Source organism: Pleurodeles waltl, chromosome 11 (assembly GCF_031143425.1).
Source record: "Pleurodeles waltl isolate 20211129_DDA chromosome 11, aPleWal1.hap1.20221129, whole genome shotgun sequence".
Classification (NCBI taxonomy): Eukaryota; Metazoa; Chordata; class Amphibia; order Caudata; family Salamandridae; genus Pleurodeles; species Pleurodeles waltl.
The window spans coordinates 820709282-820853460 of NC_090450.1; the positions used below are offsets into that span (position 1 = coordinate 820709282).

The 144179-nt window shown below is 44.9% G+C and overlaps 1 protein-coding gene across 2 annotated transcripts; it reads right to left on the reverse strand.

Annotated features, from left to right (window-relative positions):
- Positions 1–8053: 8053 nt before the first annotated feature.
- Positions 8054–117137, reverse strand: PXMP2 (peroxisomal membrane protein 2). Of its 2 annotated transcripts, none has more exons than XM_069214644.1 (6): positions 116905–117137; positions 116161–116510; positions 87638–87754; positions 77672–77834; positions 49973–50092; positions 8054–8448 (listed from the first exon to the last, which is right to left on the reverse strand). In XM_069214644.1, exons 2-6 carry the CDS (start codon positions 116274–116276, stop codon positions 8380–8382), a joined length of 585 nt encoding a protein of 194 aa, XP_069070745.1. In that variant the 5' UTR covers positions 116277–116510; positions 116905–117137; the 3' UTR covers positions 8054–8379. The 2 variants fall into 2 exon arrangements, with proteins under 2 accessions (XP_069070745.1, XP_069070746.1); XM_069214645.1 differs by having other exon boundaries at positions 50021–50092; positions 116905–117117.
- Between the last annotated feature and the right edge of the window lie 27042 nt (positions 117138–144179).

Here is a 144179-nt window from a genome sequence, read left to right on the forward strand (position 1 = left end):
TTGGTGAGGTTGTTCCTTAGGCATGTGCCGATGCTCTGCTGGTTTGCAAATACTCCAGGGCCAATTTGGCCTTCTACCCTAAATAGCTTGGAGCCATCAAATGGTAGGTCCATCAATGTGGTCCAAACATCAAAGGAAAAACCAGAAGTCCTAAATCAGGCATGACGTTGAAGATTAGCTGATGAGCTCATAGCTCTCCACACGGTGCCTGCTGTGTCCATGCCCAACTGAATAATCTGCCGGGATGCTGTTCGACTATCCTAAATGCGACCCTGCTCCACCTCTCTATATTGTTGCTACTCCATCAAACATTGGGCATCCCTTCTGGATCTGAAGAGCACCACCTTGAGGTCAGAGAGAGGTTGGTCGGTCTGGAGGCCTGAGGCCTCAAACTCACCACTGACACTGGCTTAGTCGGCACCAGAGGAGCCGGTGCAAGCCTTGGGTGAGGCGACAGAGGTACCTGCAGGTGACAAATGCAAAATAGTGCAGAGGGAAGCCCCACTGGTGGAAATCTGAACTCACTCCAACCGCTCCCTTGGGGCTTGCAGATGCTCCAGGGGAGGTATGATCCCCCTTAAGAAATGCATCACGGCATTCAGAAAGAACGCTGGCTCTGTGCCTAGAGCAAGGAACTCCAGGAAGATCTGCAGGATGCCGGGTCCTAAAGGCGGATTTTGAGGAGGATTCAGAGGAGGGGATATCAGCAATAGACCAGAGTCTCTTGGCGCTGATGGCATCCAGACAGTAGGAGCTTAATATTTAACCAACTCCAGTTTCCAAGACGACTCTGTTGAGGTCAGAGAACATCTACGAGACTTACCTTTACTGTGTTTTGCTCTGTTACTATGCCTCCACTTCTTGTTGTGCTTATGCCTCTTTTCTCTCGATGACTTCGAAGCTGTGGACCTCAGCGACCTTGGGCAGCATTGAAGAGCTATAAAAATGTTTACAGATCCAGTGTACAACCTGGAATATTAAAAAAAAAGTTCAGCAGAAATTACTCTTTGGCACAGGACAATGTCTTTTCTGCTTTATGTTTGTTAATATATGTGGGCGTGGCCAAGATGGCGACGAAGCAGGTCACATGTCCTGGAGCTCTGCAGCCCTTAGCCCATGTATAATTATCCTGATCCCCCCAAAATACCTTCTGGCTGAGGTCGAAGCTGGCAGACGTCCTCCAGGCACCGGCAGACAGGGTACAGAGAATCACCCTTCCCTGGGGGCTCAGAGCACCGTGAAACAGCGACTGGTGCCCAGTGTGCACTTCAGTGGTCGATTCAACCTGGCAGGGCCTGACGGAAATGGATGCCATGAGCCGGAAAGACAGTGACAGCGCACCGTGGGACGCTCTCCCTTTACAGGTGGGGGAAAGCAAACGTAGCAGCAACCACATGGGCAATTTACGGCCCCAATGAAGATGTTCCCCTTGCAGCACTGCTGAACATGGTGGTGATAGCTGCCGGCACGGGGTGCATCTGTGCAGCAGCGGACCGGTGTGAGACGGAGATCAGATCTTGCGCTGCACCCGCAGAGCTCAACACAGTGCACAAGGCCTCAAAAGGCTCCCACATTAAGAGGCATAGCGGTGTCCTCCCCTCCACCCGGAGGCACCAAGGAACGCTACAAATTGCTGCAAGTAGGAAAGGAGCGTCCATTAATTACAAGTGGGGCCTCCGGCGGAGTCAACATTTAATCCGGAGGATTACTGAAAACGCCCACTGCTGTTTAGCAGCCATGGACTCCCCACTTCAGCTCCTATAAGGTAGCATGACTGAAGTCCTTAACACTGACCTCCCCTTGAGAGCGCTGGACACCAACACGGAGTGATGATGATCTAAGACAAACGCCCTGTGCCACTGTAACCCGGCTGGCCTCCACAACTCCTCCCCTGGTTTGATGTACGGGAGCACAGCAGCATTTATCCGCACAGAGGGTGCAACAGTGGCTGCATATCCCTCATGGGGTAAGATACTGACCTAAAGCTAGTTAATTATCCCCCACCTAGGGAGAAAGGAAACAGAACGCTAGCAGCGCAACACCCCACTGCAACAAGCCACCAGACCTTATGTATAACTCTCCTCCACATCCCACTGCCACACAGAACAGCCCTCATGGTCTGCACAAAACAGGACAGGGCCCTGGGGATTGGGGGAGCCACTGAGAGGGTCTCACACCGCTCGGCTGGGAGCTAACTAGAAACTACTCTGACTGTCCACTCCTGAAGATTTCAGGAAATCCTAGCAGTGGTACTACTCTTGAACCGAACATAGATGCCCTACGAATAGACATAGGTCTCTTAGGGAAGACCACAAAAAGCTGAAAGACCATGCCAAGAATACAGACTCTACCCTTGCCTCCCTAAGGCCAGTGGTCACAGACACCGCTACACAAATTAAGGCCCTGCAGGACTAAGTGGACCACCTTAAATGACACGCCAAGGATCAAAAAGGCAGATTAAGATGGAATAACATTAGGATAGTGGGCCTTCCACAACGAATCGAGGACCCCAGCATGAAACTATCTTGAAGAATGGTTTTCCACAATGATACTGAAGGGCAAACATGCATCCTTCTTTTCCGTGAAGCAGGACCATATCCTGCAGGTCACCCGAGCAAGAGGTCAGTGATTATGTCTTGGATGGGCTGCGGAGGCAGACTTCCTTCTTCCCTGTGAAACGATGCCTACATGAGCACTTTATCAGGTATGCCTTGCAATTTCCAGCCACGCTCAAGATTATGGAGGGGGACATTGTTACCTTTTGCAAAAGTCCAGATGAGGCCTGGAACTGGCTGGAGCACAAGGGCATAACCACCCCACCTCTGGGAACTGCAGACTCCTCCACAACATGGAAAGTGCAAAGGCACCACCACTTCCATAAGACATGCACCATGATGGGCCCCTAGAGGGAACAGGTGGGCAAGGAGTGTTCCAAGGTGGTTACGGAGGTGGAACAAAGAGCAACGTCCTAATCCCCCAGCTGGGTCTACAGGAAGTAATCTAGAAGAAGAGACGCAGGACATTTCCTCTGCACTGGTTGATCAGCTACTTGGGGGCAGACGAGAGTCACCCCTCAGATGTCTGAAGATTTGATTTAGTCGCACGTGGCTGGGTATTTACTACACAACTCTCATGTCTGGATGGGAGTAAGCAAGGGCGGAGTGACCGAGGTCCGATTCACTGCTTTCATGGCCGGGGCTGTGGAAGCCCAATTCATTGTCACAGGGGCTGTTTTACCAATATTGCCCCACATACATCCAGTATCACAGACATTAACTACTTTGCATGTTTGCCCTTTTTTCCTTTTTTCTTCCTTTTTCACATCTTGGTGCATAAGGCTGGACACCTGTTGGCGTGCCAGCCTGGTAAGGGGGATACTGTTAGAGGTTATGCTTTTATTTTATATATTTACTTCTGATTTCTTTCTGAATGCCATGAGACATCAGTGTGCAGTCCAGTAGGTAGGGGGGGTGACTGCGCAGCATTTTTTGGTGCACTGTGGTATGGCTGTTGTTGCATGGATTTGCAAAGTACAAGAACGAGACTGCAATATTTGTGACAGACCTGGAATGTTAGGGGGCTGGTAAGTTATTTTAAATGTTATTAGGTGCATCAATACCTGTGCAGGTGCAAAATTCAGACTGCACTCCTACATGAGACGCGCCTGACCACGTCACATCTAGAGAGCAGGCGCTGCATGGAACACTGGTAGGCACTTCGTAGTACTGATATGCTTGGGGTGCCCTAACCTGGATAACGCCGGAGACTCTGCTAAAGGTACTGCACACAAAAGTGGACACAGAAGGGAGGTATGTGGTGCTGGAGAGGATCTTGGAAGGTCTCATACTATCCCTTGTTTACTTATATGCACCAAATACTAATCAGGCTCTCTTTTTTACAGTCCCTTACACCTGTTCTACTTAGCAATGTGCTGGCACCATGCTATTGGGGCGGGGACTTCATCAGTATACCAAACCTTGACTGGGACCGCACTCACTCTCCGGTCCCTGAGGCACACTCAACCTTACTTATCCATCATTTCACAAACTGGGCTACACACAACCAAGTAATGGATGCGTGGCGCATTCTCCATCCCCTTCTAGGGCATACTCTTTCTACTCGGGCTACACGATCTCCATATCATGACTGACTTAGTGTACAGCAGCAATGAAGCTCTCACAAAGGTTGCCAAGGTGGAGTATTTAGGCTGCACCACATCAGACCATTGCCCTCTGCAACTCCAATTGACATGGGGCCACTGGCGCCCCTGTATAACGATCTGGCGCCTTCCTACGGACGCCCTCCAGGATGACTCATTCCGTAATATCCTATCCAAACATATCATCTCTTACTTTTTAGGAAATGAAGGGACGCCATCTGACCCTGGCGTGTAATGGAATGCCTTCAAAGTGGTCTTGCGGGCCACGTGGTTAAGACGGTATATGGTAGTAAGATGGTACTGTGTAGGGAATTACACACACTAGAAAAATACATTTTCAGATATGATCAACAGCTGCCTGAAGACCGGACGTCCACTGAACCACTGGCACACACACGCTTAACACACGCCTCAACACTAGAACAACTGGGTATAGTAGATTACAGGGAATACCAAACCCAGAGACATACTGAAGGGGACAAGGTGGGCAAACTTTTGGCTTGGCTTCTTTTCTCCGAGTCCTCGAGAGTCCCCATTACCGCCATACGAGACAAAATGAGCCAAATACTCAACACCCAGGAGGCTATTAACACAGTGTTCTGCTCATACTATGCGGGACTCTATGCAGCCCCATAATCGCCAACACTACTCAAATCAAGTTGTTCCTAGATCCCTTACACTTACGGCGACTCCAGGCGTTCCAACGTGCAGATCTTGCAGCCCTTCTAAATGAGACAGACATCACTGGGTGGTCAAGCAAATGGCATGTGGCAGAACCCCCGGGGTCAGTTGGCAGGCCAGTGGAAATTTATGCTACTTTTAAGACTAAACTCACACCTCATTTGCTTGTAATGTACAACGCAGCATTCTCAAAGAGGACGCTCCCGAAATCGCTTTATGAGGCAATCCTGGTGATCCTCCCAAAACCAGACAGGGACGCTATGTTGCTGGGGTCATATCATCCCCTCTCCTTATTAAAAAGAGATTATAAGATATTAAGGAAAGTGTTAGCCAACCGATTGATTCCCATAGCGCAATCCATAGTGAACCCGGATCAGAAGGGTTTATACCCGGGAGAGACACCTTCCTAAATCTACACCGCCTGTTCATGTTGATGGACTGGGCACGATCCTCGAACACAAACCCATAGGTTGCATCGTTTGATATAGAAAAGGCATCCTTGTGAAATTTGGGCTAGGCCCCAAGTTCCTCCAATGGAAAGCCCTGCTCTATAACACACTGCTAGCCTGGGTTAGAACTGGGCGAGTAATTTCTGCCCCATTGGAGATAAAGCGAGGCACCCGGCAGTGTTGCCCCCATCCCCTATAATTTTTGCACTGTCGTTGGAACCTTTAGCATGCTCACTCAGGGCCCATGCCCCAAACTGAAGAATACAAGGTGATGGGTGCTGGCATATCATATCACTATATGCAGATGATAAACTAGTATACTTGAGAAGTGATGCCGCAGTGCTCCCTCAGGTCATAGCCCTTATTCGACGATTTGAGGAAGTTTCCGGTTTAAAAGTAAACTGGGATAAATCCCAGTTGTTCCCGCTGACGGCCCTATCGGAGATCCAACAAAGGAATCTCCCTTCTACCCTACTCCTATGTTCTTGCAGAACCATTAAATATCCAGGCATGAGGGTATATCACACAAAAAAAGATCTCATAGAAGGCAATGTGGGTAGAGCACACGCAAGTGCACGATTCGCCTTATTTTTGGACATCCTTACCGCTCACACTGGTGGGAAGAGTGGCCATCTCTAAGATACTGATCCTCTCCAAGTTACTGTACTTCTTTTCCGCTAGACCAGTGATGCTACCTGCACAACTCTTTGTAGACCTACAAACACTTCTCACTGCTTTAATATGGGGCAAAGGCAGACGATGAATGCCGCTGTCTAAACTGCATGCCCCCTAGATCGTGGTGGACTGGGAGCCCTGAATTATCAACACTAATATGCAACTGCCCAACTGCAGTAGTCCATGCGTTTGCTGGCAGGCCAAAACATGATAGAGCTGGAACACTGGTTCGGGGAGGCACCATTTCCCCCAATACTACAGAGGCTGTTGGGAGCAGAAACTGACGTATCTGGAAAAGGTGGGAATGCACTGAGAATGGCCAAGAAATGTTGGTTTAAGTATGTGGCAGGCCCATGTGACCGCCCTACATACGCTTCACAGTTGCCCCTGTGAACAATGCCTGGCTTCCAGGCACTACATGTGTCTCTGAAAGGAAGTCACACAACTATACCAAGCTATCTGCACTGACAGGGTGGCCCCCTCTCCCTTCTCAACCATCTATGCGTCTTTTGGAAGATGACCCTATCGGTCACAATAACAGATAAGCAGTGGACACAATGTATAGAAATACCAAAAATAATACCTACAAATGCCAGACTAAAGTACACACAGTTTAATATCTACACCTTACCCGTGTATGCTTAGCAAAGATGTACTTAGAATTTGCAGACACTTGCACTCGATGCAGATTTGCACCTGCAGATTTCATGCATACGGTATGGAGCTGCCCCCAATTTGTTTCTTTTTAGGAGTAAGTCACAGGATTTCTTGCAGGAATATTGGGTACCCCCTTCCAGAGAGCCAGCCTGCATTGCATATTGGGCATCACTTCCCGCTCAGAGGCACATAAGCCAATAAACATATTTATAGACCTCCCATGGGTGCTGGCAAAGCGCAGGATAGCCATTTGCTGGAAGTCAGCTCGGCATCCTGGTACAGCAACAAGCTCTGAAGACAGGAGAACAGGAACACTCGAAGTCAACCACACGTCCGGATTGGCAGAAATACCTGGAGAAAGTAGAGGCTAACTCGGGCGCTAGGCCGCCATGAACCAAAGTTGACTCGCTGTATGGTATACCACGTAGTGGTATAGCATTCAACCCTCCCCATACAGCAACCCCCTACTTCCCCTGGTTACAGCACCCAGCAACACTGTTTACACTACTAGACCACTCTTACCATCCAACCGGAGCAAGCAGCTAACGGCTGACCTCACAGGATGGGTCCTCCCTCTCCTCCCCAGTGATTTCCACTCTCTGTGAACAACGAGCTCAGTCCCTTCCTTAACCTGGACACGCACCTTGCTGCAGACATTAAGAATCACACACCCTCAGTTATGGCATTTATCAAAGATTGTTGATGTTAAAATGTTATTGTTCAAGATATGCAAAAGTGCGGATATTGAATTGTTAATATGCTGGAAGTATCTATTATGTGCAAATGAACTGGGGGTACATCCGGGACGTGTGTCAAATATCAAACATTTTAATACAGTATTTCAACATGTTGCACTCTAATATATGAATACGTGCATTCAATTGCTATTTACTTATTATCAAAACTAATAAAAAAAACATTTTAAAAATTATTAATATATGTTGCCTTTTATATGGTTAGGGTTTGAGTGCATCATAAAGAACCTTTCCCTGTATTTGCAGGCAAGTTCACCTGTGAGGAGCATGTAAACACAATAAGCATTTGTCTTGTGTTATTTCCAAATCTTTTAGTGCATCTACATTATCAGTTATAGAGATACCGGGAGATGCCCAGTAAGGACAAAGTTCCATGTTAAGTAAAACTCTCCCTGCCATGCCTAAGGTGCCAGTTAAAACATAAAGGTACAAATAATCCTAAAGAACGTCCCTTTACTGTGCTTACCCTGGGTATGCAGATATCTGCTGCTGTTCATTACCTGGCACGCTCACGATTCCAGATTTCTTTGCCTCTCTAAGTGAAATTTCTTGTAATGATAAAACCCTGTAATTCAATTTTGGTGAAGCCCTCCTAATATAAAGCATTTCACTACTAGGAGGCACACTTCTTGCAGTGACTGGCATGTCATTTTTGTGATGAGCGAAATCTCCATGCAGACATTTAAAAAAAATGTTTATTTTTATTGTCTCATCTATGTTAATACATAATTAATTCCCCAAGCATGTGCAAGCATCCCTCAATTGAGACTAACAGTGCAAAAATCCCTAATCATTACTGCTGGGCCAGGCCACACTGGAAGGGACGTCTGCACAGAGCACCAAAGCATACCAACTGGCCAGTTGGCGTGAATTTCAACCATCTAGGTTTTTTTTCACTGCAATGTCCAGTGTAACTACCGCAAAAGACAGCCGACGAGGAAAGATGGCATCATTTTCTCGCTGGGTTCTTGGAGGCACGTCTGATGGCATCATCCTGCAGAATTCACTTCTTCATGGAGGCAAGGTAAGCATACCAGAACAATGCCACAAAATTGGCAAACAGCACCCGAAACTGGAGAAATAAAGCACACATTCAAAGAGAATCAGTCAATAACAAATCAACTATATTCGCTGCCATCTTTCAACACAGCAATCATTGTTTAATACACATACCTACTCTTGCCTTTTAGGTTTTTTTCTTGTTTTTTTTCTTTCTCTCTCTCTCTCTACATATGTATATATTATATATAGGATTCATATATATATATAGATTCATGACTTCCAGAACAGCTACATCTCAACGCTTTTCGGCCCTGATCCTGATAAGACAGCCATAGTTGTTTTTTCCAGATAAAGTGACTAATAGACATACAAGACATATTCAAGAACAATCATGGAAAACATTATTCACAGGCATCGCCCCCATCAACAGTCATATATATACTGATGGAGCAGTAATACCTAGTACATTTTTCATGGTTAGAATTTAAATATATCTGTAAGTGCTTCCCTCCGTTAGTATTTAGAACAAGCATTTGAAATGCAATAGGTCTCGCATTTTCTTGAGTTAGAGCTATTGGCATTGTAAATCCAGAACTGAACTTTTCTTGCCACATAAATTGGTCAACCCTGTCTCATAATTTTGTCTTTTCCGGTCATGTTTTGGTGGTCACTGGCGGCTACTGACATTAAAAATCACAAGCCCTCGAAGAGAGACAAGAAGATGATTGCAACACCTCGAGTTGTGTAAACGTCTGAACAGAAATTGGTAAATAAGGCTGGAAAAGTATTTTCTTTTTATTTTAACAGAATGAGAAGTCTTGTAAGCATTCTTGCCTCAAGCATTTCAAGGAGCAGAGCAGCCTGAGAAGATTTATGGCCCCAATAAAGGAGATAAGCATTGCCATGTGAGGCTAAGCAAGTTTCACATCATTGCTTCTAGGTTACATATGTTCTACCAGAAGGGGCACATTGTGGCTTTTGTGAGCAGTGAGCTAAACGACTGGGTGTTTTCTTTGTAAAATAAGCTTATTTTAGGAGCCAGAGGCAAACGAGGACAGCAATGGAATAAATCCAAAACAAATGTCAGCAACATAGGTGGAGATTGGAGGAACGAATATTGCAATTAAACGCAGGCAGCTACCAGCCTAAGATACACACAGTGAAAGAGGAGCACCAAAGAAATGACAAAAAAACAGTCCATCATAGCAACAGATAAACCAAAATGGAACAAAACAGTATTTGGTCAATGATCTGAAACAGAAAAAGGACGGAGAAAAAGGCAGAACTGACCATTAGCGAGCAATCATTTTTAAAGGACACTGCAACCAACAAATTAAATCCTTTAAGTCATAAGAAATATACTAAAGTACACAAGGTCGAACGCTTGTGCTCGACCTAAAAAGGATCCTGTAGATTTCGATACGGGCAGGAGCTGTGTGATATTTTCACAATCAACAGGTCCAAAATAAAACATATACTAAAGGCCAACTTTGGCATGATGCGAATAGATACAAGAAATATTAAAAGAGGTTTGTGGATGTAGAAACTATAACATATAAAGAGATCTTTCATGGTAATCAGTCCCACCAGAACTGAACAATGTGTAGACAGATAATTAGATGCTATGAAAATTACATTGTTTGATTGAACAATGAAGTTTTAAATTCTAATAATGAAATAGTGATTACCAGTCCACCAGTGTATATGGTTTTTGATGTATGAATTTGCACATATTATATTACACAGGCACTGCTCCAAAGCAGCAACACCCTATGACTGACAATATGCATTTAAAATGTATTACTTAATTTACCCCTCATTACAACAGCCACCCGCCAAGGTTGGACCGCCGGGCGGCCGCCAATGCAGCCGCACTCCCACTGCGGTCATTTTGAGATCCCCGCCGGCCCAGCGGGGATCACGGCCACAACATAGGAGCCGGCTCCAAATGGAGCCGGCGGTGTTGCGGCTGTGCAACGGGTGCAGTTGCACCCATCGCGTTTTTTACTGTCTGCACAGCAGACAGTGAAAAGATGCACGGGGCCGTGTCAGGGGGCCCCGCGACTCCCCGTACCGCCAGCCTTTTCCTGGCGGTTCAAACCGCCAGGAAAAGGCTGGCGGTAGGGGGACTCGTAATCCCCTGGGCAGGCGGATTAAAACAGCTAGGACTGAAGTGGCGGTAAACCGCCGTCCCGGCGGTGCAACCGCGGCGCTTCCGCAGCAGTCGTAATCCCCATGGAAGCACTGCCAGTCTGTTGGCGGTGCTTCTGTCGAAACAGCCCTAATGACCCCCTATGTCTTCTATGTCACTGCTATATAGGAGAAACCATCTGTGGCTCTCTTATCGTGATCAAGACCATCATTGCCGAAGTGTGCACGTGGAGGAGTGATAAGTATGTATACTTACAGGGGAGTAGCTTTGACACCCTCCAGATAAATGCATTTTCTGATAAATGGTTAGGTACAGGTGCTTTCAGTCGGGTATTATGAGATTTCAGTAGGATTTCAGCAGGAATCGTACATACACACAGACAAAAACACACACACTCTCATTCTCTGCTTTGAAGGTCCACAAAAACATTTGTTATGTTACAAAATATTGTGTTTTGTCTCTTAGTACTCCTACCAATCTGCATTCCTCTCCCTTTCCACTGCCTCTTAGACACCTCTCACGAACACTGTTTGTTGTATAATGCAACATTATATGCCAGTCTGATCGGCATAAAATTTGAAGCTCACACCCCTCCAATCTTACTGACCAAGCTATGCCCCTGTACGCATATGTAACTGCTGTGTAATATATACTATATATATATATACACACACACATATATATCCAATCTTACTGACCAAGCTATGCCCCTGTATGCATATGTAACTGCTGTGTAATATACTACATATATATATACACACACATATATATATATATATATAGTACAGTAGCAGTTGCCACTGTGTAGTTATGGTTCAGCCGCACTTTCCCAAAAAAGCTGTTTTTTGATTTGCTTACAACTTTTGACACCATGGGTGTATTTGCACAAAATGTGGCAAAGCACTATAAGCTAAGGTCTGGCATGCCAATTTGCATTCAGATACATTCAGGGGGAAAAAGGTAAGGGAGAGGCAATTTAGATGTTTCTGCATAAATAGATGATACTTCATAAACAGCAGAATGTTTAGCTTGTTCTAAAACAGGAAAAAAAGTGCTTTGTAGCCCAAGTGTTATGTTTTTTAACAGAGTAGAACCAATAACCATCAGCCTTCTAGTTGCAGTCCCTGGACCCACAGCACCAGGAGGGTGTCTTTAGGGTCGAACGTCTATGTGACACCCTGCTCCTCATTGTGACTTTTCTGGCAGTTGCTTTATGTTTTCTGGTGCAAGAGGCCCTTGTCACCAATCTCCTGACCTATGCTCCAGGTGATTATGACATGCTGCTCATCAACAGAGTGCTAATCTCTGGGACGCACCCACAATGGTACTCCTTTTACCATGGGTGACGGCCACCCCCATGGTGAACCTCATGAAACTGATTTCAGTGGCTGCTGATTCTAGTAATGAGACACAAGAATTTTTACCTGAACCGCACTGTAGGGTTGTCTGTTGGCACCACTTGGTAAATCCAAATAAATAGTCATAGTTGGTCCCCCTTTTTCCCCCTTAAGGCAAGGAAGTATGTTACCCAATAATATTAAAGGTTGCGAGGCCCAGATTTCTAAGGATAGGGGCAAGTTAAATGGGTAGAGTTTGGGGTATTGCAGGGTAAAGGGCATTATTAGTTATTTGGAAAAGTAGGAAACATCCTTGGTAGCACTAATATATACACAGAGTAATACCTATGAGACAATATAACACAGTATTAGTATTGTCTTGATTAATGAACTGTGTGTTTTTTTAACTGGGTGGAATTTAAAAAGTCACAGGTCAAACAGCTGCGCATTGTACCTATGGGACACTGACAACTCCATGGATAATCCTCTGTGAGCAAACACAAATGTTATGGTTATGTTAACTTTCCATTGAAAATTAGTTTTTCTGCTTTGCTGGTAACACTGGTGCTGCCCGGCGAAGCGACACAAACCTTTCCAACCAAGCGATATTAATAGGTAAGTTTCATGTAGCTCATTCCGGGTGGGTGGGGGGTGAGAGATTAAAAGAGGGAGGGTGAGAAAAGCCAATATTGTTAAACGCTCTGGCGCATGGTGCTCTACTTTTTTGGAGAGTTTTGGAACTACACACTGAATAGGAAGAGAAATGTAAACCGGGGAGGGTCGCAAAGGAGCTCCAGCATTTCTTAAACATCCTCTAGTTCGAACAAATGAACGAACCTGGACCACCAGCTCTCCTTTTCCTAGTCCAGCTGTGTGCGAGGGGCTACTCTCCTGGGTACGTATTTGTTTTGGCTGCTTGTTAGGAAGAGTTTTATGGTCTGATGACCCTGCAGAAGCACGTCTCACACAGTCTTCCATTTATCAGTTTACTTACTACCACTATCCCAGTTACCAAACCGGGGGCCACAGCAAAAGGAAAGCTTGCTTAAAAGGACAGTGGCTTCTAATCACTGAAAATAACCAGCGTTACAATCACCTGCTTTAACGGTATTAATGCTATCCACGTCACTCATCTCTTGCTTTATCTCCGATGAGACCTCTGGCTGCATGGGAGCAGATACAGGTACTTTATACACTGCGGCTGCACTCTGCATGTGAAGAGATGGACCTACTGTCCGTACTGTTACCTGAGCCCTCCATGGGAGCAGATGATGTACTCTATGTACTGTGGCCTTAGGAAGAGATAGACTAGACCTACTGCACGTAATGTAACCTGGACTATGCAAGGGAGCAATTGGATATACTCTGTGCACTGTGGCTGCACCATGCAGGGGAAGAGATGAACCTACTGTACGTAATGGGACCTAAATCCTACAGGGGATCAGATGGATGTTCTCTATGCTATATGGCTGCACCCTACACAGTAAGACATGACCCTACTGTACGTACTGTAGCCTGAAGCCTGCACGGGAGCGGATCGATGTACTCTATGCACTGTGGCTCCACCCTGCATAGGAAGAGATAGGCCCATTGTCCATACAGTAGCCTGAAGCTTGCATGGGAGCGGATTGATGTACTCTATGCACTGTGGCTGCACCAGCATAGAAAGCGATGGACCTACTGTGCGTAATGTTCCCTGACCCCACACGGGAGCAGATGGATGTATTCTATGCGCTGTGGCCTTAGCCCTGCTTGGGATCATAGGGAAATACTATACACAACTGTGGCCTCAACCCTGCACAGCAGTAGACAGATGCACTCTCTGCCCTGTGGCTCCACCATGCATAGCACGCAATAGACCTACCGTACATACTGTGGACTGAACCCTTTACTGGAACAGATGGGTATAATCTATGCCCTCTGGTAGCACCCCGCATAGGAAGAGATGGACCTATTGTAAGTACTATAGCCGGAAGCCTGCACAGAAACAGATGATTGTACTTTATGCAATGTGGCTGCACCTTGAATAGGAAGAGAAGGACCTAGTGTACTTACTGTGGCCTCAGTCCTGCACTGAAGCAGATGGAGGTACTCTGGCCTTTGGCTGCACCCAGTGATGGCCATACTGTACGTACTGTCACCTGAACCCTGCATGGGAGCAAATGAATGTACTCTAGGCACTGTGGCTGCACTCTGCATGGGAAGAGATGGACCTACTATACGTATTGTGGTCTGAACCCCGCCTGGGAGAAGACAGATTTATTCTATGCACTGTGGTTGCACTCTGTATGGTAAGATGGACCTACTGTAAATAATGTGGCCTTAAACCTGCACGGGAGCAGAAAGATGTACTCTATGCCCTGCGCTTGCACAGTGCATAGGAAGAGATGGACCAATTGTGTCCTGAACCCTACATGGGAGCAGATGGATTCACTCTATGCACTGCAGCTGCACCCTGCATAGGAAAGCAAGGTTCTACTGTCTGTACTGTAACCTGAACCCTGCATGGGAGCAGATGGATGTACTCTATGCACATACTCTATGCACTGTGGCTCCACCTGCATAGGAAGTGATGGACCTACTGTTCGTACTGTGACATGAACCCTGCATGGGAGCAGATGGATGTATTCTGTGCACTGTGGCCTCAACCTTTCACAGGAAGAGATGTGCTCCACTCCACACACAGCTCAAAATATTATTTATGCAACTGCTGACAGACTTGACCACGCTAGAGAAAGATAGGAGAACTAGTGTTGCTTGAGAAATGCCACAGAAATAGCTGTCTTCGTGCAAAGTAATCGTAATATAAGATCGAACCTACTAATGTCTTAAAGAGCATACACAGCACATTTGTAAAGAGTGTATATTTGATGGATTGTTAACATCCTATTCTGACAGATGCCGATGCCTGCAAAGCATCCCTTTCTCCTCAGGCCCTGGTGCCACTGCACCAATGCTAGCTACTCTCGCACAATGCACAAGTAATGCTGCGCTCTACAACAAAGGTTCATTGACCATGTCTGCAGCTGAGTTGCTGTCCCTGTCAGCCATGGTTGCCTAGGGTGATGTGAAGTTCAGGGGCAGTCGGCTGGAGACAGCTGCTAACCATCTATCACAAGCAGGGCCAATGGTATAAACACGGTCGGACCCGAGACCTGTCTGGTACCAAGAGTAGAGAGCAGCAAGACCACAGAAATGCATGAGATGCAGCAAGAAGGCAATGCATGTTAGGTGCTTTTACCACCACCTCACGGTGTCTGTGGTTGGCTGCGCATGCGCACAACACACAGGAACTGCACAGAAATGTTAAAAACCAAAAAGTCCTAGTCTGTTTTTATGCATACTTGATATTCACACACCATAACACCTGCCTACTTCCCTGGCACACAGTGCTGGTCTTTATTGCTGCAGCAAGAACAGGCAGCCCTAAGGGCTTTAAACTGCTGTAGGAAAGTACCATCTTGCCTGGCATGTTACCCCCATTTTTCACTGTATATATGTTGTTTTAGTTGTATGTGTCACTGGGACCCTGGTAACCCAGGGCCCCAGTGCTCATAAGTGTGCCTGAATGTGTTACCTGTGTAGTGACTAACTGTCTCACTGAGGCTCTGCTAATCAGAACCTCAGTGGTTATGCTCTCTCATTTCTTTCCAAATTGTCACTGACAGGCTAGTGACCATTTTTACCAATTTACATTGGCTTACTGGAACACCCTTATAATTCCCTAGTATATGGTACTAAGGTACCCAGGGTATTGGGGTTCCAGGAGATCCCTATGGGCTGCAGCATTTCTTTTGCCACCCATAGGGAGCTCTGACAATTCTTACACAGGCCTGCCACTGCAGCCTGAGTGAAATAACGTCCACGTTATTTCACAGCCATTTTACACTGCACTTAAGTAACTTATAAGTCACCTATATGTCTAACCTTTACCTGGTAAAGGTTAGGTGCAAAGTTACTTAGTGTGAGGGCACCCTGGCACTAGCCAAGGTGCCCCCACATTGTTCAGAGCCAATTCACTGAACTTTGTGAGTGCGGGGACACCATTACACGCGTGCACTACGTATAGGTCACTACCTATATGTAGCTTCACCATGGTAACTCCGAATATGGCCATGTAACATGTCTATGATCATGGAATTGCCCCCTCTATGCCATCCTGGCATTGTTGGTACAATTCCATGATCCCAGTGGTCTGTAGCACAGACCCTGGTACTGCCAGACTGCCCTTCCTGGGGTTTCTCTGCAGCTGCTGCTGCTGCCAACCCCTCAGACAGGCAGCTGCCCTCCTGGGGTCCAGCCAGGCCTGGCCCAGGATGGCAGAACAAAGAACTTCCTCTGAGAGAGGGTGTGACACCCTCTCCCTTTGGAAAATGGTGTGAAGGCAGGGGAGGAGTAGCCTCCCCCCAGCCTCTGGAAATGCTTTGTTGGGCACAGATGTGCCCAATTCTGCATAAGCCAGTCTACACCGGTTCAGGGACCCCTTAGCCCCTGCTCTGGCGTGAAACTGGACAAAGGAAAGGGGAGTGACCACTCCCCTGACCTGCACCTCCCCTGGGAGGTGTCCAGAGCTCCTCCAGTGTGCTCCAGACCTCTGCCATCTTGGAAACAGAGGTGCTGCTGGCACACTGGACTGCTCTGAGTGGCCAGTGCCACCAGGTGACGTCAGAGACTCCTTGTGATAGGCTCCTTCAGGTGTTAGTAGCCTTTCCTCTCTCCTAGGTAGCCAAACCCTCTTTTCTGGCTATTTAGGGTCTCTGTCTCTGGGGAAACTTCAGATAACGAATGCATGAGCTCAGCCGAGTTCCTCTGCATCTCCCTCTTCACCTTCTGATAAGGAATCGACCGCTGACCGCGCTGGAAGCCTGCAAACCTGCAACATAGTAGCAAAGACGACTACTGCAACTCTGTAACGCTGATCCTGCCGCCTTCTCGACTGTTTTCCTGCTTGTGCATGCTGTGGGGGTAGTCTGCCTCCTCTCTGCACCAGAAGCTCCGAAGAAATCTCCCGTGGGTCGACGGAATCTTCCCCCTGCAACCGCAGGCACCAAAAAGCTGCATTACCGGTCCCTTGGGTCTCCTCTCAGCACGACGAGCGAGGTCCCTCGAATCCAGCGACACCGTCCAAGTGACCCCCACAGTCCAGTGACTCTTCAGCCCAAGTTTGGTGGAGGTAAGTCCTTGCCTCACCTCGCTGGGCTGCATTGCTGGGAACCGCGACTTTGCAAGCTACTCCGGCCCCTGTGCACTTCCGGCGGAAATCCTTCGTGCACAGCCAAGCCTGGGTCCACGGCACTCTAACCTGCATTGCACGACTTTCTAAGTTGGTCTCCGGCGACGTGGGACTCCTTTGTGCAACTTCGGCGAGCACCGTTTCACGCATCCTCGTAGTGCCTGTTTCTGGCACTTCTCCGGGTGCTACCTGCTTCAGTGAGGGCTCTTTGTCTTGCTCGACGTCCCCTCTCTCTGCAGGTCCAATTTGCGACCTTCTGGTCCCTCCTGGGCCCCAGCAGCGTCCAAAAACGCCAAACGCACGATTTGCGTGTAGCAAGGCTTGTTGGCGTCCATCCGGCGGGAAAACACTTCTGCACGACTCTCCAAGGCGTGGGGGATCCATCCTCCAAAGGGGAAGTCTCTAGCCCTTGTCGTTCCTGCAGTATTCACAGTTCTTCAGCCTAGTAAGAGCTTCTTTGCACCAACCGCTGGCATTTCTTGGGCATCTGCCCATCTCCGAGCTGCTTGTGACTTTTGGACTTGGTCCCCTTGTTCCACAGGTACCCTCAGTCAGGAATCCATCGTTGTTGCATTGCTGATTTGTGTTTTCCTTGCAGTTTCCCTCTAACACGACTATTTTGTCCTTAGGGGAACTTTAGTGCACTTTTGCACTCACTTTTCAGGGTCTTGGGGAGGGTTATTTTTCTAACTCTCACTATTTTCTAATAGTCCCAGCGACCCTCTACAAGGTCACATAGGTTTGGGGTCCATTCGTGGTTCGCATTCCACTTCTGGAGTATATGGTTTGTGTTGCCCCTATCCCTATGTTTCCCCATTGCATCCTATTGTAACTATACATTGTTTGCACTGTTTTCTAAGACTATACTGCATATTTTTGCTATTGTGTATATATATCTTGTGTATATTTCCTATCCTCTCACTGAGGGTACACTCTAAGATACTTTGGCATATTGTCATAAAAATAAAGTACCTTTATTTTTAGTATAACTGTGTATTGTGTTTTCTTATGATATTGTGCATATGACACTAAGTGGTACTGTAGTAGCTTCACACGTCTCCTAGTTCAGCCTAAGCTGCTCTGCTAAGCTACCATTATCTATCAGCCTAAGCTGCTAGACACCCTATACACTAATAAGGGATAACTGGGCCTGGTGCAAGGTGCAAGTACCCCTTGGTACTCACTACAAGCCAGTCCAGCCTCCTACATTGGTTGTGCAGCGGTGGGATAAGTGCTTTGAGACTACTTACCACTCTTGTCATTGTACTTTTCATAAGAGAAAAATATACAAAACAAGGTCAGTGTATATACACATAGCCAAAAAGTTTTGCATTTCCTCTTTTCACTCTTTTCTAAGTGCTGAAAAGTACTTCTAAACTTTCAAAAAGTTCTTAAAAGTTTAAAAAGTTTTTTCTGTCTTTCCAAAAAGTTCTGAAAACTTTTTTCTCTTTGCCTATCACTTTAACTCTCTCTAAAAATGTCTGGCACAGGCCAAAAAGTTGAACTGTCCAAACTTGCATATGATCACCTTAGCTGGAAAGGAGCAAGGAGTCTCTGCATAGAGAGAGGTTTGAGTGTAGGGAAGAATCCTTCCTTAGAACTGTTCATTAATATGCTTAGAGTACAAGATAAGGCCATAAGTGCCCAATCTGTAGAAAAAGTAGCTAATGGTTCTCAATCTGATCCAGGGACTCCCCCAGGAAAAGGTTCAGGAAAGAAACTTCTCAGCCTGCCCATTACTAGACAGTCTAGCATAGTTGGTACAGAGGTTGAATCACATCATACTGATGATGTGCTCTCACATTATGCTGGTAGCCAAGCTGTTAGGGTGCCCTTGGTAAGGGACAGGTCTCCTTCTGTTCATTCCCATCACACCTCTGTATCTAGAAATGTCCCTCCCACCCACCCTGATGACAGATTGTTAGAAAGGGAGCTCAATAGATTGAGAGTGGAGCAAACCAGACTGAAGCTCAAGAAGCAACAGCTGGATTTGGATAGACAGTCTTTAGAAATAGAGAGGGAAAGACAGAAGATGGGTTTAGATACCCATGGTGGCAGCAGCAGTATTCCCCATAGTCATCCTGCAAAAGAGCATGATTCCAGGAATCTGCATAAGATAGTTCCCCCTTACAAGGAGGGGGATGACATTAACAAGTGGTTTGCTGCACTTGAGAGGGCCTGTGCTGTACAGGATGTCCCTCAGAAGCAGTGGGCTGCTATCCTATGGCTATCATTTACTGGAAAAGGTAGGGATAGGCTCCTTACTGTAAAAGAAAATGATGCTAACAATTTCCAAGTTCTTAAGAATGCACTCCTGGATGGTTATGGCTTAACCACTGAACAGTACAGGATAAAGTTCAGAGATACCAAAAAGGAGTCTTCACAAGACTGGGTTGATTTCATTGACCAGGCAGTGAAGGCCTTGGAGGGGTGGTTACATGGCAGTAAAGTTACTGATTATGACAGCCTGTATAACTTGATCCTGAGAGAGCATATTCTTAATAATTGTGTGTCTGATTTGTTGCACCAGTACTTGGTGGACTCTGATCTGACCTCTCCCCAAGAATTGGGAAAGAAGGCAGACAAATGGGTCAGAACAAGAGTGAACAGAAAAGTTCATACAGGGGGTGACAAAGATGGCAACAAAAAGAAGGATGGTAAGTCTTCTGACAAGGGTGGGGACAAATCTAAAAATGAGTCTTCATCAGGCCCACAAAAACACTCTGGTGGGGGTGGTGGGCCCAAATCCTCCTTTAATCAGAACAAGGAAAAGAAACCATGGTGCTATTTATGTAAAATAAAAGGCCATTGGACAACAGATCCCAGTTGTCCAAAGAAAGGCACCACAGCTCCTACCACTACAACCCCTACTGCTACACCTAGTGTCCCTACTAATAGCAGTGGTGGTGGGAGCAAACCTACTAATAGCCAATCCAAGGGAGTAGCTGGGCTCACTTTTGGTAATTTAGTTGGGGTTGGTCTGATTAGGGAGACCACAGAGGCTACTTTAGTCTCTGAAGGGGCTATTGACTTAGGCACTTTGGTTGCTTGCCCCCATAACTTGGAGAAGTACAAGCAACTAACCCTAATAAATGGTGTTGAGGTCCAGGCCTACAGGGACACAGGTGCCAGTGTCACAATGGTGATTGAGAAACTGGTGCACCCTGAACAACACATACTTGGACACCAGTACCAAGTAACCGATGCTCACAACATAACACAAAGCCACCCCATGGCTGTTGTAAATCTCAACTGGGGGGGGGTATCTGGTCCAAAGAAAGTTGTGGTAGCTTCAGATTTACCTGTAGACTGTCTATTAGGGAACGATTTGGAGACAGCAGCTTGGTCAGATGTGGAGTTGGAGGCCCATGCAGCAATGCTGGGCATCCCAGGGCATATTTTTGCTTTGACAAGGGCTCAGGCCAAAAAGCAAAAAGGACAGGGAAGCTTGGATCCTGGAACAATGGACCAAGTGCTCCCTAAAGCTAGGGCTAGTAGAAGCAAACCACTTCCTACTATCCCTCCCTCTACAGTGGATTCTACTTCTGAGGAAGAAGAATTCCCTCCCTGTGCAGAACCTACACCAGAGGAGCTGGAAGCAGACACTGCTGAGCTTTTGGGTGAAGGGGGGCCTGCCAGAGAGGAGCTGAGTGTGGCACAGCAAACCTGTCCCACATTAGAGGGTCTCAGACAGCAAGCTGTCAAACAGGCTAATGGGGATGTCAGTGACTCACACAGAGTTTACTGGGAGGACAACCTCTTGTACACTGAGCATAGGGATCCTAAACCTGGAGCTGCCAGGAGATTAGTGATTCCTCAGGAGTACAGAAAGTTCCTCCTAACACTGGCACATGACATTCCCTTAGCTGGGCACCTGGGTCAAATGAAAACTTGGGACAGATTGGTACCATTGTTTCATTGGCCTAGGATGTCTGAGGACACAAAAGAATTTTGTAAGTCCTGTGAAACCTGTCAAGCCAGTGGCAAGACAGGTGGCACTCCAAAGGCACCCCTTATCCCACTGCCTGTGGTTGGGGTTCCCTTTGAAAGGGTAGGGGTTGACATAGTTGGCCCCCTTGACCCTCCTACTGCTTCAGGCAATAGGTTTATCTTGGTGGTAGTGGACCATGCCACAAGATATCCTGAAGCTATTCCTTTAAGGACCACTACAGCTCCTGCAGTGGCAAAGGCCCTCCTGGGAATATTTTCCAGAGTGGGCTTCCCAAAGGAAGTAGTATCAGACAGGGGAAGCAATTTCATGTCTGCATACTTAAAGGCCATGTGGAAGGAGTGTGGTGTAACTTACAAGTTCACAACACCCTATCATCCACAAAGAAATGGACTGGTGGAGAGATTTAATAAAACTCTCAAAGGCATGATTATGGGACTCCCTGAAAAACTCAGCAGGAGATGGGATATCCTTCTACCATGCCTCCTTTTTGCCTACAGGGAGGTACCCCAGAAAGGAGTGGGCTTCAGCCCCTTTGAACTTCTTTTTGGACACCCTGTTAGGGGTCCACTCACACTTGTAAAGGAGGGTTGGGAACAACCTTTAAAAGCTCCTAAGCAGGATATTGTGGACTATGTACTTGGCCTCAGATCAAGGATGGCTGAGTACATGAAAAAGGCCAGTAAAAACCTTCAGGCCAGCCAAGAGCTCCAGAAGCAATGGCATGATCAGAAGGCTGTTTTGGTTCAGTACCAACCAGGGCAGAAAGTGTGGGTCTTGGAGCCTGTGGCCCCAAGAGCACTCCAAGATAAATGGAGTGGACCCCACACAATTGTTGAAAAGAAGGGTGAAGTCACCTACTTGGTTGACTTAGGCACTGCCAGGAGTCCCCTTAGGGTGCTCCATGTCAACCGCCTGAAACCCTACTATGACAGGGCTGATCTCACCCTGCTCATGGCAACAGATGAGGGACAGGAAGAAGACAGTGATCCTCTACCTGATCTCTTCTCTTCCACAGAACAAGATGCTCTTGTGGAAGGTGTAGTTTTGGCTGATTGTCTTACTGCTGAGCAGAAAGATAATTGCATAAATCTCCTAGGACAATTTTCAGAACTCTTCTCCATTGTGCCAGGCACCACTTCTTGGTGTGAGCACACTATAGATACTGGAGACAGTTTACCTGTCAAAAGTAAGATCTATAGGCAGCCTGACCATGTCAGGGACTGCATAAAGCAAGAAGTTCAGAAGATGTTGGAACTAGGAGTGGTGGAGCACTCTGACAGTCCATGGGCTTCTCCTGTGGTACTGGTACCAAAACCCAATTCTAAAGATGGAAAGAAGGAAATGAGGTTTTGTGTCGACTATAGAGGTCTCAACTTGGTAACCAAAACTGATGCTCACCCTATACCCAGGGCAGATGAGCTCATAGATACACTGGCATCTGCCAAGTATCTAAGCACTTTTGATTTGACTGCAGGGTATTGGCAGATCAAATTGTCAGAAGATGCTAAATCTAAGACTGCATTTTCTACCATTGGAGGACATTACCAGTTTACTGTAATGCCTTTTGGTCTGAAAAATGCACCTGCCACTTTTCAGAGGTTGGTGAACACAGTCCTGCAAGGGCTGGAAGCTTTCAGTGCAGCATATTTGGATGATATAGCTGTCTTTAGCTCCAGCTGGGATGATCACCTGGTCCACCTTTGGAAAGTTTTGGAGGCCCTGCAAAAGGCAGGCCTCACTATCAAGGCTTCAAAGTGCCAGATAGGGCAGGGTAAGGTGGTTTATCTGGGACACCTTGTTGGTGGGGAACAGATTGCACCACTTCAGGGGAAAATCCAAACTATTATTGATTGGGTTCCCCCTACCACTCAGACTCAGGTGAGAGCCTTCCTAGGCCTCACTGGGTATTACAGGAGGTTCATTAAGAACTATGGCTCCATTGCAGCCCCTCTTAATGACCTCACATCCAAGAAAATGCCTAAAAAGGTATTATGGACAGCAAACTGTCAGAAAGCTTTTGAGGAGCTGAAGCAGGCCATGTGCTCTGCACCTGTCCTGAAAAGCCCTTGTTACTCTAAAAAATTCTATGTCCAAACTGATGCATCTGAATTAGGAGTAGGGGCAGTCCTATCACAACTTAATTCTGAGGGCCAGGATCAACCTGTTGCTTTTATTAGTAGAAGGTTGACCCCTAGAGAAAAGCGTTGGTCTGCCATTGAGAGGGAGGCCTTTGCTGTGGTCTGGGCTCTGAAGAAGTTGAGGCCATACCTGTTTGGCACTCACTTCATTGTTCAGACAGACCACAAACCTCTACTTTGGCTAAAACAAATGAAAGGTGAAAATCCTAAATTGTTGAGGTGGTCCATATCCCTACAGGGAATGGACTATACAGTGGAACATAGACCTGGGAGTAGCCACTCCAATGCAGATGGACTCTCCAGATATTTCCACTTAGACAATGAAGACTCATCAGGTAATGGCTAGTCTTATTGTCCTTCGTTTGGGGGGGGGGGGGGTTGTGTAGGAAAGTACCATCTTGCCTGGCATGTTACCCCCATTTTTCACTGTATATATGTTGTTTTAGTTGTATGTGTCACTGGGACCCTGGTAACCCAGGGCCCCAGTGCTCATAAGTGTGCCTGAATGTGTTACCTGTGTAGTGACTAACTGTCTCACTGAGGCTCTGCTAATCAGAACCTCAGTGGTTATGCTCTCTCATTTCTTTCCAAATTGTCACTGACAGGCTAGTGACCATTTTTACCAATTTACATTGGCTTACTGGAACACCCTTATAATTCCCTAGTATATGGTACTAAGGTACCCAGGGTATTGGGGTTCCAGGAGATCCCTATGGGCTGCAGCATTTCTTTTGCCACCCATAGGGAGCTCTGACAATTCTTACACAGGCCTGCCACTGCAGCCTGAGTGAAATAACGTCCACGTTATTTCACAGCCATTTTACACTGCACTTAAGTAACTTATAAGTCACCTATATGTCTAACCTTTACCTGGTAAAGGTTAGGTGCAAAGTTACTTAGTGTGAGGGCACCCTGGCACTAGCCAAGGTGCCCCCACATTGTTCAGAGCCAATTCACTGAACTTTGTGAGTGCGGGGACACCATTACACGCGTGCACTACATATAGGTCACTACCTATATGTAGCTTCACCATGGTAACTCCGAATATGGCCATGTAACATGTCTATGATCATGGAATTGCCCCCTCTATGCAATCCTGGGATTGTTGGTACAATTCCATGATCCCAGTGGTCTGTAGCACAGACCCTGGTACTGCCAGACTGCCCTTCCTGGGGTTTCTCTGCAGCTGCTGCTGCTGCCAACCCCTCAGACAGGCAGCTGCCCTCCTGGGGTCCAGCCAGGCCTGGCCCAGGATGGCAGAACAAAGAACTTCCTCTGAGAGAGGGTGTGACACCCTCTCCCTTTGGAAAATGGTGTGAAGGCAGGGGAGGAGTAGCCTCCCCCAGCCTCTGGAAATGCTTTGTTGGGCACAGATGTGCCCAATTCTGCATAAGCCAGTCTACACCGGTTCAGGGACCCCTTAGCCCCTGCTCTGGCGCGAAACTGGACAAAGGAAAGGGGAGTGACCACTCCCCTGACCTGCACCTCCCCTGGGAGGTGTCCAGAGCTCCTCCAGTGTGCTCCAGACCTCTGCCATCTTGGAAACAGAGGTGCTGCTGGCACACTGGACTGCTCTGAGTGGCCAGTGCCACCAGGTGACGTCAGAGACTCCTTGTGATAGGCTCCTTCAGGTGTTAGTAGCCTTTCCTCTCTCCTAGGTAGCCAACCCCTCTTTTCTGGCTATTTAGGGTCTCTGTCTCTGGGGAAACTTCAGATAACGAATGCATGAGCTCAGCCGAGTTCCTCTGCATCTCCCTCTTCACCTTCTGATAAGGAATCGACCGCTGACCGCGCTGGAAGCCTGCAAACCTGCAACATAGTAGCAAAGACGACTACTGCAACTCTGTAACGCTGATCCTGCCGCCTTCTCGACTGTTTTCCTGCTTGTGCATGCTGTGGGGGTAGTCTGCCTCCTCTCTGCACCAGAAGCTCCGAAGAAATCTCCCGTGGGTCGACGGAATCTTCCCCCTGCAACCGCAGGCACCAAAAAGCTGCATTACCGGTCCCTTGGGTCTCCTCTCAGCACGACGAGCGAGGTCCCTCGAATCCAGCGACACCGTCCAAGTGACCCCCACAGTCCAGTGACTCTTCAGCCCAAGTTTGGTGGAGGTAAGTCCTTGCCTCACCTCGCTGGGCTGCATTGCTGGGAACCGCGACTTTGCAAGCTACTCCGGCCCCTGTGCACTTCCGGCGGAAATCCTTTGTGCACAGCCAAGCCTGGGTCCACGGCACTCTAACCTGCATTGCACGACTTTCTAAGTTGGTCTCCGGCGACGTGGGACTCCTTTGTGCAACTTCGGCGAGCACCGTATCACGCATCCATCGTAGTGCCTGTTTCTGGCACTTCTCCGGGTGCTACCTGCTTCAGTGAGGGCTCTTTGTCTTGCTCGACGTCCCCTCTCTCTGCAGGTCCAATTTGCGACCTTCTGGTCCCTCCTGGGCCCCAGCAGCGTCCAAAAACGCCAAACGCACGATTTGCGTGTAGCAAGGCTTGTTGGCGTCCATCCGGCGGGAAAACACTTCTGCACGACTCTCCAAGGCGTGGGGGATCCATCCTCCAAAGGGGAAGTCTCTAGCCCTTGTCGTTCCTGCAGTATTCACAGTTCTTCAGCCTAGTAAGAGCTTCTTTGCACCAACCGCTGGCATTTCTTGGGCATCTGCCCATCTCCGAGCTGCTTGTGACTTTTGGACTTGGTCCCCTTGTTCCACAGGTACCCTCAGTCAGGAATCCATCGTTGTTGCATTGCTGATTTGTGTTTTCCTTGCATTTTCCCTCTAACACGACTATTTTGTCCTTAGGGGAACTTTAGTGCACTTTTGCACTCACTTTTCAGGGTCTTGGGGAGGGTTATTTTTCTAACTCTCACTATTTTCTAATAGTCCCAGCGACCCTCTACAAGGTCACATAGGTTTGGGGTCCATTCGTGGTTCGCATTCCACTTCTGGAGTATATGGTTTGTGTTGCCCCTATCCCTATGTTTCCCCATTGCATCCTATTGTAACTATACATTGTTTGCACTGTTTTCTAAGACTATACTGCATATTTTTGCTATTGTGTATATATATCTTGTGTATATTTCCTATCCTCTCACTGAGGGTACACTCTAAGATACTTTGGCATATTGTCATAAAAATAAAGTACCTTTATTTTTAGTATAACTGTGTATTGTGTTTTCTTATGATATTGTGCATATGACACTAAGTGGTACTGTAGTAGCTTCACACGTCTCCTAGTTCAGCCTAAGCTGCTCTGCTAAGCTACCATTATCTATCAGCCTAAGCTGCTAGACACCCTATACACTAATAAGGGATAACTGGGCCTGGTGCAAGGTGCAAGTACCCCTTGGTACTCACTACAAGCCAGTCCAGCCTCCTACAACTGCTAGTACAGAATAGTGGAAGCTAGCACTGACAGCTACATTCCCACAACACACAAGTAGTTCAGAGCTCTACAATGAAGGGCCCACAAAACGCATCACAGGACTGTTGACCCTAAGTTACCTGCGGTAAAAGGCCAGCATGGGAAAAGAGAATTCACATGTACTGCAGGGACTACTATACCAGAAGTGGAGCTTTCCTTAAGCATGTGGTGCCTCAAACACGCAGAAGAATCAGAGGTGGGTGAATAGGGCAGCATGGGATGCTCATGACAACTCATCACCAATGTTGGTGCAGTTGGTGCACATCAGGTCAGTATAATGTGTGGATAAAATATCTAGAGGTTTTAAAAGCAATGGGATTCAGTTTTCCAGACCTCCTGGCACCCAGGACTCAGTCAATGTCCCAACCAGCATCAGAAAACCAGTTGGACTGCAACCAGCATACAACCCACTGTGCAATGTTTGTGTAAGATATGTTTCTGATAACAATCAGTCCAAGGAGACAAGACTGGGGCGATTAGCAGAACACCAAATCCTTTTTCATAACTGAATAACACACTCATGGAACACCAGAGAGTATAAAATGCATTTACAATGTTTATTTTAAAAACCTAATATTGTGCGTACTCTATGAACTGTAACCACATAGCAGTTAAACATTATAGCAGCGAGAAAATGTATGAATAGTGTGACCAGCAATAAATATTCTGATGTGGTTATTATAGTTATAGCACTAACACCCTGATTTGCTACTGCTAGACACTGTACTAGTTCTATTGGTTCAATAAATAAAAAGCCTATTATGAGTTTCAAAGGTAGTGCACAGATGCATACCTGATTCAAATCACCATTTGAAAAATAAACCAGCTATTCCCGTCACAAGGGCAGCTGAGTATGTCAAACGACGAACACAGCCAATAACGCAGCCAGTGAATTCTGGTCGCTTCACAGTAACCTTCAGTTAAGGTAGGTGCGTAAACTGTATCCAGCCTGTCCTGATATTGCTGCCGTGAAAGCCCTCTAAACTTTTAGCCCTCCACGCATAGTATTTATAAGCTAATCAAATCACTTGTTGCAAATTTTAACAGTAAACAATCAACTAAAAGTGGAAACAAACCCTTTCAGATATATTCTTTCTGTTGGACGGCATTTTTTAAAAAAAAGACAACGATGTAGTTAAATTCTTAGTGCAGTCCCTCATGTCAGAGAAGACATCTACATGTGACAGTTTATGCCTTATGTTAATCAAGGTACTAATGGTTTGAATGTAGAATGATGCACTGAAAAGTCATTTTAAATGTGCATTTGTTTAAATTGTAGAGTTCAAAATAGGTGGTATCTGTACTAAACTAAATGTTTGAAGGATTAAACTGATATTATGATATAATCTAGACTCCAGACTAATAGGATGTATCTAAACGATATTGAATTTCTAATGATTTAAAAATATGTGCAAAAACAGAGAAATGCAGTTCTCTGTTATACTGACTGAATGTATTAGCAGAGTTATTCCTTTTATAATTGCTGAAATCTAAATGCTAATGAAGAAATATTAATGAGGAATTAATAGTTGCGTAATAAATGTGTTTCATTTGATGTACTAATGTGCTGTATTAATTCACTTGCCTTAGTGATTGTGCAGAAAATGCAGATTAAATACTTGAACGTAATCTTTCTTTAAGATTTCTTTCCCATGAGATAGACCCCTATCATTTTAGACACAGAGAGAAGTGCAACAATGTCTTTGAATGTAAAACATCCTAAACTGTTGACTGCCATTATATACAAATGTTACTCATGTGGAGCTACATGGATGGATGGTGTTCCCATGACTGACCTGGGAAGAATTATCAATGTTGCATTCTGGAGTTGTGTGATCGATTACAATTGGATGATGCCCCTTCAAAGTAATATGGACTGTCATCAGACAGCCGTATGAACTTTGATGTGTCGTTGACCAGTTGGACGTTGGTCAGCGATCTCATCAGATTCTTGAAGATGAGAAGCTAAGCTCCTGTCCCTGTATCCTGAATGCTGAGCCCCTTGCAGGTGTATTTTCCTCTCCGCCTTGGCCCCTTTGAAATGCCTTATAAAGACTAGGAGAGTTTCCTTCAAACCCCTACAGAAGACTCTTGATCAAGCTTCTGTCATGCTGATGCTTTCCCTTTTTGCCTACATTTAGCCCATCTTAATTAGTAGCATATTGCCTGAGATTATCTTTTTCCAAAATCTTTTTGCCCTTTTTGTTCTTTTTGTCTTTTGCTTGCATGTGTTGTGCCCCACACATGTATTTTCCCTGATCTGGAAAGTTATAGGGTTTCCCTGTGCCCAATTACATTTTGACTCTGCTGATTTGAATTTAAATTGGATGTTTGCTAAACCTGAGCAACACTTGATTTCTGTATCGAATAATATTGCTAATGGTTTGCATTATTCTTGCATGCTTGGTCTTATTGATGTTAGTCTGCCTGAACTTTGTTTGTAGCTTTGGGCAACCTTCAGTGATTTTGCATCTTTAATCCTTTGCCTTGCAAGTTGTCTACATGACTTTGAGCTTGAGTTCATAATAAAACCTTTAACTTTATCTTTGACTGGAGTTTTCCTTCAATGGTCACATTGGTCATAGTGTGCAATTAAATTGGTTCGTACTGAAATTTTGTTAGTGGCTCTGCCACACCCTATGCTGGGTCCAAAGATTTGTTGGCATGAAACGGCACTGATTCCTGCAAAGGATGAAAATGCGGCAGCAACAATAAAATGAAGCAGGTAGTAATCAGCCTCCTGGCAACTTAACAAAATCATAAAAATTCTTAACAATCTAAAAATTAAATGATCAGTTTTAATGATTAAGTACCACAATTATAAATTATCGTGGAAAGAATGTGCGCTTAGTATTATCACACACAATCACTTTCTGATTAATTCAATTAACATGATATGTACAGTAAGTAAAATGGAAAGGAAAGAAAAGTCACTATATTTACTTCATAGTGCAGCACAAACTTAAATTATTCCACTATCAGGCTCTTCCCAAGACTTCAATTTGTGCTGACAGGTCCAGAATCATCATCCAAGCCACCGAATGACAAACATATATTAGGGGGCACCCCATAAATAACATAAATTCCCCTTCCTCTGAACATATGTTGCCATGTGCACTGTCTGCCTTTCAACATGCATTCCGAGGAAGAAACCTTTGTTACCTGGCAGAAACTCTAAACCAGCTTCAGCAGGTCACGTTATTTGCTGGCAGACAGCAACACCAAGGAAAATAGTTTGGATGAGATTCTGGCTAAATGACACACACCGGACAGAAACGTCTGAGCTTAATACACAATTATAACTGGGGAACTGTCTACCTGAAATACACAAATAGCAAGCTGAAAGTGACTGTTTCACCCCCAAATGGTTCCCATCGAAATGTGGCCACTTGAAAAAGAAATGCAGTATGCAAGGATTGGTTCCTCCAAAAGCCATGAGTGAACTTTAAAGTTGATGGGACATTTGGAAATAACAAAGGACCTTAAGATTGCATAAACGTGAGAACTTCTTGTTTATCTACTGTTCACCATTTAAATCGCCGAAGCTCTTCACACCTATGTAGAGAAAAGACCTGAGCAGAGACAATCCAGGGCAGTCTTTCTTTTAACATTTAGTACCAAAGCCTTAGGGGTGTGGTGATGTTTGATGTTGATGTTTCCTCACAAGGAGGTAGACTGCCCAGCAAACTTAACCTTTAGAGCTTGATATTCCATGTGACCAGCTGCCATCAAGTGTTGACAGTTGCTAAATCTGTCCACGATGATACTCAACAGCCCAGCCAGGCCCAAAGTGACAGTCAAGCAGCCCACTTAATGAAGAACTGCAGACCCGAGGGTGGCGTGATAGACACCATGAGAGGTGGCCCATCACAATTGTGACCTGCTGCAGTTCCAGTGCTTAATTTGTAAAAAAAAAAGTAATTGCCAGGGCCCTTCTCGGGAGGGCACACAGCCTGCACTACCCACTGCCCCTGCCAGCTTTGCACATGACAGTACCAACACAGTTACTAACCACAAGACACCTACAAGTATGACAATTCAGTCTATTTCAGGCCCCCCAAAGCTATAATAAAGGTGTTAGCGGCAGGCAGTATTATTTTCCCAGTTTATATTGAGTTATTAAACAGTGTTGTGCTCATCTCAAGAGACAGCGCCACTATGTGGTGGACTGTAACTAGCGCCAGTGTCCACAATTATGTGCCGGGCCAAGCACTGCTAACCACAAGCTCAAATTAAGCACTGTGCAGTTCGCATCACAAGACTGACTGGTAACCCTGCAACAGACATCTCATGAGGTGCCCAATCACTGATGAGAACTGACACCCAACAGCCAAGAGTTGGCATGCAACCCTGTGAGAGGCATCCTCTGAAGTAGTCAGTCACTAGGGGTGGGCATTTTGTTTAAACCACAGTATTTGGATGAAAACCCTTGGGTAATTCAGATACTGAATGATTCCTAACCTGCCTCCCTTGAACTTTAAAAAAGGTGGAATGCCCTGCATCACAAGCAATCCTTGTTCACCCCAGAGAGGAATGCGAGGAACAAGGAATGCTTGTGAAGTCCAGCACTGTCTAGGTAAGGCTTCTAAAACCAGCATCTCATGAGCTACTGTTAGCTCTCCAGATACCTGTGAGTAGCTCTCCTGTGTGCAGCCCCATGTCCCAAATTAGAAACATTTGCCTGGTTGAATTAATATATGTATACAAAAATTGAAAATGTGTATTTGAGGCAAATATTTGTGTATTTTCAAAACTCATAATTTCAATAAAATATTTAAAGCTGATATTTGAATGATAAATCATTCAGCACTGAGAGACGTATTACAAACATTATTCTCTTTGTGCTAGTGTCCATTGCAGCTGTGGCCATGATGTATCACCCTTATAGAGGTATTCTAAACTGACTATGCTTTTTGTTTACATTACTGCTGCCAATCCTGTACTAAGGTGATCACAACTGATAATTCTGCATATTGTGGCCACTAATGTACTCTTATCCTAAGTGAACAACACTAATAATTTTGGTAGCTCGGGAGGATTTGTGTTCAACAAAAGTAGCTCTCATTAGTGAAAAGGTTGGAGACCTCAGGTCTAGGATCAAACAATGTATTCTCGTATTGGTATTTGCATTATGTTACACATCCGTCCACTGACTTTACTTGAAAGCAGGAGAGCCCGGGTGGGGCACCTACAGTACCATTGGGATCCTGCAGGAAAGTGCTGCACACTGGCTTCTTTGCTGAGGAAGTTGCTTTCAAAAGCACTCCCAAAGCCCCTGGCAATGTAATTACCTTAATGCAATTACTGTCAAGGTAAATGCATTATCTGGCCCACAACATGTTGCCACATATTTTAATCTGTCTTGTTATTTTAATTCATTATTAATTGGCAGGATTGTTTATTTGGCCAATTTTCTTGCCTGGTGTCTGCCTGGCACTTCAGATAAGAATAGAAGGATATGCTTGCTCCATTCTTCCAGGGTGTCTCATCTTCTGCCTGGGAGCATCCACAAAATGGTACCCATGGACATGCAGCAGATATGCTCAACAGGTGCGCAGAAAGCATGATAAATGCAAGCCCGTCTGCACCCAGGTCGTTCCTATGGCCTGTAAGTCTGGTTCTCAAACCATCCATCCAGCCTAAGTGTCTACGCTATAGTACTGAAATCTAAACAGAACCTCAGCTCCCACCTCCTTTTATTGTCCTGCTCCATCGTCTGCCCTCAGACACAGAAGACTCTTCAAGCTACTCTCTTCCTGTGATATTTCCCCCTATTAAGACACCAGGGATCCTAACCTCACAAACACCTGGCCTAAATAGGTTCTCTCAAGTCGAACATGGACAACGCATCCCAACCCGAGAACCTTGGGTTGCCATATTTGGTGACCTTTGTCTTGCCTGCCTTCTTATCACATGGACCCCCACCCAGACACCAAATCAAGATCTGAGACCTTATTGACTTCTGCTTCACTAATGTTCTTTTCCTTACAGAGATCTGGCTCAATGTCTTTTCTAACGGCATCACTGTTGTGGCCATTCCTCCAGGTTACAAAATCTACAAGCAGGATAGGCCTCATAAAGCCAGAGGCCAAGTTGCTATAATCTATCAGACTGTACTCACTTGCACTTTGCCAGCTGCCAATTCACATCACTGGATCAACTATATCCTTTTTGAATTGTTGTCGGGCACTCTCCCCACCATTTGCAGTTTCTTTATATATCATACTCTTGGCTCCAATAAACATTGTGAATCCAAACTCATGGAACGGAACACTCTACACACTTTACTACAAAAACCTTATCATTCTTGGTGATTTTAACTTTCACCTGGGTGACTCTAATAACCAGAATTCCTGTATTCTTTTCAACAATCTTAAAAATATTGGCCTACAACAACCTGTCTCTGGCCCTACACATCTTGCAGGGAACACACTGGATCCCTTCTTCTCCAGTCTTGAAAACATTAAACCCTCCTCTCCTCTTTCTGTCACCTGGACCAATCACTGGCTCTATAATTTCAACTCCAATCATACTATGAAATCTAGAGTCTGGAAATGGATCTCCGACAAAACATTAAAAGAGGCATTAATTCACAACCCCCCCCCACACCCATCAGCGGTTGATTTTGCCACCAGTATGATATGTACAATCAAATCCAGATCGCCAGTCTACTCTTGTCAGCATTAAATTTTCTTCCTTTGCCCTAATATTATCAGGACCAACTGTCTCCATCCTTTTCAACCTCTCAATGAGCTTGGTGGAAGTATCTGGTGACTGAAAGCATGCCAAAGTCATCCTGGTGCTTAAAAAGCTCTCTGCAAACCCTGAAGGCATCTATGTTTTGCCTTTCCTGGTGAAAGAATAGTTAACACAGCTTTCATCCTTTCTGGAAAATAAACTCCTGGAGCGCTCTCTGTTGGGCTTCAGGTTTGTCCACAGTACTAAAACAGGTCTAATAGCAGCTACAGACAATATCTGCAGTATGGTGGATCAGGGCTCATCTGTTGTCCTGATCCTTCTTGATCTCTCCATGACCTTGAACACAGTCTCCCATGCTTTCCTCCTAAAAGGCTTGCAGAAGCCCTCAAATGGATAAGAACTTGTCTCGCTCTGAAAGACTGCAGTCTTCCTTTCGCATTGTCTATCTAACTTCAACACAGTGGTTTGTGCAGAGAACCCCAAGGCTCATCTTTGAGGCCTACCCTCTTCAATTGGTATATGGCTTCCCTTGCCAACCTCATCAGAAATGATAGCTTCAAAATTATATATTAAGCTGACGATACCCAGCTCACCATTTTTATCTCTCTATCTCTAAGATCATCATAGACACCTAAATTAATATTAACACCTGCACACTCCATGTTTTGAACTGGATGTGTAACAACTGCCTGAAGTTGATTGGCAATAGAATCAAAGGTATGCTATTCAGCAAAACCACATACTACAGAGCAGAAGGCTGGTGGTCCTCGGAGCTGAGAGACACCACATGTTCGACTAATACCTCAAGAAACCTGAATATTGTATTGGACACCCACCTATCTATGGCTGACAAAATTAATTCAGTCTCAGCAACCTGTTTCAGCATTCTGAGAATGCTTTGCAAAGTATTCAGCTTGACTGCCATCAAATCATGGAAAACTGAGACCTAGGCCCATGTCACCAGCCTATCTGACCAAATGTCTCTATACAGTCCAAAAAGCATCTGCAAGGTTGGTCCTTAATCTGGCAGCATGGGATTATATCTCTCCCCAACAATGCACTCCTGTGGCTCCCAGTCTGGAAAATGGTCCTTTGCAAGCTTCTCTGTCTTGATTACAGGGCACTTCACACCACAGGCCCATGGTACCTAACAGGATCGCCTTTCATCAATGGACTCAATTACTCCAATCTTGACACCAGCACCTGGCTGCAGCCCCCACATTAGTCTCACAAACCTGGAAGACCTTTCTCTTATCAGGCAGCAACAAGCTGGAACAAACTGTTCGCTGATATGCTTGTGATTAGCTTCCTTTCCATTCAGAATAAATAAGCTTAAAACTGCCTATTCTAGCCTGCCTCTCCTTCTGTGTAGTCATGCATTTTTTTCCTCCCACTAGGATACCCTTTCATTGTAAGTATGATAACAATTTAGTAAACGTAACAAATAACATTACATAATTTAGTTCAGACATGCCCATTGCTGCCTCCTTTTTGCCCGCAGACATGAGCCCATGTGTGACTGCGAAACGTATACATCCTAATGCAAGCCTGTACCTGAAATTTGACATCCCTGGAGCAGTGGCTGTAAACTGCAAAAGAAATGCTGCCCAACTTGTATGCCTATGAGCATTCTCTGAGCCACTGTCATTCTGTATGCAGAAATTCTCTGCAACCACGATTCTTATGCACTGCCGGTTAAAGAAGAGTGTAAATGCTTGCACCATTGTAGGCTGATTGACACAGCACTGGCCACCACCCACCACTTAAAAACTGAGTGCAGAACCCCTACCTTTATCAACTCTGCAGGCCCCAAATACCATAGAGGCCTTGAACTTCAGTGGGGGTCCGTCAACACTCACAAGAGACTACAAATAGTAGGACACAGGCTCACACCATTGCAAAGTAAGAATTCAGGCAGAGTGCTTGGTTAATCTTTGGTTAAGTTAGTGTAATTGTTACCCTGATTCACTGCACGCCTCTATTCCACTACTACGGTTACCAAACAAGGTGAAAGTTAGTAAGCTTAATGTACAACAATATAACTTTTTTTTAAAGCAGAACACTGCCTTGACTACCTGTGAGTCATACTTGTGCTTTTTGAACTAGATGTAAAACTCTCATACCAACTGCCAAGAACAAGCCTCAACTCTTCAAACCCAATGCACCCTGAAAGTCAAAGCCTAAAAAGGAGGCCCTTGTCGTTTCAGTGAGCTCACAGGAGTATCCAGTTCTGTATTTGCAAGGGGAGCTGCAATACGTGCTACAGTTATGGTGGGCTCACAAAACTGGCCTGATAATGGGCAAGCAAATTTGTTAAGTTCTTGGCTGAGACTCAGTAGCGGATCACCAACTAAGGCATTCAGGTACTGTCTTCTGCTTTTTACCTCATTAGTCTGAAGTTGCGCATTACAGCTTCAGACTCTCAGAGTGACAGCAGAAAAAAAGACATACAAACTGTCCAAGTCTTGGCCAGCAAGGAGACCTTGTCCAGGCTGCAAGTTGCATACACAGACTGCTGACAGGCAGTGTGCTTTTTGAACAGAAGTGGGCCTTCAAGCAGGCCTCACAGCTCTCAAAACAGAGCAGTGCTTCTTTTTCAGGCAATCCTTATCCATCCCATGAGTAGTCATAATTGCCGAGATCCACATGTGAGATCCCACAGCACTTTAAAAACACAAACACATGCTTTATATAATATACGTTAATTAATAAATACATCAAATGGCCAAATTTCATGTTATTTTAATTTTTAAAAAGATTCCAATCATATAAAATCAGATATTGATAGAAGGAGTGTCCACAGAATATCTTTCACAAACCTTTTTGAAAAAGAAAGGGAATGTGAGACAGTGTTAGCCAATAGGCTGCAATGCAAAGAATAGGAGAGGAAAACTGCCACTGTGCCTTGAAGGGCCTCACAGTGCACCCTGTATCCCATCACACCTAATGGGTGACAGTTAGGTCAGTTGATTTTTCTGGCAGCTTTTAACAGGATCCAAGAGCATTAAGCTCTGCCCTTTTGGCTAAAATATAATTTCCAGTCTTTCCAAAATCTTGATTTCCACTTCTATTCCACATCTTTTCAGACAGAGTAAATGTAGGCCTATTTCTGACAGTAAAGTAATGTATTTTTCTTTCAAAACTGCCTTTACATTTTTTGAAATACCCCTCCTGTCAGAAAAATAAGTCACAGAGAGACCCAACACAAAGTCTTTATTTTCTGCCTACCAGAAGATCATCTTCCAAAATCCTGCAGCCTCTGTCAGACATTTTCTGGAAGAAAACTAAAGGACAGACAAGGGATCATGCTGCATGGATTTTTAGGAAGAAAAAGCATGAAGAGGTTGCTGGATTTTCAAGAGACTAAGGGGAAGGTAATTTTCCCACCAGGAAGATATTTTCCCACTCCAAAGATTCCCTTAGGGGCAGAGCTAAAGTGAAGGGGCACCAAAGGAAAAGATGCTGCTCCCGATTGGCATTAAGGAGCATGACATTAAAGAGCATGACATTAAGGACGGGCAATTTGCCTAGATTTTTGCTGTCATCATGCACGCAGTCAAGGCACTTCAAGCCAAGACACTATCTGACGACTAATGTAATGTTAAAAGCACCATACTTGGCATCAACCCCACCGCCATTAAAACCACCACCACTGTAATCAAATCGGCCTCATTCAACGTTTAGAACCAGAACACCAATGGTGTCTGTTCAAATTTCACCAAAATGGCTTCAAAGCCTTCAGAGAAATCGTATACCTGCGGTCCTGATTCAGATTACTCAAGAACATACTCATCATCACAAGTAACTCATGAGATACATTTATCCAGTTAATCTCCGGGAGCTTACATATTGCCAAGGTTTTCTCCATCTACGGATCCCATATCATCTCCTAAGCATCCACCAAAAACATCGCAATCGTGGACTCTGCTATTAACTACCACCACCTACAAAAGAATCTGGGACTCCAAGGAGGCACCATGGTTCATTCTAGGTCTAGATCCAGACGAACATCTGGAGGGAGGTCTTCTTTTCACTCTCAGTCTAGAAGATTGAGTAGAAGGTCGAGGAAGAGATCACACTTTTGTTAAAGAAGACATGCACAATTGTGGAGGACCACCTCCCATTTTTCTATCGGAGACTACTCACCTACTCTGACAGACACACAGCCACCAAGAGTCTCACCAGCTGATGACCTTATGACCTTCAATGATGTGCTGGTGATGGCAGCGGCAAAACTGAACACTGCCATGGCCACTTTAACTACGTTAACATCAGTTGCATCATATTCAAGACCTTACATCATAAAACATCTTAAGGCCCTTATGTCCATTGACACTATGGCCCTCATTTTAACCTCGGCGGTCTTTTTCCAAGACCGCCGAGGATCCTCCAGGCCGAAGACCGGCAGTGTTGGTGGTCTTCCGCCAACCATATCATGACTGCTGGCAGCCCTCTGCCCTTTTTCGGACAGAGAGCCGCCAGCAGCCATACTGGCGGTCGGTGGTGACGTGGAGGCTGCTCCACCATCACCGAACACCACCCACCGAATAACATCCCAGTATTCGGCGTGGCGGTGTTCTGGTGACGGGGTGCTGGCGGCAGAGCAGCCCCCATGGATCCCGTTCCTTCCAGGAGGATCACCGGAACAGGTACGGTGATCGTCTGTTAGGGGAGGTGGGTGGGGGAGTGTTGTATGTGCGTGCATGGGGGTGTGCGTGTGAGTGTGTAGAGGGGGTGTGTGAGTGTGTGTATGCATGCGGGGTGTAATGTGTGTATGGGAAATGTGACGTGTATGTATGTGTGCATGTGCGCATGTATGCGTGCATGGGGGTGTGCATGTATGTGTGTGAGTGGTGTGAGCGTGCGTGTAGGGGGGTGTGTAGTGGTTTCTGTGGGTGTGGGGGGGTGGGGGCGGGGGTAGGTAGGTGGTCCTACCACCTTTGGGAGTGGTAGGGGGGGTCGTGGGTGTTGGGGGAGGACTCAGGGGAGGGCGAGGGAGGAGGGGGGAGACCCCAATCAGTGCCAGGGAACAAATTCCCTGGCACTGATAGTGCCTACTGCCATGGATTTTGTGGCGGTACAAAACTCCACGAAATCCATGGCGGTATGCGGGGTCCTGATACAACCGGCAGTCTAGTGACGGCCGCCAGGCTTGAGACCCAAGTCTCCAGCCCATCGGTCGTTACCACTGTGGCGGTTGGTGTGTGAAAGTGGCGGTTTTGCATGGCAGTAACCGCCATGCTCAAAATCCCTTTTTTTTCCGCCTGCCTTTTGGAGGTATTACTGCCACTTTAGCACCGACCGCCAGGGTTGTAATGAGGGCCTTTGTCTACTTGAGACTGCTGTGCAGCTGTTCATCACGCCTACATCAATAAAGTCTGCACCTTCACAACTCATAAAAATGTTCAGGCCACCAGGATCAGAACCCTCTGTTTCTCAGACAGGATCCTGTGCCACACTCGGTTATTGTGGCTAGGGCAGAAAAAGTGCACACAGTAGCTCTTTGGTTCTCCATTCCATCGGATAAAGAAAGCAAATGTATGGACTCTGTAGGCAGGAAGATGTGTGGAACATCTGCATCTACTATGGAGGTAGCAAATAATTCTGCTTTTGTTGTATCTCCAAAGATATTGTGACAAGTTACTTAAAGAAGACATGCAAGACCTCCATGAGGTGATTAATGAATAAATTCTTGTCTCTATTCTTGTCTCTAATCAGATCATCAGCTGGTACAGCAGACCTCGTGCTCATGTGTGTTGCCATGGAATCTGTACGAGGTGCAGTTCCTGGCTTAGACGGACCGGTCTGAAGACAGAAGCAGAAGAGAGAATATTAAATTTGCTTTTGGGAGGGACTACGTTGTTTGGCTCACATTTAGGTGATGAAATGTTACGCATGAAGACAGAACTGGAGACCATAAAAGCTGCTGAGTTGGAAAGGAAATATGATTACAGAAGATGATAACAGGCCCTATGATAGTTGATACTTCTCTCAGATGGTTCAAACCCCTCACTGACGACATCAACAACAGAGGCAGCTTTATCATCCTCATAGTCTCCAGTGGTAAAAGTTAACAACTACAGCCTGCCACCGCAGGTAAACCTCCTGCCAAACAACAACTTCCTTCTTCCTCCTTCTCTGTTTTCTCTCAGGTGGAGGGGAAGCATAACAAATTACTTTCACGAGTGGCTGAAAATAACCACAGACAGATGGGTCCAAATATTGTTTAGAATGGATATCCTCTCTGTTTCAAGACCCCTCCTGTATTTAGCTCTCCACCCACAGCATCAGCTTAAGGAGTAAACATATTGCTACAGAAAAAGACAATGGAGGAAGTTCCTTTTCACCAACAAGAATTGGAAATGTATTCATGATACTTTTTGGGTGCAAATAAAAGACGAATAGAAGAGTTCAGTCCCATATTAGATCTACAAATACTGAACAAATTCATAAATAAAGAAAAGCTTGTAATGCTTGCACTACATCAGATCTATCCTCAACTACATCAAGAAGAACACTACTGTCATATACAAACCGTACACAAACACAAGAAAGTTCTCAAGCACTTTCAATACTAAGTCCTACCATTCAGACTAAAATCACTCCAGTGAACGTCCACAAAACATTTGGCTTTTGTCACAGCACCTCTAAGGAGCCAACATTTTTAGTATCTATCTTTACCTATATGACTGGCTAATCAAAGGTCCATTCACAAAAGAAACTCTAAAACATTTTCTTAACACTCTTTCCAGCTTCGGTCTTTTGGTCAACCTCAAAAACTCAACAACTTACCCAGTGCAGAAGATACACCCTCTCTGGGCAATCTTGGATACCAAATCCACAAAAGTGAATCCTGCAAAGATAGGACTATCATCTAAACCTCTGAAGTGTCAGAATTTATTGCAAAACCATCACCCCATGGGTAGACAGATATTGTCCCTGCTAGGGCCGACAGTGTCCTGTTTTTCCTGGCTCCACATCTTCACATGAGGCCTCTACAACAATGTCTATAAAACGAGCAGAACCAGTTCTGAGACAGCTGAGAACAAAGACTGACTGTTTCACTATCCGCAATCCAGTAGACCAGATCGAAAATGTAACCAAGGGCATTCCATCAGGATCTCCCAAAAGAAACTAGTCACAGATGCATCCCTCCAGGGATGGAGAGCTCGGATAGGCTTCTTGAGATTAATGGTCATAGAAAGAGAAAACCTACCACATCAACCTACTAGAGGTGAGAGCGGTTCATTTGGCATAAATGTCCTTCTTCCTTTCAATCATGATAAACTTTCTTCTGGTCCAGTACAACAACAATGAATTATCTGAGCCAAAAGGGAGGAATACATTCAAGACCCCTCTGTCAAGTCATTATTTGGAAATGGCTCATAACAGGGAACTCATTAAGCACAGCTGTCCACCTCCCACTATATTCAAAATGAACAACCAGACTCACTAAGTCAAATATTTCAACAAAGCCGCAATTGGGTTCTAAGCAATGAATTTGTAGAGACTATTTTTCAAGATGGGGCATATATTCATATGTAACAACCACAAAGTACCCTGTACTCATACTCCTGGATGAAAATCCAGTTATTTGTCACTGAACTCAATTTCAGTACCCTTACTGGTTTGTCTTGTGGAATTTCCTTGTGACTCATACAGGAGTACCAGTACGGGGTACTTTGCGGTTGTTATGTATTACTTTAGAAGCACTATCCTCTGATCCAGTGTTGTTTTTGAGACATCTCTCCCTCACTCTAGAAGGTGTCTTGACACACTCCTTAGAAATGGTGTAAACAGCTATCATATAGACTTGTTTTCAGGGGTACAAAAACAAGCAATTCCAAGATTACATCTCCAGGTTTTACCAACCAGGGTCAAAGGGCAATGCTCTTTTTATAAACTGGTCAAATTAATTCTATATGCATGTCCCTAATAGCCCTCGTTCCAATGTTCATGATAAAATTTTACCAATCCCAAACCAGAATGATAATGAAAGTACCAGACTGACTTCGCCAGTGGTGATTTATGGAACTCCTTCACCTATCTGAACGCCCACACAAACTGCTGTGCAGACATAGGGGGTCATTCTGACCCTGGCGGTAATTACCGCCATGGCGGAGGTCGGCGGTAGCACCGCCAACAGGCTGGCGGTGCTCCACCGGGCATTCTGACCGCGGCGGTACAGCCGCGGCCAGAAGCGGAAAGCCGGCGGGCTACCGCCGACTTTCCGCTGCCCGTCTGAATCCTCCATGGCGGCGGAGCGCGCTCCGCCGCCATGGGGATTCAGACACCCCCTACCGCCATCCTGTTCATGGCGGCTCTCCCGCCATGAACAGGATGGCGGTAGGGGGTGCCGCGGGGCCCCTGGGGGCCCCTGCCGTGCCCATGCCAATGGCATGGGCACGGCAGGGGCCCCCGTAAGAGGGCCCCAAAAAGTATTTCAGTGTCTGCCCAGCAGACACTGAAATACGCGACGGGTGCAACTGCACCCGTCGCACCTTCCCACTCCGCCGGCTCAATTCTGAGCCGGCATCCTAGTGGGAAGGTTGATTTGCCCTGGGCTGGCGGGCGGCCTTTTGGCGGCCGCCCGCCAGCCCAGGGCAAATGTCAGAATCACTGCTGCGGTCTTTCGACCGCGGTGCGGTGTTCTGACGGCGGTACCTTGGCGGACGGCCTCCGCCGTCCGCCAAGGTCAGAATGACCGCCATAATCTCCTGTACAAATTTGGAGGACAGGTAATACACTCCAAACTTCATCATGGAACGGAACAGCCTAGCTCCTGAATTTTCATCAATTAAAGTACACCTTGCAGCTATAAATGTATTTAGGGAATCCCCTTCACAAACCTCCTTTCCTTGATTATCAGTGAGTAAGGATTTTTTGGAATGCATTAAAAATCTTTCTCCTCCTGATAAGTCCCCTTCTCTTCATTGGGAACTTAAAACTGTAATGTCTAAATGAATCCTCTCTCCATTGGAACCCATTCACAAATCTTCCCTAAAACATCCCGTGGATGACTGTTTTTTTCTTTAGTTGCTATTACCCCTACAAGCAGAGTAGGTGACATTCAGGCTTTATGCTCTGGTGACCCATACACAGTATCCCATAGTAATAGAGAAGTGATTTGAACCCACCCAGTTTTCTCCCTAAAGTGGTTTCAGATTTTCACATTAACCAGACAATCTCTTTACTTATGTTCTTTCCTAATACACCAACTCTATTTAAGACATCTTTGCATTTTCTAGATATTAAAATAAATTTGAAATTCTACCTACACGAGACTAGAGATATATAATAAACAGACAGTCTTTTTATAAATTACGGTCTAGTAAGAACAGGTTTACACCCTAAATAACAGCCCATTTCTAGATGGATTGTTTCTTGTATACTTTTGTCATACCACTTAGCGAGAAATCCCTTATCTTGTAGACCTAAAACTCTCTCTTTCTGAAGAAAAGCTGCTACTTTAGCTCATCTTAGAAATGTTCCTGTTTCAGACCTCTTTTAGGCTGCTATCTGGAGATCTACTTGCACTTTTTTAGACACTGTCTGGATTTAGACTCAAACTGATACTCTTTTAGGAACCTTTCCGGATGATTGTTGGGGCGGTTTTAATGTCTTGCTAGCTTACTTATGGGATGAGATTGCTAATATATTCAGAGCTTATGACTATTGATGAGGAAAAGTTACTTACCTGTAAACCTAGTTCTTTTCTAGGGGAATCCTCATTATAGTCATTTGCACTCTCCTACATCAAAAGACAAGAAATATTACAGCAGTCATCAATCTTTGCCCAGGATCCTCTAATTTTCCATAAAAAGTGACTGCCCTGTTACCTGTTGGGCTTTGCATTGCAACCTATTGGCTAACAATGTCCCACATTCCCTTTTCTTTAAAAAAAAAAAGGTTTGTAAAACCTTTTCATTGGTCTCTCCTTCTTTAAGTCACTGATTTTGGATAAGCAGTGTCTTTTTTAATTTAAGTTAAATTAAATGTGGCCATTTCTAAACCTTTGCAAAGGCTATAAACCAGGGGTGTGGAATTCCCTGTAGCCCAGCGCCCAGGACATGTTGTTTGGGGTCAAGGACAACAAGTTTTCAGGTTTATTTTGTTCTTTGGACAAGCAGGCCCAAACCCCTGTAGCACAAGCTCTTTAGCTGCCAATTTACAGTACCACATTACAAAGCAAGGAAGGGAATTGTCTGCAGTTAGGGTAATATTTGTGTCCATATGTTAATGTTGTTCAAACTTGTATTTATGGTTCAATAATTCAGAGCCTTTATTATTAGGGTGAGCGCTCTGAATAAATGTTGTAAACTCGGACTGTACTGCTGACAATGGTTCCAGTAAAAAAAAAAATAAGTTTAGACATCTCATATTTGATATGTGGAGAAATGAAAGGATCCATGATTATATCTGGCTTAGTGGTCTAGTGGTGGATGAGCCAATGAGAAGGGACACTATGAATAAATGTGGGGGAGGATGTAGTACTGGTGACAGGCCCACTACTAGGCGCCATGCTGAAATGTGTTGGCCTTACTGGCAACTGCATGTTATAAAGTTGAAATAAATGTTTATGAACTGAGATAAATTTCCCCTCCTTTGACTTGAGAAAGTGCTTCCTGAATGGGTGCCACTGCATGGCTGTTGGAGAAAGGACTGATGGCACTAAGTTATATATATGCATTACTGAAAATAAAGTTTTCTTCGTAAAAAAAATGCTGTGCCATTTCTCTCCTTGGCCTGTACTTTACATGAAAACGGTGATGGGGAAGTAAAATAGTGGTTAATGCAATATTTTATATATATATATATACATAGATATATATATATATATATATATATAAATTTTTTTTTTTTTTTTTTTTACGTATTTAAGAGGTCTGGGATCCTGCACATTGGCAGGAATATTCACTACTTATGACTATGACGAGGATTACCCTGGAAGACAACAGAGAACTAGGAGTGCAGGTAACGTTTCCTTTTGGCGCTCTAACCAATTGCAAGGCGTTACTCTGCACTTCTCCTGTAATTGAGGGTAAAATTATGAACTGTACTATCGATCACACTGCATGTGTGTCTCCAGACTTCCACCATGAGTACTTAAAGAGGAGCAGTGTTGGGTGGCAGAGGGTAAGTAAACATTTTTAAAACAAATGTTTGTTCAAGAGCATGTGCAGGTGAAAGTATGCTTGCATGTATAAATGTGTGCGTGTGTATGGTATATGTGTGTGCAGTTATCACTAACCCAAGTGCACAAAAAATGCTGTACTTTGAATTGTTTTTCCATTTTTTTCTACATCATGAATCTCTTATTTGGCATTAATTAAGCATTAACTGTTGAGATCTATTTTTAATTAAAGTCATATAATTGTGACCGTATCTTTGCACTGCCATCTGATGGTCAAGATTGACAATTTTGAATTGAGGACTTTTTCAATCTCAACAACTTGGCATTCCTGACTGCAGTTTGATTTTGTACACTGAATCATAATAAGGCAGATCAAATGTTCTGCAAAACCCTTAAAATATGGTTTTGCTATACAAATATATCCATATCGGTCAAGCTTATTTTACAGTCCATTGTGCTATTGTGCTGTCTGTTGTGAGGCATATTGTGGCTTACCACGAACATAGAGGGGCTTGGAGCCTACCTATTGTTTATCATTGGTTGACTTTAATTGTGGCTCTCATTTGCCTGCTTTCTATTTGTGCCCCAGCTTTTCAATCTTCTGCTTGCCCCTTTACGATCTCTTTGATTGGAAAGCATTGCTGCTTCCACCCCTTGCTTTTCAAGCAATTTTTTTTGAGTGAAGCACTCCATTGGAATGCATGTGTTTTTAAGGCCAACTTCCTCGTCTGCATCTAACCCCCCTGCACTCCATGTTGCCCAACTGCTAAGCCCTGTTGCTTTTGCATGTCTGCTTCTTCCCATTGCTCCCTTCACTGGTGCCCTCTATGTTGCTTTCCCCAACAACTGTGTTGCATTTGCTCCTGCGCTCTCCACGTATTGCTTTGATGCCCACCCTGTGCTGTCTTTGCCTTCCCTTCTACTTTCCACTTTGTTGGTTTGCCTTTCACTGACCGCTCTCCCCCATATTGGTTTCACTCCTCCCGCCCACTTATAAAAAACAAATGCTGTTTCCGATCCCACTCAGATCAGTTACTATAAAGGAAAAAAAAATGTGCAAGGATCACGCACCCACAAAATGACGTGTACTGCTGCGTCAGATTTTTTTATTTTCTCTAGTCATTCTGCACAGCATCCCAGATGCTGTGCAGCGTGGTAAAAAAAAACATTGCAAAGCCAATAGGTCACAAAGGTGAGTCCTACTGGCTTTGCCAGTGCTCGTTTGTCATAACTTTATGATGAGCTGATGGTTTTCTGGTTAAACCAGTACGGGCATTCCAGGTTATTCCAAGCTAAATTCATGACTGTGCCATGTTACTCTAATTTGCTAAAGAATGCATTTACAAAGGTTTTTAACTTAATGCACAAAAACAGTATAAAGCTGCATTACTCTTGCTCCCATTTTAATAAGTAATACGCACAATTCTGCATTCTGAACCTACCCGATTTAGGTCAAAGTCTACAAGACACGCAGCTGTCTGGTTTGCTAAAGAAATCTTGGGAACATTCAGAAAGCTTCCCTGGGAATGCATTCATCTGTTGCTTACCATTGGCTTTGTAGTTTGTGATTCACATTTTCTGGATTTCTATTTGCTGTCTTTTTCTTGTATTTATTTTAAGCTGTCTAGGGTAAGGTCTTCTCCTTGTATTCTTCCAGGAGTGCCCCTTTCTGTAAACAGGCCTGTAAATCTTGTACTAATCTTATCACATTTGATGTACATTCAAAGACAGAGGTCAAATGTCAGGCTCTTTCTTCTGAGGGAGCTCGGTATTTACCTTTATTTACCTGACATCAAAGTGAAAGGATTTATGTGACAATATTGTTTGATACTGGGGACAGGAAAGGTTTTTTTCCCAGCACACAACAGCATTTAAATGAATTGCGCAAGTATTCCAGTATTAAGAAAGCAAAAATGAAGCACATTTTTGTTAATTCTGAAGTGTGTTGGAAACACATACATCAATACGATCAAAATAATCAATACACTAGGTTATGCCATTTCCACACATTATCGTTTGAGCGCAATATAGTTTTATTAGTAAAACTCTGTGTCTGTGCAAATGTAATGGTCACTTGAATTTAAAATGTGTTGACTGTAATGGCAGTGTGCCACCATACCATGCATACTCCACTCTACATCATTCCACTCTACACCACTCCATGCCACTGCACACCACTCTATGCAACTGCACACTATGCCACTTCACTTCACACCTCTCTATTCTACACTAGTGCACTCCGTGCCACTCTACGCCACTCTGCAACACTGCACTCTGCGCCACTGCACACTATGCAATACTCTCTCTGGCAATTCACTTAACTCTAACATTCAACTCAACGCTACTATAATCTACTCTGCACCACTGCACTGTACATAATTACACTCTTCACCACAGTACGCTATCCTGCACCACTCCAAGCTACTTCACTCTACTCTGAAACAATCTTCTCTTTGCCACAAGACTTCGCCACTGCACACTACACCAGTGAAAGTTAAGCCACACTACTCTGCACTACTGCACTCTATGTCTCTGCAATCTATGCCACTGTTTGGTATCGATCCCTCCGCCTGGTCTCCCATTTGGTGGCCACAGACCCTGGGGACACTTCCTACCCCTGTCAAGAAGGCAGGAACCTGGGCATCTTATTTGATGATAGACTGACATTCAGAGATCAGGTGAATGCACTCGCCACATCAGACAAATTCTTACTTTTATTCCCCACAAACTCCAGAAGACAGTGATTGTGACCCTGGTGCTTTAAAAAATTGACTACTGCAGCACCTTCTATCTTACCATGCAACAAAAACTGCTGAAAAAGCTTCATATCCTTCAGAATGCAGAAGCTTGTTTACTACTAGGCATCCCGAAATTTCAGTCAGCCTCCTAGGCCTTACACAAACTTCACTGGTTGCCCACCAGGAAACAAATTACTATCAAAGACCTCTGTATCACCCATAAGGCCCTATATGGTGCAGGTCCTGAATCCTTCAGAGAGAGCCTTTAATGGTATACCCCTCCTAGAAATCTTTGGTCTTCTTCAACCAAGAATGTCAGGACTCCCCGGTTTAAACTAGCCCATGGGGAGGCAGGAGTTTCATTGGCTGAACCGCCAAGCTATGAACAGCCTTCCACTATATCTAAAATCAGAATCCACCCTGCTCAGGTTCAAGAAAGACCTAAAATCCTGGCTTTTCACACATTAATTTCATAGCACTGCCTCCTATAAACTCACTGTCACAGCACTGTAAGACCTATGTAAGCCACAGCACCAAGACACCTTATGGCATTGCATGGTTTACAAAAAAAGATAAGATTAACACTAACACTAACACTCCACTCCACTCTATGCCATTCCACTCTGCACCACTCCACTCTGTGTGGCTCTCTGTTTTTGGCTTTCCTGGCCACAAATGTTAAACTGGACTGCAGCAGGGATCCTTGTGATGGATTGGTTGGAAGGGCAAACTGACTCAGGGCACCCTAGTGGCATAGCACATGGTCAGCGCTGCCAGCCCAAGGGCTTCAGATCCTGAGACCACATTGGAATCTCAACTCTTTGAGATGTGTGGGAGTTTGACCACACAGTGTCTATTGGATACCTTGGTGGGGAGGGAAGCAGGGAGCTCAGCACCACAAAATCACATCTTTAAATATTTACAGTTGCAACACACTCAGGGACAGCTGAGTGCAAAATGAATGGCCCCTCCAGAGTTCAACCCCATTGAAGTTAAGGTAGTGATCTTTCTCATGTGTAAACAGGGTATTTCAGAAGCTTACCGCTTGTTGTTAGTGGAGGCACTAGACTGATCTGCAAGCCAGAAATCCAGATGAGTAAGTGAGCTGGTGCAGTTTGAGGAGGAAGTGTTGAGAGAGGCTAAGATATCACCCTGGGAATTAGCAGTTTAGGCCTCATTACGCCTTATCCAAATCATGTTTCCTACACATAACCTACTACATCCCCAAATACTGGGTGGATGGACAAATGCCAGTTCCCTATCAGAGATGTCACTGGGAGTGTTCTTCCAAATCGTGTGGTCCAGCCAAACAATCCAAATTTAATGGCTGCAAGTTAAAGATACACTCACCAGGAGCCTGAAGTGCTTAACGCAATCTACCCCTAATTATGAGTTTTCCAGATTATGGAGGGTTCAGAGGACTGACATAATATCACACATCACAACTGCTCAGATAATGCACTGCCTTTCACAGACAGGCTGAGGAGACTGTATTATCATGCTCAGATTGGAGAAGTTGTCTACCTAACATATGGAGGCCTGGCCAAATAACAAAATATATTGGGTCCATGGTGGCGTCACTCTAGGTAATTTCAGCAGAACATAATGTCAGACTCAGCGTATTGTATGTATGGTTGCTATTTCCCTGTGAAATGTTCTGATTCCTTTGTTCATTTATGGCTACCTGAATGTATCAATGTCTTTCTTTTATTATATTCTGTAACAAGCAATAATTTTGGTTGTCCAGTAAAACTATAATAAAAAAAATCAAAACCAACCAAGACACAACAACTAAAGTAAAAAAGACTACAAGGCAAGAATCTTTATTTACTAGTGTAATTAGGTAAGTCTCTCCATCACAAAATCATAAATGAGTTAGGTTGAGTCTTACCAGATAACTCCATCTTGGAAATTTTGAATATTAGGCTACCTTATTACACTCATTAATGTAATTCAAACTGATACTTACATGGACTTTCTCAAGATTTATCACCAAGGAGAAAAAAATGACAACAGAAATCCCAACTTTTATGGCAATCCACATTTACGCTTTACCCCCACCGCTCCTTTTCTCTTGAGTAGCTGTGCAGCCTGATCTAAACCTCAGACACAAAGATCTCTGCCCTCTCAAACCTTTTTACGTTGTAAGCCCCATTAGTAAACATTGCCTACATTCCCATTCGTCCTTAGCACTTGGTTAAGTCCTTAGCCTCTAAATAGAAGAGTGGTTGCTCTGCTTTTAAATAAACCCAGCCTAAATTACACTGATACCTGGAAGATTTTCCCATTTTTCTAGTTACATCAGAAGTGCAAAGTCACAGAGGACAAACGTCCTTCTTCTAAAACAAATTTTGCAATATCATTCCTTTCACCACATAGTTATAGTAGTGAATGCATGTCATGTGCTCCCTACAACCTTGATTATATTATATCTGTGTGTCTATATTATTAATACAATCCCGTGTTAAATGGCAGTTTCTTTCTAAAGGTGACAAAACTGGTTTAAGTTAGATGGCACTGGTTATTTTTAGAGGGCATTCTGTCAGGCGGTATACAGTTGTGTCAAATGCCATTGGATAGCGGCATGCACTAATGGACAGTATCAGAATGTATTTCTAGTGGAACTGGAGAGCATTTAGGTAGTATCATGAGGTGGTCGGTCGTGTTAGGTAGCAATTTGTTTTGCCAGCTAGCATGGGATTCTGTCGGACAGCACTGGGTCATACCAGGCAGGGCTGGCTAATTCCAGGCAGTGCTGCACGACATGTGATGACTAGGTCGTCTTCTTACCTGTACAGGGACATAAGTAATGTTAATGAACTGGAAGGGAGTCCATACTTTCCAGTTCATTTTCAGTGCTGACCAGTAGCCTTTTTTCATTCTCTCACACAATGTGGAAAGGCTCTTCCCCTGAAAAAACAAAGGAGTGCGGAGTAGTTATCATCAGGAATACCACAAGAGTGATTGAATGGTAGTAAAAACACAGACAAAGCAAAATACTGTTCTACATCCCCTAAGTAGTTCTGCTTTTGCAAGCCATTTGAACTAAAGACTATTTGAATATGTAAACGATTTGTAAGTATACAAGTATACTTTCGGACCACAATTCATCATTTTATTAATAATTCATCTCCACTGAGATCTCTGACTAGCCCATATTCCTTATGACTTACTCATGCAAAAAAAAAAAAAAAACCTTCTGCCATTGAATACTCTGAGGGCCAGATGTAGGTACGTTGGAAATTGCGACTTGCAATTTGCGAGTCCGAGCGACTCGCAAATTGCAACTCGCAATTTGCTATGCAGAAAGGTGTCTCAGACACCTTCTGCGACTCGCAATGGGGACGCAAAGACCCACTTCATTAATATTAATGAGGTGGGTCGCAGTTTGCGACCCCATTGCGAGTCTGGGCACTCACGGGGATGGTGGCCTGCTGGAGACAGCAGACCACCATGTCCGTGACTGCTTTTCAATAAATCAGTTTTTTTTTTCCATCTGCAGCCCGTTTTTCTTAAAGGAAAACGAGCTGCACTTGGAAAAAAATACCGAAACCTTTCGTTTCGGTGTTTTTCAGAGCAGGCAGTGGTCCATAGGACCACTGCCTGCTCTGAAAAACTATTTTTGTGTTCATTCACAAAGGGGAAGGGGTCCCATGGGGGACCCCTTCCCGCTTTCGAATGTGTTACCATCCACTTCAAGTGGATGGTAACTGCGAGTTCATTTGCGACCGCTTTTGCGGTCGCAAATCAACTTGCATTGCGTTGCGAGTCGCAAATAGGAAGGGAACACCCCTTCCTATTTGCGAGTTAGAAACGCATTTTGCGAGTCGGATCCGACTCGCAAAATGCGTTTCTGCATCACGTACAGGCTTTTGCGCCTCGCAAACGGCGTTTTTCGCCGTTTGCGAGGCGCAAAAGCCTTGCTACATCTGGCCCTTAATGCTTTGGTATTCTGGTGTCTTACCCACACTTGTGCAATGCTGTTCAAGATTCACTTCCAGAATGGAAATACCTAATTTATAATGCATAAGACAATATGCCAGGATAATACACAGTTAATTGCAAGTTTGGCCATTTATGTATGGAAGTCACAGACAGATACTACTGATGCTGTGAAGTCTCTAGAGCCTTTCAGATAACAGACGTTCAAGTGGCATACACATATTCTGCATGTATCACTGTCCATACCACTATGTTTTACAAAAGTATTTTACAGTCCTGTTCATACCTAAAGGAGCATTTAGTATTTCTTTACTATGTTTATTACTTTTAAGACCTTGATGTATCACTAAATGGACGAGTTTGAACTATCTTCACTCGTGCAAAAACATAAAAAACATTTACCATAACTGCAAACACCACTCCTAAAGAATGGTCAAACAGAATTCAAATGAACCCTCCCTTAAATCCTGTGGGACCAACATGGCTAACTGTTTTAGTATTAGAACACTTATTAAGAAAACACTGTTGCAACTTCTAAGGAGGTCAGAATAATTGTTGCTCTTGAAAAAAACAACCTCGTGTCTTCAAAAGAGTAAAGAGAATCTTTCAAAGTCTCATCATGTTTTCAAGATATCAGCTTTCTTAACCTGCGTGTAAACATCCACTCCTCAGATGTTGAAATTCTGAGACGTGCCGAGGCATGCAGGGAACCCTTGAAGAGAGGCAGAGTCTTCAAACAGATTTATTATACTGGCTGAAGGAACATCACTCAGGGCCTAAATTCTTTCCTGGAAGTCAAAGAACACTGTGCTACTAACTAGGCCTAATATAAGCCACATTGAAAAGAGAAATATTCCAGCAGTGAGAAAATAGCCTGAAACACCTAATGCCTCACTGAATATTGGATCTGGCTGGCAGGCAACCACCGGACAATAATGCCCCCGGGCTTATTCTAACCAAATAAAAGTATCTGTGAACTCTTTCTTAACACTTAATATTAGAGAGAGAGGGGACGCAGGGTCCTGGCTCCGCCACTGCTCAGTGGTTGCAAAATTGCTACACTATAAAGAGAGGGACACCCTTTAGCAGCCTGCATATAAAGTTGGCCCATTCAGAGAGGGCAATGGTCAGGTGACTCTCTTCCCAGAGTATTCTGCAGCTGTTCAGGTCAAAAAGGCCCCTTTCCTAGAGGTCAAGTGGGCACTACATGAGGAGGGCCTTCACTACTCCTATTTCCAACAAAATAAAAATCATAGCAGATGGCACATCTCACTTCCGACACGACCTAGAGGAAGCGTGGCCTTGGATTGAAGAATACCGAGCTGGTGAGAAGAGGTCACCGCAGGCCCCAGCAGATCGAGGGGAGAAGTGGAGGAAAAGGCACCGCTCATGGGGGTGGGTATTGACCAAGCCCGCCAGAACGCAAACAGACAGGAATAAGGCAGCAGACCTGCAAGCGGCAGTGGAGATCACTGAGGTCAAGATAACAGACACAGACAAGGGCTCTGCCTCAGGGCACAGAACTTGGGGCTCAGACATTGAGGGGTCAAAGCCGGCTGTTGACCTCCCATCAAGGCGTCACTCTCCAGACAAGCGATGAGATTCTGTAGAGAAGTGGGATGGGCTCACAGCCGGGAGGGCTGCAAGTGGTTTCATGAGGCAGGGTGGAGGTTGTGGGGGGGCACAAACCTTCCTTGTGATTTCCCCAGAGGCCCCACTGGGTGCACTGAAATAGTCATAGAGGGCGGTGCGGAAAGCCAGAGACTTTAGCCTATTCTCACCTCTGCAGATGGAATGGAGAACAGATGTTTGGATTGCACTTCTGAAGACTACTGTTTTGTTAGCCAGCCGTCACTGGGCTAATCTAGGGCTGGGGAGTTAGGATACTTCTTTTCTTTTGTCCTTATGGTTTACAGTATAGTGTGAGGGCGTACCCAGGGGGTGGGGAGGTTGGATGTTAGAGGCGCAACACGACAGCTGTCATGACATCCTCACTACATACAATTCAATTTATGACATGGAACATTAGAGAGATGGGGTGGTGGCTATGCAACATAAATTCCACTGGTACCTTAAGATGTGAGGGTTCATATTGCCATGTTACAGAAACAAACCTTACGAAAGTAGAGGTGGACAGACTACAGCACCACTAGTGGGGCAGGTTCACACCACCACATACTTGGCATTTGCTAGGGCCGGATTGATATGGGTGATGGCGGGTGTCCCATTTGAGGCAACAGCGGTCAAAGTAGACCAAGAGGGTAGGTATGTCCTGGCTGAAGGCCGGCTGTGTGGCAAGTAGGTGGTGCTGAGGAGCATGTATGTGCCTCACAAGGATCACACCCCTTTCCTGAGCTCCCTTTCGACACAGTTGAGCCACCTGGCAGAGGGTGCCCAGAGGGACCGCTCAACAACCCCCCCACCCCACTACCTGGGGCACCAGTCCATAGGCAGAGGGTATGAGGGAATGGATGACATATAGGGACATGGAAGATGTGTGGCATAATCAACATGCCTCAGGACAGGACTGCTCTTATTACTATACCATGTATAATGTACACACAAAACTGGACCATCATATTTGTGTGATGAGGCTGTGCCAGTATGCAACATACTGAGTACCTTGGTCGCATGTTATCTGACCACATCCTACTCTTATTGTCCTTTCAACCGGTAGATGAGTGCCTCAAAATTTCAACATGGTGATTGCACTCGGTGGTACTTCCAGATGTTGCCTTTCAGGACACCTTACTAGATCAGATAGTGCAATACTTTGATATGAACCCTGGGACTGCCTCGAGAGGCCTGGTGGAATAAGGTAGGGTAGATTATATGTAACTTGTAAGAACATATTCTAAAGGAGTAAAGAGGGAGAGAGTAAGGGAGATAATAGTAACTACCAGGAAGATAACACATCATAACATTGGGTTTGGCTGGTACCAAATATCGACAAAGGTTCTGGGCTCCATAACCTGACTAGACTATTATGTAGGTTTAGAGAGGAAATTTAGTTTAATACTATTTTTGATAAATATTGATATATTGCAAGGGAGCCTACCCGTACTATATAAAAATCCCTCGAGTATCCTTATTACTGTCGAGTTGTGGCATCTCTATTCACCTGTGAAAATGAAATGACATACCTGCTCATCTGTAATCAGTTATTTTAGTTCTGTTGTGACATCATATTACTTCCTACCACAACCTGCAGCCAAGGTGAAAGGCATGTCACAGAGTATAATTACAGCTGCAGATTAAAGAATGAGAACAAGTACTGGCTTTTCCTTTCTTCTGATTTATATTTCTAAAGTGAACAGTGTTCAGCAAAAAGGTTTATAATTTGCACACTATAGGTCATTACAGGAAAGAAAAAAATCTGTCTTCGTGTTGCTACACATTCTGAGGTATAGCATTTGTTTATTATGACTTATATTAAACTGATTCTAATATATTTTGTGCTACAAATTACTAACTGCTTTTGGTGTGTTTAATTTTGCACTACAAAGTTACTTTCCTGTCTGTATACTGTGACTCTCCAGTATTGGTATCTTACAGAGATTCATGTGCCTGAACCATCCCTGTTGTTGAGATGGGAGTACCACAGTATCTTCCTTAAGTAAGCAGCACAGAGCTAAACTAAGCTTTAAGAGCATAACATGGCCACTGTGTTACCTTACCTGCATTGTTAAAAGGGAACAAAACTTCAGCCAATCAGGACACAGTAGAACCAACACCACTCCCCTCATGGGCCAATATACCTCAGATTTCTTACAAGAGGGTGGGTTTAGATTTTGACTATGGTGCACATATGAATCTACGAAAGATAAAGGCTAGAGGAACCACAGAATACAGATATGTAACTTGATTTTTCTCCAGTATTGGATCTTCCATACATTCACATGCTTGAATCAGAATAATTATCAGTAAATAAAACCTATATCGACAATTAAGTGTTGAAAAACGTTAGACATTGTATTAAAAACAATATTGTTAGAAGATGGAGGGTAGCAGGTGAAATATATGTTTAACAGGCTCGCCTTATAAAAAAGGGATGAAGAAGAAAATATGGCATCATTGTTAATCGTCGAATCAATACAACACCGTCAAGTAAACATATGGATGTTCCGCCATGTAGCAGCTCTGCAATAAGGGATATATCCCCAAATAAAGCATTGGAAGTTGCCCTAGTCTTGTAGAATGAGCCTTTTCAGCCCCCTGCAAAAGACAGCCTGCCTCTTGGTAGTAGAAGACTACAGTCACTGAAAGCCAGATTGCTACACTTTGTTTGCCAGTATTATTCCCTTTCTCAGAGGACCGTATGGAACCTGTAGTTGCACAGATTTTCTGAAGATCTGGGTTCTTTCTGCTGTACCCTTAGGATTTTTGAAAAAGGTCTTAAACATCACTGGCTCATTAAGATTAAATTCTGGAGGCACTAAAGTGTGAAATTCTGATTTCATAGAAACAGCCATTGTGGTTCTTGTTGTTTGCAAATAGATCCAGATTTGGAGTTCCCCATTTCTGGAAGATGCATCTCCATTGATGGTCATTCCGTTCTGATGCTTAATACTTCTTTGATTTTCAACTCAACATGTGGGTTCATTGATTGCTTGAACCTGGGATGTGTCACACTTTCTGAGTAAGGCTGACAGTCAACTTCCAAACGTTCTGTGTCTCTCTGGAAAGTAGTCATGCCCTCACTCCTTCCGGTTTATGTAGTACGATTGTTGTGTTGTCTGTACGTACCAATAAAACGAAACTTAAAATCCTACGGTTGAAAGCCTCAATGCCTAATGCCTCTGCTCGTGGTTCCAAGAGACTGATGTACATTTGAGGCTCTGGAAGTGACCAATTTTGGTGGAGCTTTAAGTCCTGTCGATGAGCTTCCCAACTTTCTAGGAAGTGCTGATGAGCATTATAAATGTTACTGTACTGAATGCAGAAAAGTCAATCCTATTGATAAGTTGCTTTCTTGTGTTTACCATCTTCTGTGTGATCTTGGCAATGTCGTTGAAATAACCTTGGTCTTGTGAACACTGACTGTCTAGTTCTTCCTGGAACAGTCTCATTTGTAAGCAGCAGTTTGGATTCAAAGGGATGAAGGATGATATCTCCAGGAATGATTTTTAAATGTGTACTAAAGTAGACTCTTTGCGTTGGGGCTTGTGGGCAAGTGCTGAGATCTTTCTTACTCTCTCCCTTGTGAGAAAGGCTTTGCCCTGTTTGATCTCTAGAATTTCCCCCAAAAAACATATTGTTTTGTCTGCTTCTAAGGAAGAATTGCTCCTGCTGAGTGTTAATCCTAGAGTGTTGAAGACTTGAAGACAAACCCTTTAAGAATTTTTTGGCAGCTTGAGCTGAAGGGGCGTTTGCGAGCCAATTGTCTATTTAAGGGAAGTTTGATGGCCCAATCTCCAGAGATGTGTTCCCATTTGGAAAAAATGCATGGGTCAAATTCGGGGCCAAAAGGAAGGACTCTGACCTGATAAAGGGTACTGGCCACTTCAAATCTTAAGTATCTTCTGCTGGAAAGGTGATTTAGAATGTAAAAATATACATCTTGAAGTTCTAGGAACATCACATAGGGGATCATTACGACCCTGGCGGCCGGCTGGCGGTATGTTGGCAGTAACACCGCCAACAGGCTGGCGGTGTTCCGCCAGCAATTATGACCGTGGCGGAATTGCCACGGCCATACCGCCGGCCCCTCCACTTTCCCGCCAGGATTCCGCCTGGCGGTCATAATCCCCAGGGCAGCGGTGCCAGCACCGCTGCCCTGGGGATTATGAGTCCCCAACCGCCGGCCTGTCCATGGCGGTGCACACCGCCATGGAAAGGCCGGCGGTAAGGGGACTTGGGGTGCCCCTGGGGGCCCCTGCACTGCCCATGCACTTAGCATGGGCAGTGCAGGGGCCCCCAGGCATAGCCCCGTCGCGCATTTCACTGCCCGAATTTCGGGCAGTGAAATGCGCGACGGGTGCTACTGCACCCGCTGCACATCAGCATTGCCGCCAGCTCTATTACGAGCCGGCTGCAACGTTGATGTGACATTTCTGCTGGGCCAGCAGACGGTAACACTGTTACCGTCCGCTGGCCCAGCGGAAATGTCATAATAGGGAGACAGAAATACCGCCGGCAATGGTGGTATTCGGTCTCCCGCGGCCTCAGTGGTCTTTTGAAAAGACCGCCGAGGTCTAAATGACCCCCATAATCTCTCTTGTTCAGCAACAGTAGCATCTCCTGAAGAGTAGCCATAAAAAAAATATTGTTTCTTTAGGAATTTGTTCAGGAGCTGTAAATCTACCATGTGTCTCCATTTGCCTGATTTCTTTATGAGGAAAAATAATAATAAACACCTGAATTCTGTTGGGAGGGAGCACAATTTCAAATGCTCTCTTGTTGAAGTGGTTGTTTTTTTTCCAAGTGTAATACTGGAAGGTGTTGGATAGACATTCTCTGAGATGAGTTTGTAGGTGGCATGGTGACAAAGTCTACATTGTGCCCATTGAGAACTAGTTCCAGGACCCAACAGGCTGTTGTAATAGACCTCCACATTTTCATAGAAGTTGAAAATGTACCCCCCCTATAAAATGACAGAGACTCATGGCTGGTGGCAGAATGACATCATTGGTGTCTAGAAGATTCTTAAGATCTTTGTTGTGCCATCGCTTTTCTACAAGATGTCTGTCAGGAGTAGGTGGACACTCTGTATTGTACTGTTGTGGAAAGTATTGTTGACTATATCCTTGCTGAACTGGCTGGTAAGGCTGATAGTGGTAAGATTTTGTATTCACATCTGTATGGATAATGAACTTTCCAGCTAGCCCCTAGATCAATCAGTCATTTGTAGAGCTGCGATCTTCGCTATTGGACACCTAAGGATCCCACCATGTCAGTACTGGATTTGATAGATTGTCAAGCATCACCAACATGCTTTCCAAAAAATGCTTCTCAGTCATGAGGGATGTTGAGAATTTTGGTTGTCTAAGGACGGCTGCCCCTGCTAGCTGTCGGAAACCTACAGAGGCTATGTACATTGCTGCATCCATATATCACAGGATATTCTTTCTCCTTTTTTAATAATGGCTATCACATCATTCCTCTTCTCCTCAGGGTGGTGCTCCATATTCAACTTTAAATCACACCACATCTGTCAGTTATATTTTCCCAGAATGGCTAAGAAACTAGAAGCTCCGACAGTGGTAGCAACCATAGCTGAGAAGCATTTCCTCTTCACTGTCTATTGTTGTAACCTCTATATCAGGTGATTTAGAACAAAGGGTAGAAAGGTTTCTTGACATTCTGCGGGCTGCCTGCATAACCACTGAGTCTGGTCGTGGATGACATAGGCCGCATGCTGGAGAGTTTTCAGGACACATTTATGTTTCATCTAGGGTCATAGTTGGCTTTTGGACACCAGCAACTCTGACTTGTTGCAGTGGCGATTTCTTCATCAACAGAATCATCAACGGTGGATCAGTTGACGGTAACTTGTGTTTGTCATTAGACAGTATCTTCTAAGATGGAGTGGAAGGTTCAGATTGGGCACTCCGAGGACCTGAGGAGGTGTCCTTTTTCTTAAGACGTTCAACAACATCAAAGGCAGAGCTTTGACGCCTATGTTACGTAACTTCAGTTGTTCTTGAATCTCTTCCGCCTTAGCTCTTCAGAATGTTCTCCTTGAGAGGCATAATAGGGAACATGTTCCTCCAAATGGCCTTTATGGGGATGTTTGAACCTTCCTGTTCTTCTCCTGAAGATGGTGTCTCTTTGGCTTTGATTTTCTGTAGCCACAGAAGCAGCCTACCTTCTCTGTCCTTTAATGGCTTAGCAAAAAAAAAAGTGCAATAGATCTTGTACTCCTTGGTCTTTTGCCTCGGCTGAAGGCAATAAATGCACTACTTGTAGGAGGTCCTCGGAATGTAATCTTAACTTCCCACACTAGCCAAAAGGTCTGAAAAGGACTTTATAGAAGCATATGCCATGGTGCTGATCAGGAAAGATCAACTAGAAATGAGGCAGGTTGTTGTAGAAATAAGAGTTAGATTTTGTGTCTTAATAAATTAAAATATCTCTCTCAGAACCAGAAGAGGTGGCATCAGAGGAATGTTGCACTCCTTTAGCACAGAGGTCATGGAGTTCCGTGGACAACACAGTGTGTAGGGCAATGGTAGAGGCAATTAGTCCTACAAAGTCATCTTAGATATTATATGGTAAAACATGTGTAGGAAGTTGGCTCTGTATGCACTATTTCAAAGTAAGGAATAGTATGCACAGAGTCCAAGGGTTCCCCTTAGAGGTAAGATAGTGGTAAAAAGAGATAATATTAATGCTCTATTTTGTGGCAGTGTGGTCGAGCAGTAGGCTTATCAAAGGAGTAGTGTTAAGCATTTGTTGTACATACACACAGGCAATAAATGAGGAACACACACTCAGAGACAAATCCAGGCCAATAGGTTTTGTTATAGAAAAATGTATTTTCTTAGTTTATTTTAAGAACCACAGGTTCAAATTCTACATGTAATATCTCATTTGAAAGGTATTGCGGGTAAGTACTCTAGGAACTTTGAATAATCACAATAGCATATATACTTTTTACATAAAACACAATAAGCTGTTTTAAAAGTGGACACTGTGCAATTTTCACAGTTCCTGGGGGAGGTAAAGTAATGTTAGTTCTTGCAGGTAAGTAAACCACCTACGGGGTTCAAATTGGGGTCCAAGGTAGCCCACCGTTGGAGGTTCAGAGCAACCCCAAAGTCACCACACCAGCAGCTCAGGGCCGGTCAGGTGCAGAGTTCAAAGTGGTGCCCAAAACGCATAGGCTTCAATGGAGAGAAGGGGGTGCCCCGGTTCCAGTCTGCCAGCAGGTAAGTACCCGCGTCTTCGGAGGGCAGACCAGGGGGGTTTTGTAGGGCACCGGGGGGGGACACAAGCTCACACAAAAAGTACACCCTCAGCGGCACTGGGGCGGCCGGGTGCAGTGTGCAAACACGCGTCGGGTTTCCAATGGATTTCAATGAGAGACCAAGGGGTCTCTTCAGCGGTGCCGGCAGGCAAGGGGGGGGGCTCCTCGGGGTAGCCACCACCTGGGCAAGGGAGAGGGCCTCCTGGGGGTCACTCCTGCACTGAAGTTCCGATCCTTCAGGTGCTGGGGGCTGCGGGTGCTGGGTCTTTTCCAGCCGTCGGGATTTTAGAGTCAGGCAGTCGCGGTCAGGGGGAGCCTCGGGATTCCCTCTGCAGGCGTCGCTGTGGGGGCTCAGGGGGGACAAATTTGGTTACTCACAGTCTCGGAGTCGCCGGAGGGTCTTCCCTGAGGTGTTGTTTCTCCACCAGTCGAGTCGGGGTCGCCGGGTGCAGTGTTTCAAGTCTCACGCTTCTTGCGGGGATTGCAGGGGTCTTTAAATCTGCTCCTCTGGATACAAAGTTGCAGTCTTTGTTGTACAGGGCCGCTGTTCTCGGGAGTTTCTTGGTCTCTTGGAAGCAGGGCAGTCCTCTGAGGATTCAGAGGTCGCTGGTCCTGGAGAAAGCATCGCTGGAGCAGGTTTCTTTAGATGGCAGGAGACAGGCCAGTAGGACTGGGGCCAAAGCAGTTGGTGTCTTCTTTCTTCTTCTGCAGGGGTTTTCAGCTCAGCAGTCTTCTTCTTCGGTAAGTTGCAGGAATCTGAATTCTTAGGTTCAGGGGAGCCCTTAAATACTAAATTTAAGGGCGTGTTTAGGTCTGGGGGGTTAGTAGCCAATGGCTACTAGCCCTGAGGGTGGGTACACCCTCTTTGTGCCTCCTCCCTAGGGGAGGGGGTCACATTCCTATCCCTATTGGGGGAATCCTCCATCTGCAAGATGGAGGATTTCTAAAAGTTAGAGTCACTTCAGCTCAGGACACCTTAGGGGCTGTCCTGACTGGCCAGTGACTCCTCCTTGTTATTCTCATTATCTCCTTCGGCCTTGCCGCCAAAAGTGGGGCCGTGGTCAGAGGGGGCGGGCAACTCCACTAGCTGGAGTGCCCTGCGGTGCTGGAACAAAGGGGGTAAGCCTTTGAGGCTCACCGCCAGGTGTTACAGCTCCTGCCTGGGGGAGGTGATAGCATCTCCACCCAGTGCAGGCTTTGTTACTGGCCACAGAGTGACAAAGGCACTCTCCCCATGTGGCCAGCAACATGTCTCGAATGTGGCAGGCTGCTAAAACCAGTCAGCCTACACGGGTAGTTGGTTTAAGTTTCAGGGGGCACCTCTAAGGTGCCCTCTGGGGTGTAGTTTACAATAAAATGTACACTGGCATCAGTGTGCATTTATTGTGCTGAGAAGTTTGATACCAAACTTCCCAGTTTTCAGTGTAGCCATTATGGTTCTGTGGAGTTCGTGTTTGACAGACTCCCAGACCATATACTCTTATGGCTACCCTGCACTTACAATGTCTAAGGTTTGGCTTAGACACTGTAGGGGCACAGTGCTCATGCACTGGTGCCCTCACCTATGGTATAGTGCACCCTGCCTTAGGGCTGTAAGGCCTACTAGAGGGGTGACTTATCTATACTGCATAGGCAGTGAGAGGTTGGCATGGCACCCTGAGGGGGGTGCCATGTCGACTTACTCGTTTTGTCCTCATCAGCACACACAAGCTGGCAAGCAGTGTGTCTGTGCTGAGTGAGGGGTCCCCAGGGTGGCATAAGATATGCTGCAGCCCTTAGAGACCTTCCCTGGCATCAGGGCCCTTGGTACCAGGGGTACCAGTTACAAGGGTCTTACCTGGATGCCAGGGTGTGCCAATTGTGGAATCAAAAGTACAGGTTAGGGAAAGAACACTGGTGCTGGGGCCTGGTTAGCAGGCCTCAGCACACTTTCAATTCAAAACATAGCATCAGCAAAGGCACAAAGTCAGGGGGTAACCATGCCAAGGAGGCATTTCCTTACACAACCCCCCCCCCCCAAACGAAAGAGGATGAGACTAACCTTTCCCAAGAGTCTCTTCATTTTCTAAGTGGAAGAATCTGGAAAGGCCATCTGCATTGGCATGGGCAGTCCCAGGTCTGTGTTCCACTATAAAGTCCATTCCCTGTAGGGAGATGGACCACCTCAACAGTTTTGGATTTTCACCTTTCATTTGCATCAGCCATCTGAGAGGTCTGTGGTCAGTTTGAACTAGGAAGTGAGTACCAAAGAGGTATGGTCTCAGCTTCTTCAGGGACCAAACCACAGCAAAGGCCTCCCTCTCAATGGCACTCCAACGCTGCTCCCTGGGGAGTAACCTCCTGCTAATGAAAGCAACAGGCTGGTCAAGGCCATCATCATTTGTTTGGGACAAAACTGCCCCTATCCCATGTTCAGAGGCATCTGTCTGCACAATGAACTGCTTGGAGTAATCTGGAGCTTTTAGAACTGGTGCTGTGCACATTGCTTGTTTCAGGGTGTTAAAGGCCTGTTGGCATTCTACAGTCCAGTTTACCTTCTTGGGCATTTTCTTGGAGGTGAGTTCTGTGAGGGCTGTCACAATGGATCCATATCCCTTCACAAAGCTCCTATAGTACCCAGTCAAGCCAAGGAATGCCCTGACTTGAGTCTGGGTTTTTGGAGCTGCCCAGTCCAGAATAGTCTGGATCTTAGGCTGGAGTGGCTGAACTTGGCCTCCACCTACAAGGTGTCCCAAGTAAACCACAGTTCCCTGCCCTATCTGGCATTTGGATGCCTTGATAGAGAGGCCTGCAGATTGCAGAGCCTTCAAAACCTTCTTCAGGTGGACCAGGTGATCCTGCCAGGTGGAGCTAAAGACAGCAATATCGTCAAGATAAGCTGCACTAAAGGACTCCAAGCCAGCAAGGACTTGATTCACCAACCTTTGGAAGGTGGCAGGGGCATTCTTTAAACCAAAGGGCATAACAGTGAACTGATAATGCCCATCAGGTGTGGAGAATGCTGTCTTTTCTTTTGCTCCAGGTGCCATTTTGATTTGCCAGTACCCTGCTGTTAAGTCAAAGGTACTTAAGAATTTGGCAGCACCTAATTTGTCTATCAGTTCATCAGCTCTAGGAATGGGATGGGCATCTGTCTTGGTGACAGAATTAAGTCCTCTGTAGTCCACACAAAACCTCATCTCTCTCTTTCCATCTTTGGTGTGAGGTTTGGGGACTAAGACCACTGGGCTAGCCCAGGGGCTGTCAGAGTGCTCAATTACTCCCAATTCCAGCATCTTGTGGACTTCCACCTTGATGCTTTCCTTAACTTGATCAGACTGTCTGAATATTTTGTTTTTGACAGGCATGCTGTCTCCTGTGTCCACATCATGGGTACACAGGTGTGTCTGACCAGGGGTTAGGGAAAAGAGCTCAGCAAACTGTTGCAGGACCTTCCTACAGTCAGATTGCTGTTGGCTAGAGAGGGTGTCTGAATAGATCACTCCATCTACTGAGCCATCATTAGGGTTGGATGATAGAAGATCAGGGAGAGGCTCACTCTCAGCTTCCTGATCCTCATCTGATATCATTAACAGATTCACATCAGCCCTGTCATGGAAGAGCTTAAGGCGGTTCACATGGATCACCCTCTTGGGGCTCCTGCTTGTGCCCAGGTCCACCAGGTAGGTGACCTGACTCTTCCTCTCTAGCACTGGGTAAGGGCCACTCCATTTGTCCTGAAGTGCCCTGGGAGCCACAGGCTCCAAAACCCAGACTTTCTGCCCTGGTTGAAATTCAACCAGTGCAGCCTTTTGGTCATACCAAAACCTCTGGAGCTGTTGGCTGGCCTCAAGGTTTTTACTTGCCTTTTCCATGTACTCTGCCATCCTTGAGCGAAGGCCAAGTACATAGTCCACTATGTCTTGTTTAGGCTCATGAAGAGGTCTCTCCCAGCCTTCTTTCACAAGAGCTAGTGGTCCCCTTACAGGGTGGCCAAACAGAAGTTCAAAGGGTGAGAACCCTACTCCCTTCTGAGGCACCTCTCTGTAAGCGAAGAGCAGACATGGCAAGAGGACATCCCATCTCCTTTTGAGTTTTTCTGGGAGACCCATGATCATGCCCTTTAATGTCTTGTTGAATCTTTCAACAAGGCCATTAGTTTGTGCATGATAGGGTATAGTGAATTTATAAGTCACTCCACACTCATTCCACATGTGTTTCAAGTATGCGGACATGAAGTTGGTACCTCTGTCAGACACCACCTCCTTAGGAAAGCCCACTCTGGTAAAGATACCAATGAGGGCCTTGGCTACTGCAGGGGCAGTAGTCGACCTAAGGGGAATAGCTTCAGGATACCTAGTAGCATGATCCACTACTACTAGGATGTACATATTTCCTGAGGCTGTGGGAGGTTCAAGTGGACCCACTATGTCCACACCCACTCTTTCAAAGGGGACCCCCACCACGGGAAGTGGAATGAGGGGGGCCTTTGGATGTCCACCTGTCTTGCCACTGGCTTGACAGGTGGTACAGGAGACACAAAACTCCTTAACTTTCTGGGACATGTTGGGTCAGTAGAAGTGGTTGACTAGTCTCTCCCACGTCTTGGTTTGTCCCAAATGCCCAGCAAGGGGACTATCATGGGCTAAGGTTAGAATGAACTCTCTGAACTCCTGAGGCACTACCATTCTCCTAGTGGCACCAGGTTTGGGATCTCTTGCCTCAGTGTACAGGAACCCATCTTCCCAATAGACCCTATGTGTTCCAGTTTTCTTGCCATTGGACTCTTCAGCAGCTTGCTGCCTAAGGCGTTCAAGAGAGGGACAGGTTTTTGCCCCTTACACAACTGCTCCCTTGAGGGTCCCCCTGGGCCTAAGAGCTCAACCTGATAAGGTTCTAACTCCATAGGCTCAGTTCCCTCAGAGGGCAGAACTTCTTCCTGAGAAGAGAGGTTCTCTTTTTGTTGTTGTGTTGCAGCTGGTTTCCCAGCTGACTTTCCTTTTCTCTTGGTAGGCTGGGCCCTTTTTCCAGACTCCAGCTCTACTTTTTCACCCTGAGCCTTGCACTGTGCCCTCGTCTTGACACACACCAGTTCAGGGATACCCAGCATGGCTGCATGGGTTTTCAGTTCTACCTCAGCCCATGCTGAGGACTCCAGGTCATTTCCAAGCAAACAGTCTACTGGGATATTTGAGGAGACCACCACCTGTTTCAGGCCATTGACCCCTCCCCACTCTAAAGTTACCATAGCCATGGGATGTACTTTAGTCTGATTGTCAGCGTTGGTGACTGGATAAGTTTGTCCAGCCAGGTATTGACCAGGGGAAAACAGTTTCTCTGTCACCATGGTGACACTGGCACCTGTATCCCTCAGGCCTTCTACACTTGTCCCATTAATTAAGAGCTGCTGCCTGTATTTTTGCATGTTAGGAGGCCAGGCAGCCAGTGTGGCTAAATCCACCCCACCCTCAGAGACTAATGTAGCTTCAGTGTGACACCTGATTTGCTCTGGGCACACTGTTGATCCCACTTGGAGACTGGCCATTCCAGTTTTAGCTGGAGTGGAGTTAGAAGTGGTACTTTTCTTGGGACAGGCCTTATCTCCAGTTTGGTGTCCAGGCTGATTACAGCTACGACACCAGGCCTTTTTGGGATCAAAGTTTTTACCCTTGTACCCAAAATTGCTTTGTGAAGAGGCTCTGGGCCCACCCTCCTGTGCAGGTTCTTGGGGGCCTGTAGAAGACTCTTTACTATTTTTGTTTTTGGATGTCTCAACACTCTTCCCCTGGGGAGGCTTTGTGACCCCTTTCTTTTGGTCACCCCCTGTGGAAGTCTTGGTCACCCTAGTCTTGACCCAAAGGTCTGCCTTCTTTCCCAATTCTTGGGGAGAAATTGGTCCTAGGTCTACCAGATGCTGATGCAGTTTATCATTGAAACAATTACTTAACAGGTGTTCTTTCACAAATAAATTGTACAGCCCATCATAATTATTTACACCACTGCCTTGAATCCAACCATCCAGTGTTTTCACTGAGTAGTCTACAAAATCAACCAAGGTCTGGCTCGAGGATTTTTGAGCCCCCCTGAATCTAATCCTATACTCCTCAGTGGAGAATCCAAAGCCCTCAATCAGGGTTCCCTTCATGAGGTCATAAGATTCTGCATCTTTTCCAGAGAGTGTGAGGAGTCTATCCGTACACTTTCCAGTGAACATTTCCCAAAGGAGAGCACCCCAGTGAGATTTGTTCACTTTTCTAGTTACACAAGCCCTCTCAAAAGCTATGAACCATTTGGTGATGTCATCACCATCTTCGTATTTAGTTACAATCCCTTTAGGGATTTTCAACATGTCAGGAGAATCTCTGACCCTAGTTATGTTGCTGCCACCATTGATGGGTCCTAGGCCCATCTCTTGTCTTTCCCTTTCTATGGCTAGGATCTGTCTTTCCAAAGCCAATCTTTTGGCCATCCTGGCTAACTGGATGTCCTCTTCACTGGAGTTATCCTCAGTGATTTCAGAGATGTTGGTCTCTCCTGTGAGGGAAACAGCATCTCTGACTATTATATTTGGAGTCAGGGCTTGAGCAGCCCTGTTCTCCCTAAGTAGGACTGGAGGGGGGAAATTTCCCTCCAAGTCACTATCTTCATCCTCTGTGTTGCCATCCTCAGAGGGGTTGGCTCTTTCAAACTCTGCCAAAAGCTCCTGGAGCTATTGTTTGGAAGGTCTGGGGCCCATTGTAATTTTCTTTATTTTACAGAGTGACCTTAGCTCCCTCATCTTAAGATGGAGGTAAGGGGTGATGTCGAGTTCCATCACATTCACATCTGTACTAGACATTATGCTTCTAAAAGTTGGAATACTTTTTAAGAATCTAAAACTAGTTCTAGGTTCTAATTCAAACTTTCACAAACTTTTAAACTCTAAAAGAAATGCTAAACAGGATCTAACACAAGGCCCTAGGAGGTCTTTTAAGAATTTAGAAAAATAGCTCAAATTGCAAAAATCAATTTCTAATGACAATTTTTGGAATTTGTCGTGTGATCAGGTATTGGCTGAGTAGTCCAGCAAATGCAAAGTCTTGTACCCCTCCGCTGATCCACCAATGTAGGAAGTTGGCTCTGTATGCACTATTTCAAAGTAAGGAATAGTATGCACAGAGTCCAAGGGTTCCCCTTAGAGGTAAGATAGTGGCAAAAAGAGATAATACTAATGCTCTATTTTGTGGTAGTGTGGTCGAGCAGTAGGCTTATCAAAGGAGTAGTGTTAAGCATTTGTTGTACATACACACAGGCAATAAATGAGGAACACACACTCAGAGACAAATCCAGGCCAACAGGTTTTGTTATAGAAAAATATATTTTCTTAGTTTATTTTAAGAACCACAGGTTCAAATTCTACATGTAATATCTCATTTGAAAGGTATTGCAGGTAAGTACTCTAGGAACTTTGAATAATCACAGTAGCATATATACTTTTTACATAAAACACAATAAGTTGTTTTAAAAGTGGACACTGTGCAATTTTCACAGTTCCTGGGGGAGGTAAAGTAATGTTAGTTCTTGCAGGTAAGTAAACCACCTACGGGGTTCAAATTGGGGTCCAAGGTAGCCCACCGTTGGGGGTTCAGAGCAACCCCAAAGTCACCACACCAGCAGCTCAGGGCCGGTCAGGTCCAGAGTTCAAAGTGGTGCCCAAAACGCATAGGCTTCAATGGAGAGAAGGGGGTGCCCCGGTTCCAGTCTGCCAGCAGGTAAGTACCCGCGTCTTCGGAGGGCAGACCAGGGGGGTTTTGTAGGGCACCGGGGGGGACACAAGCTCACACAAAAAGTACACCCTCAGCGGCACTGGGGCGGCCGGGTGCAGTGTGCAAACACGCGTCGGGTTTCCAATGGATTTCAATGAGAGACCAAGGGGTCTCTTCAGCGGTGCAGGCAGGCAAAGGGGGGGCTCCTCGGGGTAGCCACCACCTGGGCAAGGGAGAGGGCCTCCTGGGGGTCACTCCTGCACTGAAGTTCCGATCCTTCAGGTGCTGGGGGCTGCGGGTGCAGGGTCTTTTCCAGCCTTCGGGATTTTAGAGTCAGGCAGTCGCGGTCAGGGGGAGCCTCGGGATTCCCTCTGCAGGCGTCGCTGTGAGGGCTCAGGGGGGACAACTTTGGTTACTCACAGTCTCGGAGTCGCCGGAGGGTCCTTCCTGAGGTGTTGTTTCTCCACCAGTCGAGTCAGGGTCGCCGGGTGCAGTGTTGCAAGTCTCACGCTTCTTGCGGGGATTGCAGGGGTCTTTAAATCTGCTCCTCTGGATACAAAGTTGCAGTCTTTGTTGAACAGGGCCGCTGTTCTCGGGAGTTTCTTGGTCTCTTGGAAGCAGGGCAGTCCTCTGAGGATTCAGAGGTCACTGGTCCTGGAGAAAGCGTCGCTGGAGCAGGTTTCTTTAGAAGGCATGAGACAGGCCGGTAGGACTGGGGCCAAAGCAGTTGGTGTCTTCTTTCTTCTTCTGCAGGGGTTTTCAGCTCAGCAGTCTTCTTCTTCGGTAAGTTGCAGGAATCTGAATTCTTAGGTTCAGGGCAGCCCTTAAATACTAAATTTAAGGGCGTGTTCAGGTCTGGGGGGTTAGTAGCCAATGGCTACTAGCCCCTGAGGGTGGGTACACCCTCTTTGTGCCTCCTCCCAAGGGGAGGGGGTCACATTCCTATATCTATTGGGGGAATCCTCCATCTGCAAGATGGAGGATTTCTAAAAGTTAGAGTCACTTCAGCTCAGGACACCTTAGGGGCTGTCCTGACTGGCCAGTGACTCCTCCTTGTTATTCTCATTATCTCCTCCGGCCTTGCCGCCAAAAGTGGGGCCGTGGTCGGAGGGGGCGGGCAACTCCACTAGCTGGAGTGCCCTGCGGTGCTGGAACAAAGGGGGTAAGCCTTTGAGGCTCACCGCCAGGTGTTACAGCTCCTGCCTGGGGGAGGTGATAGCATCTCCACCCAGTGCAGGCTTTGTTACTGGCCACAGAGTGACAAAGGCACTCTCCCCATGTGGCCAGCAACATGTCTCGAATGTGGCAGGCTGCTAAAACCAGTCAGCCTACACGGGTAGTTGGTTTAAGTTTCAGGGGGCACCTCTAAGGTGCCCTCTGGGGTGTAGTTTACAATAAAATATACACTGGCATCAGTGTGCATTTATTGTGCTGAGAAGTTTGATACCAAACTTCCCAGTTTTCAGTGTAGACATTATGGTGCTGTGGAGTTCGTGTTTGACAGACTCCCAGACCATATACTCTTATGGCTACCCTGCACTTACAATGTCTAAGGTTTGGCTTAGACAGTGTAGGGGCACAGTGCTCATGCACTGGTGCCCTCACCTATGGTATAGTGCATCCTGCCTTAGGGCTGTAAGGCCTACTAGAGGGGTGACTTATCTATACTGCATAGGCAGTGAGAGGTTGGCATGGCACCCTGAGGGGGGTGCCATGTCGACTTACTCGTTTTGTCCTCATCTGTCGCGCCGCACCGCGCGGCGCGAGCCGAGAGCTCGACTTCTGCCGGGCGTTCGGCTCGGGCCGCGCACCGCGTTATTAAGACGCGGCGCGCCCCCAGCCTCTCCTGCGCGTTTCGAGGCCCCAGATTTGCTTGGGGCCTCGTTCTTCCTTCTGCCTTTCACTGTCCCAGGGGTCTCTGAACCCTCTTACCTGTTTTTCTTCGTTTCTTTGTCCTTTCTTCTTTTTTGCAGTCTGTTGTGTGCCTTTCTTTATGTTTTTTCCTCCTTCCCAGATTCCTGTGCTTTCCCAGCATTCCTTGTTCCCTATTCTCTATGGTTCCTCTACTATTCTGTTCTATGTATTGTTTCCCTATCTAAGATGGTGTCCTTTTACTTCCTGTGGGTCACTTCCTGTTTTTTGGTATATAAGGGCTGTGTTTTTCCTCCTTCTTTGCGCTGCAACACTTTCTGCTCAGTTAGTGTCTTCGCTCCTGATTTCCTTGCCTTTGGTTTTGGATTCAGCATTCTGTGTTTTCTGATTTTTGCTCCTTTTGGATTCCTGTTTGTTTGTTCTTGTTTTTCTCCAGGAGTCTTCCTGTTTGGAGGTTTTTTCCCCTTTTTAAGGTTTTTTTTCCCTCTGGCGCTACTTTCTGAAGGGCACGGTCTGTTCTTGGTGTCTCCATTGCCTACAGCACCGTGGCTACCAGAAAGAGTCGCCCCTTTTTGGGCCAAAGCCGAACATTGAAGATTCACGCCACCAGATCTGCAAATTCCAGGCGCAAGCAGCACGTGAGTCGTGACAGATTGCAGCGCACAACCATTCCGACGTCCTCAAACACCATGGATAATACAGTGGCGGCTGCTGCAGATCCGGAGCAATCTCTGTTGACCACGATTCAGCAACAAGCCCAGGAATTGCAACAACTACGTAATGAAAATGCTGCGTTACGACAGGCTTTGGCCCTCCGCACCAGTGATGTTCCGACAATCTCCACTTCTACCCCTTGTTTCTCTGGTGAACCAACCAAGCTTCGCGAGTTCTTAGATGCTTTAACGGTGTATTTCGCCTTCCGACCTACTCAATTCTCCCACGACAGGACCAAGGTGGGTTATCTTATCAGTGCCTTATCCGGTCCAGCCTTGGCCTGGGCAACCCCGATGGTGTCCTCCAACGACCCTGTATTGTCAGACTATTCCGCCTTTGTGAGTCGCTTCAAACAGATGTTTAGCCGTCCTGGATTGGAAGCCTCCGCTGAAGAAGCCTTGTGCGACATCCAACAAGGCTCCCAAGACGTCCTGCAATATATAACCCGTTTTCGTCAGCTGGCGGCAGAGACCACTTGGGTGGAACGTACTCTGGTAACATTATTTCGTAGAGGACTCAAAGAAGAAATAAAGGATGAACTAGTGCATTCTACCAGAGCGGAAGATCTTCGTGGCCTGATGGATCAAGCACTGTCCATCGAATATCGTCTTCAGGAACGGAGATCGGAAAAGAAAAGGAGTAGAGGGTTTGCCCAGCCAAGTAGCTCACGTGCATACCTGCAGCGTTCCGAGGAACCTCGCACTCCTGCTAGAGACATCGAAGGGGAACCCATGCAGGTGGATACTACCCGAGGTCCGCTCTCTGCTAGTGAACGAGAAGACAGACGCAAGAGAGGGTTGTGCCTGTATTGTGGTTCTGCTGGTCACATGCTCCGTACCTGTCCAGTACGTCCGTCCAGGCCTTCGGGAAACGCCACCTCCCGTCCTCTGTAAGAAGGGAGGGGACGGGATCTACAGCTATACCTTCCATCAGCTCCTTTAATGACAATACAACTGCCTTGTTCATCTTTCCTGTCCTGTTACAACTTCCTGACGATCGTCAAGAAAAGACTATGGCATTACTAGATTGTGGTGCTAGTGGTATATACATGGACAAGACGTGGGCTGCTGCTAACCTAGTTCCTACTCAAGCAAAAGAAGTACCCGAACAGGTACACACTGTGGATGGATCTTTGATATCCTCTGGTCCTGTAGACACCACTACCCTGATGTTAAGTCTACAGGTGGGAAACCATCAAGAACACATCTCCTTCGATCTTATTACGTCCCCTAACCATACCATCATTCTTGGAATTCCGTGGTTCATCAGACATAACCCATATATAAATTGGGTTACCCGGACAGTCTCTTTGTCTTCGCAATTTTGTCATGAGAACTGTTTTACTTCCGACAAGTATTGGTCTCCGAAAAGATCCTTAGCTACTGAAGGGGCCACTGGTATGTCCATTAATACGGTCCAAGGGGTCCCAGACCACTATTTGGAGTTTCAGGATGTTTTCCAAAAACCGTCAAAACCTGTGCTACCTCCACATCGAGAATATGATTGTGCAATTCCATTGGAACCCGGCACAATTGTTCCTTTTGGGAGGATATACTCCCTCACGGAACCCGAAAAGGAAGTTCTAAAGGAGTATCTGGACGAAAATATACAGAGTGGTCTTATTGTTCCATCGTCGTCTCCTGCTGGGGCCCCTCTCTTTTTTGTGCCCAAGAAGACTAAGGATCTTCGTCCGTGCCTGGATTTTCGAGGTCTGAATAAAATTACCATTAAAGATCGTTATCCTTTGCCTCTCATCAGGGACATACTGGAAGCAATCAGAGGGGCCCAACGTTTTACTAAATTGGATTTACGAGGAGCCTACTTCTCAAGAACTAAGTCAAATATTCATAGATCATGTCTTCCGTCTCCATGGACTTCCACATACCATAATATCTGATAGAGGGCCTCAGTACATCTCCCGATTTTGGAAGCATTTTTGTAAAACACTGAATATAAATAGAGCCCTGTCTTCAGGGTTCCATCCTCAGACCAACGGACAGACTGAGCGTCTGAACCAAGGACTAGAGCAATATCTTCGATGCTTTTGCAATTCTACCCAAAGTAACTGGAGCACTTACCTCTCTTTAGCTGAATTTTCCGACAATAACTCAGTCCATAGTGCCTCCAAGGTCACTCCCTTTTTCTGTTCCTATGGTTTTCATCCTACCTCTTTCCCTACTTCTCCACAATCCAACTCTCCTCTACCCGCTATTACCTATTTCTCCAAACGCCTTCTCCAACTCCATAAACTAATTCGATCTAATTTGTTACATACCAAGAGGTATATGAAGAAGGCTGCAGACAAGAGACGTACAACCAATCCAAATTATCATCTGCAAGATAAAGTCTGGCTCTCCTCCAAATTCTTGCCCTCACGTCTCTCTCAAAACAAGTTCACACCTCGTTACTATGGGCCTTTCCGTATTCTCCAGTTGGTCAATCCTGTCACTGTCCGTCTTCACTTACCCCATACATGGAAGATCCATCCGGTTTTTCATGTTTCTCAGCTTAAACCTTATGTGCCTGATCCTTACTCACGTCAGTTTCCTTGTCCACCTCCTGTCCTTGTGGATGATGTTCCTGAATATGAAGTGCAGGAAATTTGTGACTCTCGTCTTTTTCATAAACGACTTCAGTATCTGATTCATTGGAAGGGTTATCCTCTCAGTGAATGTTCATGGGAAGATGCCTCTTCCATTCACGCTCCTCTCCTGATTCAACGCTTTCACTGTTTATTCCCTCTTAAACCTGGGCCTTCGGGAGGGGGACCTACTGTCGCGCCGCACCGCGCGGCGCGAGCCGAGAGCTCGACTTCTGCCGGGCGTTCGGCTCGGGCCGCGCACCGCGTTATTAAGACGCGGCGCGCCCCCAGCCTCTCCTGCGCGTTTCGAGGCCCCAGATTTGCTTGGGGCCTCGTTCTTCCTTCTGCCTTTCACTGTCCCAGGGGTCTCTGAACCCTCTTACCTGTTTTTCTTCGTTTCTTTGTCCTTTCTTCTTTTTTGCAGTCTGTTGTGTGCCTTTCTTTATGTTTTTTCCTCCTTCCCAGATTCCTGTGCTTTTCCAGCATTCCTTGTTCCCTATTCTCTATGGTTCCTCTACTATTCTGTTCTATGTATTGTTTCCCTATCTAAGATGGTGTCCTTTTACTTCCTGTGGGTCACTTCCTGTTTTTTGGTATATAAGGGCTGTGTTTTTCCTCCTTCTTTGCGCTGCAACACTTTCTGCTCAGTTAGTGTCTTCGCTCATGATTTCCTTGCCTTTGGTTTTGGATTCAGCATTCTGTGTTTTCTGATTTTTGCTCCTTTTGGATTCCTGTTTGTTTGTTCTTGTTTTTCTCCAGGAGTCTTCCTGTTTGGAGGTTTTTTCCCCTTTTTAAGGGTTTTTTTCCCTCTGGCGCTACTTTCTGAAGGGCACGGTCTGTTCTTGGTGTCTCCATTGCCTACAGCACCGTGGCTACCAGAAAGAGTCGCCCCTTTTTGGGCCAAAGCCAAACATTGAAGATTCACGCCACCAGATCTGCAAATTCCAGGCGCAAGCAGCACGTGAGTCGTGACATCATCAGCACACACAAGCTGGCAAGCAGTGTGTCTGTGCTGAGTGAGGGGTCCCCAGGGTGGCATAAGATATGCTGCGGCCCTTAGAGACCTTCCCTGGCATCAGGGCCCTTGGTACCAGGGGTACCAGTTACAAGGGTCTTACCTGGATGCCAGGGTGTGCCAATTGTGGAATCAAAAGTACAGGTTAGGTAAAGAACACTGGTGCTGGGGCCTGGTTAGCAGGCCTCAGCATACTTTCAATTCAAAACATAGCATCAGCAAAGGCAAAAAGTCAGGGGGTAACCATGCCAAGGAGGCATTTCCTTACAACATGCCTACCCTAAGAGCCTATCTGGCAGGGTAATTAGGCAGAACATGCTAGACGAAGGGTCTGAAGATGCTGATATGCAAGCTTGCAAAAAGAACACTTGCACATAAAGAGACAAGGGAAGCTTGATAATCATTTAGAGAGGAGCTGCACTATCAACTGAGGTCATACACATAAAGGGCAACGAAGAGGGACCGTCCTCACAGGTAGACTCTTTCGAGCTACTCAGGGATATTTATGGGCCTGACTCTGACCCAGCAAGGCGACTCACACAGGAAGTGTGAGACATCGACAAGAGATGAGTGATGGCACAAATCAAGATGTTGCCTCTTCTGATATACAGATAAAGATACTAAATGCTGTACGGAAGCCTCCCTGCAGCCCAATTACTGTTGACTGAATTGAGAGGACTAGCTGCTACATTTAATAAGGCCATCACACACTGCTGAGACTAGGATACAACAAGGGTGTTGTCCTGCAGCAAACTGTGCACCCAAGAGTACCAAGACTTCCTGGTAGAGAGGTACACACCAAATTGAGAGTGAAGTGTTCCTTTACAGAGACAGACAGAAGGGTTGCAGTCACCTCAGTGGTGGATAGCAAGTAACTGGTCTACATGTGCACATTTCCTACAGGTCTGAAGAGGGTGATTGCTCAGGCTTGGAACAGTTTTCAAGATCAGCCTCTAGACATCAGCAGCCTGCTGGCAAAAATACTTAACTTGGTTAGGAGGTCAAATACACCGTTGCACCGACTGAACCAGATGTGTTAAAAGGTTGGGCAACAGAGGGCACATTGTTCCCTGGGGCGACTCAAGGTGTGCAGTCTTGGGTGAGAAAATTACAGATTAAAAATGGACACCAACCTCAACAAATGACCGGAAAAGAAGCAGAAACAGTGGCTGCAGAACAGTGCTTCAGTGGTCCCTTCATAAAAAAAGTCACCAGATTTGTGGTCTCCTATGTAGCCTTGGAGAAAACCCAGCGCTTTCTAAACAAGGTATTCAGCAGGATGTTTTTTTCGGGAAGCTTGGCCAAGAAAAGGGCTAGCCATGGTACTGCATCAACCAAGCAGCAAGGAACCAGACACCCGCAACAGCAGCTGGATAGATGCTGTGCATCTTGAAAAAGGATCAATTTTCTGAATAGAGATAAAGAAAGTCTATATTTCATTATTAAAGGCTCTGAGGCAAACTTTATTCTCTCCTGTCAGAAACATATAGGATATTGTGACTGATGAGTAGCTAAAGTTTGTAAAAAGATGTCCTATAATTAGTCCAAAAGATAATTGTGGATTGTATCATTAACTGTAATGTATTGTTACACTGATGTATACAATTGTTGGCAAGTTTCTTTTCCTGGGGTGTGACCCGTTATAATGTTTGGTTTTGGCTGGAGGGGACATTTAGAAGATGCAGTAACAGAAATGGCTGACAGCTGATGAGGTGTTTGATCAACTGGGTTTACATCAAAGAAAAGATGAAAAGGAGAAATCTGGAATATTTCTATAAATCCATAATGTATTCTTATAAATCCATCTATCTATCTATTTATACATGTTATCTGGCTATTAAAAAAACACGAGCAGGATGGGGAGGGGCAGGAAAGCAACAAACAGAGTGAAGGAGAATGGGGTAAAGCAAACCGCCATTTTCCCAAAAAGCTGGAAACACGCCGAAGTCAACGCCTTTCTCAAAAAGCCCAAAGCCGACCCCGAAGACCTCTAAAACTACCGGCCTATCTTCCTACTCCCCTTCCCTGCGCAGGTCATAGAGAAAATAGTCAACAACCAACTTTCCTGCTTCCTGGAGGACAACAGCCTACTCAATGTCTCCCAGTCTGGATTCTGCAAAAACCACAACACCAAGACCGCCCTCATCGCCTGCACCAACGACATCAGGACCAGGCTTGACAAAGGTGAAACCGTTGCCCTCATCCTCCTCGACCTTTCCGCAGCCTTTGACACCGTATGCCACCAAACCCTTCACACACGCCTCTTCAACGCCGGAATTCACCACAAAGCCCTGGACTGGCTCACCGCCTTCCTCTCCGAAAGAACACAAAGAGTTTGACTCCCCATGTTCCGGTCAAAGGCCACCAAGACCATATGCGGAGTCCCCCAGGGATCCTCACTCAGCCCCACCATCTTCAATATCTACATGGCTCCGCTCGCCAGCATCGTCCGACCCCACAGCCTCAACATCATTTCCTACGCTGACGACACCCAGCTCATCCTCTCCCTCACGAGGAACCCCGCAACCACCAAGAACAACCTCCACACCGGACTTCTCACCATCACTAACTGGATGACAGCAAGCCACCTCAAGCTGAACTCAGAAAAAAACGAGATCATCATCTTCGGACCCAACAAGTCAGCATGGGTCGACTCCTGGTGGCCGGCCACCCTGGGGCCGCCCCAACACCCACCACCCACGCACGCAATCTTGGCTTCATACTAGACTCTTCTCTCTCCATGACCCAGCAAGTTAACACCATCTCGTCCTCATGCTTCAACACCCTTTGAATGCTCCACAAGACCTTCAGGTGGATTCCTGTTGAAACCAGAAGAACGGTCACCCACGCCCTTGTCAGCAGCAGACTGGACTACGGCAACTCCCTCTACGCGGGAACAACGTCCAAGCTCCAGAGAAAACTCCAGCGCATCCAGGACGCCTCAGCACGTCTCATCCTCAACCTCCCTCGCCACGAACACATCTCCGCCCACCTCAAAGCCCTACACTGGCTACCCGTCAACAAAAGGATCGTCTTCCAAATCCTAATCCACGCTCACAAAGCCCTCCACGACACCGGATCGGCTTACCTCAACGATCGACTTAACTTCCACATCTCAACACGCCAGCTCCGCTCCGCCACCCTCGCAACAGTCCCTCGCATTAACCGTACCACATCCGGTGGCAGGTCCTTCTCCCACCTCGCCGCCAAAACCTGGAACTCCCTCCCCACCAACCTACACAAGACCCAGGACCTCCTGACCTTCAGGAAGCGCCTCAAGACCTGGCTCTTCGAGCAGTAGCAACCCCCACCCCAGCGCCTTGAGACCCTACTGGGTGAGTAGCGCGCTCAACAAATTTATTGATTGATTGATAGCAGCACAAAAGGGAGAGAGCGAGAGAGTAAGGAAACACATACATTCCCACGGAGTGTTTACATAAAAAGTATTCATGCAAGCAAGTTCAGCAGTGGAGGGATACAAGCAAGCCAATCAGAACACTGTGAGACCGAAATGCTTCTGAGATTCACATACAAAAGAATAGGTGGGGTAAAGCCATGGAATAAAATGCAAGGCAGGAAGATAGACAACAAACCCATCTTATAATGGCAAGATGTTCACTCAAACACCACTATATAATTATGTAAATTATAAACAACAGGTCTGACCAGCCAAAACTACCTGTAACAAGACCTAAAAGTGACGCACATGCAGACTCACAGTGTTTTGACTCACCTCAAGAAAGTTCATAACAACGAAGAAGAGAAGAAGGAAAGCAGGAGCAAAGATCAAACGGTCCAACATGAGCCTCTGGAGGACAGCAAAAGGTACGGTGGGAGGGATAAGGTGTTCCATGTAAAGGTAGAAGTAGTGGCTCAAAGGCCCTGTTAGGAAAAACCTAAGAAACAAATCAGGAAAAAGGTGACAGCTTTATTACTGCACATCTGGACAGAGAATGCAGGGTGCTCTTCATTTTAGCTCAAGAACAACTACTCAGTGCAGCAGAGAACTATAACATCTTTATGGAGTTGCATTTCTTATTAAAATATAGTTTACAAGTTGGGATGGATGCATGACCAATGCAGTGTGAACTACTTAATGGATCTGAAATGTTAGACAGAGAAAGGGGCTCTGACGTAGACTAGTCAGAGACTGGCTTTGGTATAGGATGAACAGATAGAGGCTCCAACATGCCAATCAACAGGGAGAAGAGAGTTAGGTCCTTTGATGGCGTACATACAATACAAGAAGGAGGTGCTCATCGGTAAGAGTAATGCAGAGTGGCTCTGAAATAGTATGTGTCCCCAACGACAAAGGGAAGGACTATTAAATATCAAAGACATAACAAAGGTCTCTGTCATGGGATGGACAGTTGGAAGAGCTATTACCCACTATGGACATAAGAAGGGCATCATCATTGAATGGACAGAGGGAATGGTTCTAAAATAGGAAAAGAAAAAGGGTTTCTGGTGTGGACTGGACAAGGAGGTGGCCTCTACCATAGAATTCACAATGAATGTCTGTGAAGAGATGGACAGAAATGTATCGCTAATCACCGACATAGGAGGCTGTGTTGACTGACCTATGAGGGTGTTAACTGACAACCACAGGCACTAGGAGTGCTTCTGAGAAGTGAGGAGCATATGGCAGTGGCTAAACCACAGCAGGGGGATACAGAGATAACAGTCCTTGATAACCAGAAGCCACACCCAACTCGATTCCAATCCATAACTGCAGATGGATACAGCTGTAAGGGTTTTGCCACTCTCCAAAAGGGGTGTTGCATGGGGGTACTGATAAATCAGAAACAAATATCCTACCAAATTCATTCCTTATCTTGACAGCCTGTTTGCCCAGATCTGCTTCAGTTCACTCTAATCTGCTTCTCTTAATTTACTTTCAAAGACACCTTGCATGGAAAGTGGTTATCGGAATTATCTACATCAACGGGCGAAAGCGGTGTTTTTGTTTTGTACATTAAATCTGTTCTGCTGTTGGCTAGAATGCATATATTTATATATTCATTTTTCATGGTGTATGGTATGGTATGGTATGGTGTAAATATGACACTTTCCAATCACGTTGGCTCTGTTTGAAGTACTGTGAGCTTTAGGGATTTGAAACAATAATAGGGCAATCAGATAAGGATGGGAACAACAAGCAGAGTGTCCCCATGGTGAATTGGATTTCAGGGCATTTGTCTGTCACGCCTGGATAGTCACGCCTAGCTAGAGGGAAGGGCATCTGCACAGCGATGTAAACCCTACCCCTTGGTCATTCTCCAAATGCACTCGGCGTGGTGCTAGTGAGCCAGTACCCAACTTCCCGGATATGACAGTAAACTGTTGAGGATTGGTTCCGACTACTGATAGACTCTTTTTAGGGTGACCTGACGTCCCGGATTTCCCCGGACAGTCCCGGTTGTTAGAGGACTGTCCCGGTGTCCCGACACTTCTCTTTATTTTAAATACATGTCCCGGTTTTTTGGACAAAGGTCAGATTATTAAATAAACGTCCCGGTTTTTAGGAGAAAGGTCAAATCATCTAGGGACGCACAAGTTAAAGACGCCTACAAAGTATAAAATAATGACAAGTACGAGCAGAGAGTGGTGGGTTGGGGCGGGTTGTGGGTGCAGGGTGGGAGGTCAAGCCACAGCTAATTCTATATGTAGTCGTGTAAGACGTATAGGCACACATCCACAAAGCCACGCAAAAAACGGGACAGGCCAGATATAAAAGTGAGAGTAAAGTCTTTAGTCCATCTTTTATGTCTGGCCTGTCCCGGTTTTTGCTCCACAAAATCTGGTCACCCTATCTTTGATGTGCAAACAGAATATCTTCTGTATAACACCACTCTTTTGCTTGTCAGTTTTCATTTAGACCTTGCAGCTCTTTTTCAGTTTCACGGCGCTCAAGACCTTCCTCTTGCTCATTCAGTGTTGAGCTTTCCATAGAATATGCCATCAATTGTTGTTGCCTCCATTTATGGTGTTGCACATTTCCTTGCTACTTCCATTCTCAGTTATTGCACCACCGGCACTAAGATTTTAGTGGTGTGCTATTGCTACATCAAAGTTGTTTCCAGACTTAAGTCTATTCTGTTGATTGCTGCATTAACCCCAGCTATGTATGTGTTTCAGTTCCTGACTGGGGAAATCCTGGTACCAGCCTATGCAGTGGAAGACCCCTTTCTCTTCTGCAGCAGTCTATGTCCGCAGTGACTGGCTTTCCACTGTGAAAATGATGATGTTACTAGATGCCAGTAAGTGATCACTGTTCACCCTGGCTCAACCCTAGTGATAAGCATATCAATGTATCTCGTGTTGATATTTTCTGTGCTGTGCTTTTAAATGTCTGATCATATAGGTTACGTAAAGAATCCATTTTGTGCATGTGCTGTGACTTATCTGCAACAGCAAATCAAATGCAAAATGTTTTTGAGCTTTAGTTTCTCCACCGGGAAGTCCAGATCGATTTTTCGTACAAAAATGTGCTGCTACCAGTTATACTGTAATCCAGCGCGGTTGTTCATTCACTCACTCTGCTCTCTGCCCCATCAGTCACTGCATGTTCTGCTGACCCCGAGCCTAGTGCTTCTGCTCCAAAGTCTAGTATTTGTAAAAATTCGGTTGTGTTTGTCTAGCTCTTTCTTTGATCTTGCTCTCCCCGATCCCATTCGTCCCTCTATAGCATATTAATATCAGTTGCGTTGCGTGTGGAACTCGGCACAGCAAATCATCACTAGAAATTACTCAGAACTCCTTCCTGGCAAGTGCTTGCCTATATTTACACTTGAAAAGCGGAAGACTGCCAGCTTCTTTCCGGGGTCTACAGTTCCCAAAAAGCAGGGGCAAGGAATCCTGAATCCTAGCAACCACTAAGCACTGTGTTCCATTGTAAAACACTGCCCATTCTTGTTACAGGCTCTTAGAGATGCAGCCATCCCTGGATCCTGCTGTAGACATAGGTCTGTTTCCACATGCTGGTGAGCCACACGTAGCAAAAGTTATTTGTTCACACTTCAGTAAGTAGTGAAAACACACTGTTTATCCCCTGAAATATTGCTACATTTTCCAGTGCTCTCCTGCAATGCTTTCTAGCTTCAGCTGTTGCAGTAAAATGCTTTGGTAGGTCTTGCTACACAGCGTTGTGGAGAAGTGTGGCTCAATGGTTAGAGCGGCAGACCCTGAAGCAGAGATCTGGCTCAAGACCAGGGTTCAAGTCCCGCTTCGGCAGGTCTTGGGCTCAATTCCCCTTGACCAGATAATTCTTGCCTCGGTGCCTAATCTAATTCATGGGTCCCACTCTGCAACTCTGGGCAATAGCTTGCTTAATCTCCACAACGGCCCCAACAGCGCTTGGATGCCTGGCTTCACCCTGGGGGTGCTCAGGAATGGGCGCCTCACAGGGAAAAGCCAGGAGGGGTTCCATAGCGGTATGAGTACAGTGCCTTGAGACCCTAACGGGTGAGTAGTGCGCTATACAAGTGCTAATTTACATTTATGTGAGACATATTGTTTACAATTCAATGTACTTAAAACCCGCCCACAACATACTATTAGTTGATTTTGTTGTCACTCATTTGTTATCTTTCGATTGATCAGCTCCCAAAGGCTCCCCTTTCTTTCTTGTGTTAGCTCCTCCCTAGAGCACGGACCAAGAACATGTGTTCTTCCTCGCCCTTTTGCAACACCTTTCTTTTTTTACTTTATAAGAGTTTTGGTATTATTCCTGGATGTGCAATGTGCTTGACTGCTTTTAAAACATGCATACTGCTTCTTATTTATGTTGCTTTCACCCTATCTGCCTTATCTAGCAACGCTTTAGTTACTTATACCCACAACTAACTACTGTACGCCACATTACTCCACTCTATGCCACTACACTCTACACCACTCTACTCTGCTATACACTACTCTATGCCACACCATTGCACGCTACTCCACGCCACTTTACACAATGCCACTCTACACCACTCCACTCTCGGCCCACAGGCTTCCCTTCTTTTCTGGTGTTAGCTCCTCTTTGGAGCATGGACCAGATACATGTGTTCTTCCGCGTCATTGTTATTTCTTGTCCTTTTGCACCACACTTTCCTTTCTGTATTATTCCTGGATGTGCAATGGGCTTTCTAGCTTTTAACAAAGGCATACAACTTATTTCTGTTGCTTTCACCCTATCTACTGTCTCCACGGATGCTTTAGTTATTTACACCCACAACTCTACTGCTCTATGCCACTCCAGGCCCCTCTAAACCACTCCACTCTACTCTATGCCACCCCACTCTATGCCATTCTCCTCCATTCCACTCAATTCCACACAATGGAACTCTACTCTATGCCACTCCACGCCACTCCACATAATGCCACTCTACACCACTCCACTATATTCCACGCTACACAATGCCACTCTACACCACTCCACTATATGCCACACAATGCCACTCTACACGACTTTACTCTACTTTCTCCACTGTTTGCCATTCAACTCCACTCCACTCTATGCCATTCTACTCTACGCCACAACAATCTACTCTACACCACTCCTCTCCACTTCATACAATGCTACTATGCCAAACTTTACTCAACGCTACTCCATTCCACCCCACTCCACTATATGCCACTCTACTCCACCCCAGTCAGTGCCACTCTACGCCAAACAAAGTCACTCTACTCCACTCTTCTCTATGCCACTCCTTCACACCACTATCTTCAATGCCACTAACTTCCAGCCATGCTGAACAGCAGCCCCATTAGTGAGAACTATTGGCTTTGCCAATGCTTGTTGTAGTTTTGCGCAGTCTCTTCTAGCCTTGCCATTTGCAGTTTCCACCTGCTTCTTTCCTCACTGTTTCCAGCAAGTGCCTCAGTGTCTGCTCCTTGCGAGCTCACTCTATACATCTCTCTTTCTCGTTGGAGTTTACACCCCTGTGCTTTTGTTACTTTCCTCTTTTCTTAGGCCTCTGCAGCCTTCACCTTTATTGAGAGACCCTGGCATTTGGTTCGTTTTTTCCCTTCCTGCTCATTCTGTCCTGTTTACTTTTATACTTTGCAGTAGTTTGTTCAGACAGATTGTTTGCTCTCTGCAGTCGTTTACTTTGCTTTAACTCTTTACTTTAGCATTGCCTCCGAGGCTCTAGCCTTTGGCTCCTTTTTCTATCGGACCCGTGTTTCCTTCTGTCCTCTGTAGAAGCTTGTTCCTAGTGGTGTTGCAGGTTATTTATGTATCTGCCATGTTGCCACGTGGCTTGTCCCATGTAACAGCCTGGCGTGTCTCCAGCACCTTACTATCGATGTTCCAGCCCACATGTCCTCTGCTCTGTATGCTTGTTTACTTTGTCCTTTAGTTTTTCTTCCAGTCTTTGTATGCCTCTTGGGCTCTTGTATTGGTAAGTGTTGTATGGTTGACTCACATAGGTTTGTATTTATTTTTCAAGACATTGACGCCTAGATTAATAGACAATCTATGCCTCTTTCGCTGCTCTGTCATACATGTCGTTTACCGTGTGAAACAGTCTTTTCACTGCTGCTTAACAAAAAGTAACCACAGTTTACTTCCTGCTGAAACCCAATAGGTTGGTCTCATAGATATAGTCCTATATTCCTGTGTCCAAAGCATCATACATATGCACCTGCCCAGGACTTTCAGAATGAGTATCTACTGGCAGGGCCGGCTTTAGGACTGGTGGCGCCCTGTGCAACAGTTTATTGTGGCGCCCCCCCCACCCCATGACCTCCTCCTCGGTTTCACTCACTACCACCGGGCAAATGTGCCCCTCATCTCTCCTTCGCTCCCCTTTCACATACATTCATGTGTTTTAGAGCACTTGTAAAGACTGGCTTTACTAATCCACTCAGCTAGGCACTTAAAATAAGGGGCATAGTTAAGAGCCCCTAGCGCCATTCTAACACCACATTAGCGTCATTTTTCTTATGCTAATGTGGTGTTAGAAGGCCATAAACGTCGTGCCATATTTACAAAGTGGAGCAATGCTTGCATTGCGCCACTTTGTATCCCTTTGCGCTACATTATGCCTGCGCCAGGCATAATGTATGCAAAGGTAGCATTCCCCCGTTGGGGGAGGGCAAAAAAATTGCGCAAATAAATCGGACAGGTTTCTTTGCGTAATTTTCTTCCAGCACTTTTAACGCCAGAGCAGGCGTTAAAAGGAGACTTCTGTTGGTTACAATGGGCCTCTGGGAGCTTTGCAGGATTAGCATCAACATTTTTTACGCTAATCCTGCAAAGTGCTGGACTAGTGTAAAAAATTCTGACACTAGTCCCCTAACTACCTCCATGTTGTGCTGTATTTTAAATACAGCGCACACATGGTGGCGTTAGGGAAGCGCTAAGGGGTACAAGAAAAGTGGTGTGTGAGCAGCACCACTTTTTTCAAACATGCCCCTAGTGCCATTCTAATTGTACTACACTATTCTATATACACAATTCTAATACACTAATTTGGCATTAGAAGGCAAAAAACGCTGTGCCCTATTTACAAAGAGGCACAATGCTTGTATTGCCCCACTTTTTAACCCTTTGCGCTACATTATGCCTGCACCAAGCATAATGTATGCAAAGGAGGCATCCCCCTGTTAGGGAGGCCAAAAAAATGACGCAAAGAAATCAGTCAAATTTCTTTGTTTAATTTTTTTCTGCCGCTTTTAACACCTGCTCAGAGCAGGCATTAAAAGGAGGCTTACATTGGTTACAATGGGCCTCTGGGTGCTTTGTAAGATTAGCGTCCACATTTTTTACGCTAATCCTGCAAAGTGCCAGACTAGCGTAAAAAATTCTGACGCTAGTCCCCTAACTACCGCCATGGTGCACCGCATTTTAAATATGATGCACACATGGTGGCGTTAGGGGTGCAAGAAAAGTGGTGCTGCGCTGTGTGCAGCGCCAATTTTCCTAAATATGCCCCATAGTTCTGTTTTTTTACAGCAGGCATATTAACCCTCTGTGCTACTTTATGTTGAGTCAAAGCTGCCACTAGGCAAAACTCCCATCTCTCTCTCTCTAGCAGGAACATTAATCACTAGAGGTATCTTTACATTTTAATTGTTTCTTGAAGGCTAAACGCACAAGGAACTTTTCAGCAGGTGCTTTTAAAGGGCAATTTCCGAAGATATTTCTGAACACAGCACCGCTCGCACGCCCAAAAGCCGGCCCTGCCTACTTGGATACCCGGCAAACAGATATTGAGCTTTCTTGGTTCAACAGGTCTGTTTGGCCCTGTGTACACCGATACTGGGAACCCTAGAGGGGTTCACTCCCAAAGCTATACAGTATGCTTGTGTAAGTTTGGCTTAAAAGCACAAAAGCCTTTTTTTTTTTACTATTCTTGAACCAGTTCTTGAACTGTCAAACACTTGCTTACATTTGTAAAAGGATTTTGACACAAAGATTTTCACTTGACTCCTTTGGTGTGCCTTGCAGGGCACTTAGTATACACAAACTCTTCTCCATAGCCTTCGACTTTGGAAAATATCAGAAATGTAGTTGTGACAGGCGTAAAACCCCTTCCATGGAGGGAAGGGGAGGGGGAGGGATTAAACACTCCAAAAGACTGGAAGGGATGTCAAGGTAGGGGCTTACCAACAGGGATTTTTCCCATGAATAAAATGCCACTGCACACATGTAATGGCAGTTTCAAATCAGGATTGTCCATTTATTTCTTTGACTGTTCTAGGTTTCCAGCAAAATCCTAGGAAAATTCACTCTTTTCCAAGATGGCCAGTTTATTTCAGCTTTTTCCTGCACTTCATTGAATTACCTTTACTTCACTGGCTTGTCTTCCTTCTCACCGTTTACCCTTCCCTGTCTCTTATTTAGTTTTGCAAATCTGCATTGCAGCCCCTTAGATAGGTATTCCCTGGCCCAGTGTGATGCTCCCCCATCAGCACCTTAACATGTTCCACTGCCTCTTATCATAAAAGCACTTTTATGTAAGTCTCCAGTCATTACACTTTTATTTTTTTGTTTCCAGTTCTCTCCCTTTCTGTTCAAAAAAGTTTCTGCTGGCTCTCTGCTGCCTAACTTTCCTTTCTGATTCTACCTGAGTCCTGTCTAGTACACTTTTAGATGCTAAATAGATTTCGTACTGAATACTTCTTGGGTTCACAGGCCATAAACTCGGCATTACGGTGATCCCGAGTTAGCACCCACAGTAATCCGGGCAAAAACGGTATCTCTGACGAGTGATGGTCAGAAGACTCTCTGGAGAGTCATGGGCAGAAGGCTCTGAAGGGGAAGGACATGTGGATTGGCAAGCCATATGCAGAAGAGACTGTGACTAGTGATAGATGGGTCTCCAAAAAGCGATGGGTGTGGAAGGCTGAGAGGTGATGACCGAAAAGCTCTTCAGCACATGACGGACAGAGGGACTGAGTGATTGAAAAATGTCACTTTTTGAATGTCATTTTTGTCTAACAGTAGCCTATGACAACTGATTGTCAGGATGTGGTGAGAGCTTTGAGAAGTGACGAACAGTTGGGAGAGCTGTCTGACAAAAGACAGCAGGGATTTCTGACTACTGATTCACTTGAAGAGTCAAAGATGTCTGACTGTTGACAGAGTTCTCAATGAGGAAAGGGCCTAGCCTTGGCACCTTTATAGGACTTTGGTAGTTTACTATCATTTCTATGAACAGAAAACAGAGTTCTATTGCAAAATGCCCTTCCATTCATTTGAAACGACCTGGCTTTATCAATTACCTGAGGCTGTTTCACTTTAAGAATGCAAGTTCTTCAAAGGTTGAGAGTGCATAGATTTGTGTACAAGATGTAGGACCCAACCTGTATTATGCGTTACATACAACATCAAGATGTTTGGACTCCATACATTGACAGTGCTAGAACTGAGTTAGATCACAGCAAGGGAAATGGGGTTCCTTCACCTCAGCTTTTGCAACTCGGCCCCCATATTAGCTATTACTACTATCTAATATACCTAAGCCCTGTATTATGAGCAGCTGCTTAATTCCAATGAGGTTGTTAACAAAGGTTACAGCCCAATTGGAATTATCCGAAGTTTACTTTCATCCCGAGGTACTCAAGCTGAAAGACGGTCAAAATGAGTAATTAGTAATGCCAAGGATGGGGAAATATCCACGACCATTCATAAAGAGGGTCTTGCTTTTTCCACTGTTTAGCTGGCTGAGAGGAGAGCGAAAACAATTAAGACTATTTTAGAAATGCTCAAAGGGCCATGTTCTCCTAATTACACATGCTTGAGGGAAAGATGGTTGAAAATCAGAAACCATTACTTTGAGTAACTGGCGCACCACTGACCTATTACCCCAACTGATCAGCATGTTTGTTAAAAACTACCACTTCTGGTTTCCTCCAGTTTAATTTCAGCCTATTTTGGTCACTTCATTGAGTAGTAAAACATATACTAGAGTTCAGGTGTCATATTGTGGAGTGTCTGAAACAAGGCTCAAGCTTGGACACCAATGCAAGTTCACAATTATGCAATCTCAGTCAGATCTCAGTGCCACCTAACTATATGTCGCTCAGGAAGATACATGAAAAAATCAGTTAAAGTCAGACTCCAGAAATCGAAACAAAAGATACTGAGTTATGAGTGCATACAATTGATGATGACTTTTTAATCAAAAGCCATTGAAAGCTCCGAGTGAATCAGTATACTGATGTGGAGGGGAACATTCATGAAAGTGATGACACAGGGACCACTCACCCGTACGCAGCAAATCGGAGAGGTCCACTCAACTCAAGGCTCTGGGAAGAGAAGGAATGTTTTCGTCTTTGTTGAATAACCTGAGACAGAAGATTTCCAAGAGCAGAGAGGATACCACTACAATTGGAAAAAAGAAGGGGTGAACTATAGGTCATGTACATTTCTTGATTTATATTAAACATTATTCTAAATTGGGAAGTACAAACCCTAAAAAATATATGGCGTTCTTAAATGGCAGTGATGAGTTATCTGTATTGAACAAAGAAGCATGGACTGTGCAACAGTATCTGGTGAAAAAAGCAAAGCACTTTGATGTATCTGCAAGTCCACATTGGACCTATAGAAAACTACCAACTAAATAAATAAAAAAACATAAGTTTACCTAACATTGTTGCCTTTTTCAAATACTGCTGACTCCACCTCTACTCTTGAAGCTGTGTGTGTGTATATATATTTATTTTATCTACTGGTGGTTCACAGTAGGTAGTTATAGTTAGACCAGTTTTTCCATAGAGAGAGAGTTTTTTTTGCCAATAACTTTGGCACAATCCGACAAATCATCATAAAATGTTCAAAACTTATACTTTTGTCAGTTCATCTGCTGTCTTGAAAGTTTCAGGATGATCCGTCAAGAGGGGGGGAGAGAAAACGTGGGGTTGGTGGAGGGGGGTGAGGTGGGGGACCAAAACATTTTTTCCCAATTCTACGTCTATGTTTTTTTTCCCTCCAAATTTATGAACACGATTAGAGCCCAAACCACTGAACGGAAATACACCAAATTTGGAAGAAAGCTAGCGCTTGGTCCAGAAAGCACGCTTTTTGTAATTTGGTGTAAATCCCTTCAGTTGTTCTGGAGATATTAGAGTTTTAAAATATAGATATCTATGGAAATGGATCCTCTGTTGATCCACCTGTCCCAGTGTTGATTTCCGTTTGGCTGCCAACACTTCGACAATCTGATTGGCTGCCAACACTGCCAAACAGCTCTCACTTGCTGCGAGTAAACGTTTCTCTGTTTCCCTGCCTGCAGCCACGGAGGCAGGGAAACAGAGGAAAAAACTGATCTCACAGAGAGGGGGCTGTATCTTTTGCACCTCTCTTTCTATGACAGCAATGCTGGGTCCTGCAGGAAGCGGGATTTCAGCTGGGACCGCAAGAGCTTTGAGGCCCCCGCGGTCACATTGCACACTGGGTGCTTTGGAGGGAGCCCAGGAGAGATGGCTGGGCCCTGGGAGAAAGGGGACTTGCAGCCTAAGGTAACTATAGCTCACGCCCTCGCCATGCACTGCTAATTCCCCAAATATAACAGCACTCATGTCAACTTTTATAATGTCAGAAAAAATATCAATGAAACATTAGAAGTCAAATTACTGAAGTAAAAACTGTGCATGGAGGGGCGGAAGTTAAACTTACCTAAGGCCGTGAGTTATAGTTACGTGAAATAACTCTATAACTGCTGAATTTCTATGGTTTTGTGAGTAAATTCAGAACCTAACTATAACATACCTGTAACCTTTGTTTTTTAAGTGAATATTATATACACACGCACACACATGCTTACACACTTACCCTAACAATACTTATCAATATGTGGTAAATGCTTATAATCTTACCTGCATGGTAAAGGCATTCAGTGGTAAATGCAGGACTGTGAAAGTCTGTTTCCCTCCCCAGGAACCTTAGCAGACCTTGACACACCCGCTGATAACACTACTGCACTTTGTTACCCTGCCCTCACCGAAGTGAGACTACAGTGTAGAAGCTGGCCTAACCTATGGCTGCCATGACCACTGATATACATATTTTGTATTCCTCTTTCAACGTAATATATAATCTGCAGCTTAACTGCTCACCACTATGTATCTCCAGTCACTCTCTTGGTACCTAACTTGCTCCAGTACCACGCCAACAACCATAGACTATATCTTATTTCTTCACCTTCTACTGCAGACTGTTTAATTCTTGTTAGGCTTTCACTGACTGTTCTCGTTCTGTACCTTGTTACCTTACCATCAACTCAACCCAGCCTTTTACTTCTTCTATAGGTGGAGCCTGCCAGTATCTCCTGTAAACTACCCTGGCCTGCGCCCAGCATGTATTTTTCTGCTTGAACTACGGGTAATGACAATTAGGCCTCTCCAACACAGTATATTCTAGTTTACTGACGCTTTGCACTTGTCTGCAGGTTTGTAAATACAATTTACCAAGGTATATATTTGTTACTGAAAAGAGCACAGGTAAGCTCACTGTGACTTTGAGCTCAGGAGTGGATGTCAGAAGCAGGTTTCTTGGCCTGGTCCTCATCAAGCACTAGCAATTATCAATACTTCAACCATTACATGGCCACCTACTGCAACCAGATACATCCATCACATGTCCACATCCATCGTATTTTTGATGCAGTCTTATCATTCAAAATACTGACAAGCTTGAGCCTGGTGACGCCTGGTGATCACCGAAACCCATTACTGAAAAAAAACTAAATTAATGTGTGATCCCCGCAAAATGAATGTGTAATCTCCGCAAAATGAATGTGTGATCCCCGCTACAATTTTAGAAGAATTGTGAATATATAGTATGTTATGATTCATGAATGGACAGCGTCTTAAGCATAAGACTAAGATAAAGGAAAATGACGGCATATATACCAAAAAAAGCTGTTTGCCCCTGTTGCCTGGTTGCTTTTAATGTGCTTCTAGTAGCAGCATGCCCAAGTGTAGGTGTTCAATAGGAGCATATACCACAGGCCCCAGGACATTACACTGTTTACCATTGGATTGAGACCTATGTTAAAGGTGAAGTGAGTGGTCTATAAAGCTGTTCATTCGACTGGCTAAAAATATATCCTATTATAATTGTGAGCTTGTGGCATAACAAGATCGCCATAGTGGCTGCACATGAAAGTTTCAATCTTGAAGAAAAAGCAAAAACTCTGAGAATCATTCTTGAAGTATGCTGCTAAAATGTAGATTTCCCTCTATATTACTCCACGGTAATGTTTCATTCGTGTTCATTTTACAGCAGAAACACAAACATGTTTATTGAGGTGGTATCCAATCGATTCTTCTCTGAAAAGTTAGAGAGGAGCTGTAAATTGGATTGTTATTTCAAAATGCATTCTCATTGTTGAGTAAGCTTTCAAACTGCTTGCACGGCTAGTCATGTCCAAACTGAACCCTAAATATAACGAATGTATGATTTTATCTGAATATTTCATTGAAACAGAACTAAACTTTAAAACAACCAGAATAAAAAATGTAACATATTGCACTAACGATATTGTGTCAGTCTAAAAAATACAGCCCAACAGTAATTTACCCAAAAAGATATTTAAAACACAGATTGCGAGCCCGATTCTATAGTAAAAACCTCATTAATCGCACACAATACATGATACATTAAAATCTGCAACAATACATTGTGGGTGACAAGTTCATTACAGCCCTCAATCATTTATGTAGAATTTGTATGCAGCACCACTCCACCGTACGGTATTGGCGCGCTTTACACGGGAAACCTAGCATACACAGAACAGCAAAGTAATACACGTGTAAAAACAGTAAACGGATATCAACAATGCGGAAGAGAAAATCTAGTGACAGTCTGAAAGAGTATGAGGAGGGGTAAGGGGTACGTAAAGTGGTTAGGCGCAGGATCATATAAGCCCAATACAGGGGGAAGAGAAAGACGTAAGGGGAGAGGTAGAAAAGACCCTGCGAGGGCTGGAAAAAGATGGGGTGGGGGTGGGGGGGGGGCAGGGCTGAGAAGGGTGTACAGGAGGAGGCGAAGAAGGGTAGAAATGACGGGGGGGGGGGGGGGCTCGAGGAAAGGATGGAGAAGGGACATATCAGGAGCAAGTTTGAGAGGGTGGTGGAGGGCATGGAGCAGGTCGGACAAGGGATAAAGGGGGGAGGAGAGGGGATGGAAATCACCAAGGAGGGGCTAGAGAATCACAGGAAGGGAGGATACGTGGTGAAAAACTTAGGAAGTGAAGGGTAAGGAGGAAGGCAGATGGACAAGGAAAAGAAGAGATGGAAACAGAGGGAACAGTAAAGCAAGTGTAATAAATAGAATACAAAGATCTATAGCATCAACTGAACTGGATCATATCATTTAAAGCATTTAATTCTTAAATTATCACATTTGTTTTTTTAACAGACAACAAGAATTTCTTACGAGCTTATGAATTTAATAAATCTAACTGTTAACTGCAGGTCATCATCTGTGAGACAAAAGATCAGAGTCTGACAACACAAGTGCGAAGACCTCATTGGTTCTAAGGATTCTGAAGGCATCTCTTGCACTTTTTTGAAAGCGAGTGGAAGTCACATAATATGTGCAAAACTGACTCGATCTTGCAGTTGCACAATCTGCAACTTTTTACTCGATTCTTATAAAGCCAGGACGGTATACAATAGGTTACAGAGAGCAACCGGAATTGATATTTTATTTCATTTACGCTGTGTTCGAAAATGTGCACCTATGTGTGGTTGTCTAGTGCGACAAACATTTATCACATCCCAGTATGGTTGCTGAAGTTGATTTTATGCTCTAGTAACGAGATTAACATACATTTTATTTATTTACTATAGTCTTAAATCAATCAGAACTTATTGGCTTTTTCCAGTGCTCCTTAATGCTTAAGATCTCTAGGGCCTTATGTAGATGAGGAGCTTTTAACCTTATTCCACATTTGAATGAAGGTTGCTTGCCATGCCAAAGCCTGCTTGCTCTGATTGAATTCCAGCCTGATCTATATATATATATATATATATATATATATATATATATATATATATTATGTTGGACAATGTCTAGGACCTTAACAAATTGCCAAAGGGCTTTGGCTCTATAAGTTAATGATAGCAAAAATGCCTTAACTCCCCGCAATAAAGGTTATAATGAAGGGCCATTGCGCTTTCTTGCCAGGGTGTGAAACGCAAATCCAAGTGATCAGGGCTTTGATTTTAATATTGAGGTATAGCGGGAGAGGCTCCCTTGCTGACCAAAAAGGATCCAGAGGTACTTAGAAACAGGAACACATTCTAATTTCACAGTTTAGGTGTGGCAAACCAGATTTATTTTCTTTTTTATTCTGCATCCAACGATTACCTCCTTGTTTTTTTCAGGGTTTACGTCCATCAAGCTTTTACTACATTAGAACTCAAGGGTGGAGATAAGTCTGCAAGCTGATCTAAGTTTTACTTAGCAGCACTATGTCACAAGGAAACTGAAGTGAAGAATTGTCAGACAATTCTTGGGGGATGGGATATCAAACTGTTACAGCTGTTGTTCAGATCTTCAATTTGTAAACTAAGCAAAAAGGATGAGAACACACATGCTTGCTTTCGGGCACCCTTTGTGTATATCTTCTATGAAACAAAGTTACATGAATCCACTTTTACTTTCAACAATGTATTGGTATACATCATCTGTATTGTCTTCAAAAGATGGTGACAAATGCCCACTGACTGAGTTTGAACCATAAATGGTGTCTGCAAACCTTGTTAAAGGCTGATTTAAAATTGACGAAACAGGCATATGTAAGAGTCCATGTAAGAATTATTTTTTCAATAATTAATGATAAATTTAGAATGGTGTTGAGTACCCGCTGTGTTTTAATAACCAGCCTGATTAAAAGTCACCAGCTGGAGTGGTTATCCCAGTCTTTCAAGCAGTCCTTTCAATAAGGCTTCAGCAAAGAATTTTGCCTCTACATCCAGAAGAACAAGGAGGCTGTAACATGCTGGATCTATAGCAAGACCCTTCTTGAAAACAGTTGCAAAACTAAACCTTCCCAGGACTCCAGTACAACTTGAACTTGGTAATAGCATTTATGGCTGAGGATTTAACCCCAGAATTCAATCTCCTGTTTGTAACAGACTTGTGGAAGTTACCTGGGGCCATATGCTCCATCGGATATACAAACCTTAATGAGATCCAAGACCTAGAAAGCCTGAAAAAATGGGACACGTCAGAATTATTTTGACCCGCTGACCTGTCCATTCGAAGAAGTGTAAGTGAAACCAGAAGTCTACAGATACTACATTACCTCGTTCAGAGAGATCCCCTTTACCAAACCTCTTTACAAATGCCCACAATTCTCGCAGATTTGTATTCCCCCAGATTTTGTACACAGTTTTCCATCTTCATGATATCTTTTTGCTGACCAGATGGCCCTATTGTAGGCTTTTTTTTCTTTTTAATAGGTTTACCTTTTTGGCTTGAACAGTAGCGAAGAGTTTTCTATTCAAGATCCTCATTTCTTTATTTAGTATTTTCCTTTCTCTTTGAAGCAAGTTGGAATACCACTGATCACCAAATCTATTTTAGCAGCTATAATGTATTTGGCTGCATCCCACCAGTCTGCTAAAATACTATTACTGTTCATACCGCTTTACTTGGAATTCAGCTGTTCCAGAAATGTCTTTCCAGATTGAGGACTATTGTCCACCCATTTGATTCTGGTTAGTTTTTCCACCCCAAACAAGCCCTGGGAGCAGTTGTTCAATTCCAATGGACTAAAGTGCTTTAAAAGCTAGAAACTTGGCGGATAAGAAAAGTATTGTATCGTTTTGGGTTTGAAACAATTCCTCTGAATTTGAACAGCAGAAGGTTTACCAATGAGTAATCTAATAACCACCACTCCTAAAAGAGATGCATGTTAATTTCGACAAAAGGTTGTCCAAAAAAATGCCATTTAACACTCTTATTCTTAGTGTGTTACAGGCTGATAAAAGAAATTCCCTTAATCTATCTTTTCTCTGTAAAAAGTTATCTATGGAGGAGATTTGCCAAAAGTGATCATCCTAAACTAACATATTAACTGCAAGGGGATCATGCTCGAGATTCAAGTTGAAATCTCCAAACCAGTCACAGGGCTTGCAGAATATCAGATATTAATGAGTTAAACCTCAAATAGCTATAACTGACCATTTATTTTTCCTTTTCATAATGAATGAACACAGACATTTAACAAGAGTGGAGTGATGCAATTGCCTGCTGACCAGTACTTTTTCAATAAACTTAATGCATCTGAGCTTTGTCCTTAATGTTTCTGCTTCTAAACTGAAACATGCAGATATTGCTAAACCACCCCTTGCACGCCCTTTGGTTAGCTGTTCTGTTTGCCATTATCTAACACTCCATGAAACCAGTTAGCGGATATTGTTCCTCAGACCAGGTTTCATGAAGGAAAATAAAATACAATTCCTCCCAAAAATCTAACACCTCGGTGTCCTGAACAATACGGTCTAAGCCATCAACATTCCACAAGTGAATTTTTAACTTTAATGGACTTTGAAGGATAGACCTCGGCATTCAAGCCACAAGGGAGGACAGATCATGGTTCCAGGTGAGATTAGGTTCTAGTGGTATTTGGATGCCCAAATAGCAGAAAATAAGTTTGCATATAGGGATTTGCGTTTGCCAGTTAGTCACAGTTGCATCTCCTCTGAGTTGAATCGGCAACAATTTGGTCCAAACAACCAATAGGCCTGACTTCTCTGTAGAGGGCCAGGATATGCGTGGTCTTGATTCGTGAGGGTTAGACAAAAATAGGAGGACGTCATTAGCATACAAAGCGATTCTATTTTCTTCGTCCCCTGCCAAATTCTAGCCATGTGTGGAGCAACCTATGAGTATATTCCTAGTTAGACTTAAGTTACTATACTTGGCCCAACCTATTCTGTTTGTTATTTAATTTTCTCAACTTGTTTCTTTGGCCTTTTGCAAGAGCAACAGCAAAGTTGTCTTTCTCAGGGGTCAGAGAGTTGGCATCTTCAATAATTATCTCACCAGAGTCATTCTGAGACTTAATATCTGAAATATCCTGCAATTCAGCTGATACATGATTTAATGCAACATGGTGCATATGATTACTAAAGGGGGGAGTAACATGCACTAGTTGGGAACTTAGCTGGTTGAACTTCTGCACTGGTAGATTTTGCAGCAATTTCCTTATCAATTTGTTCACAAGCTTCAAGATTTTTTACTTCAGCCACCAACATGCTTAAGACTGAGGCAGAACAATATGTTTTTCAATAGTCGGGGAGCAGGAGCAGCTTAATGCAAAAACGTCAGCCTCTGCCTTTTGCTCAATTAATATTTTCATTCTCATAAAGTGATATTGCTAATTGACTGTAATCATCAGTCAATCAATTATGTTTATTATAATCAAACTGTATATCAGTTGATTCTTTCTCACTTTTCTAGGGCATACAAAGATTCTGTTAAATCTGAGTGATGGTGATTCTGAAGCTACATTTAGGAGTATGGAATCTAATAGTACCCCTGGATTAAATGTCCCTGGCAAAAAAAGACTCCGAAACCCCCGGACCACAGGTTGGGAACCACTGCCATACATGATTCCTGACTCCCCTCACCCACTTGTTCACTAATCTAAATGCATCACTTCTAAAGAAACACTAACTACAATCTCTTTCTTGTTTAAGGTCACCCGCAACAATGGGTTGAGATAGTATCTCTTCTGAGTGGACCTCTCTATTCATATAACAGAGCTGAAAAGATAATGGGCCTTTTCGCCGCCACTGCTGAATACACTCATCTTAGCTTATAAAATGGATGGCTGTATACTTGTTGGCCCTCACTCACTCCTGGGTGGCCTCCATGCTCTTGTTTACTTACCCATGTCTCTAGGTCTTAGGTTTCTGCTGCTCCACACTGAGCTATAGATAGAATTCTCTGTTTACCTAACAGAATTAGGCTAATTAACACCATTTTAGTGTTTGTGATTTTGCCACTTGAGGTTGGGTTTATAAACATCTCCCCCTGACTAACAGTTCTCAGAGGAGGGGCCGCTATCACTTCTGAATGACAACCCAGAGACCTAGCAAAACAATGATGAGCCCTATAAACGTAATATCCATACACCTGGGAGGGGACAGTGGACCAAGTAATCTGGTAGAAAGGATGAGCAAGAGTCTGTAGTAAAAGGGAAAATTACTGTGAATGGGACCGAAAGATGTAGGACTTCTGTCTAATTCAATGCCATTTTGGGCTACCACTGCCTGCAGCCGATAATCATCAGGAAGCAGGAATACTGCCTTAGCGACTGTACGTAAGAACATAAGATCTAGTATGATTAAAGCTGAAAAAATACTAAAGGGCTTGTATTAGCTTTCCTGTGGCTGATGAGTGGGCTTGTGTTTTATAGTATATATGTCGCCATAAGGGAGCTATTGTTTTCAGAATCTGAATCTGAATACCTCTGTCAGGCTCATATTTACCTTTAATGGAACATCACCAACATTTGGCATGATTAAGACACTATTATGCAAATGGTAAACAAAACAGGCAAAATGTATTTGTGGATTTCACTAGTATCTATGCAAGGGTGTCCTCTCTGCCTTGTGATCAACCACCAACAAAGTTCTATTGTTTGATGGACTGGCAAGAAAAAGAATGTGCTCTGAGCACATATGAAAGTATCAGAGGCAAGGTATCTTAAGGTTTCTCTCTTAGGTTCAACTGTTTCTTTGCCTTCCTGTAATGTTAAAGTCTTCAAATGATGTGAATGACTATTTTTGGATAAAGAAAGAGACAACCACAAGTTTGAGGCCATTGGCTCATGCAGTTTTACACAGGCTTCCAACTACCGTCATTTGTTCCCGACAACCCTGTGTCGCCCACAGAGCATGTGTCTATTACCTCAAGACAAACAGCTGCAAAACTACTGCCTACTATTCAATAGTATCAATGGCTGTGCCTTAGTGGTTGAGTCCAGTAGATGCAGAATGGAAGAAAAACATTACAGGCAATAACATTTTCCTGAATCAATTAAAACATTGCTGGGGCCTAATAAGAGGTTCTGCAATGAAGTCAGTTCTGGGCTAGCAGTACTGGGAGGGAATAGAATGAGCCAAAGAAACACCACTCCCCTAATATGGCTCAACATTTCCTTCCAAAAAATCTTATGGTTTGGGAAAGCCCGCCACACATGAAGCAGCGTGCCATCTTCCCTGCATCCCCTCCAACATCGTCCCTTGGTGACCGGGAATATCTGCTTCAATTTATGCGTGGTCAAGTACCAATTATAAACTATTTTAAGGCATGTCTCTCTACCCTGTATGTTTCTTGCTAGCTTTGGTATGTCTCACCATAGTCTGTCATTCCTTCCAAGATATCTCTGTGCCTAATACTGTGGCTAATACTGTCTCCCATTTTTGCATCTAGGGCCACCTATCAGGGAGGGACTTCAAATTACCATAGACCGCGTTTCACAACAGCATTTAGAACCCTGATGGCCTCAAGTCCCAGCTTTATCCAGTTGCCAAATTTAACGCCCATTACCTCGGTTTTTGAGCTATTAACCTTGAATCATGAGACTCTCCTGTGGCTCCAGGAGTGCCACTTACTCTCTCGTACAGTCCACTGCATCTATTAGTAAGAGACGGATGTCATCTACAAAGAGAAGAATTTTATGTTCTTGACCCCCAAACAGCATACCTCTCACAACTGGGGTCTGTCTGTCTATCTGCACCAGAGGCTCTAAGGACAGAGTTTATGTATAGACCAATTTCTAATTTGTTCAGCATATGCTGGAGAAAGGACCATTTAATGTGGTCAAATGTCTTCTCGGTTTCGATAGCCACAATTGTCATGGGAATGGAATGTTTGTTAACCTTCTCAATTAAATGTAAAGTTCTATGTATGTTATCAAATGCTTAGCGTTTTTTTATAAAGTTGTACTGGTCCGGCTGGTCCAATTTATTTTAAAAATGGCATATATTCTTCAGTCTGTTTGCCAGAAATTTCATATAGAGTTTAACATCAAGATAGATCTATACACTGCAAATTGGGCTCCAGTTTGCCCGTCTTGTGTATTAGGACTGTATCAGCTTTGGTCATAGTGTCAGTCACACTGCCACTATCCCTGAAGGAATTAAACACATTGTTAGTCAGGTCATCAGGATGGTGGCAAATCACTTATAGAAGTTAACAGTAAGCCCGTCTGGTCCTGGTACTTTTTATAAGGGCAAATTTTTCATAACTGCAGTCATCTCATCCCTAGTTCTCTTTGTCTAGTTCCTCTCTATTGGCTCGAGGCAGACAAGGCAAGTTTATTAGTGACAAAAAGTCATTAACTGTCTGACGGGTGGTTTTCCGACAGCAGCAGAGAGTGTGATAAAATTCTAGGAAGCCTTCTCTTTTTTCCACCTCATTTCTGAACAAATTCCCACCGTTATGGTGCCGGCCCTCAATGACCCCTATAAGGGCGGCCTCTGCAAAAGAGGATGCAAGCCTGAAATAGATAGCCTCAAGTTTATGCCATCTGAGAGAGACTTAGAAGGAATGCCCAGTACTATCTGAACTTGGAGGCAGAAGTGCTGCTGACAAGTGTTAGCCCACATTCCTACCCGAGGAGGGACAGATACATTCAATAAAAGCTGCTGGGGAGCCACATGAAAAGGGCGTAAAATAAGAAAGGGAATGGTGACCTCGAGTGCAATGGATCGTAGGCAGAAAAGTGGCTAAAATGCAACATTTCCTGTGTCAAGACGTTCTCTAAGCTGCTTGTGAGACTGTACATATGCTGTGGGTAAGGTAGCAAAAAAGAAGTGCGTGCCCATAATCAATCTGATACTTGCTGTGTGAGGGAGTCGGACGCGCGGTTTTGTCACTGTGTGAAGAAGCCCCCAAAAAAAGAAGGAGTTCAGGATGGAAAGCCAGGGACATGAGGAACAGCAAGACGAGGTGGAACAGTTGTTGGCACAAAGGAGGCAGGAAGCAACAAAACAAGGGAAAGAATGAATAAGGCGAAAGGTGGCTGAAGAGGTGGAAGTTGGGCAAGGAGTAATATGGAGAAGCCATCAGAGGATAACCATCTCAGCGCAATAGTGAAAGAATACCTTGTGTCTTTGGTACCACTGCTATTTAGTTCAAACAGCACAGCGCTAGGTGAGGTGAATGTGGGCACGAGGTCAGACGTGGCGAGACCAGAGAGAGGAGCTAGTTCAGAGGGGCGAAAGGACAGGCACTACCAGTGCGAGGCAGGGACACCCTCAGCAGCATGGGGTCAAGTGCCAGGGGTTAGAGAGTCGACCAGGGCAAATAATGAGGGGCAGGCACCTGAGATGTACACAAGGCTTTCATTGGGGCCCCCTGCAATGACCACAAGGGCAGCGGGTTTGGCAAATGTTATCCCACTAACAGTGAAGGAGAGAATATAAAGTAAAGAGTTCATAGACATTTTCACGCTCCTGGAAATCCAGCAAGAAGACTTAGATTTAAAGGCCTGCGATAAGCAGGAAGAGGATAGATCGAAAAGGAAGCGAGTGAGGAAGGAAAGAAATTTTGATAACTGGCTAGACGTATTTAAGATTATGGCATGCGTTATAGTAGAGAAATTTCCACGCTGCACGGCTGACTTCTGGCTATATGAGTCCAAGATTCATGAGGCACACCGCCAATTCCCAGGTAATGCATGGTTGGAATATGACAAAAGTTTCAGGAGTAAAATGCAAGCACACCCTGAGATGGAGTGGAACGAGGAAGACGTGTCCAGCTACATACAAAAGGTGCTAGTGGCCGAGGAGGTCAGGTCATGGGCGGGAAAAGGGGGGGTCACCCCTTTCGGAGCACATATTACAGAGGAAAACCAGAGAAGTTTAAAACAGCGCATAGGTTAAAATCGGGAACTCGGGGTAAAAGTCCCGGGGATAGGGGACCTCCAGCGATATGCTGGAAATACGACACGGATTAATGCTCATGGGGAACGAGTTGCAAATTTAAGCACATCTGCTCAGATCACCCAGCGTCAGGTTGCAAGCGAAGAAAACACCAGTCCGAAGAAAGAAAGAAGAAACATTAGAAAGGACGGGCCACCGGGGGGGGGGGAGGCCAAGACATGGGCGGCTTTTCAACTGGCCAGATCCCTCTTCAACACGCAATTGCTCAGGAAGCTAGCTAATGGGTACTACAATAAGAGGATGCAGAATTGTTGGTAAAAGGTTTGGTTTTGAGGAGGATTTTGGTATAACATGTACAGGCCAGGTGGTGGGGGGTAGAGGCAGGAACCTGAAATCCGCAGAAGAACACCCAGGGGTGGTGAAACAAAAAAGAGAAAAAGAGAAAAGCCTGGGGCGCATTGAGGGCCCTTTTCTGCCCCCTCCACCCAAAGATTTAATCATTTCCACCTTGGAGGTAGTCCCCAAAAAGGAGGCAGGCAAGTACAGATTAATACTCCACCTATCATTCCCAGAAGGGACGTCAGTTAACAACAGAATTCCCCTGGATGCGTGTTCAGTTGGCTATGCAACAGTGGAGGACGCTATTGACATGGTAAAAGCGTCAGGTAAGGGAGGACTGATGGCAAAGGCAGACATTCGTTGAGTCAGCTTTTCACCTAATGTCAGTTCATCCTGGTAGCTTCCACTTACTTGGTTTTCAACTCAAGGGTGAAATATACTTTGATAAAGCCATACCAAAGGGCTGTTCCATATCTTGCGCGTATTTTGAATGTTTCAGCTTGTTTCTGGAGTGGGCTTTATACAAGCGGCACCCACGAGGTGAAAAATGTACTACCTAGATGATTTCTTGTTTGTGGGGAAAGTAAGGTCAGGGGAGTGTGCAGGCGCACTAAGGGCTTTCCAAGAACTGACAAAAGAGCTAGGGGTCCCAGTGGAGGAAGAAAAGACGGTGGAGCCGGCAACATCCCTAGTGTTTCTGAGCATCGAATTAGACTCAGTGGCAGGGACATCCAAGCCCTTGACGGGCAAGGTCTTGGAGCTGAGGGAAATCAGGGTCCTATGCAGCAGAGAAAAGGCAACCCTCGGAGAGCTGCAGAGAATGATTGGGAAACTGAATTTTGCTGCAAGAATGATACCAGCGGGCAGGGTGTTCGCAAGACATTGGAGCAGACTAACAGCGGGGGTGCGCCAGAAGCATCATCACGTAAGAGTAGGGGCCGGCGTTAAAAGGGACCTGGCCATGTGGGATTCCTTTTTGGCACACTTCAATGGACGTCTTATCTGGAGAACGGGATGGGTGATGTCCAAAGAATGAGCCCTGTTTACGGATGTAGCTCGCGGCCACGGGTTTGGAGCAATGCTGGGCAAAGAGTGGTGTGCAGGGACATGGCCTGCTAGGTGGTGCCAACTAGGGATCACAATTTGTAGAACTGTTCCCCATAGTGGTGGCAATGACAGTTTGGAGTAGCAAGCTGCGTAACATGAAAATTACACTGTGGTCAGACAATCAAGGGGTAGTGTGGGCCATCAACACAGGGACAGCAGCGTGCCCGGACACATTAAGGCTCTCATTTCAACATAGGCGGTATCGACTGCCTACCGCCACGGCGACGGCCACCAACATACCGCCGCCGTGGCTACCAGCCGTCTACAGGTATCATGACCGCCAATTGTATTCCGCCAGAATGCTGGCGGAACACCGCCGACGGTCATGGCAGCGGATGGCGGTAAGGCGGCGGTGCTGACAGCGTGCATGCGGGGGTAAGTCGCGTAGGATGCATGCGTGAATGAATGATTGTGAGTGTTGTGTGTTGTGAATGCATGTGTGACAAGGTATGTTGGTGTGTGTTGCGGTGTGTGGGTATGTATTTGTGCATGCATGGGTGGTGGTGGGTATGCGTGTGTGCATGTGTGTATATGGGTGCGCGTGTGGGTGGGTGTGTATCTGTGCGGGGGCAGGAGCGGGAGGGGGAGGTGGCCGGGGGTGACCCCTATCAGTGCCAGGGAAGGTATTCCCTGGCACTGATAGTTCCTACCGCCATGGTTTTCGTGGCGGTATGTTTGTCACGAAAACCATGGCGGTAGGCCGGGTCGTAATCCAGAGGGTTGGATTGTGGCGGCCGCCGGGCTGGGGACTGAAGTCTCCAGCCCAGCGGCCGTTACCACCCTGGCGGTTGGTGTGTTAAAGTGGCAGTTTTGGATGGCGGACACCGTCATAGTCCAAATCCCATTTTTTTTTACCGCCGGCCTGTTGGCGGTATTACCACCGCTTTAACACCGACCACCAGGGTTATAATGAGGGCCTAAGACTCATGAGGTGATTTGTTAGCCTTCAACTGGAAGGGAACCTTGATGTTAGGGTAAGGCATGTCCAGGGATTTGAGAATTCACTGCCAGATGCGCTGTCTCGTTCCCAGATGAACAAGTTCAGGAGGTTAGCCCCAGATGCCAAGGAGACAATGAAACCTTTTCCAGAATAGCTCTGGGAACTGGGGGAGCGGGCCTGTTATTTCTAGTGGATAATGCATTAACTCCTGGAACACACAGGCGTTACAGCAAATACATCACGTTAGAGATGCAGATGAGTGGTTTGACATCTTGAAGTGAGCCTGAGGCCACAACTCTGGTAGTGGAGCGCTTCATCAAATGGGCTTACCAACAGGGGAAAAGGAAGTCCTGTGTTCAGGCACATCTGGCAGCGGTGGCACATTTCTCAAACATTCAGACAAATAAGGATCCCACAGCATCCCACTACATCAGAGCGGCCACAAAGTGCTGGAAGCCACTTGAAGAAAAGAAGCAGGACCACAGGCGCCCCATAGACTTCAAAAAGCTGGTGATGCTGATAGATGCCCTAGGGGTGGTAGCGGACAGCCCCTATAAGCACTCACTTTTTAAGACAGCCTTCATTACAGCATTTTTGGGGGCTTTTCGGATAACCGAATTGGTGGCACCAGCAAGAAAGGAGGCAGGAGCAGCTTGTCTACAGGTCAATGACATCCAGCTAAGTGGGATGGAGGTGCGGATATTGCTCAGGAGATCAAAAACAGATCAACAAGGAAAGGGCATGTGGGTACAGCTTAATTGCATTGAAGACACAGGGTACTGTCCGGTATGCTGTTTAAGAGACCTCATGATGATACGCCCCAGCGGGCCAGGCTCTCTGTTCATTCATAGGAATGGCGAGCTGCTGAGCAAATTCCAATTCTCAGCAGTCATGCGCAAATCACTGAGTCACGGAGGTCTTGCAACAGTGGCTTTTAGTTCACACTCATTTAGGATAGGGGCAGCCACGACAGCAGCAAAACATGGGCTACAAGACAAGGCCATCAAGGCGGTGGGCAGGTGGCACTGCCGTGCCTACAAAAGCTACATACGGCCACAATTGGCATGAAGGGACATAGCCAAATACGTTACTAACTGACATAAGTCTTTTCTGGTACGTTTAACAGAAGTGCAAGCAAAAACAGTCTGGGTGATCGACCAGTCATTCATTCATAGGATGCAAGCATGGTGGAAACACGGCGGCAGCAAACAGAGAGGAGGCCAGCGGGCTACCTGCATTATTTGGTAGGGCTATCCAGGTATGAGATGGGGCCAGCTGCTGGAAATCCTCCATGGGCTGCAAGGGGCAGCCCACATGCAACCGGATATCTTAATTATACACCTGGGGGGCAATGACCTGCCATAGATGGGAAGGAAAGATCTCCTGAATGATATCCGGTTGGTTCTTAAACAATTGTCAAGGGCGCTTGGAAGCACCGTCATCATTTGGTCAGAAATTATCCCCAGGCGCAAATGGCGGGGGGCCTTGTCAGATGGTGCAGTGGATAGCTCCAGAAGGAAACTAAATATAGCAGTCAACAAATTCTGCACGGCAAATGGGCTGGAGAGCATCCGCCACAGGCTGATCAACCCAAGGTGTCCAGAATTATATGTCCCGGACGGGGTTCACCTATCCAAGGAAGGGATGGCGATTTTCAGGGTTAATCTTTGGGCAGCCATTGTCCAAACGGGCTGCGCATAGAGAGATACCTAAGCAGCGGCACGTGGGGAAGCTGCCTGGAGACGTGAGCCTCACAGGCAGCATGGCGGATAGAAAAAAGAGGTTCCAACCAATTTAAGGCAAACACACCTACTAAGGTGGTGTGCTAAGGGAAGGCGACTCACCTGGGGATGCCTTACGGCAGGGTGAAAGGGGCCGTCAGAGGGAGTAAGCAGAACACGGCACTCGCAGCCCAGACCCTGCCGGTCCGATGGCAGGGCACAAGAACACACATGGTAGCGAGTTGGGCCAAAAACAAATACAAGAGGTTACCACCCTCAGAAAGACATGGTAAACCTACAGTAGCTTGAGAACCCCCCTTTTGAAAATGGCATATAGGATTGCCCAGTGAAAAAACAGAGGCCTGGACTGGAAAGAATATAACAACAGCGTTAATGGATGATAGGCGGAGCAAGCCAGAAGTGATTTATGGCTTTTTGACAATAATTATGAATTCATTAACTGTGTTATGTTGATGTGACAGTTTGATGATGCCTCTGTGATTTATGATTGTGATTTATGATGCCTAGCGTTTGAAACTGTAATCTTGCATGGTTTAAATAAATAACTGTGGCCCTTTACGCCCACAAAATAATGACAGTACGTGTTTTTATTCACTGATTGTATGTAAAAGGCAAATGTCATGGATGTGTATGGGGACTGGAGGGTTCCAGGTGTGGGAGTTATTAAAAAGGGGGGTGAGTAGGCAGCAGGCATATCATAAGCATTCCAATCCACTTTACAGCACTGGCATAACTGCATGTTAGTAATTCAGAGACCCCCATTTGCGGGTGTGAGGTTACTGCTTTCTCGAGCTGGCGTAGTTATAAATTCCTCTCACGGCCTCCCTCCAGCCAATTGGTCACTTTGTTCCATTTGCTGGAGCGCACCAGCATTTCTCCTCATTCATCATTTACTGTGTGTGGCCATCCTGAATCTTTCCCGGTGAGAGCTCACAACATGAGAGACCAATGTCTCTGGAAGCATATCCCAGACTTCATCATAAGTAAGGCCGCTGGTCCGTGGGCTGCACCCTTATGTTTACGAGCTCCCAAGATAGCCGCATTCTGTCTCACATTGGTGTGATGCCTCTACTCTCCACCTGCTGGGGCCTCAAAGTTTTCATGGTGCTCTCAGAGGTGAGTGGCATGGATCTGTATCGTCAAAAGCAGAGAATATATTTTTCATTTCTGCCATTTCTATGGTGTGAAACTGAGCCTCTTAGCTGTGCCTACAATGCGCTGAGATGCCCATGCCCACCCCAAAATTATTTTTTCCAGGTTCAACCAAATGGTATCAAGAAACATCCTGCATCACTGTTCCAGGGGTGTGGAATTTTTTTAAATATCTACTTGTCCAGGGGACAGGTTGCTTCTCAAATCTACTTGTCCTATAAAATGATCTACTTGTCCCTTTGGTGCCATGTAGTGTGGCGCCAAATTATGCCAGCAATCTCATTATGTAAGAGCTCTGATTATAACCTCTCTGATATGCCAGGGCTACTACCATAGTAGGGCTTGAATACTTGAAGTTTCAATCCCTACTGTAGCAATGTCCTTATTTTGCCACCTTTCTGCAGATCTGCATACTGGGGCTGGAGGAAGCAGTAAGCAATAGTTCCAGGGCTGGAATGCCTGAGTCTGCAAACCTACTAACCTGCACGTTTTAAAGATTTTCACCAGCTTCTCTCTAATATTTTCCCATAATAAGAAAGGTTGGACATTTACTCTTGCCAATGTCAGAATTAGAACTTCTTCCAGGCTTGGGAAGAAAGTGGCTAGAGGGAAAATGAACTTGCAAATGCTCAATAGATTTTCACATGAGGTAATCTACACATGTGTATTTACCCATGCTAAAATACAGTTCACAAATATTTTATAGGGGTACGACATATACCATGGGCGCACTTTTGTGACTTTCTTTAAGAATCTGGGGCCACATGTAGGTAGGTTCAGATTTGCGACCCGCAAATTGCAAGTCAGAGCGAGTCGCAAATCCGAATGTAGGATGTCCATCTGTGATTCGCAAGGGCTTCGCAAATTCCCACCTCATGAATAATCATGAGGTGGGTCGCAATTTGCGACCCTCTTGCGAATGGCGGCCCTCACAGGGATGGTGGCCTGCTGGAGACAGCAGACCACCATGTCTGTGACTGCTTTTCCATAAAGCAGTTTTTTTTTTTTTTTGGTAATGCAGCCGGTTTTCCTTAAAGGAAAACGAGATGCATTACAAAAACGAAAAATGAAACGTTTTCGTTTAAAAGATTTTCAGAGCAGGCAGTGGTCCGTAGGACCACTGCCTGCTCTGAAAAAATGTTTACAGTGACATTCACAATGGGGAAGGGGTCCCATGGGGACCCCTTCCCTTTTGCGAAAGTGTTAGCACCCATTTGAAATGGGTGCAAACTGCGATTGGTTTGCGCCCGCGTTCGCAGAACAATCCTACATTGCACTGCGAGTCACAATTAGGAAGGGAACACCCCTTCCTAATTGCAAGTCGCAAACCCGTTTTGCGATTCGGTAACCAGGTTACCGAATCGCAAAACTGTGTTTGTGCATCGCAATGTGCTTTTTGCACGTCGCACACAGCGAAAGTCGACATTTGCGACATGCAAAAACCTGCCTACATATGGGTCTTGGCCCCTAATTAGGTCTGGTGTTAACAAAGACATTTTGTTTTTATTAAACTTCTATTTCTCTCTCTTTCGGCTGGCTTTGCTGTGAGTGATTGCATTCTGCCCTTCCACAAGGAGTAGTTTTGTTCAGTGTCAGGAACTACAGTGGCAATCAGTGACGTAACGAAACTGGAGGGTGCCCCTTTGCAAAGAACATGGAGGAGCCCCCTATCCAGACTCACTCAGGGCAGGTGCTGTGCTGAAGGGGGCCCCTGGAGGGCAGCTGCGGGGCCTTTGTTATGCCACTTGTGGCAACGTGTGCTTTTAGAGTTCAAAAACGTTTTGGGGAGTTTTTGCCAGTGTTTGTTACAATGTTGAGGGCCTGGTAGCTCCCTCAACAATAAAGTGTTACAAAAGCCATGTCAAAACAAGACATGCATTGATGAAACTAAAAGACTTATAAAAATATGTCAGATCAGTTGGCTTTGTCAGTGTTTGTTTATTTTCATGCTTCCCATAATCGTGTTGAAAATGGTTACACTGATTTTCCGTTAGAAATATTTTTGGGAAATACTAGCATGCCTCAAAACATTTTACTAAATGACACTTCATTTGCATCTAATCAGAGAGCATTCTGGGAGCATTATACTTAGCCTCATAGCCTAAACTTTTCAAACATGTGTATACAAGTTTTTTTTTTTTTGTACTGGAACCAACATCAGTAGTGAAGTGTGACCTTAAAACATTTATTTACAGCACTCACCCTAATAATGAAGGTTTTCAAATAATGAACCATAAATACAAGTTCGAACAGCATTGTCTTTCGGAAACACTTTACCTCAACTGCAGAGAGTTCCACTCTCTTTAAACAGGCAGCCAGAGGGTTTGTGCTGCAGAGGGTTGGGCCTACTTGTCCCAAGGACAAAGTAAACATAAAAACTTGTTGCCCTTGACCCCAAACAAGATGTCCCAGGCATCTGCTTATGGTTTCGAAAGATCTCAATATGATATTGTTTATAATACCTTTACTTATTATTAGAGTGAGGAGGTCTTTCAGCACAAAAAATAAAGGTCCTCTTTATAATTGGCCTTTTAATTCAAAGTGGACAGTAAAGTTAAGATCACTTACTTCTACTCTGATTTTTTTCTTCCTCTTCCTAGGCCATAAGTGTGAGGAGGGCTCCCTGCAGCCACCCTTAAAGCCAGATGGTAAGATTATGTATTGTTAGTTGAAATGGATGTGGTCCTTCACAACTAATAAATCCACAACTTTCTGTCTACTGGGAACCAAGCACCTGCTGGAGCACCGGACTCTCTCATGGTACCGAGAAAGAGCAGTCCAAGGTTTACTCAGGGGAAGAGGTGTGGACTACTGCCACTGTTTGCAGGCATGCAACAAATACCCTAAAAATCATTGTCCAGTAAGTGTTTTACTTATAAAAAAGAAACATAATTTATTATGCAGACACAACTCAATACCACGCAGTAATTTACAAGTATGTACATGACAGTAGGTAGAAATACCTATGGTGACACATTCCTAACAGCTCACAACACTGGCGAACCCTGAAACCCCAAAACACAGTACCCGCTCTGAACCCTTAAACCATAGCAATCCCACACACATACAAGACACAATAGAAGGGGAGTAGTTAGGAAACAGTAGGCCTACTACCTTCGCCAGGGTGTCACCACGTTAAGAAGAGCAGAAAAAAGCCATATACACTCAATGCATCACCATTAAAATCACTGAGGATGGTACCCTCCTCTTACAATGACATTCATTAGGGTGTGTAATGACTCACTGTTAACCTTGTAATTGTCAATAAAGCATTTAAAACATTTCAATAACCCTCTTTAAAACATGTCATGATTACCTGTCAACTTTGTGATTATCTATAAAGCATTATAATAGCCTTCATTAAGAAAAGAAAACGATTCACTGCTAAATTTGTTAATGTCAATAAAGCACTTTCATTGCAACAAAATGGGTCCACAAGTCTGTCATCCATTTTCAACATGCAACCTTAGAAACCACTAACAGGGGGTTCTCACACACCAGAGCCTTTGAGTAAAAGACCAAGGGTGCTCAAAAGACAATGATGTCTCCTGGGATCATTACCATAATCCCCTGAGAAACTGATGACAATTTTCAATCAAGAGTTTATGGGGACTTTTTTACAGACAGTGCACTCCTAGCAGCCCTCTGCTTTATGATGAAGGTGTCCCTATTGTTCCTGGGGCACCACAAGAAAGAATATGCCAATTTTCAAAGAGGAGACCCTCCTCTGTTTAGCTCCAGAGGTCTGGCTGTCCTCCTTCGTTTCTGTAGATCCTTTGGGACCCCTTACCCTTTGCAAAAGGTTGGAAAAATGTCTATAAGAGCAGGCAGTAGTCCTACGAACAACTGCCTACTCTTACAGAATGAAAAGAAAACATTTTCTTTTTTAAATGTATCCAGTTTTCCTTTGAGGAAAATGTGATGCATTAAAAAAAAAGGTTGTTTTATTGAAAAGCAATCACAGGCATAGTGGTCTGCTGGCCCTAGCAGGTCACCATCCCTGTGATTTTTGTTATTCCCATTGGGTTGCTAACCCAGACCTGCCTTATTAATATTCATGAGATAGGGCTATTTGGGACACACTAGTAATCGCAAAATGTGTAAAATACACATTTGTACATTCCTGTTTGCAATGACTAAATAGTGAATCTCAGAAAATTGCTATATGATAGTTGAAAACACTTTCCTTCGTACATCTGGACCCTGGTGACAGATATGTTGTCCTTGATTGCTAGCAGAGAGTGTGAGAAGCTGTTTGTTTTTTATACCATTTTGGTGATCATAGAACTCCCAGTCAAGATATTCTTAAATCTTAGCTAAGTCAAGGATGATCCCCGAGTGTGTGGTGGGCAATTGGTAATGCGATCTATTGAGAAAGCCATTAACCACGGCAGAGAAGTAAAATTGATGAGGGAATAAAATAAACTGTTACTAAGGATAAGCATAGATCACTAAACACAGCAAAGGGTCTTATTTTTATTTAGGTGGGGGGAGCATGTTTTCTTGCACAGACTGGAAGCCGCTTGGCATCACCAAAGTTAATGAGTCCACACTATTCTCCTGGACAAGCCACACCCTCTTCAAGTTTGGCATTCCCGTCTCAATTCAGCACACACACCACCACCACCAGACCAGCCAGCTGAAACAGGAACAGCATCCCTGACAAGGACTAGAACACCCACCAACCCGAACACAGTAACAGCCTCACAAATGCCAGCAAGAATTTTAAAAACTGTTTCACCCTCTGAACCAACTCCCAGGCCCTCCCTCAAACACAGCAACACAACAAAACTAGACCCCAGGCCAGTTGATGCACAGAGAAACTTAGACAATGAAATGCCACTGCAAAGAACTGAAGTGCAAATAGAGAATGAGCCAGGAAAATCAGGAAGGAGCACGTTCAAATCCGCCCTGAGATGTGACCACCAAATGATCCCCATCACTAAATGCTCCAATCTGGTGGACTGCAAAGAAGCCATCTCCAATAGAAGCAAAGAAATCTTCGCCATTATGAAGGATTTCACCTCACCAGTGGCCGACTCCAACTCGATCACAGCTCGCAGAACCTTATCAAATTCTTTCTTAATTATTCAGCAAAAAAATCACTACCATTTACAGTAGCTTCAACCCGCAATCAGACCTGAAAGACCTAGCCAAGCGCTTCCTGATCTTTTCCAAAGAACCAATGCTAATCACATGGTCCATCATGAAGTCCATCCACTTAAGGGCCTCATAGATCCCCTGCCCACACCTCACTTACTTCAGCCCACCAGAACCATCCTCAAGCCCATTCTCAATGCCTCCACCTATTCTGTGACCTTCTCAGTTACTTGGAAACATGCAACTGTCTTCCCATTGTTGAAGAAACCCTGCACTGACCCCTCAAAACTCGCCGACTACAGAACAATATCCCTGCTATCATTCCCAGCCAAGGCCCTAGAAGAAATCATCTACAAACCCCTCAATGATTACGTCAATGACCACCATCTCCTAGATTACGACTAACACCCACCACCCACACAAAGAACTTCAAAACAGAGATACCAGGGCACTCCAGGTAGCAGTCCACAATGAATAAAAGTCCAATGTTCCGGAGAGTAGTTTTCACATGAGAAAGCACTTTGATTCCTTATGTTCGCACATATAAATTGAATATGTAGAAAGCAGCCAACACGTGTTTCGTCCAGCAGGACTTTTTCAAGGCGGTGACAACAAAAAATAATATTTTTTGTATGTAAATACAACAGAACATAAAGGATAGCGCGCAGAGACAAACAACAGGTGACACCAATTGAATAAAAAATATATACTTATTAAGGTTGAGATACTCTCATATAGGATGAGAAACCAGACTCTACTCCAAAAATGCCAAACAGAGTAGTGCACGAATAAAGTCAAAGGTTGTAAAAATTTGTGAGAAAGAAACTAAGCTACGAACAGAACATTATATTTAGAAAGAGAACATATTTTGTTGTATTATAAAAAAAGGAAACAGAGTATAGTCCCTGAGCCCGAAAGAGGGAGGAGAGAATAAATATCAGGTAGCCCGGTGTGCAGTGAAAAAAGAACATGCGAGGAAAACTCCTGTAGTACCGAGGAGAAACTTAGCCCAAAAATTGTGAACACATAAGATTATATATGAATGGCTAGGGCAACTCTGTGTGTGGAAATGAGTTATAGCCGTAGTGAGGATACGTTTAATGTAATCACTAGGTGAAAAAAAGCTAACCCTGGAGGGTAAGGTAAGTAAAGAAAAACATACCAGAATTATGAACACATGTGGACGTTTCCATAGAACAACCATGAAAATGGATTATTTCCTGAAGTAGTTAGTGGGGTTTCCTGATCTCAGGAAACGTTCGTTTTGTATGACGGTAGGGCCATAGAAGTAGGCATTCGATGAATTTTACATGTGGTATAAAGTGGAGGGCTCTGATAAGCCCATTTACCTATGAAGACAAAAAAATGGAAGCAAATGCCATAAGAGGAACCCACTGTTACCACGAAAAAAACACAATAAACAAGAAAACGAGGTACAAGCAAAAAAACACAAACATGGTTAGGTCAGAAATTAACAGCTCTAAAAATAACACCAGGAAACTAACGTTGGTTCAAGTGCAAGTTGTAGACTAAAAGACATTCCAAACAGGGTGATACCTCTGTGTGTATAGCGTAGCTGAAAAAACTGGAAAATGTCCAGTAGGAGTAATTTAAAAAAGCTGTTTAAAAGTTGGACTTCTAAAGTGAAAATAGCTGCGACAGCGTATATTGCACAGACACCGGGACTAAAACCCTCATATTAGTTGTAAGAGAGGTGAAACATATCGGTATGCTTAACCGCCGAAACAAATAGAGCACGGTCTGCAAATAGAAAGTAATAAGACTGCTATCCAAAATGGTGCGGTGCATAAAACGCAAGTGCGGGATAAGGAATTGTACCTAAACGAAAAAACAAAAACTTACCTGTACTCTCCAAGTCTCCGAGAGTTGGAAAAGCTGATGTCGGCGTGAGCGCGCTGTGATCCAGAATAACATAGCGCTCCGCCATTCGCATCATTTATGAATGCGATGGACATCGAGAAAGGACTAACACTGGAGGCACAGTCATTCTATAACTGCAACCCCAAGGAATACTGGGGGCCATCTTGGGAAGTAAAGAAAAACAGAAGGCTTAATGAACAAACTAGCATCTTTGCTTATAAAAAACAGATTAAGAAAAATATTAGGGAGAAAAGGAATTATGTTCCATGTGAGGATGTCACATGGTACTGATATGTAGACTTAGAAACCAAACAAAAATCCTGACTAAGGGAGAAGCCGCATGGAAGAATGGTATAGAGCTGTGACACCAAATAACACCGAGCTAAAGGAAAAAGTGTGTTATAAGTTTGAAAAAAGTAAGAAAAAAGAGCTGGACAATAACTCGGAAAGGAAAGGAAATGTGCTATAGACAGGTACATAGGCAAGATGCAAAACTTATAATTCATCTACCTATATAATATATAACTATTTATATCAATGGGGGAAAAAAACCAGCTTGTAACTTATTGTACAGGGACATCTGTGCAGGGACATCTGTAAAAAAGTTCAAAAGGCATAGATCAAACATACACAAGGAGATACATATTGGTGTGTATACTAATATGTATACATATATACACATTTGTAAGTTGCACGCATACCGACTGAAAATAGAAATAAAAATACAATATCCGAGGCCAACCAGGTATAGGGAGACCAAAGAATAACAATTATAAGAAAAAATGCAAGTCCTTATGAATATTCAGGCCATTTTCCACGGCCCTCAGTTTGATAATCCACCTGCTCTCAAGGCGTCTCAGGGACAAAATCCTATTGCCCCCTCTCGGATGTTTATTTATTGAGTCAATTCCATGTACAGTGATGTCCAGAATTTCTCTTTGTCCATGTGCCTCGATGTAGTGTACCGTAAATGGATAGTTTGTGTTGGATGAGCGGATGGCTCTCAAATGTTCCTGTATTCTTTCTTTCAGAGGCCGAATAGTGCTCCCAACATAGATGAGGCCACAAGTACAGACAATACAATACACAACAAAGCTCGCATTGCAATTTATAAAATGCTTGATCTTATGTGTAGCATGTGTATTGTATTGGAAACATAGGGCCTGATTCTAACTTTGGAGGACGGTGTTAAACCGTCCCAAAAGTGGCGGATATACCACCTACCGTATTACGAGTCCATTATATCCTATGGAACTCGTAATACGGTAGGTGGTATATCCGCCACTTTTGGGACGGTTTAACACCGTCCTCCAAAGTTAGAATCAGGCCCATACTGTCTTAGCCTTGATGTAGCCACAGATGTTGCAATGGCCACATTTGTACGAGCCTGGTGGAGGTTTCGGTAACCATGAGTCATTGCTAGCAGGGGGTATGAAACTGTGACATAAGTGGTCGCGTAAGGTTTGTCCTCTCTTGTAGATAATTCTTGGTCTAATTGTCAAACTGCCCTTAAGTATGTTGTCAGTCAACAGTAACGACCAATGTTTCCGCATAATTTTGAAAATCTGAGTACTCAGAGCACTATGTGTAGTAATAAGAGACCGTTTTTTTCTGGGTTTTATCTCTTTTAGAACTTATGAGAAGGTCAGAACGTTTTGTTTTCTTAATCCTATTCCTGGCATCTTTTAGGGTATGTGGATGGTAGCCCCTCTGTGTGAATCGTAGTTCCATGTTGTGCAGTTCCTTCAGAAAAACCCCGTCTTCACTGCAGTTCCGATGGATCCTGGCACTCTCCCCAAAGGGGTTTGCTTTTATCTGAGACTTAAGATGTGAGCTCATAGCATGTAAAATAGCATTACATGCTGTGGGTTTCCTGAACAGGAACAGCATCACTGACAAGGACTAGAACACCCACCAACCCGAACACAGTAACAGCCTCACAAATGCCAGCAAGAATTTTAAAAACTGTTTCACCCTCTGAACCAACTCCCAGGCCCTCCCTCAAACACAGCAACACAACAAAACTAGACCCCAGGCCAGTTGATACACAGAGAAACTTAGACTCATGAAATGCCACTGCAAAGAACTGGAGTGCAAATAGAGAATGAGCCAGGAAAATCAGGAAGGAGCACGTTCAAATCCGCTCGGAGATGTTACCACCAAATGATCCACATCACTAAATGCTCCAATCTGGTGGACTGCAAAGAAGCCATCTCCAATAGAAGCAAAGAAATCTTCGCCATTATGAAGGATTTCACCTCACCAGTGGCCGACTCCAACTCGATCACAGCTCGCAGAACCTTATCAAATTCTTTCTTAATTATTCAGCAAAAAAATCACTACCATTTACAGCAGCTTCAACCCGCAATCAGACCTGAAAGACCTAGCCAAGCGCTTCCTGATCTTATCCAAAGAACCAATGCTAATCACATGGTCCATCATGAAGTTCATCCACTTAAGGGCCTCATAGATCCCCTGCCCACACCTCACCTACTTCAGCCCACCAGAACCATCCTCAAACCCATTCTCAATGCCTCCACCTATTCTGTGACCTTCTCAGTTACTTGGAAACATGCAACTGTCTTCCCATTGTTGAAGAAACCCTGTGCTGACCCTTCAAAACTTGCCGAGTACAGAACAATATCCCTGCTATCATTCCCAGCCAAGGCCCTAGAAGAAATCATCAACAAACCCCTCAATGATTACGTCAATGACCACCATCTCCTAGATTACGACTAACACCCACCACTCACACAAAGAACCTCAGGGTCAGCAGCAAACTTGCCATGACCACCCAAGTCAGCACAGTCACTTGCATCCAGACTCTGAAAGTGCTGAAGAAGATTATCAGTTTGCTCCCAATTAACCCCTGGAAAAATAAAATCACACACTCCATGGCCCCAAGTCAGCTAGACTATGGAAACACTCTCTATACCAGGATCATTCAGAACGCAGTGGCCAGAATTTTTTTTAGCCTCCCATGCCGCACACACATTACACCACATCTGAAGTAGCTCCGCATACACAAATAAGCACAATTGAAGCTCTGCACCCACACTACATAACACTCGTCCAGCATACCTCAACAAGTGCATCTGCTTTCACAAGCCTTCCAGACATGTCCGCTCATCCAGACTCCTGCTTGCACACATCTCATGCATACGGAAAATCAGATCTGGTGGTCGAGCCTTCTCCTACATTGCTCCTAACGCTTGGAACACTACACTACACATAAGAGCTTCCTCCTCACTGCTTGAATCCTGCAAGGAGCCAAAGACCTGGCTTGTGGAGTGCTACCACTAGGCCCTCGATTTGGCTGTGCTTACACCTACCAGGATACCGTCCCGGGTGATAGTGTGCTCTAAAAATCTGCATAACATAAAATAATCACTAAAATGTTTGGGTCCTTCACCTACATGTAGCATGACGTCTCTAATCTTCAAAAAGTGTAATGATGAGAGGTGGCAGGGGTCTTCGTGGAAAGAGGCTGGCTATTCCCTGCCAGAACTATAAGACGTTTCTCCCTGGAATGAAGTGATGAAATAAAGTGAGGGCTTTGTTTATCCCGAATTCTCCCCCGCCCCACCTACTGGTCCATTTGCCGCCCCTTACCTTGTAGCAGCCTTGGTGGAGATAGGATAACTCTTAAGCAGCAGCAGATAACGGTGAAGTAGTAGTGCCGGGAAGGAGACTGGTCCATCCCGAATCGGTTTAGATACCAAGGGCATCACGTAGCTCTAAGGAAGGCTCCAAAACAGGGACTGGGTCAGATAATGCCCTGCACGCTGTGCGCAGGTGACACCGTGGAAAGACAACGCTCACAAAGTGCAGGTGAGTTTTCTAAAAGGTCCTCGTATCAGGTAGACAGACTCAGCATGAAGCAGCCAGAAATAGACACCAGCAGGGACACAACACCACACGTAGTGGAAGGCAGACTACCTCAGCGAATGAGTCACAAGTCACTGAAAAACAGAAAGAGAACCCAAGAAATTTAAAAGCACACTATAAAAACCCAAATAATAGACAGAAATAGGCATACACTGCAGGGATCAGCACACAGTTTAAAAGACAGGTCTTTCTCGCAAGTAAAACACTACCAAAGACAACACAAACAGTGCAGGTCGATGCAGACACCAGCAACAACCCCGTCGGACTTGGAACACACACCGAGATTATGTAAAGACCTGAAACATGGGCACATATTCACGGGCGCATGAGGGCTTGCAGAACAATACAGGGACACAGACAACTGGGCGCCTGGGCACACATCCAGCACTAGAAAAACACACCCGAGAGATGGGTTTTAAAGACTGGATAGATCCCTAAGCACTGAACACACAGACTATTAAGCAACACCTTAAAACACGTGCAAATATCCGCTGGCACCAGAGACGAGCATAGGCTTCAGGAACTGAACTCAGGGACAGAGACAACCAAGAGGAATAAGGTGGTGCGGTTAAAAAAAGAGTTGAGCTCAAATCTGACGGCTACGCCTGGAGTTCTACACTGAAAACACGAACTTCTGCCAGAACCAGAAGCTACCGCCCACTAGCACAAGAGGCCCGCCCTCCATGGAAGATTAACACAACAAAGCAGCCCTCCCAGAAAGGATGTGATTGGCATGGTAGGGAGACTAGAAATGCAAAGCAGAACCTTTTTACCACAGAAACATAACGGCCATCTTGGAGTGTGAGTTGTCCAATCTACTTACAATGATAGTTCAGCAGAAAAAAAGCAGACCATGAGAAACATGGGTCTCAATTTCAAGTGCAGATACAAAAGAGAGACCTAATTAGGTATATACTATTCAAGAAAATGCTTTCTCCCTTTCAATGGCATACGCATACACAATAGTCTCTAAAATTCTTCACTCTCAGAACAATCATAGTTGGCACGTTTTCAGATTGCTTATATGTGAAATGTTCAATGGCATCAATCTGTTTATGTGTGACATTTCATTGTCTTATATATGCCACTTAAATCAGGAACAAACCAAAGCAGTGAAATCCACATAATGAGACAAATATCAGAAGTACCCTCTTTTATGCAAAGAGAAGTTCGAAAAACAGCCCTGTATATCTGTAACACAGGACACCTAAAGTACTTATGAAAAGTGACTAACGTAGTTGTTTAAAACATAATCATACTGCTGGGGGTCAGTGCAGGACCCATTTAGGACATCCCATATTCCTCACTTGTCATTCCTACGTCCCATTCCTACTTCTCATCCATAAACCCTACTTCCAAACATGCCAACATTTTGGAATGACAAAAGGGGAGATTTTGGAGAAAAAAAAATCAGCGGACTGTATTTTCCCCACGGATTTTCATTGAAGCAGAGGCAATTTCAGGCAGGAGGCTGCTAAAATAAAACTGTATTTGGCTAAAAATATGGTGAGCTTCCTTCCTGAATCAGTCTGTTGGCATGTACGTACTACTCATCCATACATCTCAAACATCACCCTACGTCTCATCATCATCCTTACTTTTCACCCATTATCCTTACTTCTTATTCCTACTCCATATCCATGATAGATTCTCCCTATGTTTTATCCATACTTGTAGTGCATCGTCCATCATACCTACTGGATCTTCAGTCCACTATTCAAGAGCATTCACAATGCTTCACCAAGAGAGTATAGATGCGGGGGACAATCATGTAAATCGTTTTTGAGTCAGAGGTATTTCAGTTTGTCAGTGGTATTGTCTGGATTATGTAAACAAATATGATAGTTTAGTTGCATAATTCAAATAAGTTGGCTGCAAATTCTGAAGTGCTGCCAGCGGTGTTACAACATAGAACAGTATAATAATGCAGATACCATTTAACACCAGCAAATGTACAGGTTTCTGGCTCAAAACTATTCTTGCAATCCCAGAAAGAGAGACAGAAAATAAAAATGCAAAAGCCACCAAAACAAACTTTTCTTTGATATGAAACCCAGATATCAACAAAATGACAGGCAAGTAAATGAAAGGTGCAAAAAGCTGAAATCTGCTGGGAAAATCTCAAAATCTGGAGATGGCAATGGCAATACTAGGTATATTTGATATTGTTAGTTATAATTAGAGTCAGTAGTCCAGATGATTAACGTAGGTTTATTGGTAAACTCCTTGCATTACACCTTCACAGTTCACTGCTTATCACCAACTCCCTCAGCTTCCACTCTCTCTCTTCACCAACATTCTAAGGTGCACTCCAGATTGTACCATTAGTAAACATTCTATAGGAATGGTTGGAATGCACCATTTCACTAACATAATTACACTGTATATTACACAGAATTAGTAAAGAGAAAATAAGGTTATTAGAATAATAATAATAGTGTATATAATTAGGAAAAGAACTATGTTACATATATTGGGTTATTTGAACAACACATTACAACACTTCCCCTTCCCCACCAAGAAGAATTAGAGTTGTGGCTAAGATGCATTTGTTAAAAGTAGAATATCATTCTTTATAACATACCAATAAAATCTTTACAGGGAAAAAATGAACTTGATCACTTCCAAGATCATTGCTGCTCATCTCCAAACCCTTCTCCAGATTTTCTTGGATCGATCTGGATGGTAGACAAGCGGTCCATACTCCACACACGGCCATCCTCCATAGTTACAACATTCTTATGTACCTTAGATATTCTCAAAGGTCTGGAGAACCGACTGCCATCCCTTCGAGTAGATCCCGGAAGCTTTACCCTGACCCATTGTCCTACCACCCATTGTTTGCTCTTAGTACCAAATTTGTTATTGTACCATTCCTGGTACTTCATCTGATTCTCTTCCACCTTTGTCATTACTTCCTTGCGATGAACTATGACAGGCTCCCCTCCTTTCAACCAATTCGGGTTTAACTTGGTTCCTGGTTGCCTACCCTTGAGAGATATGAAAGGGGATACTCCAGTGACCAAGTTGGGTGTGGTATGGTAAGACCATAGCATACGTTCAATTGCGTCTTCTCCTGACTCACGAGATACATTGGCTAACTGCAAACATTCTTTGACCATCCTGTTGACCCTTTCAACGAGACCATTTGCCCTTGGGTTATATAATGCTGTTCGGTGATGTTTTATCCCACTGACTGTCAAAAATTCCACCATGGTGCTTGAAGTGAACTGCACCCCATTGTCTGTCACTAATGTGCTAGGAATCCCTTCACTATAAAAGGAATTGTATTACATCATGTGTGGTTACATTATGCACAGCTTTGGTCATAACCCAGTGTGTGTGATAATCAATTAATACTAAGATAAACCTAGCTCTCGATCCAGGGCACGTAAGGGGTCCTACTATGTCCAAACCTAGCTTGTCCCACGGTTTAGTGGGATCCTCAACTGGGGATAGGAGTGCCTTACGTGTACTTCTGGTCTTGTCACTTAATGAACAATGGGTGCAATCACGTACGGTATTCTCTACTAATCTGTCCATAGTGGGGAACCAGTAGGAGGCTCGTAGTCTGCTTTTGGTCAAAGTTCTTCCCAAACGTCCCTCATGTGCTAATTCTATAAGTTTACTCCAGAGTGCCTTAGAGGGAACTATTCTCTCTCCTCTCATTACAAGTTCCTTAGTTAGATGAAGTTCTGAGCGTACCTCCCAATATCCCCTTACATCCTCTTCAAGCTGTTGACATTTATCAGGCCACCCCTTCAAAATCATAGTTGTCAAGGTTTGCAAAGTCAGGTCCCCTGTAGTAGCTGTGACCCATTCTTCTTTAGTGATACCCGACAATTCTACATGGAGCACAGGATCAAAACTCTCATTGGTCTCCTCCTCTCCTCCCTTCCTAGGTAATCTTGAGAGACAGTCGGCTACAATATTTCTTTTTCCTGGAACATATTGCATGTCGAAGTTAAAGCCTTCCAACCCCATAATCCATTTTGCAATCCGAGGGGTAGCTTGGTCTTTACCCTTAACAGTAAATAATGAAATGAGGGGTTTGTGGTCCGTTCTAACTACGAATGGTAACCCCCACAGGAGAAATTTAAAATGATTGATTGCCCAAAAACAGGCTAAAGCCTCCCTCTCTATTGTGGAATAGTTTAGTTCTGCCTCCTTTAATGACTTGGATGCGAATGCCACAATTCTCTCCTGCCCATTTACCCACTGAGACAGTGTGGCCCCTAAACCTCTTCCACTCGCGTCTGTAGTGAGCCAAGTTTTCCTGGTGGTATCGAAATTTCCTAACATAGGGCAATGGATAATGGCTTCTTTAACCTCATCAAATGCAATTTGGCAGTCTTTATTCCAATCGAACTGTACATTTTTTTTTAATAATGCTCTCATGGGAGCTGTAACTGTAGCAAAATTATACACAAATTTTGACATAAATTCAGCTAAACTCAGGAACGATCTCAACTCTTCTTTAGTGGTTGGAGCTGGAGCTTCTTTCACCGCCACTACTAGATCACATTTGGGTTCCACGCCCTCCTAACTTATTTTGTGCCCCAGGTATTCTACTGATTCGACACCCAATTGACACTTCTCTTTCCGGATTGTCATGCCAGCTTCATCTAGGGCTTGGAATACTTTTCCTAGGGTTAAATTATGTTCACTTTCTGTACTTCCATAAACTAGTATGTCGTCCTGGAAGCACATTACCTGCTTGATTCCCTGCAAAACCTTCTGCATGATTCTTTGGAATACCGCTGCCGCTGATGCGAGACCAAATGGCATCCTGCGATATCTAAATGCCCCAAATGGAGTGATAAAAGAAGTGAGAGAATATGATGTAGGGTGCAACTCAACTTGGTGATATGCAGAAGATAAGTCGATTACACTAAAGTGTTTGGCGGAACCTAACATACTTATCATTTCATTTATTTTAGGTAAGGGGAATCTATCTACCCATATATTTGTGTTCAAGTCCCTCAAGTCCACACACAGACAAATGCCTCTGCTGTTGGGTTTCTTGGTGACAACTATGGGTGCCAACCATAATGAACTTTCAATCGGGTCTATAACACCCAATTCGACCAATTTGTCCAATTCTTCTTTCAAGGGTTCCCTCATTAGATATGGTACAGTTCTAACTTTATGTACTACTGGTGTAGCTCCCTCCTTAAGTTTAATTTTGTGTTGGAAGTTTTTCAAAAATCCCAACCTATTCTCGAACAACCTAGGATATTCCTCACATATGTTTTCACAGAGATTATGCAAGTCCACTAATAACACCTGTTCCTCGCCATTGGGATCCAGTTTGATCCCCAGTTCCCTCTGGTGCCTCCATCCCAGCAAGTTGGATCCCCTCTCCGTGATGTATACCATTCCTGTGGTGTGTCTGCCCTTGAACATGATATCTAGTTCTAGCATTCCCTTAAGAGGTATGGGATCGTTGTTGTACCCTCCTGGTTTAATATCGGCCGCATGCAGTTCATAACCCTTCTTCTGGAACTTGTCAACAAATGTCTGATAATTCAAGAATGTGTACGGTGAACAAGAATCAGCGTAGACCTGTACCTCAATGTCATCTAGATTGACGTCACACACAGGATAGGTGTTATTGAGAGGTTCTTTTACCTGATTACTCTTAACCTGCAGAATGAACTTCGTGCCAGAATCAGTGACCTCTTCTACTCTATTTATTTTTTTCTTGAAGTTTCTATCATTTTTGCAGACCCGCGCATAGTGTCCTTTATTCCCACACTTTCTACATAAGCAACCACGCGCAGGGCACACAGGACTATTTGCTAGATGTTTGGGATTTCCGCATCTGAAGCATCTACCTTTTGTTATGTCTTCATTACTATTTCTCCTTACTGTGGTGGCTAATACTTCTGAATCTTCATCTTTAACCATTACCCCTTCATCCCTTGCCTTGCCACCTTTTATTTCCTTCACTGCTTCTACTTCACGTGTATTCTTAATCTCTCTCATGCATTCTACTGTATGCTCAATGCTCCTTGCCATATCCACAGCCTCTTTAAGAGTAGGATTGTACGTAAGGAGCTTCTCTTGTACCCTTTGGTTGTTTGTGCATCTAACTAACTGATCACGGATCAATGAGTCTTCTAATTCACCAAATTCACATGTTTGAGCCAGCCCTCGCAGGAAAGCTATATAGGTGCCAACCTTCTCATCTTTGGCTTGTACTCTACTGAAGAATCTATGCCGCTCTAGGACAATATTAACTCTGTGCCCAAAATTACTCTCTAACTTGTACAATGTTTGTTGAAACACATCTAAGTTCTCTCCATCCTCCTCTCCTTCTCCTTCATTAGCCGAAATGCTCTCATACACTTTTCTTCCTTGTATTCCTAAGTTATGTAATAGAATATGTTGCTTCCTTAATGATGTGAATTTTTCTCCCCCAATAGCAATTAAATAAGATTCAAATAATTTGGACCATTCCTTTCTGGGTAACAATGGTTCACCAATTTCGTTTAGGAATGGAGGAGGTTGGGACATTCCTGCTGCAGCCATTACGTACTTGCTAAAGTATATTATGTTGTAATAGTATTTTTTCTTGCTTCCAGTTCCTTTAAAATACACCCTATATAAAAAAAATAAATTATTGCATAATGATGTGCAGACGTCACATTAATAACTCAAATCTAATACTGCATTACAGAACCATCCGGCTTAATAAAATGCATATATTAGAACAGTAACATTCAAGATAATCACCAGTCTAATCAATCTGTAAACCATGCGGTAACACTTCTACATAATATTCACAGTACACCTTTGTGCTCTTATTATGAAATAACTTAACACAAGAAAGGGCTTTTATTTTGAATTCGCCCTTTTTCTGCCAACGCTTGCTTCCTGTTTGAGGATTCAATCTCCTTCCTCGAGCATACACCGATGAAGTATCCCAAGTCTAAACTGTAAGGTCAACACATGAAGAAGTGTGCCAATAGCACCCCGCCTGGTTCCACAGGTGAGGACACTCGCCGAAGAACCCCAAAAGCGCTTCCTCCGATAACGCCGACTGAGCCTCTGCTCACTACGCTTCTGTGTCGCCCCTGACACGAAATTCCTCACAGGTTCCTCAGTCGGCGTCGTGTCCCGAAATCTAGCGCCACGCTGAGACGCACTCACTGCGCTCAGCGCCGCGCTCAATACGGACTTCCTCAGGCGATCCTTCCGTCCGTGCTGTGCCGCCGTTCTCCACTGTTTACTTTAAACATACCATAAAATGATTAAAATGATTAAATACATGTAATCTATCAGCAAATCCTAAAAGTTACCCTCAAAATGCATGCTGCTTACCGTTGGAGCAAGCTGGAAATCTCTTGGTTGGGCAAACTTAACTACCTTAATATGAATTTCACACTCCCGCCTTCTATATGTCCTCCAAACTCTTCCGCTTTCGATTCCTAAATCAGTGCTGATACATATGTGCACCAAAATGCTCCACTTTGTCTGGGGCAGCAAATCACCCTGAGTGGCCAGGGCAACTATGTACTGCCCCAAAGCTGACGGAGGCCTGGGGTTTCCTGCGGTATCCACCTACACACTTGTGCTGCATCTTCGACCCTCCCTGGATTGGAACTACAACCCAGACAATAAGCCTTCGCTGCAGGTTTAACAGGTTTACTCCTCGGTCCTCTTTGGTGGCTTGCTGTGGCTTACATTCTCAAGGGACCCACCGGGTCCCCCACTCCTCCCGCTGACATCCCTCCTACTACAAAACTGGCGCAAAGTGCCTGTCAAACGAGGCTTCCCGCATGCCCCTTTCCTTTCACACCCTTGGCATTTAATTGCGATTTCCTTCCCAAAGCTCTTTATCTGGCCTCTTTTAACTGGGATAGACACGAGGCTCCTAGACTACAAGCCTTCTATGATGAGGGTATCTTGAGAACAAATGACTCCCATGGACCAAGCTTTACAGTGGGCAGGGCTTCCAAAAGCTCATATAGCCATGGAACGAGACAAAACAGCTACTGAATCCCTTTTCCACTCCAATGTTTGGCGTAAAGGCGTTTCACTGCTCTATCTTATATACTCACACTCGCTCCTGCCAAGAAACTTGTGTATATTGCTGTAAGAGGTTTCCCACAGAGATCCTTATCAACACCAGGAGGTCTTTGAATCTCTTATACCGAATAAGACAAATTCATAGAAGATCATGTGAGATTTTTCCACAAAAAAAAATAAGGATATTTATTGATGTGTTTTCTTATCATGGCCTTTCACACTTCTTAATAATGTTCTTTTTATAGTCCTTTATATTGATCTCTTTCTTGTTCGTTTTCTTTTCCAGGGGTTCCAATCGTCATCACTCATGCGTCCAGAACATAAGGAGAGAACAGAAAAGACCGACGACAGGTAAGTCTAATGATCTGAAGTTGTGATGATTTTTATATACTTAATCTTAATTATATTGGGGAAGGGTATGTGAGGATTTTGTGATAAAGGTGACCACTCAGTGCATAATATATTCAGTTTGTGTTTATACACGGTGTAATGGTTCAAGTGCCCAGCCAACATGCGTTCCCATGAGTTTTATTCATTTCCTAACTGCCCTTTTTATTTTATTTTTGGGATTCTGTCTTTTCTTGGTCTGTCGTTTCCCACTTCCTTTTCCCTTTTAATAATGTTGTAGCGGAGCCCTGTAATCGGGCACGTAACTGGGCTAGCCTCGTCCCTCCTGGGCTTCTGGCTTCTAGGTCCTGGAATTGGAAGCTGCTTAGCTTCCCAACGTGTCTGGCTCTTTCAATGTCCTCCTCGCACTCCTTGGCCATGTCTCTGACTTCTACAAAGGTGTCCTCTTCCTCGTTCTGTTTGCGGTGCGTGTCGCGTTCTCCTCCGATGTCTTCCCCACAGGATTGGTCCATGTCTCCTTTTGGTTCGCAGGCGTTTCCCTCCACTTCCTGCTTCCTGTCTGCCTCGTGATCTTCTTCAGCGTCTCTTTCGTTCACTTTGTACGCGTTCTTGCTCTCCCCCTCGCCGGCTGCTTCTTCTTCCTGTTTATCCTCGTTGGTGTGCCTACGTCGGCACATGATCCTATTCATCGCCCCCCGGGGCACCTTACTAGTGGCCCGATCCTTCGCTTGTGTCGTAGGGGTATGTTGCCCCGTTACATTCACTTTCCCCTGCAAGTGGCTGATTTAGCCCTGAATCTACAGGATGTCTTGAGAGATAGTCGGCATTGGTCAACTGGGAACCCGGGGGATGCTGTATCTGAAACACAAAAGGTTGGAGTGCCATGAAACACCGTAACACTCTGGGATTTGTGTCTTTATGGCAGGCTAACTATGTTAGTGGGGCGTGGTCTGTGATCAGAGTAAAAGGATTTCCTAATAGGTAGTATTGTAAAGCTTTGATGGCCCACTTTATGGCCAGGCACTCCTTTTTCTATGGTAAGATAGTGTTTTTCTTTCAGTAGTAGCTTCCTACTAATATACACTATGGGATGTGCCAGTCCCTCCTCATCATTCTGAGAAAGTACAGCACCCAGACCCAAGTCTGATGCATCTGTTTGTAACAAAAACGTTTTTTTGAAACCCGGACAATGAAGGACGGGATTTGTTACCAGGAACTCTTTAAGTTTTTGATAACTATCAGTTTGTGGACCCGTTAATTTGCCTATTTTATTTGGTTGTTCTTTTCTCAATAGGTTCATCAAGGGCGCTGCATAGGTGGAATAATGTGGGATGAAGCGGCGGTAGTATCCCACCATCCCTAAAAAGGATCATATTTCCCGTTTTGTTTTAGAGGGGGTATCTTATTGATGGCGGCGACTTTGTCTAACTGGGGTCATATATACTCCTTTTCTATATGGTATCCAAGATAAACAATAGAGTTTCTAGCTATTTTGCATTTTTCCGGATTAGCCGTCAATCCTGGACTGAAATACCGCAGACAAGTGGTTTATGTGTTGTTCCCAGGTTTCGCTATAGATGACAATGTCATCCAGATATGCTGCAGCATAACCAATATGTGGTTTTAGGATTTTATCCATCAGACATTGAAAGGTGGCAGGGGCTCCATGTAGGCCAAAGGGCAATATCGTAAATTGATATAATCCTGATGGAGTGGATAAAGCGTTTTTCTCTTTGTCCTTAGGATTTAGGGGAATTTGCCAATATCCCTTTGTAAGATCTAACATGGACAGGTATTGGGCATGTCCTAACTGTTCAATTAATTCATCTACCCTAGGCCTGAGGTAAGTATCAAATTTAGAAATGGCGTTGAGTTGTCTGAAGTCAATGGAAAAACGGATCGTATCATTTGGTTTTTGTACCAAAACAACTGGAGAACACCACAGACTAGTGGATGGCTCTCTTATACCGGTATTTAACATGTTTTGTACTTCTTGCTCAACTAGCTGTCTATGGGCCTCGGGAACACGATATGGTTTTAATGAGATTATTTTTCCTCTTTCGGTGACGATATTATGTTGGATTAAGGGGGTTTTCCCGGGGTCTGTTGAGAAGAGATCTCTATATTGTTTTAATACCTCTATGACCTGGGTTTTGCTCTCGTCTGGTAGGTCTGGATTTACATGGGGTATACACTTGTGGTCCGCACCTGGTTGGGGACATAGAGTGATCTCCAAGGGTTTTGTTTTATTTATAAGGAAGATGGAACCTTCGGCTGGCGCTTGCAAGTCTCCTTCTTCCCAATTTTTAAGGAGGTTAATGTGCTATATCTGGGTTTTCTTTGGAGTCTGCGACATTTACAGTCGGTAAGTAACTGGGGTTATTCTTTCTAGGATTTTAAATGGACCATGCCATTTCACTAATAGTTTATTCTAGGTGCTCGATAAGAGAACTAGTGCCTTACCCCCCACAGGTAACTCTCTTAACTTTTTTCCTGTATTATAGTAATTTTTTTGTTTCTCTTGGGCTTGTTCCAAATGTACACTGACGTCTTCCCATATGGATTGTATGTTGTCTTTTAATTGCTGGGTGTATTCAAGTATATCTCTATCCTCGGCTTCACTCTTCTCCCACTGCTCAGATGCCATGTCTAGGAGGGTTCTAGGCTGTCTGCCAAAAACCAATTCAAAAGGGCTATGTCCGGTCGAAGCCTGAACGTGAGTTCAAATGGCGTATAGAACTAGCTGTAATTTCTTATCCCAATCCCTTCCTGAGTCAGATATCATTTTTTTAAAGAGTGTTTTGATTGTTCAGTTGTATCTCTCTACTGGACGTCTGTTTGTGGATGATATACAGAGGTTCGAATATGTTTTACTCCTCGTAGGTGACATATTTGAGAAAGATGCTGGGACATAAAAGGTGTACCCTGATCTGTTAATAGTTCTCATGGGGACCCTAATCGAGAAAGAAACTCGATCATAGCATGTGCCACGTTTTTAGTAGTCATGCTAGTGAGAGGAATAGCTTCAAGATAACGAGTGGCATAATTCACTAGTACTAGGATATCAAGTTACCCTTGTGATGAGGGCATCAACGGTCCTACTAAAGCCATTCCTACTCTAGAAAAAGGGACATCAATAATAGGTAAAGGGTAGAGTGGTGCCTTTGGGACCACCACAGGGTTAATTAGTTGATATTTGGGACATTGAGCGCAAAACTTACGCATGTCGGAGAATTCCCCTGGCCAAAAGAAATGACGTAATAGGTATTCCTCGGTTTTCTCTTGTACATAATGTTGTCCCCCAACTTTCCCATACGCTAGGTGTAGGGCCTGTATACGATACTGGGAGGGTAAAACTAATTGGGTTTTTGTACGTTTTTATGTTGAAGATTTCTGTATAATAGATCATTTTTAATAAGAAAATACGGACCCACCTGACCCGTTGATTCCGTAATAGCGGAAGCCCAGGTGTGTTTCAACGCGAGGACTTCTCTTTGACAGACTCTCTTCTCTGTGGGAAACATAGGGAGTGAGTTGGCTTTGACACGGGTATTGTATTCTTCTTTTGCTCTCTTTTTCCTCGTCTGCTAGTTTCGGTTTCACCTAACTCGCCTCAATAGTAATGTTGGAAAAAGGGGCTTCTTTGATCCAGGAATTCATAGGGTTGTCATCTTTTATACTTTCTAACAAGTTATGGAAATCGTAATAGTCTGTTCCTATGATCAACTCTTCTACAAGATGGGTACTACCCCTACTCTCAACTTTTCTTCTTGGCCTTTCCATTCTATGTGTATTTCGGCTATTGGGTATTGTTTACTGTCTCCGTGTATACAGCATATGGCGTCTGATTCTCCCTTCCGCCATTGGTCATTAGAAATTAGTTGGGCCGTAGTCACAGATTGACTACATCCAGAATCGACAAATGCCCTAATGGGTTTTTTATTTACTGTCACTGTTTACTTTTGTTGCACTGTAGTACTTTCCCACCTGTACATAAGACCCTGCCTCTAGTGACTCCAATTTCCATGGGTTCAGGTTTGGGTAATTTATGGGGGCAGTTGCGTGCAATGTGACCCCACTCCGCACAATGATAACATTGTGGGGTTTGATTAGGTTCTTTCTCAGGCAAGCGTAAACCGGGTGTACCCTCCGGGTTATTCTGTATTCGAGATTTTGGTAAAGGGTTGACGTTTTTGGCTGTCAAACTTGGTCCCTTAAGAGGGGTTACTCTGAAGTCAGGAGCTCTATGGTAGGTGCATGCAAGCTCTATGGCAGATGTTGCTGTAACGTTCGGATGTTGTTTGAGCCAATTTCGTGTTTGCACCAGTAGTGCCTCTAAAAACTGTTCTAATAATATTATTTGGATAACCTCTTCTTTTGAAGTACCCATGGGATTTAATCATTTCAGGCCTAGATCTTGAACCCTATAGTAGAGGGCTCTGGAATTTCCATGGGTGTCCATTTTGTCTTCCGAAAATTGATATGATAATATTCCGTATCAAACCCTACTCATTCCAGGATGGCCTTCCTGATATCCCCGTATGGAGTTGTCCCTCCCGATTCACTACCTGGTATGCCGCTTGTAGAGTACCAGTTAATAGGGGTGCCACATATTGTCCCCACCTGTCTTGCAGCCAGTTTGGCGATGTTGCAACCCTCTCAAGGTTAGTAAAGAAGGCATTGGGGTCTTCCCCTTCCCCGAACTTCTGTAAAACTGCACTAGGTACATTCCGGATGGACCCTGGTGGTGGCTATGGTATCTGTCAGTTTTTGTATCGCTGTCTCATGGACCAATTGGTTGTTCGCTATAATTGTGGCTTGCCTTTTTAAGGCGGTCTACATCGTCTCCCTGTCGGTTCGGGCTTCCCCTAACTGCTCCTCCCACACTAATTGTAAATGTCTTTGACCCTCAGCAAGTTGACTAATCATGTCCTCCAGGGTGGGTTTGTCCTCCATGGTGAGAAAATGTACATAAAGTTAATCATACACCATAGCTGCTAGGCATCTTTTTATCTTTATTATGTTGCCATGTGCTCGACAAACCTCCTGAACTTTGATGATTGACCTTGTGCTCGCAGCCTTGGGCTGCAATCTGCTTATCGCTGCCATATTACTTTTTCCAATTACAGTTCAGAGAATTGTCGTACTTAATCAGTAACTGCCAGAACAAGTTTGTACAGGTCGTTGCCACCTCCTGCCAGCTGCATCTGTACCTTCTCCCACCACACGTGTATCCCTGAAATATTCTGAAGGCCGCAGAGGACCTTGAATACGTTAGGGGTGGAGTTGTCCTCTGACTAAGCAGTTTTGTGTGTATATAAGGTTGGGTGCCCCAGAGTGAAGGGGCAGCCTCTGTAGGATAGTCACTTGACTGTCCTGGGACTCTGTATTAGCTCGAGCTATAATCCATGTAATAAACTTCTCTTTATTCCTCCAGTTGGTGACTCCGTCTGATTTGTGAACTCTCTGCTAAAATTGACCCTGAGGACATAAAGGGTGTCCCTCCACCGCTGGGAAGAAGACCCCGGGTGGGGGTCTAATCTTTCCTGGTTCCTCAGTTGGCGCCCGAACAGGGACCCGAGTCAGGCATCCAGGGGACTGACCAGGTGACGGAGGACTCATGATTGGATTTCCAAGGGAGGCGCCCCACACCAGATTCTGAGCTTCGTTCTCTGTCGTGGACCTGCGGATCTCCACTGTGTGTCTTCCAGCCGGCTCGACTTCTCCTGGCGCTGTCTGAATTCGGGTCTCTGTTTTCCGTGAACTACTGGAGTCCCCAACTGTTGGACTATAACAGAAGTGTCAGGTAAGGACGGGAGTTGAAAGATTCCTGTCTTAAAATAGGTCTGTGAGTATTGTACGGTTTCTATCGCTCTTTGCAAAGACCGACGTCAGTGGTAAGACTGACCTCAGTTGTCATTTAAGTATATAGGAAGCAAAAGGCATATTTGCCACTCATTTGGTGTATTCAAACCACTGATGTAAGAATTTGTTTTTTTTAAATATACTGGAAGAATGCCAGCGTTCAGTTGTTTCAGGAAATTGTGTTGTTGTCTTTACAGTAGGGACTCCCGCCTGGAGGAAACATGCCCCGCTCCTCCGGCCGGGACTCCGAATTATGATATATATGTTAAATATGGCATAGGTCCGATTATCTGGTCTGATATATGGAGAAAAAGAACCAAAGGTAGTTCTGATTTGCAATGGCCTATTCACGGGACATTTGATAAACATAAATTAGACTATTTACAAGAACGTTTGTTTGTGACAAAAAGTAGACCAGGGATGTTTGATTCACTACAGACATGGCAGAAAGAAGCAGACCAAAGATGTAGGAAGGCAGAGAAAGAATTACAGAGACATAAGACTAGGACGGTGACTGAAAAGGTATATGACTCTGACGTAGCTGAACATCTGTGATGCTATTAATTGTGTTTGACCAATGACTTTGTGTTTCACCACTGCGCATATTAGTTGCTCAATGTTCACCAGTAGGACATTATATGTTTTATTCAGTTTAGCCGCCTATTGGCTTTGACATTGCATTAGCCATTACATTCTGTATTCTGCCTATTGGCTTTGACATGCTGTATTCAGTTTAGCTGCCTATTGGCTATGACATGATATTAGACATTACATGCTGTATTCAGTTTAGCTGCCTATTGGCTTTGACATGATATTAGACATTACACTCTGTACTCAGCTTAGCTGCCTATTGGCTTTGACATGATATTAGACATTACATTCTGTATTCAGCTTAGCTGCCTATTGGCTTTGACATGATATTAGACATTACATTTTGTATTCAGCTTAGCTGCCTATTGGCTTTCACATGACATTAGACATTACATTTGATATTTAGGTTAGCTGCCTATTGGCTTTAACGTGGAGTTAGACATTGCAGTTGAAACATCGCAGATGTCTGTATTCTTCCAAGCTGTGTTTTTCCACAAGATGAACCAAGCTGTTTTCTTCACACCAGACTAGACCTGATAAGAGAGAGTACATTTGGTGTTTTCCTTTCTGCTCAGGCTTGGAAAGAGGAGAAGTCTAGGAGATCTGGCCAGTCTCCAAAGGCTTGCATAGTTTTCCCGAGTCTGAGAGGAGGGGGCACGCTTTTGTAAGGATGACTCTGGGCTACAGTGAGTTAGATTCGAATCTGCTTGACTTCAGGCTGGAACTAGGCGCCAGTTGCCAGTCTCCCGTGTGGGTAGATAATCTCTTTCTCGCAGTTGACCGGAGTCATCAACTTGCAGACCCCAGAAAGATGAAGCTGAAGATAGGTCCTACTTGCTCATACGGTGATGAATTTTGACTTTTATGCTTTGCTACCATAATCATATAACATATATGCTGTGTACATTGCAACTGAGAAGTACTGTGATATATTTAGTTTTCTTGCTGCGACTACTTTTGTGCTTGAAATCTATTAATTCGTCTCTCAAGAACTTGTGGGTGGGGAAGAATTAACAACAATAAAGGTCTTCTTTGAACTCAGAAGTGCATTCCAGAGAGGTTCTGTAAGCTCCGATAGGAGATAAGTAGGAAGGCAGAACAACATCAACAGAAAATTTTAGAACATGACCGAAGGCTTCACTTACAAACTGATAAGTGTTACCCTTCCAGGAAAGGAGTGGATAAGCCACAAGAGGAAGACCCCCTTTTAAACAATATGTTAGATAAACCCCCGTTATATACTCCACCAATATATCCTACACTACATCCTCAACCTGCACCAGGTGACCCTATTGTGCCACCACCGGTTGGATCTCAGGCGAGTGCTCCGCCACCCACCACCACCCCTCCTGTCACCAGACCTATAGAGGATACACCCTGCCCGACTTTACCCACCCCTCGACTGGCCCCCGTTTGGCCCACCCCCGACTCCTATTTAGACACCACACATACCCCCGCCCCATGACCCCGCGAAAGCGCACCCTGCGCGGACACTTGTTCTCTAATTCACAAGAGGAAGATGTCATTGAAGAAATGACACGGAGGTGGATGACTAATTGGAATGACTATGGGGTCAGGGACATTGTCCACACTATGAAACAATGGGATAGTTTAGTTCAGTTACATGCAGCCACCCTTATGTGCAACATTATAATACAAGAATATGAGGATGATGGTTCCTCAGCTCCCCCTGGACTGGTGGACCTCCGAAAACGCGCCTCTACTGGGCTGCCGTTTGGTTCTGGTCTACATGATTATGTTGTTACTCTTCTTGTATATAGGGACCGCCTGTGGACATGTAGCCCTTCTATAAGGGGATCCATGTTTACCATGAGAGAGGTTCCGCCGGTTTGGCGAGAACCGGTGACGGGTGACGCTGGCCAAGTTATTACCGCAGGGTATTTTCAACAAATGTGGGTACACACCCCATGGAAAAGATCTGAAACATATACCCTAAAAGCCACCTTACCTGACCCCCGTAAGAACCCTGCAGGATATTATAAAGAATTGCAACAAATTCTTGAATCATGTACTATGACATTGTCCGATATTGACATGTTAATGGCAGCAGTAGTCCCGCAGGAAGTATGGTCAAAAATACGGAGGCACAACCATGCTGAACTAGGGGGCACGTGGGACCAATTGCAAGCAGCAGAAAGAGACAGGGTTGGGGGAGCGAAAACAGACCCACTTATATTGGCTCTCCCACTGCGTATTTTGGATTTAATGAAGACCATACGTGCACCACACAGGATAAATTGGGATAAATTGGCCACCTGTAAACAGAAAAAGGACGAGGGCGATTCAGACTTTTATACAAGGTTTGAGGGTGTCTTTTCTGATTACAGCGGCCAAGACATGACTACTGAAGGGGGGATAAGACTCTTTGTTGACAATTCGTGGACAATTTATTACCAGACATAAAGGGAAAATTGAAATTGTGTGAAAGTACGGGGCCAGTCTCTACTGCCACTGGAATACTGACAATGGCCCAATATTATGAGAACAGGGAGATAGAAGAACAAGAAAAGAACGAGAAAAAAACGAAGGAGTTAAAAACAAAGGTGTTATTTCAGCAGGCCTACCCACAGCCCCGTCAACAGCAGTCCAGATCAAGGTCACAAGGACCTCCCAATTACAGAAGGCAGTCCCAACGCCCTCCCCGTTCTTCCCTCTCCTACAATCAGTGCGCCTATTGCAAGCAGGAGGGCCACTGGAAGAATGACTGCCCCAATAAGGACAACTCCACAGGCCGCTCCATGCCCCCACTGCAACAGGACTACAGACCACACGGTAGGTCTGGTCCTGCAGACAGACCCCGCCAGCAGGCCTCTTCACAGTCCCACAGTACCCCCCACCCGAATTATTTTGATGCTTCATCCCAGCGTCAATATTTTAATGACGACTATGATGCGTATGAAGGTCAGGGGTCCTCCTTTAACTAGGACAGCCTTCGACAGAGGGGGGTGGGACCAGTTTCTATTCCTGTTAGGCAGAATGGCCCTCACGTTGAGGTACAATTAGACGTACTCCACATGATTTTTTGGTAGATACTGGGGCCACCAAAAGTTCTGTTAAACAGGAAAAGGTCCAAGGGGTCCCTCTGTCTGGCAATATTAACGTCTCTATGGGTTTTTCTGGTGTTCCGGTGGCTAACCCCGTCTCCCAGCCGCTGCATGTTGCTATTGGTCCTTACAACATTAGCTCCCCTCTCATTCTTACTTCGGCCTGTAGTGAGAATTTATTGGGTTTGGACTTATTAAAGAAATTGTACGCCACCATTTATTGCTCTCTGGATGGAGTTCATGTCACTCTAGGTCCAAATATTTCCCCGTCACAATTTTTGTCAAAACCACTTCCACCCGAACTTCGAGATTTGCCAGACATGTTATGGGCCACACATAAGGACGATGTTGGATGTTTGGACATACCACCGTATGTCATACGCTTGAAAGCCAATGCCAAATTGCCTCGTCTTCCCCAATACAAATTATCCCAACAAATTATCCCAATTGAACAACAACTCAAAAATATTGTGACCCAGTTGATTGATTTGGGTGTCATTGAAGAAACGTGTGGTAATGATTGTAACAGTCCTGTCCTTCCTGTTCATAAAAAATTATCTGATGTCACCGCGTCTCCAGGACTCCGATTTGTTATTGATTTACGGGCGGTCAATAAGATTCTAATACCCCAGTTCCCTGTTGTTCCTGACATTACGACATTATTAACAATGATACCTGCCTCCGCTACTTGGTTCTCTGTTATCGATCTTAAGAATGCATTCTTTAGCATTCCCATTCATCCAGATAGTAGACACATCTTTGGGTTTTCACTGGGTGGTCGCAGTTTTCGGTTCTGTCGCGCTCCACAAGGCTATACTGAATCGCCTAGCATTTTTAGCCAGGCCATCAAGGGTCAATTGTTTTTCCTTGCTCCTCGACGCTGGTTCAATATGTGGATGACCTTTTAATAGCATCCACTTCAGAACAAAATTGTAAAACAGATACTGTAGCCTTACTGAAACATCTTGCACACCATCACCATAAGGTCTCCCTCTCCAAATTACAGTATTGTAGACAGGAGGTTATATACCTAGGACACCTCCTGTCTAAGGAGGGACGTACGTTAACGGCTGAGAGAATACAAGCTATAAGAGACATACCGGTTCCAAGGACACAGAGAGACGTTAGGGCCTTTATAGGTATTACCTCCTTCTGTCGTCAATGGATTCCTAATTATTCTCTTTTGCTAAAACCATTTTTGCATCTCACCCACAAAGATTGTCCTGAAAAGATTGAATGGAATGATGATTTTCAGTCTGGTTTTGATGAACTGAAAAATACACTCTGCACAGCACCTGTACTGGGTATGCCTGATTATCGCAAAGATTTTCAGTTATATGTGAGCGAGAGAAATGGATGTTCACTATCAGTGTTAACCCAAGAGCATGGCGCCAAACAACGCCCCTGTGCTTATTTTTCGGCCCTACTGGATCCAGTGGCCCGTGCACTCCCGAGCTGTCTACGGGCAGTAGCTGCTGCAGCGGTTGCAGTGCGCCAGTCGGCCGGGATAGTCATGGATTCACACCTCACCCTGTTGGTCCCACACACTGTTGACGCACTATTAAACAAAACAAAAACACAGCATCTTACTAATGCACGATTAACTACTTATGAACTGACACTTTTACCTAGTCATATAACATGAAAAAGGTGCAACACGCTCAATCCTGCCACTTTATTGCCAATTACTGAAAAAACGGAAGATTCTTATGATGACATACATGACTGCATTCTCCGGACGGAGGATGAAACAAAAGGGAGAGTGGACTTACAGGACACTCCACTGAAAGACCCTGATGGCATATTATACGTAGATGGCTCATGCATCAAGCTACCCGATGGCACTACCTCTGCAGCCTATGCAGTTACAACAGCTAACACTGTAGTTGAAACAGCTAGAATACCACATAACTCTGCTCAGGCCGCAGAATTAATAGCTCTAACACGAGCCTGTGAGTTAAGTAAAGGACTTAGGGGGTCATTCTGACCCTGGCGGTCTTTGACCGCCAGGGCGGAGGACCGCGGGAGCACCGCCGACAGGCCGGCGGTGCTCCAATGGGGATTCCGACCGCGGCGGTAAAGCCGCGGTCGGACCGGCACCACTGGCGGGGTCCCGCCAGTGTACCGCGGCCCCATTGAATCCTCCGCGGCGGCGCAGCTTGCTGCACCGCCGCGGGGATTCCGACCCCCCCTACCGCCATCCAGATCCCGGCGGTCGGACCGCCGAGATCCGGATGGCGGTAGGGGGGGTCGCGGGGCCCCTGGGGGCCCCTGCAGTGCCCATGCCACTGGCATGGGCATTGCAGGGGCCCCCGTAAGAGGGCCCCTACATGTATTTCACTGTCTGCTGCGCAGACAGTGAAATACGTGACGGGTGCAACTGCACCCGTCGCACAGCTTCCACTCCGCCGGCTCGATTCCGAGCCGGCTTCATCGTGGAAGCCTCTTTCCCGCTGGGCTGGCTGGCGGTCTGAAGGCGACCGCCCGCCAGCCCAGCGGGAAAGTCAGAATTACCGCCGCGGTCTTTCGACCGCGGAACGGTAACCTGACGGCGGGACTTTGGCGGGCGGCCTCCGCCGCCCGCCAAGGTCAGAATGAGGGCCTTAATGTGAATGTTTACACGGACAGTCAGTATGCATTTGGCGTAGCACACAATTTTGGTCGCTTGTGGGCAGAAAGAGGATTCCTCACTTCACATGGGACACGTATTCAACATGGGACACTTATAACTAACTTACTTTCTGCCCTGGCGTTGCCCAAAACAATGGCTATCATGAAGTGTAGTGCACACAAAAAGGTGACAGATGAAACTGGACGGGGCAACGCCCTAGCCGATCAGACAGCAAAAGATACAGCGTATGCAAAGACAGGACACATGTATGTGGTAGATAGTACAGAGAAGGTTCGTCCCCATGAAATATTTGGGAACACGGTAGAGAGTGTCAGGAAGATACAGGATGAGGCAACTGAACAGGAGAGAAAGGAATGGGAAGAAGGGAAGGCCAAGTTAGATGAAAATACGCTGTGCTGGACAGATCTGTCACAGAGGGAAAGATGGATGTTACCCGATGCATTTGTTCTGCCAGTAGTGACTATGGCCCATGGTCCTGCACACGTTAGGGCGAAAAGCATTTGTGATTTACTTGATCTGGTTTGGTCTAATAAAAATATCAGAAGAGTAGCTGACCAACTGGTTCAATCCTGCATGATTTGTTTACAACATAACATAGGGAAGGGTGCCTCAGTCCCCGCTGGGCATTTTTCTCCACCAACGTATCCATTTGAAGTACTACAAATGGATTATATTGAGATGGAAAGGTGTAACAACTTGAAATATGTCCTAGTTGTGGTCTGTATGTTTAGTAAGTGGGTAGAAGCTTACCCTACTAAAGAAAATACTGCCCTTACCACCGCAAAGGTACTTCTGAAGGAGTTCTTCCCACGGTTTGGGGTTCCAAGGTGTGTCTGGTCAGATAATGGGAGTCATTTTGTAGGGCAGGTGATGAAAAGGGTGTGTGAAGGGTTGGGCCTCCGCCAGAAGTTTTTCATGCAGCTAACCACCCCCAGTCAGCAGGACTAGTTGAAAAATATAATGGCACACTTAAATTGAAGATGTCAAAAATATGCGCAGAACGCGGTATACGGTGGCCGGATGCATTGCCCCTGGCTTTAATGTCTGTCAGGATGACGCCTCACTCTAGATCAGGGTTGTCACCCCATGAGATAGTGATGGGTAGGCCAGCAAATGTCTGGGGGGTCCCTCGACCTCACAAGTACTCAGAACTAGAACATCCTGTTTTGATGGACTATTTAAACTCACTAATTCTTTGCGTTCTATTCACCAACAGGTGAGTGAAGCACTCCCATCTGTATCCACTGATCCAGGCCACAAGATACTACCTAGAGACTGGGTCCTCACAAAGAATTTCCAGCGGAAAAAGAGTCTCGAACCTCGATGGAAAGGTCCGCGACAAGTCCTCCTTGCTACTCGAACAGCAGTTAAAGTCGAGGGAGCTAAGAATTGGATACATGCATCCCACTGTAAGAAAGTACCCCTACTCGTACCTTCTGATGAAATAAAAAGTGGTGACCACCCGATGACTGAGGACCATTTCAGCAACACTACGCGGAGTTATAAAAAACAGAACGACAGTGCGCTGCAGGAGGTTCCCTCAGATTTTGGTCACACTGAACAATTGTTTCCTGACCATACCATACCACAGTCCACAAGATACGAGTTCCACCCACAAAAATAAGAAAATGAACAATGAACTGATTGCTTGTCCCCTGTATTAAGTCTGCCGATAGCTGCAGGGCCGTGATTTTGACTGTCGGGGCGGACCAGAGTGTGTCAATAGGACTGCTGGAATCACCCCACAGTGAAGCAACCACCAGTCACGGGCAGCACCTAGGTTGGACTGAGCTGCTATCTATGTTACATCAACATCAGCTGGCTGTAAATAGAACAAATTGTTGGATATGTGGCTTGCTACCGAGTTCCGTGCAAAGAAGGTTGCCATATATTCCATTCCCATTTTCTTTTGATGGCTCCTGCAGCGCCTGGTATGAACTATCAGCCATTTGGGCTACCTCAATGGGTGCTACTAATTCCGGACTATTGGTCACCCACCTATACCGGTTATGCTGGCCCACTGGAACGAGAGTTTATGGAACAAAGGAAGAAAAGTCAGAATATGCTGACCGACGAAATAGGTCTACTGACATATATTTTTTATCCTTTAATACCACACCCCGGATTGGCCGAAGATTTTTTGTAACACAGGTCAAGACTCCACTTTGTTTTCAGAAAAGTGGTAATAGAAGTGTAGGTGCCAGTAACTGTAATGCTACAGTAATATTGAATGGAACTAATTGGCCTACCATGATACCATCACGAAACTCGTATTTTGTTTGTGGTAATAATGCCTACACCTCCTTGGTACCCACCTGGACCGGCACGTGTTAAATTGCTTGGTTACTACCACCAACTTACACAGCTGGCCCTCAACACCACAGGACGCGGAGAGGGGTAATATCTGCAGAAGATACCTCAGCACAAGAAGCATTGACTACTTTAAAGGAGTCCTTCCATTTTGGGGCCCTATGATGAACATTAGGGATATCAGACATCTCACACGAGTTGTGGAAGCAACAATAAATGAAACAGCAGGTGCTCTGAGTAACATCACTGCAGAGCTCGCTGCTGACCGCCTTGTTACTCATCAAAACAGAATGGTTCTTGACATTATCTTGGCAGACCGTGGTGGAGTGTGTACTTTGATCGGATCGAGCTGCTGCAGTTATATACCAGACAATGCCGCTTCAGTGTATAAAGCTATTCAAAGGTTGCATATGATAGCTTCCACAATACACCAAGACGAAGGAACATGGTCCTTGACCAACTGGTTTTGGGGCTTGATTTCCCAATGGGGCTGGAAGATATTAATATTCCTTTTTGTGCTTGCTGCTGTATTCCTCACCTGTTGTCTTTGTGTACAGTGCCTACCTGCTTTGTGCGGTTGCTGTATGGCATCCCTTGCCCCCTGGCCTGTTCGCCCTCCTCAACACACGGCTATGCTGTCCCTTGAGCAGGAGATAAAAAACCTTATGTCCATTAACATAGACACTGAATGACGTTCAAACTTGCCTCACAATGGCAAAAGGAGGGATTGAGAAAATGTACATAAAGTTAATCATACACCATAGCTGCTAGGCATCTGTTTATCTTTATTATGTTGCCATGTGCTCGACAAACCTCCTGAACTTTGATGATTGACCTTGTGCTCGCAGCCTTGGGCTGCAATCTGCTTATCGCTGCCATATTACTTTTTCCAATTACAGTTCCGAGAATTGTCGTACTTAATCAGTAACTGCCAGAACAAGTTTGTACAGGTCGTTGCCACCTCCTGCCAGCTGCATCTGTACCTTCTCCCACTACACGTGTATCCCTGAAATATTCTGAAGGCCGCAGAGGACCTTGAATACGTTAGGGGTGGAGTTGTCCTCTGACTAAGCAGTTTTGTGTGTATATAAGGTTGGGTGCCCCAGAGTGAAGGGGCAGCCTCCGTAGGATAGTCACTTGACTGTCCTGGGACTCTGTATTAGCTCGAGCTATAATCCATGTAATAAACTTCTCTTTATTCCTCCAGTTGGTGACTCCGTCTGATTTGTGAACTCTCTGCTAAAATTGACCCTGAGGACATAAAGGGTGTCCCTCCACCGCTGGGAAGGAGACCCCGGGTGGGGGTCTAATCTTTCCTGGTTCCTCAATGGTCCCCTTGATATTCAGACAAATCCCACTTCTGACACCACTCTAAGAGGTTTCCTAGAGAGGTCCTTATCAACACCAGGAGGTCTTTGAATCCTTTATACCAAATAAGACAAATTCAGCGAAGATCATGTGAGATTTGTTTTTAAAAAAAGGGATATTTATAGATGCGTTTTCTTATCGTGGCCTTTTACACTTCTTGATTATGTTCTTTTTATAGTCCTTGATATTGATCTCTTTCTTGTTTGTTTTCTTTTCCAGGGGTTCCAATAGTCATCACTCATGCTTCCAGAACATAAGGAGAGAACAGAAAAGACCTTCAACAGGTGAGTCTAATGATCTGAAGTTGTGATGATTTTTATATACTTAGGGGGTCATTATGACCTCGGCGGTCTTTTGAAAGGACCGCCGAGGGACCGCCGTGCTAAAGACCGCCAGTGGTGGCGGTTTTCCGCTCGGCGTATTATGACTGTTGGCAGCTCTCCGTACTTTTTCGGAGGGAGAGCTGCCAACAGCCATACTGGTTTGGCGGCGGGGAAGTGGAGGTTGCTCCACCTCCACCGCCACGCCAACAGAACACCGCCCACCGAATCACGTCCTGTGATTCGGCGTGGCGGTGTTCTGTTGACGGTGTGGTGTCGGCGGAGCAGCTCCCATGGCTCCCGTCCCCTCCCTGAGGATCGATGGACCAGGTAAGTCGATCGTCCGTTAGGCGAGGGGGGTGGGGGGATGTTGTGTGTTGTGTGCGTGCATTGGGGTGCGTGTGTGTATGTAGAGGGGGTGTGTGAGTGCGTGTATGCTTGCGGGGGTGTTGCTTGTTTGGAAATGAGTGCGTGTATGTTTGAATGTGGGTGTGCGTGTCTGACTGTGTGTGTGGATGTTGGCATGTATGTCGGTGTGTGTGCGTGTATGTGTGTTGGTGGTGCCTGCGTGCGTGTAGTGTGTGAGTGAGTGATGTGATGTTGGGGGTCGGGGAGGGGGGCCCTGCCACCTTTGGGGGGTGGCAGGGGTGGTGGGGGGTGTAGGGGAGGGAGTCTGGGTGGGGGTGGGGGCGGGGGAGACCCCTATCAGTGCCAGGGAAGGAATTCCCTGGCACTGATAGTGCTTACCGCCATGGATTTCATGGCGGTTTCAAACAACATGAAATCCATGGCGGTCAGCCGGGTCCAAATACTGTCAGTGGTATAGTGACGGCCGCCGGGCTGGAGACCCAGGTCTCCAGCCCGGCGGGCGGAACGGAGAACCGGCGGATGACCATGGCAATAACCGCCATGGTCATAATTCCAAAAAAAAGACCCCCTTAATCTTAATTATATTGGGGAAGGGTACATGAGGGTTTTGTGATTAAGGTGACCACTCAGTGTACAATATATTAATTTGTGCTTATACACAGTGTAATGGCTCAAGTGCCCAGCCAACATGCGTTCCCATGAGTTTTATTCATTTCCTAACTGCCCTTTTTATTTTATTTTTGGGATTCTCTCCTTTCTTGTTCTGTTTTTCCCCAGTTCCTTTTCCCTTTTGATAATGTTGTAGTGGAGCCCTGTAATCGGGCACGTACCTGGGCAAGCCACATTCCTACTGGGACGCGCGGGGCTTCTGGGTCCTGGAATTGGAAGCTGCTTAGCTTCCCAACGTGTCTAGCTCTTTCGGTGTCCTCCTCGCACTCATGGGCCGTGCCTCTGACTTCTACAAAGGCGTCCGCTTCCTCGTCCTGTTTGGGGTGCATGTGGCACTCTCCTCCGACGTCTTCCCCACAGGATTGGTTCGCGTCTCCTTTCGGTTTGCAGGCATTTCCCTCCACTTTCTGCTTCCCGTCTGCCTTGCGATCTCCTCCAGTGTCTCTTTCGTCCTCTTTGTGCGCGTACTTGCACTCCCCCTCCCCGGCTGCTTCTTCTTCCTGTTTATCCTCGTTGGCATGCCTACGTTGGCACCAATCCTATTCATCGTCTCCCTGGGGCACCGTACTACTGGCCCCCATCCTTCGCTTGTGTTGTCGCGGTATGTTGCCCTGTTACAATTGCATAGTGGGAAAGGGAATTAGGAACTTAAATTTCTAAAGACACATGGGGAGCAATATGGCAGAGGGTGTCTGGCTCATCGGTATGCCTCCGTCTTAAAGTAAATACATACAAACTTATCACATGATGGTATCAGACTCCTGTATGGCTACACAGAATGTTTGGGAGCTCCAACTCCTGTTGGAAGGGATGTGGTGAATGGTGCACATTTCTATACACTTGTCCATTGATACAATCCTTCTATGGCGAATTCCTCCATAAAATACACAACATCATTAATACCATGCTGCTTGTGATACCATGCTGGTCCTTTCAGGTGATCCTAGAATAGAGCGGGCTCTCCCCACTATGACATCCCGGGGTTGGCTTCTGTCGCACCTCTTATTTGCGGCACACCTATGCAGAGCGCAAATGTGGAAGCAGCTCTATGCTCCTACTGTTGTCACTTGGGAGGGTCTATGTGTTTGCTTATATTTACAGTGAGGTGGGGAGGGGGAAGATAGATGGGAGGCTTGTGGTCTTTTGGGCACACCTCAGACCCGACGCTACTGTATTAAGCCCATGGAGAAAAACTATGACAATGTTTATCCCTTTGCTATATTTGATTTATCTATCTTATTATGATTATGATTTGTACTGGATGCTACTGCCAAATGTTTTATTAAAATGCTAAATAAAGTTGTTTCTCTAGCAGGAACATAATCACAAGAGTTAACTTATCATTTTTATAGTTACCTAATATATATATATATATATATATATATACACACACGCAAATGTAGGGAGGGAGTGTCTCTCTCTCTCTCCATATGTATATGTAAAGAGATCACTTTTATTTGTGTGTGTGGTTTCCATGGGGGTCGAATATATATATATTTATCTCCCTGGTTCTCTCTCTGTATATATATATATATATATATATATATATATATATATATATATATATATATATATATATGTATGTATATATATATATATATATATATATATATATATATATATATGTATGTATGTATGTATATATATATATATATATATATATATATATATATATATATATATATATATATAAATATATACATATATGTTTATAGCTGTGTAGTTTCCCTCGGGGGCGATCGTGGCCCCCAGGGAAACCACACATCTATTTTAAAAAACTGTCCCCCAAGGGGGTATGCCCTGCTCATGAGCGACCCCCTGTTGATTTCAATTTTTTTCTTCAGTTTTAACCCCTCACAGATGGGTGGGAGGGGAGACAGGGGGAGACATGGAAGCTCTTCCATGTCTTCCAAGGGGTTTTTAAATAAAAAAAGTCCCTCCCTGGGACCGGCCAATGGTCATGGCCACACCAGGGGGGAGTCCGTGGTTAAAAGACCATCTGTCCCGTGCACATGAATGGGTATGATTAAAAAAAAAAAGTGCGATGACGCCCACGAAGGTAAAGCTGTACGGGGGATGGCAGGGGGAGTGAAACACATGAGAGTGTGGTGAATCCATTCTAGTTTCCCACTGGGCACATGAGTCAGCTTAGCCTTTGGCTTGCGGGCCTGT

Coding starts and splice junctions, on each gene's coding strand:
- PXMP2 (XM_069214644.1), bottom strand. CDS start 116,276: ATGCCCTTGGTATCTAAACCGATTCGGGATGGACCAGTCTCCTTCCCG. Junction 87,755..116,160: donor TCCACCAAGGCTGCTACAAG/GTAAGGGGCGGC, acceptor TTCCAATTGTAG/TGGTATCCTCTCTGCTCTTG. Junction 8,449..49,972: donor TTACTTATGTCCCTGTACAG/GTAAGAAGACGA, acceptor TTATTTCTCCAG/TTTCGGGTGCTGTTTGCCAA.